Source organism: Salmo trutta, chromosome 3, assembly GCF_901001165.1.
Source record: "Salmo trutta chromosome 3, fSalTru1.1, whole genome shotgun sequence".
NCBI classification, from domain to species: Eukaryota; Metazoa; Chordata; class Actinopteri; order Salmoniformes; family Salmonidae; genus Salmo; species Salmo trutta.
Window position 1 is genome coordinate 50655188 of NC_042959.1, and position 143251 is coordinate 50798438.

At 42.7% G+C, this 143251-nt stretch overlaps 8 protein-coding genes, 1 long non-coding RNA gene and 1 other non-coding gene across 13 annotated transcripts; 6 read left to right on the top strand and 4 right to left on the bottom strand.

Annotated features, from left to right (window-relative positions):
* The first annotated feature begins 2172 nt into the window (after nucleotides 1-2172).
* LOC115177331 (tryptase-2-like) lies at nucleotides 2173-3437 on the top strand. Its single transcript, XM_029738009.1, has 3 exons — nucleotides 2173-2921; nucleotides 3013-3168; nucleotides 3271-3437. The coding sequence occupies exons 1-3, from the start codon at nucleotides 2877-2879 to the stop codon at nucleotides 3328-3330; spliced, it is 261 nt and encodes an 86-aa protein (XP_029593869.1). The 5' UTR covers nucleotides 2173-2876; the 3' UTR covers nucleotides 3331-3437.
* A 237-nt stretch (nucleotides 3438-3674) lies between these two features.
* LOC115177328 (persulfide dioxygenase ETHE1, mitochondrial) lies at nucleotides 3675-8318 on the top strand. The gene is made up of 7 exons (XM_029737992.1): nucleotides 3675-4191; nucleotides 5409-5553; nucleotides 5831-5979; nucleotides 6306-6435; nucleotides 7030-7119; nucleotides 7501-7617; nucleotides 7951-8318. The coding sequence occupies exons 1-7, from the start codon at nucleotides 4000-4002 to the stop codon at nucleotides 7995-7997; spliced, it is 870 nt and encodes a 289-aa protein (XP_029593852.1). The 5' UTR covers nucleotides 3675-3999; the 3' UTR covers nucleotides 7998-8318.
* A 3166-nt stretch (nucleotides 8319-11484) lies between these two features.
* Nucleotides 11485-45084, top strand: LOC115177333 (pleckstrin homology-like domain family B member 3). The gene is made up of 15 exons (XM_029738024.1): nucleotides 11485-11999; nucleotides 27471-27619; nucleotides 27885-27995; nucleotides 28227-28364; nucleotides 28708-28836; nucleotides 30138-30320; nucleotides 32740-32850; nucleotides 34367-34468; nucleotides 36217-36304; nucleotides 37000-37189; nucleotides 37557-37644; nucleotides 38933-39082; nucleotides 39389-39596; nucleotides 43543-43628; nucleotides 43814-45084. The coding sequence occupies exons 2-15, from the start codon at nucleotides 27473-27475 to the stop codon at nucleotides 43946-43948; spliced, it is 1866 nt and encodes a 621-aa protein (XP_029593884.1). The 5' UTR covers nucleotides 11485-11999; nucleotides 27471-27472; the 3' UTR covers nucleotides 43949-45084.
* Nucleotides 45085-51565: 6481 nt separating this feature from the next.
* On the top strand, nucleotides 51566-54215 carry LOC115177339 (uncharacterized). Its single transcript, XR_003872389.1, has 2 exons — nucleotides 51566-51822; nucleotides 53976-54215. It is a non-coding gene; the product is annotated as an uncharacterized LOC115177339 (long non-coding RNA).
* A 1014-nt stretch (nucleotides 54216-55229) lies between these two features.
* On the top strand, nucleotides 55230-71352 carry LOC115177344 (sialoadhesin-like). 4 transcript variants are annotated; one of them, XM_029738051.1, is made up of 14 exons: nucleotides 55230-56435; nucleotides 56524-56778; nucleotides 56922-57204; nucleotides 63191-63322; nucleotides 64087-64176; nucleotides 65451-65810; nucleotides 65948-66253; nucleotides 66346-66609; nucleotides 66720-66986; nucleotides 68230-68499; nucleotides 68605-68910; nucleotides 69315-69402; nucleotides 69531-69600; nucleotides 70072-71352. In XM_029738051.1, exons 5-14 carry the CDS (start codon nucleotides 64125-64127, stop codon nucleotides 70579-70581), a joined length of 2493 nt encoding a protein of 830 aa, XP_029593911.1. In that variant the 5' UTR covers nucleotides 55230-56435; nucleotides 56524-56778; nucleotides 56922-57204; nucleotides 63191-63322; nucleotides 64087-64124; the 3' UTR covers nucleotides 70582-71352. The 4 variants fall into 4 exon arrangements, with proteins under 4 accessions (XP_029593911.1, XP_029593904.1, XP_029593919.1 ...); XM_029738044.1 differs by having other exon boundaries at nucleotides 56524-57204; XM_029738059.1 differs by having other exon boundaries at nucleotides 56524-57204; nucleotides 64091-64176.
* A 1536-nt stretch (nucleotides 71353-72888) lies between these two features.
* Nucleotides 72889-86863, bottom strand: LOC115165490 (B-cell receptor CD22). Its single transcript, XM_029718654.1, has 12 exons — nucleotides 86851-86863; nucleotides 86278-86559; nucleotides 85867-85983; nucleotides 85443-85546; nucleotides 79700-79847; nucleotides 79303-79572; nucleotides 78658-78924; nucleotides 77088-77098; nucleotides 76745-76848; nucleotides 75802-75880; nucleotides 74715-75070; nucleotides 72889-72916 (listed from the first exon to the last, which is right to left on the bottom strand). The coding sequence occupies exons 1-12, from the start codon at nucleotides 86861-86863 to the stop codon at nucleotides 72889-72891; spliced, it is 1779 nt and encodes a 592-aa protein (XP_029574514.1).
* Nucleotides 83684-83759, top strand: trnae-uuc (transfer RNA glutamic acid (anticodon UUC)). The gene has a single exon. It is a non-coding gene; the product is annotated as a tRNA-Glu (tRNA).
* An 11469-nt stretch (nucleotides 86864-98332) lies between the features above and the next one.
* LOC115164924 (interferon-inducible GTPase 5-like) lies at nucleotides 98333-100134 on the bottom strand. Its single transcript, XM_029717851.1, has 2 exons — nucleotides 99977-100134; nucleotides 98333-99546 (listed from the first exon to the last, which is right to left on the bottom strand). Exon 2 carries the CDS (start codon nucleotides 99542-99544, stop codon nucleotides 98396-98398), a length of 1149 nt encoding a protein of 382 aa, XP_029573711.1. The 5' UTR covers nucleotides 99545-99546; nucleotides 99977-100134; the 3' UTR covers nucleotides 98333-98395.
* A 7107-nt stretch (nucleotides 100135-107241) lies between these two features.
* LOC115165497 (myeloid cell surface antigen CD33-like) lies at nucleotides 107242-116680 on the bottom strand. Its single transcript, XM_029718665.1, has 5 exons — nucleotides 116503-116680; nucleotides 111233-111394; nucleotides 110659-110979; nucleotides 108422-108502; nucleotides 107242-108270 (listed from the first exon to the last, which is right to left on the bottom strand). The coding sequence occupies exons 1-4, from the start codon at nucleotides 116678-116680 to the stop codon at nucleotides 108432-108434; spliced, it is 732 nt and encodes a 243-aa protein (XP_029574525.1). The 3' UTR covers nucleotides 107242-108270; nucleotides 108422-108431.
* Nucleotides 116681-128076: 11396 nt separating this feature from the next.
* LOC115165503 (sialic acid-binding Ig-like lectin 5) lies at nucleotides 128077-142450 on the bottom strand. The gene is made up of 9 exons (XM_029718679.1): nucleotides 142203-142450; nucleotides 133596-133678; nucleotides 133301-133465; nucleotides 130962-131282; nucleotides 130460-130717; nucleotides 130054-130338; nucleotides 129749-129875; nucleotides 129458-129533; nucleotides 128077-129284 (listed from the first exon to the last, which is right to left on the bottom strand). Exons 1-9 carry the CDS (start codon nucleotides 142448-142450, stop codon nucleotides 128892-128894), a joined length of 1956 nt encoding a protein of 651 aa, XP_029574539.1. The 3' UTR covers nucleotides 128077-128891.
* Between the last annotated feature and the right edge of the window lie 801 nt (nucleotides 142451-143251).

Genomic DNA, 143251 nt, shown 5'->3' on the forward strand with positions numbered 1-143251 from the left:
TAATACACACTGTTGATTGCATAAATGTTTCAACCTATTCCTGGGCAACCATGAAAGCTTGCAGACACGTCAACCACACAGGACCAAACCAGGTTTTGCACATTCTTGTTAAAAGCACTTGAATGTTCGAGGTATCCAAAGAATGCAGCAGTTTATTCAAAACAACGGGTCTATTATTCTATTCTATTCCCTTCTTACTGTAGATCTTGAGCCCCTGCGGTGCACTGGCCCCTCAGGTCTGGCAATGGTGACGACCTTCATCGCTGTCTTCATTCTTCTTTTCATTTTCTTCGCCATTTTAGGTCATCTCACTGACAATACAGTGCTTGGCATTGTAGACCCGGGCTGTGTCTGAAAACGTCACGAGCCTTTGTCACTCAACTCCTCTCAAAGCTCATTGGGGGAGGAGGTCCCTTGCATCCTCTCCTCCAATAAGCTTTGAGAAAGCAAGGATTTTATGGCTAGTAACGTTTTCAGACACAATGTCATATCTTAATATATTTACAGTCATTTAGCAGACACTCTTATCCAGACCGACTTACAGGCACAATTAGGCTTATATTCACAGATTTTACAGGCGCAATAAGGGCACATCGATTGGTTTTTGACCTAGTCAGGTCAGGGATTCGAACCAGCAATCTTTCAGTTCCTGGTCCAGCGCTCTTAACTGCTAGGCTACCTGCCGCCCAAGACAAGACGCATTTGACAGTAAAAAAGGATGCAAGCATTCAACAAACATCCATTTTACCTCGTCCTCGCTCACTCTCCTTTGCATCTTGTTTGTCTCCTCCTCAGTCAAGTTCCTGTGTTTCCCACCCAACCTGAAAGACACTGTGCAGCCATGTGGCGTTAAAGGGAACTGCAGTGTCCCAATGCCAGTCCTGCTGCCCAAGCAACCCATCAACTAGACAGGAAACGTCAGTGCAGGTAATGCCATCCGATCCACTGATACATCAGAATTGTATAGGTCTTCTTGGTACATTCAAATGCACAAGCAATCTGTAGACAACTGGCCAAATGACTGGCTATCACACAATGACAAAACGTAACTGATCCCACATGTCAATATTGTACAAACTGAACAATGTCTTGCATAACCCAAATAACGTGTTCAGGTTATGTCTGTGTTGACAGTTCATTTGTTGAAGCACCCATCCCCCATCCCACTCTCCCTCGGGTTGCCTAGGTCCAGTTGGTTCTGGTCGGAAGGCTTGGAGGATTATCGGGGGGATGTTAGCAGAGGACAAGTGGGGCTGGCAGAGCAGTTTACACTGGAGAGGGAAACGTGTGTGCGGGGGAGCCATCGTCACCCCACTTTGGATCATTACTGCAGCCCACTGCTTCATCCAGTAAGGGGGAGGGAGAGAGAATAAATGCTTTATTCATTTCTTTTTTATTACGGTGTTCATATTATGACATCCTCAACAACTCCTTTTGACTCTGAGGCTGTCTTAATATAGAAACGGTACTTATTACATTAGATAATATGTGCCTTCTATTTCCCTGCATTCTCCATAAACCAGGTACAACATGTTGTAGGAGTCAGAGTGACAGGTGGTTGTGGACACGCTCAGTTTGACGGACACATCAGCGGGCCATACATTTTACATTTTAGTCATTTAGCAGACGCTCTTATCCAGAGCGACTTACAGTAGTGAATGCATACATTTCATACATTTTTTTCCCCCCGTACTGGGTCCCCCGTGGGAATCGAACCCACAACCCTGGCATTGCAAACACCATGCTCTACCAACTGAGCCACATGGGCCATCGCTACAGAGCACTGCAGATCCTCTATCACCCCAGCTTCTCCATAAATAACAATGACTATGACCTTGGGCTACTGCGTACCGTAGCTGACATAGACATGGGAGGTGAGAAGAATTAATGTTGAAGGTTGTTCAGCGGAGGTTATATGGCTATATGTATGGTTACTCCTATTCTGATTTCACCTGTTCCTGTTTGGCATTTGTCATGTTCATGGTTTCTCTCAGGCATGAAATCTAACTGACAACTTAACACTATAGCAACACAAAAAGTATCTCAGTTGGTAGAGCATGGTGCTAAGATGGTGGGTTCGATTTTTTTATATTAAAAGTAGAATGTGAAAATACTACTTCTCAGGACCGCTTTTGATTTAACCATTGACTCATTGGGTACATGTGAGCTTATCGTCAGTGCAGTACAGTCAATGTGCTGCACAAAACGGCGAAAACTGTCAGAAACGGAGTGAAATGGCGAGGTACTATTTGAACTTGTCTAATAAGAAACTCTTGTTTTCTGTTGCAAAAAGTTTTGCTACGTTGTGTCCTAATGAACATGACCATGGTGTTGTGTTATGTGTTGCTTTAACTGGGGTTCGACCAGTGTGTATGCCCAGTCCTAGAGAGTCCTTCCTTCCTGGTGCCCCCTGTTGGGTCACTGGCTGGGGCGACACTAAAGAGGGGGGTGAGTCAGGTTTACAGATATTCTCACACCACTTCCTTATGATTTCAACTGATTGGATGATCACTCTAATTTATTGCGCCTTGTCTTTATCCTCTCCCCTTTTCCCACTTTTTCCATAATCACATCAAATTGCCTGACATTTGTCGCAGAATGAAGACAATGTCCCTTCCATCCCATAATCTCATTCAATAACCTGACAATTGTCTCTTCATTCTCTTCCCATTATAACATTACTATTTGTATAATCTCTCCTTCTTCATCTCTCTCCTCTGTCTTTACCCCTCCTTTCTCTACTCCACCTCGGTCTGTCTGCCTCTCTCTCTCTCTCAGGCTCTGTATCGTCTGAGCTGCGACAGGCTCAGGTGCAAGTGATAGCCCAGTCCATGTGTTCCCACCCAAATGTCGTTGGCTCCTAGCTCACTCCCAGGATGCTTTGTGCTGGCACCATGGAGGGAGGAGTGGACTCATGCCAGGTACACACATACGCACACAAGCACGCAAGCACACACACACACACCAAAAACGGCATACATGAATTCATATGTGGTCTTCTCTGGTTGTAAGGGAGACAGTGGAGGCCCACTGGTGTGTGAGACAGGGGAGGGGGACTGGAGGCTGGCTGGGATAGTGAGCTGGGGAGATGGCTGTGGTCGGCCCAACAAACCAGGAGTCTACACCAGGGTCACCCAGCTGCTCCCCTGGATGTATAAATATGTAGAGGTACATAGCTACAGTAGATGCACCAGTCACACAGAGCTGGGTCAGTGCTTCTCTGAATGTGAAAATGCACCACTCCATGTTATGATTTTGACTCTTTTACAGATGGACACATTTGAAGAATCTGGAAGCCCAACAACAATGAATTATACCTCTGACAGCTAGATTTTATTAGCAGCAATATGACCACTTACATTTCTGCAAAATATTAAAGTATTATGTGTTTTTGGTTCACATTCCATGTTTGTATTAAATAAAAATGTCCTTTAATCTGACCATTTTATTGAAAGCACATTCTTATTCAAACCATTATATATGGTTAATTACCATACTAATGCATGGATTGTTGGATTCAACTGGGACTGGGTTTGTTTCCTATCTGGAATTGCTGACAATAGTCACGTAGGGGAAAAAGCAGTGTAAAGTACCTTGTTATATGAATACACATGTGCACAGTCATAGTGACATACCGAACTCTTGACCCCCCTATCTCTCTCTCTCTCTGTGTGTGTGTGTGTGTGTGTTGAAGTGTTGAGAGCTTGCACATATCCTCTGCTCTAGTGCTTGGAGGTTCGCCTTATCAGATTTCTTGGACTTCCTGGATACACTAAACTACATGCACAATAAGTCAATATAGCTCCAACATTTGTGGCAACCATGCTAATTATGTTTTAGGCTATAGCCAAATATACTTCTACGGCAACGGACAGCTACAGAGGATAGGGACACAACAAACTAGTCAAACTCGTCTGCTCAGTTTTGGGATTTCTACCCCTGCCCGTCGCCCAGTAGGAAGCCGAAAAAAGTGTCAGTTAAAATAACAGTGAAGAAAAAATGTGTTCAGTTGTAAACCGACTGAAACCTGCTCTGGCCTACACGCTGTGGCTCCAAACAACCGGGTACTCGCGTAAAGTTCCAGCCCACATCGGCCCGGGTTTACGCATCAGCAAGCAGCCTCTTGACTCGGTCATCATACGACCTTACTGCTCCAGGATGGAGTTGGGAAAAGGACCTTTCTTCAGGCAGGTGAGTTAGCCACTGCAATCATTTATATTTTTAGCTTTTGGCCAAAGTTTGGCATGCTTAAAAGTTCTAGGCTGAAGTTTCAACTGGGTTCCGCCGACTTGTTGAAAGTACAGTGAAAATATGATTTTTTGTTCTCAGTGCATGTAAACAAGTATTTTGCAATTGGTCAACATGAGAATTAGGGGGAACGTATTTTCCAGGCATCCTTCGTTATTGCATTGTTAACAAAAAAAGTGGAACAATGTAACGTTAGTAAACTGTAGTAGAGGGGGCGTGTTCAAGTCGCCACTCGTACGGAGGGCAATGTTTACACATTTTCTGGCAAAAACAAATCACTCGATTTGTGATAACTCAAATCTAAATAAACCAAACTTAACTAGATAACCAGGTGAAACCAAGAAAAACATCGTAACTAATTACATAACACAAGTACGCCATCTTCATGCTTGTGTGACACTTGATATTCTGGATTTCGGGGGCGAATAACACTGTCTACCCGTGTCCTAGATAGCTAGTTAGCTACCAGTGTCGCCTCCGCCTGATGTGTACCGGAGCGTCTTTCACTCCCGCTTGCCGAACACCTGCCCTCGCCGTCGTTAGCAGAACTGCGAGAAAACAGTGCCCGAAATGCGGGGGCGGAGTACACGGTCTACCGGTGTGCTAGCTACCTCTCCCACCGGCTGTGTACCGGAGGCCTAGCTTGTTAGCTAGCACCCAGTGTTCTAAACGCCTACTGAACAACTATCCTCGTCAACAGGAATGCGGGAAAAGTGCCCGAAAAGCATGGGCGAAGGACACTGTCTACCATTACCCTTGCTAGCCACCGGTGTTGTCGCCCCCCCTTCCTTCTTCTGTGGAGTTTATCGGCGGTTGGCAACTTTATGGTGCATTACCGCCACCTACTGTACATAAGCGCCTCCATACGGGAGTCAGTTTAAAAATGGACCAATAGAATGATAAAGAGGGGTTCCTGCAATGCCCACATGTAGGACCGCCTCAAAGTATGAAAATCCACCTTGACGGTGACTCTTGACACAGACCTGCAGCCAAAAACAAACCCCTTATCACCATAAAATACTACACACCCATATATTATCATCCACGATCAATATACAGGCATGATGTGTGTTATGTAATAGCATACTGTACTGCCCCCTCATCTTTTATAACCTATGGTTACTCACTCACCTGTATTTGCTTGTTCCAACCTTTTACAGCTGTTTGAGTCAGTGAGCAGCACCTACACCTATCTACTGGCTGATACAGAGAGCAGGGAGGCGGTCCTCATTGATCCAGTACTGGAGACAGTGGACAGGGATCTGAAACTTGTAGAGGAACTGGGTTTCAACCTGAAAGTGGCAGGTAACTTGGATGTCACTAAAACATGGACAAACACACAAGCATGCGCTCGCTAGCACGAGCACGTCAACACACACATAGACATGCACTCACTCACCCATCCACTTACACACTAACTCACTCCTCAATCACACACACACACACACACACACACACACACACACACACACACACACACACACACACTAATCCTACATCCATTTTGATCTCCTTGTTTATCCTATCCTTGTTTAAGATGACATATGACTCACACTGTACCCTGTTCCCCCCCCCCCATTAGTGAACACTCACTGCCATGCAGACCACATCACAGGCACGGGACAGCTGAAGAACAGGCTGTTTGGGATGAAGAGTGCCATCTCCAAGCACAGCGGGGCCAGTGCAGACATCCTGCTATCAGATGGAGATAAGATCAGCTTTGGCAAACATGTGAGGACAGACCTACTTGCAGCCATATAGCTATAGAGAATACAGTATGGGTCTGGGCCTACCCCAATTTGTGGTCACCCAAAATCCATGGTCCTGGAGAATCATAGGTTTACAGTTTTTTTTTTCAATTGAGTACGTGTGCTGGGCTGAAACAAAAGCCTACACATCATGTACTGTTACTCTCCAGGACCAGGGTTGCTGTCCACTGCTCTAAATGCTTCAGCTGTATTCACCTTCTTCATCTCTCCTTCCCCCTCCCTTTCTCCTCTTTACTTCCCCCTCCCTTGTTATCTGTAATCCCTCTTACTGCCTCTCTCGTCCCTCAGTATCTGACGGTGAGGGAGACTCCAGGACACACAGACGGCTGTGTGACGTTGGTGACAGGGGACCAGAGCATGGCTTTCACCGGGGACACGCTGCTAATCAGGGGCTGTGGAAGGACAGACTTCCAGCAGGGTAACGTTAACCTTTTCCACGCTACTAAGCTAAACCGAGCAGAGCCAAGACAAAATGTACTGCAATGCACTGGCCTGGTTGGGCATCCACAAGACTGAATCCATGCTGAACTTGACAATGTGAAAAGAAAGTATCTAATCCAACACAGTACTATAGTGTGACTCAGTCATATTCTCTCTGATTTTTTACCTCTGTGGTGATATATCTAGCCATGGAGTTATTATCAGGGTATATCACAGACTTTCATCCCTATACACTATTGTTTCCCAATTCTTTGGTCAGAACTGTTTTTAAACAATGCATGAAAAGTTTGTGGATCATTGCCTCACCCACACTTGTTGCGTTTTATGCTTAGTGGACACAAGGTGGCAGTATTGTAGCCTTATCAGTGTAGTCTGATCACAAATAGTCACTGAACCATAGCCTACTCCTGGGTTATGTTCAATAGAGCATGCGACGGAAAACGTTTTGGAACGGGAACACGTAAATTAGTGTTTCTTATCAGACAAGTCCAGGTAGTCCCTCCCTGTTTCAGTCCGTTTGTTTGGGGTCCAATGAAAACAACCCTGATCTGTTTGTTTATCTACTTCCCAGGCTGCTCTAGGAGGCTCTATGAATCAATCCACCAGAAGATCTTCACATTACCTCCTCAGTGCCTCGTCTTCCCTGCACATGACTACAAAGGTTGACAAGACATCCTCTTTATGCAATGGTGTTATTGTATTCCAGTGTAATGTGTATATCCCCTGACCCTTTTCCTTGCAAGATTTCCTTTTTTACATCTATGCTCTTGGGGATAGCCTCACCAATAATTTCGTACAAGCATACCCAGAAGGCTTGTATACTCTCACAGTGCTATGACTATCCTTTCCATAGACTTTACGAAGTGAACTTGTCCAGTGTACCGTACCACCACTCTTCACCATTTGTCTACTTTCATTTTTAACTCTGTTCTCTTCTGAGTCATTCCTAAGCCAGATCAGACTGTGTGTTCTACAGTTGAGTGTAGTCATTGAATCATCACTGTGCTGTAATGCTAACAGGTCTGTTAACCCTGTGCTGCAGGTCAGACAGCCTCCACCGTGGGCGAGGAGAGGAGGTTTAACCCCCGCCTGACCAAGAGCGTGGAAGAGTTTATGGACATCATGACCAACCTGAACCTCCCCAAGCCTGCTAAGATAGGTATCTCAGACAGTCCACCCTCTGCAGCGATTCTATTACAATAGAAACTGTTGTTATGTATGATATAATAAAATTATATTACTATAGGGCCTATTATTATCTAGATTATATGCAACTATTGTATTACAATAGAGTTATTATCAGTGGTCTTTCACCTCACTTAAACCTTATCACGGGAATGAGCATGACAGAGCTATCTGTGAAGAAATGGCCATATGTTACACATACTGTACTCTTTCAAACTGTCCTTCGATTTGATTACTTGTTAGTGTAAGCTCTTCTTAACTCACTGATAGAAACAAGATGTTGATTTGTTATTTCTCTCTCTGCCAGATATTGCGGTGCCTGCAAACCTGGTGTGTGGACTCCATGAGGTTTGAATGTCAAATCGATTTCAGGATTTCACTTTAAGCACTATTGGGAGGAAGAGGGAAATGATTTTCACCCAGCCACAACTTAATATTGTATGTATTTTATTTCCAATTTGAACATGCATTCCTCCTTGTTTGCCTATGGGGGAAAAAAAGCAGTGGTCATGATTTGGTGGGTGTACAGATACTGAAATTGTATAGTAAAAGATGCATTAATGATAATTGAACATTGCCATGTACATTGTAACATTTTATAATACAATCTCCTGGAAAAATGTGAACATTAAGATGACCTAGGTTTATATTAAATCAAGATTGTTCAAATGTAAATGTCTGAATTAACGTTTCTTTGACTACACCTGTATAAATTGTAGAATTGCAGTGTAACTTATGGAAAATGCTCTTATACAGTGAGGGAAAAAATATTTGATCCCCTGCTGATTTTGTACATTTGCCCACTGACAAAGAAAGGATCAGTCTATAATTGTAATGGTAGGTTTATTTGAACAGTGAGAGACAGAATAACAACAAAAAAATACTGAAAAACATATGTTAAAAATGTTATAAATTGATTTGCATTTTAATGTGGGAAATAAGTATTTGACCCCTCTGCAAAACATGACTTAGTACTTGGTGGCAAAACCCTTGTTGGCAATCACAGAGGTCAGATGTTTCTTGTAGTTGGCCACCAGGTTTGCACACATCTCAGGAGGGATTTTGTCCCACTCCTCTTTGCAGATCTTCTCCAAGTCATTAAGGTTTCGAGGCTGACGTTTGGCAACTCGAACCTTCAGCTCCCTCCACAGATTTTCTATGGGATTAAGGTGTGGAGACTGGCTAGGCCACTCCAGGACCTTAATGTGTTTCTTCTTGAGCCACTCCTTTGTTGCCTTGGCCGTGTGTTTTGGGTCATTATCATGCTGGAATACCCATCCACAACCCATTTTCAATGCCCTGGCTGAGGGAAGGAGGTTCTCACCCAAGATTTGACGGTACTTGGCCCCGTCCATCGTCCCTTTGATGCGGTGAAGTTGTCCTGTCCCCTTAGCAGAAAAACTCCCCCGAAGCATAATGTTTCTACCTCCATGTTTGACTGTGGTGATGGTGTTGTTGAGGTTATAGGCAGCATTCCTCCTCCTCCAAACACGGTGAGTTGAGTTGATGCCAAAGAGCTCCATTTTGGTCTCATCTGACCACAACACTTTCACCCAGTTGTCCTCTGAATCATTCAGATGTTCATTGGCAAACTTCCGACGGGCATGTATATGTGCTTTCTTGGGCAGGGGGACCTTGCGGGCGCTGCAGGATTTCAGTCCTTCACGGCGTAGTGTGTTACCAATTGTTTTCTTGGTGACTATGGTCCCAGCTGCCTTGAGATCATTGACAAGATCCTCCCGTGTAGTTCTGGGCTGATTCCTCACCGTTCTCATGATCATTGCAACTCCACGAGGTGAGATCTTGCATGGAGCCCCAGGCCGAGGGAGATTGACAGTTCTTTTGTGTTTCTTCCATTTGCGAATAATCGCACCAACTGTTGTCACCTTCTCACCAAGCTGCTTGGCGATGGTCTTGTAGCCCATTCCAGCCTTGTGTAGGTCTTCAATCTTGTCCCTGACATCCTTGGAGAGCTCTTTGGTCTTGGCCATGGTGGAGAGTTTGGAATCTGATTGATTGATTGCTTCTGTGGACAGGTGTCTTTTATACATGTAACAAGCTGAGATCAGCTCGTTACCTGTATAAAAGACACCTGGGAGCCAGCAATCTTTCTGATTGAGAGGGGGTCAAATACTTATTTCCCTCATTAAAATGCAAATCAATTTATAACATTTTTGACATGCATTTTTCTGGATTTTTTTGTTATTCTGTCTCTCACTGTTCAAATAAACCTACCATTAAAATTATAGACTGATCATTTCTTTGTCAGTGGGCAAACGTACAAAATCAGCAGGGGATCAAATACTTTTTTCCCTCACTGTAGAAGGTTCCGTTCATGGTTTAGTATTCATGAATGCTGACTGACACAATTGAGCTCTTCCACATGGCCTTTCCAGCATCCCCAAGTCAAGGCAATACACACACACACATCCTGTACACACACACAGTACTCTGACTGTTGCCAGCCATAGCCTTTTTGCATACCAGGAAAACCTAACTCTTCTATTTGCATTTGAAATCACTGTGGGCCAAGTTTCCATTGCGAGAGTCCAAAACGGGTCATTGCCATGCCTTTGTGTGCTTGTTTCTCTATCTGACTTCTATCTACCACTTAATTATCCGGTATCATCCTGTTATTCTCTCAGCCGCTTTATATAATACCATATTATAATGTCCTGAATACATCAACATAATCGGCTTAGCCTTAGGATTCCTCTTAGCTGTGTGTCTAGCCTAGTAGCATACTACATTCGTTTTTGTCCCACGGTCCATTGACTAGTCTACCTGGTAGACAGGTTTGGGGAGATGGGAGTGTCTGGCTCTGACTCAACCATGTCTCTGTCTCTGAACCTGCCTGATCATTTCATAATAATGGTCCACTGTGAGCTCATACTTCTCACATACTTCTCAAAGGTACTGTATCCTTCCTTCTGTATGTAAATATTTGAGTATGGTTACTTGAGCAGTTCATGCCTTTGATGCTGTGACAAAAGTGACTGCTTGGTTTTGACTGCATTGAAAGACACCGGACATACCATGTGTGAAATGACTGAACTTTTAGATTTCTACTGTAACCTTCGGATGGAAATAGAGAAGATGTATTCAAAGTGGAAAAAAAGAAAGAACTAGAAGTCTGAAGAAAAGATGACATTGTGTTGTTGTCACATACATCTTCACACCACTTCATCCGCCAGCTGTCCCTGTCACCACTAGAGACAAACAGAACACCCACATTAGGCAACTCTTTTCTCACCTATCGACTGACAGAAACGCCCGCGTTCATTGTTTTGAAATGCACAGGGTGTAACCAGTGTTGCCATCACGCCTAAGCTATGTTTTATTTTGAACTTTAAAAAAAAAAACATACATAGACAAACAATAGGCAACTTAACATGTTGTGCCACAGTGTTTCGCCTGTGAAAAAGGGCACTATTGTTTGACCTTGTTGTGCTTTTTTACAATTCGCCAGCTGTTCGTTCACCCAGTCTGTACCCTGCCCCTTCCATCTGCTCTCTCTTTTACCCCTTTCACTCTCTTTGCCCACTCACGGTCTGCTACCAACCCTGACTCCAGGCATTCTCTCTCACCCTGTCCACATGCCCTTGTTTAGGGGAAGACTGAGGGAATAATCTATGATTACACTATCAGCTCATTGAGACAGAACTGTTAAGGGGGCAGGGGCTGATAAAGGCCCTTGGGTATAGTAAAGAGAGTGGAGGAGAGATTTACGTGGCAGCTATTGATGCTTTCCAAGGGCCCTTGGCATTGAAAGTGATACAAGACCCGCGAGGTGTGTTGGCAGTGTGCCAGGCCAAACTGCTTTTGCTTTAGCCTATAGCGAGCCTATAACGAGCGCATTACAATGACAAAGCCATGTCGTCGCGGGAAATCCCAGAGCAAGAGTTCTCATTTCGGTGCGGAGCCCCCTAACAAACAGACCACAGAAACTGTGTAGTCAGTTAGTGACGCGCTCAGGCGCATTTTCACACCAACCTTGTGTCTGTTAGTGTGCCCGCCTCACATGCATTCCATTTCACCTGTTGACGACGACAGCTCACTACGATCTGTCATTTTCAACGGGAGTGATTTGAAAGGTTTGAATCAAACCAGAGAGGAGAAAGGAAAATAGAGACATCAAAGGAATCCAGACGGGATATGACAGCAAACAGAAACTCTGAAAGTTCTCTGGATATAGTTCGTATGATTGAAAGCGAAAGCGCGCGCCCGGTCCAAACCCATCACTTCTTTATTTAGTCACTCTGTTTTTATGAGCGTCTATTTTCTTCAAATTCAGCGTCAACAATACACGTTCCCCACAACAAAAAGGCTTTTGAAGAGAGAACGGCATATTCTCAGGTAAGGCATTAGTTCTGTGTTTCTGTTCTGTGTCGCTGTAGTTTGATGCATTGTAGCTGGTGAATGATCGCGATTTGATAACACTAGGATTATTATTATTCCACAGTAGCTACCTACAGTGTTAATTATCTACTTGAAGTGGTTGTCTGTTTATAAATGGACTTCATTGGTGTCATGAGAAGGGATGATGTCACTTTGAACTTGACAGAGCATGTAAATAAATGGAACACAGAATCTCTATGATTGTTTACAGTACGCCAGTAAGCTACCATAGCCCACTTTCTAAACTATTTATATAAATAAACGGTAGGCCTATGCCATTTATATAAATGGACTATATTAAATAATACAGCTATCATTAGTCTGTTAGTTCACACCAAGCCAAATAGCCTACTTTTTAAAAAACTATTTATGCAAATTGTGTACATGCTATAACTTAAAGAACAACTTTTTTGGGGGGGTTTAGTAGTTTTTAAAATGTCAGAATGCTTGGTTGTATGATTATGAACATCCAGATACTCAAGATTCTATGACAACGTTCTATTTGATTACCCAATATTTGGGACTTTGTGCTTGAGGTAGTTAGACGGGCTAAACATGTCCTCCAGGCCTAAAGCTTTTCAATGTGTCATTTTCACTGTGAAAAGATGAGAGGACCCGATGTGGTTCTAATTCAAACATGTTTTTCTTAATGTCCCAAACCTCCTTTCCCAATGGCATCCCCAGTTTATGTAAACTCACATTTGTTTACCAGACTCTTCTGATATATGCTGTTTATCATTGTTTATCATTTCCATCGGGCGCATCGTGTAAACAAAGGAGAGGGGGAGTATAGGATGACGCTGACAAGAGGTGGAGAGAAAAGATTGCCTGGGTGGGTAGCCATCAGGGGAGTCGAGAGCACATATCTCTCTTCTGTGTTCAAATCTCTCCTTCTTTCTTTTACTCTCACGCCCCTTTTTTTGGCTGCACTTGTACAGACATCTCTATATCTGGGAGCTAGCCTGTCATTAATGGGTCGTTATTTCGCTGACCTCAGAACGGAGAGATTTGCTCAGCCCACTGGAATCTCTGCTAATGTTGTTGAACTAGCATATATTCAAAGTCTGTGTAATTAGTGGTGTCTTCGGACCATTCCAGTCAATTTTGCAGTGTTGAAATATGCACAAGTCACATTTGCGTGAATTTTTCTATTAATGCAGTGGTATCATAGTGTGATAATCTACTTTATTGGAGAAACAATTAGGCCTATAGGGTATCTTACTTGCTAATTAACATACAGGAAATACAACTAATCATCTTCCCTAACAATCAATGATCCTAGCTTGTATTTTAATCTTCAACCCTTTGGTCCCCTAAAAACAAAAAAAATCTATTCCCCAACAGTAGTCAGTTGGCTCAAGCTACAGTATCATTCTAGGAGTCTAACAATAGGCCTATCTGCCCTCACACCTAGAAGACAGTTAGTCATGATATCTCACCTCTCATCTGACAGACAAGAGCTGTCCAGCCTTGGTTGTATTCATTAGGTACCAAAGGGAAAAAAACTGACTGAAGTGGGGAGGGACTTCCTGGACTTATCCAATAAGAAACGCTCATGTTTGTTTTTAAAACATGTTTGGGTGCCCTAATGAATATGACCCTGGTTCCTCTCACCTGCTCTTTCTGCTCAGGCCGCAGTGTGGTAATGACAGTTTCTTCTCTCAGCCCATAGTCCCCCTGTAAACTAGAGATTGGCCGATTAATTAGGGCCGATTTCAAGTTTTCATAACAATCGGAAATCAGTATTTTTGGACGCCGATTTGGCAGAATTTATTTTTCATTTACATTTTTATTTTTTTTACAATCAATCAATCATAATCACTAGTTAACTACACATGGTTGATGATATTATTCGTTTATCTAGCCTGTCCTGCGTTGCATATAATCGCTTAGGTACACGTTGCTCCAAACCTACATATTTAGTTTATATTGCCTGCTAACATGAATTTCTTTTAACTAGGGAAAATGTGTCACTTGTCTTACAACAGAGTCAGGGTATATGCAGCAGTTTGGGCCGCCTGGCTTGTTGCGAACTGTGAAGACTATTTCTTCCTAACAAAGACTTCGCCAAACGGGGGATGATTTAACAAAAGCGCATTTGCGAAAAAAGCACAATCGTTGCACGACTGTACCTAACCATACACATCAATGCCTTTCTTAAAATCAATACACAAGTATATATTTTTAAACCTGCATATTTAGCTAAAAGAAATCCAGGTTAGCAGGCAATATTAACCAGGTGAAATTGTGTCACTTGTCTTGCGTTCATTGCACGCAGAGTCAGGGTATATGCAACAGTTTGGGCCGCCTGGCTCGTTGCGAACTAATTTGCCAGAATTTTACGTAATTATGACATAACATTGAAGGTTGTGCAATGTAACAGGAATATTTAGACTTAGGGATGCCACCCGTTAGATAAAATACGGAACGGTTCCGTATTTCACTGAAAGGAAAAACATTTTGTTTTTGAGTTGATAGTTTCCGCATTCGACCATATTAATGACCTAAGGCTCGTATTTCTGTGTGTTTATTATATTATATTTAAGTCAATGATTTGATAGAGCAGTCTGACTGAGCGGTGGTAGGCAGCAGCAGGCTCGTAAGCATTCATTCAAACAGCACTTTTGTGCATTTTGCCAGCAGCTCTTTGCAATGCTTCAAGCATTGCGCTGTTTATGACTTCAAGCCAATCAACTCCCAAGATTAGGCTGGTGTAACCGATGTGAAATGGCTAGCTAGTTAGCGGGTGCGCGCTAATAGCGTTTCAAACGTCACTCGCTCTGAGACTTGGAGTAGTTGTTCCCCTTGCTCTGCATGGGTAATGCTGCTTCGAGGGTGGCTGTTGTCGATGTGTTCCTGGTTCGAGCCCAGGTAGGAGCGAGGAGAGGGACGGAAGCTATACTGTTACACTGGCAATACTAAAGTGCCTATAAGAACATCCAATAGTCAAAGGTATATGAAATACAAATCGTATAGAGAGAAATAGTCCTATAATTCCTATAATAACTACTACCTAAAACTTCTTACCTGGGAATATTGAAGACTCATGTTAAAAGGAACCACCAGCTTTCATATGTTCTCATGTTCTGAGCAAGGAACTTAAACGTTAACTTTCTTACATGGCACATATTGCACTTTTACTTTCTTCTCCAACACTTTGTTTTTCCATTATTTAAACCAAATTGAACGTGTTTCATTATTTATTTGAAGCTAAATTGGTTTTATTGATGTATTATATTAAGTTAAAATAAGTGTTCATTCAGTATTGTTGTAATTGTCATTATTACAAATAAATTTTAAAAAAATCGTCTGATTAATCGGTATGGAAGGTTTTTGGTCCTCCAATAATCGGTATCGGTATTGAAAAATCATAATCGGTCGACCTCTACTGTAAACCACCATAGCCTATCTCAGTGGGCTCTGTCATAGCTCTGAGGTCATACAGCTCAGACTGGTCACCATGTATTCCTGGGAACCTGATGTGTCAGGACACAGTGTGGGGATGACAGCTTCCTGATAGCCCTCCTTAGACTACCGTATCCCTCCATAGACCACCGAAGCATTGCTAAGTGGGTTCTGAGGTCATACAGCTGAGACTGGTATGGTCACTACCCACTGGGCATACACTGGTTGAATAAAAGTTGTTTCCACATAACTTCAATGAATTTACGTCGAACCAGGAATAGAAGTTGAATTGACCTCTGTGCCCAGTGGGTAGGGTCCAAAAGGGCATCATATTCCCTATATGGTACACTACTTTTGACCAGGTCAAAGGTGACCATAGGGAATAGGGTGTCATTTCTGACATACAAAAATGTATCATGGCGCTGGAGAGGATGGCTGCTGTTTTATTGGCTCTTAACCAACCGTGCTATTTTGTTTGTTTTTTCGCATTGTTTCTAACTTATTTTGTACATAATGTTGTTGCTACAGTCTCTTATGACTGAAAATAGCTTCTGGACATCAGAACAGTGATTACTCACCTTGAATTGGATGAATAATTTTTCTTTAATGAGTCGGACGAGAGGGATTTACCTCAGACACCCGAACAGGCACTCATCCCTGTCATTCGCAGGAGAAAGAGATGGAGATTTCGCGGAAGGAGATCGGGGTGCCTTGTGAGGATCAGGCGATGCGTGGCTAATCTGGCTTTGCCATCCGTACTATTAGCTAACGCACAATCACTGGAAAATAAATGGGACAAACTAAAAGCATGTATAAGCTACCAACAGGACATTAAAAACTGTAATATCTTATGTTTCACCGTGTCGTGGCTGAACGACGACATTAATAAAATACAGATGCCGGGTTATACACTCTATCGGCATGATAGAATAGCAGCATCGGGTAAGACAAGGGGTGGTGGTGTATGTATATTTGTAAAAAAACAGCTGGTGCACGATATCTAAGGAAGTCTCAAGGTTTTGCTCACCTGAGGTAGAGTATCTCATGATAAGCTGTAGACCACACTATCAACCTAGAGAGTTTTCATCTGTATTTTTCATAGCTGTCTACATACCACCACAGACCAATGCTGGCACTAAGACCGCACTCAATGAGCTGTATACCGCCATAAGCAAACAGGAAAACGCTCAACCAGAGGCAGCGCTCCTGGTGGCTGGGGACTCTAATTGCAGGGTAACTTAAAGTAGTTTTACCTAATTTCTATCAGCATGTTAAATGTACAACCAGAGGGGGAAAAAACTCTAGACCATCTTTAATCCACACACAGAGACACGTAGAAAGCTCTCCCTCGCCCACCATTTGGCAAATCTGACCATAATTCTATCCTGATTCCTGCTTACAAGCAAAAATTTAAGTTGGAAGCACCAGTGACTCGGTCAATAAAAAAGTGGTCACATGAAGCAGATGCTAAACTACAGGACTGTTTTGCTAACACAGACTGGAATATGTTCCGGGATTCTTCCGATGGCATTGAAGAGTACACCACATCAGTCACTGGCTTCATCATTAAATGCATCGATGACGTCGTCCCCACATTGACTGTACGTACATACCCCAACCAGAAGCCATGGTTACAGGCAACATCTGCACTGAGCTAAAGGGTAGAGCTGCCGCTTTCAAGGAGCGGGACTCTAACCCGGAAGCTTATAAGAAATCCCGCTATGCCCTCCGACGAACCATCAAACAAGCAAAGCGTCAACACAGGACTAAGATCGAATCGTACTACACCGGCTCCGACGCTCGTCGGATGTGACAGGGCTTGCAAACTATTACAGACTACAAAGGGAAGCACAGCTGAGAGCTGCCCAGTGACAGGAGCCTACCAGACAAGCTAAATAACTTCTATGCTCGCTTCGAGGCAAGTAACACTGAAACATGCATGAGAGCATCAGCTGTTCTGGACGACTATGTGATCATGCTCTCCGCAGCCGATGTGAGTAAGACCTTTAAACAGGTCAACATTCACAAGGCCGCAGGGCTAGACAGATAACCAGGACGTGTACTCCGGGCATGCGCTGACCAACTGGCAAATGTCTTCACTGATATTTTCAACCTCTCCCTGTCCGAGTCTGTAATACCAACATGTTTCAAGCAGACCACCATAGTCCCTGTGCCCAAGAACACTAAGGTAACCTACCTAAATGACCACTGACCCGTAGCACTCACGTCTGTAGCCATGAAGTGCTTTGAAAGGCTGGTCATGGCTCACATCAACACCATTATCCCAGAAACCCGAGACCCACTCCAATTTGCATACCGCCCCAACAGATCTACAGATGATGCAATCTCTATTACACTCCACACTGCCCTTTCACACCTGGACAAAAGGAACACCTATGTGAGAATGCTATTCATTGACTACAGCTAAAGGCCCAGGTGGTAAGGGTAAGTAACAACACATCCGCCACGCTGATCCTCAATACGGGGGCCCCTCAGGGGTATGTGCTCAGTCCCCTCCTGTACTCCCTGTTCACTCATGACTGCACGGCCAGGCACGACTCCAACACCATCATTAAGTTTGCCGATGACACAACAGTGGTAGACCTGATCACCGACAATGACGAGACAGCCTATAGGGAGGAGGTCAGAGACCTGACCTTGTGCTGCAAGGACAACAACCTCTCCCTCAACGTGATCAAGACAAAGGAGATGATTGTGGACTATAGGAAAGGAGGACAGATCACGCCCCCATTCTCATCGACAGGGCTGTAGTGGAGCAGGTTGAGAGCTTCAAGTTCCTTGGCATCCACATCACCAACAAACTAACATGGTCCAAGCACACCATGACAGCTGTGAAGAGGGCACGACAATACCTATTCCCCCACAGGAGACTGAAAAGATTTAGCATGGGTCCTCAGATCCTCAAAAGGTTCTACAGCTGCACCATTGAGAGTATCCTGACTGGTTGCATCACTACCTGGTATAGCAACTGCTCGGCCTCCTACCGCAAGGCACTACAGAGTGTAGTGCATACGTCCCAGTACATCACCGGGGCCAGGATTCCTGCCATCCAGGACTTCTATACCAGGCGGTGCCAGAGGAAGGCCCTAAAAATTGTCAAAGACTCCAGCCACCCTAGTCATAGACTGTTCTCTCTGCTACCGCACGCATGTTAAGCGGTACTGGAGCACCAAGACTAGGTCCAAGAGACTTCGAAACAGCTTCTACCCCCAAGCAATAAGACTCCTGAACCCAGACTATTTGCATTGCCCCCCCCCCCTTCTACGTTGCTGCTACTCTCTGTTATTATCTATGCATAGTCACTTTAATAACTCTATCTACATGTACATATTACCTCGACTAACCGGTGCCCCCGCACATTGACTCTGTACCGGTACCCCCTGTACATAGCCTCGCTATTGTTATTTCACTGCTGCTCTTTAATTATTTCTTACTTTTATTTCGTACTTTTTTGGGGATGTTAAGCATTTCACTGTTGTATTCGGCGCATGTGACAAATAACATTTGATTTGATTTTTGATTTGACATACAGTGCATTACTTTCGAACAATAAAGGAAATAGAGTGCCATTTTGGATGCATCCTAGGTATTCCAGGGCACCTGATCTGTCAGATGTCACAATGTGCTCATGGCTAACAGGTCAGGTGGGGGTTGGATAGTTTCGCTGTAATCCTCTGGAGAGTACTAGAGACCTGAGAAATACAGTAACTGTAGTCTATGGAAATGCCCTTTATTGTTACTGATGTAAATGTCCTTCATTGTTACACTTGACCGCTATTGACATACTGTGCTAGCCCATTGTGAGGCTGGCAGACTAGACAGACTAGTCGGTTTGAATGGAGCACAATTCATCATAATCAGTATGTTGATTACATACTTCTCCCTCAATATGCAGAATGGCATACACAGATGACAGTAAGTTTCCTTTTTTAAGTCTTCTGGACTCAAGGAAGAGATACACTTTAGCTACTTGAACTGCTGGTGGGTTATGGATGTAACATTGTAACACCTGATGCCTTTTTTGAGGATAGTGCAGCAAAGTGCTCACCAATGCAGAAAATTCAGGTGTTTTTATGTTTCTCAGGTGACAGCAGCTTTTGCTCAATATCAGCCAGACAAAGGTTAAAGGCACAGTCCATACATTTGATTTTCACCCTGAAATTCTCTGGAAGACTGAGGGGGATGTGTTTGCTAGTGTACCCTTCTTAAAAAACTAAGAGTAAGACAAATATGACCAAACATGTACAAATAATATACTTATACTTATTGGTGTAAATGGTTTTGTTTGTTTGTGTTTATACTTGGTCTGGCCACCAGGGACAGCGAGAGTGTGGACTGTCCCTTTAATTGAATGTCAGGACCAGGTCAACCCCTAGCAGGGCAGTTGTGTTCATGTGTTGTCTGTGTAACATTTTTCCCTGGTGCCCTTGCTTTGAACACAAAGTGAAAACAAACCCTCTGCATTCACTCACGCATACAGCATGCCATACTTAAGTATCTTGTTTCTTAAGTTTGTCGCGCTACAGTGCCTTGTAAAAGTATTCACCCCCCTTGGTGTTTTTCCTATTTTGTTGCATTACAACCTGTAATTTAAATAGATTTTTATTTGGATTTAATGTAATGGACATACACAAAATAGTCCAAATTGGTGAAGTGAAATGAAAAAAATAACTTGTTTAAAATAAAAATTTAAAAAAATACGGAAAAGTGGTGCGTGCAAATGTATTCACCCCCTTTGCTATGAAGCCCCTAAATAAGATCTGGTGCAACCAATTACCTTCAGAAGTCACATAATTAGTTAAATAAAGTCCACCTGTGTGCCATCTAAGTGTCACATGATCTGTCACATGATCTCAGTATATGTACACCTGTTCTGAAAGGCCCCAGAGTCTGCAACACCACTAAGCAAGGGGCACCACCAAACAAGTGGCACTATGAAGACCAATGAGCTCTCCAAACAGGTCAGGGACAAAGTTGTGGAGAAGTACAGATCAGGGTTGGGTTATAAAAAAATATCAGAAACTTTGAATATCCTACAGAGCACCATTAAATCCATTATTAAAAAATGGAAAGAATATGGCACCACAACAAACCTGCCAAGAGAGGGCCACCCACCAAAACTCACGGACCAGGCAAGGAGGGCATTAATCATAGAGGCAACAAAGAGACCAAAGATAACCCTGAAGGAGCGGCAAAAGCTCCACAGCGGAGATTGGAGTATCTGTCCATAGGACCACTTTAAGCTGTACACTCCACAGAGCTGAGCTTTACAGAAGAGTGGCCAGAGAAAAGCCATTGTTTATAGAATAAAATAAGCAAACATGTTTGGTGTTCGCCAAAAGGCATGTGGGAGACTCCCCAAACATATGGAAGAAGGTTCTCTGGTCAGATGAGACTAAAATGTAGCTTTTTGGCCATCAAGGAAAACGCTATGTCTGGCGCAAACCCAACATGGGATGAATAGTTATGGACGCGCAAATTTTCAGTTTTTTTGTCTTTGTCTTGTTTCACAATAAAAAATATACTGCTCAAAAAAATAAAGGGAACACTTAAACAACACATCCTAGATCTGAATGAAAGAAATAATCTTATGAAATACTTTTTTCTTTACATAGTTGAATGTGCTGACAACAAAATCACACAAAAATAATCAATGGAAATCCAATTTATCAACCCATGGAGGTCTGGATTTGGAGTCACACTCAAAATTAAAGTGGAAAACCACACTACAGGCTGATCCAACTTTGATGTAATGTCCTTAAAACAAGTCAAAATGAGGCTCAGTAGTGTGTGTGGCCTCCACGTGCCTGTATAACCTCCCTACAACGCCTGGGCATGCTCCTGATGAGGTGGCGGATGGTCTCCTGAGGGATCTCCTCCCAGACCTGGACTAAAGCATCCGCCAACTCCTGGACAGTCTGTGGTGCAACGTGGCGTTGGTGGATGGAGCGAGACATGATGTCCCAGATGTGTTCAATTGGATTCAGGTCTGGGGAACGGGCGGGCCAGTCCATAGCATCAATGCACTTCCTCTTGCAGGAACTGCTGACACACTCCAGCCACATGAGGTCTTGCATTAGGAGGAACCCAGGGCCAACCGCACCAGCATATGGTCTCACAAGGGGTCTGAGGATCTCATCTCGCTACCTAATGGCAGTCAGGCTACCTCTGGCGAGCACATGGAGGGCTGTGCGGCCCCCCAAAGAAATGCCACCCCACACCATGACTGACCCACCGCCAAACCGGTCATGCTGGAGGATGTTGCAGGCAGCAGAACGTTCTCCACGGCGTCTCCAGACTCTGTCACGTCTGTCACGTGCTCAGTGTGAACCTGCTTTCATCTGTGAAGAGCACAGGGTGCCAGTGGCGAATTTGCCAATCTTGGTGTTCTCTGGCAAATGCCAAACGTCCTGCACGGTGTTGGGCTGTAAGCACAACCCCCACCTGTGGACGTCGGGCCCTCATACCACCCTCATGGAGTCTGTTTCTGACCGTTTGAGCAGACACATGCACATTTGTGGCCTGCTGGAGGTCATTTTTCAGGGCTCTGGCAGTGCTTCTCCTGCTCCTCCTTGCACAAAGGCGGAGGTAGCGGTCCTGCTGCTGGGTTGTTGCCCTCCTACGGCCTCCTCCACGTCTCCTGATGTACTGGCCTGTCTCCTGGTAGCGCCTCCATGCTCTGGACACTACACTGACAGACACAGCAAACCTTCTTGCCACAGCTCGCATTGATGTGCCATCTTGGATAAGCTGCACTACCTGAGCCACTTGTGTGGGTTGTAGACTCCGTCTCATGCTACCACTAGAGTGAAAGCACTGCCAGCATTCAAAAGTGACCAAAACATCAGCCAGGAAGCATAGGAACTGAGAAGTGGTCTGTGGTCCCCACCTGCAGAACCACTCCTTTATTGGGGGTGTCTTGCTAATTGCCTATAATTTCCACCTGTTGTCTATTCCATTTGCACAACAGCATGTGAAATGTATTGTCAATCAGTGTTACTTCCTAAGTGGACAGTTTGATTTCACAGAAGTGTGATTGACTTGGAGTTACATTGTGTTGTTTAAGTGTTCCCTTTATTTTTTTGAGCAGTGTATTTTGCGTCTTCAAAGTGGCACGTTGTGTAAATCAAATGATGCAAACCCCCCCAAAATCCATTTTCATTCCAGGTTGTAAGGCAACAAAATAGGAAAAATGCCAAGGGGGTGAATACTTTCGCAAGCCACTGTATATAGCCTAGCTCTTGTCACTTGTCTTGATTGTGAATGTACGTATGGTTTTGAATAGGCTACACAGTGCTTAGCCTACTTTTTCTTTGCCATTTCTCCATACAATTATATTGGGGAACTATGGTCACAGTCAGTGTGACTCTGTGAGAGACAGGCACTTGCCCTTCTAGTCTTAGAAGTGTTTAAAAAAAAAAAAAAAAAAGGTTGTTCTGAACCCAATGCCTGCAAGTTGTTGTTAAATTCGCGTGAAATATGTGTCATTTAATTACCCGTTAAGATGTTGCTGTCTATTGCTTAAATGGCAGGTAGCCTAGTGGTTTGAGCGTTGGGCCAGTGACCAAAAGGTTGCTAGATTGAATCCCCGAGCTGACAAGGTAAAAATCTGTCATTCTGCCCCTGAAGAAGGCAGTTAACCCACTGTTCCTAGGCTGTCATTGTAAATAAGAATTTGTTGTTAACTGATTTGCCTAGTTAAATAAAGGTTAATAAAAAAATATAACTGAATAATCAAAGTCATAATTGCTCAATGAGTGCTACTGATATTAGTCGTGGCGCTTGGTTTGCACGTGCAAATTCAGAACACACAACATTCTATAATAGAACTGTGTTATTTGACGTGTGAAATTAAAAGGTTATTTAATGCATCATATAGTGTTATTTGACATGTATCTTTTTTGACACACAAAGACCCAAACAGCATTCCATAGTATGTCGTGAAGCTAATAGCAGTGACGCTATTACTGTGTAACTCCAGTAGGGCAACATCTGAACAATAGTGCACTTGGTAATGTTAGTGTGTACCAGTGCTCGACCAGTCGCGAAAGCCAACATCACCCACGACAGAGAATGGTTGATTGTCAAGGGCAATGAATTCCATTATCTTGGCGTTAATGGATTTCGCCTTTAAGTTGTCTTGCTGAAATGTTCTTACTCTTTGAAATGACTGCTCGACTTGTTTACTGGTCGATTCACACAGCAGACATTGTGGACTAGGTTAGGAATTCTGTGTTGCACCTGTAGCGCAACATTTTACATGGCGTCATTACGTCACGTTCCTGTGTTATATTGGTATGCACATCAGCTTTGACATCGTTTTTCACATAGGCGTTAAACTAGACATCGGGCCGATACCGATGTTGGCATTTTTAGCTAATATCGTCCGATTCCGATATGTTCACCGATGTATCGTGCATCCCTAATTGTAGAAGTACTGCTGTATTCTGCTGTCACTGAGTTCGTCAAATGATTCTCCATATTCACACAAAACGTTCCATGAGCATTCCAACACAAGACAATTGTCATGGATTTTATGGTACCAAAATTGCCACCGTCAAATGATCAAACAGAGTTTGTTGAACTGTGTATCTATGACTGTGGCTGAAGCCTGTCCTCTTCAGATAGATAAGGCTGATAGGCCAACACATGAGCGTTGTCACCCAGGGGGTTGATGATGATTCCGTCAGCTGAAGTTTAACAGGATCCAAACCTGACCTCAAGTGGTTATTAAAGGGGCTAGAGGAAGAACATTGGCTCGTACACACACACACACACACACACACACACACACACACACACACACACACACACACACACACACACACACACACAAATACAAACACACACACACACCAATCAGTGTCCTATGGCTGCTAGCAATAATTGCCCCTCAGGGATGATTAAAGTTGTTTGAATTGAATTGAATCACAGTCCTGTAATCCTGTTAACACAGGTGGGTCAAGAGTGAACAGACTTCCACTTCTTTAGATATGATTGCATATTACCAACTGCAGTGCGAGGGAGGAGGGACAAGTATGAATGAACTCCAATTGTGTACTTTTTTTCTCTATCACTTTCTGTGTGTTTGTGTGTTGGTAGTAAGGATTGGGGAATCTAATTATTGTGGAATCCTTGCTTCTGTTCGTGTATGATCGATCACTGTTGAGAGGGCGTGTATGTTCTTGTGTATGTTCTTGTGTGTGTACTAGGGGTATGACGCTTCAACTCTTGCTGGTTATTGCTGAGTCGAGGGGAAACATTAGCACTACAGTGTGAGAGATTGAGTGAGTGAGTCTTCAGACCTCGGACTTGAGGGTTACGCATTGTGTCACCTCTAGATAGGGCAGTAGTTGTATAACACACACTAGAGCTGGGGCCATAAACTGAAAATGATCGACACGACCATGCTGATATCGTTCATTACGATAAGTAGCCTATACTAGAGAAGTTTGAAATGAAATACATTTAGTTAATATGGGTGATTGTTAATGGGACACGTGATGGCTACAATCATCAATCTAGTTGTAGTAGTTTAAAGGGTAATACAAAAAAACTGGTGCACATTCATGTTATAAACTTATCCATCTATTTATCGGTATCGCATCAGTTCAGGAAATCTAGCGCAACTGGATCGCACAGCTTTAACACACACACACACACACACACACACACACACACACACACACACACACACACACACACACACACACACACACACACTCCTTGGGACTGCCTCTGTTTCTTAATACCTATTTTCAGCACATTAACACAAAAATGTTCAGCTTAATCTTCCTCTCTATTATACCTTTTCCCTTTCCCCTTAATTATGTCCCTTTCTACTCACTTTCTTTTCCATCCTTTTAAGTTAGTCTCTTTGTGTTCTCTCCCTCCCTCCCGTCCTCTCTTTTCTCTGTATTGTTGTCCATGGGCCCTGGTCAAAAGTAGGCAATAGGGTGCCATTACAGACTCACCCCTGGTGTGTTTGTTTAGCTTTTGTTTTGTTGCTTTTGAATAGCATCTGTGTTGACATGACAGAATGGACTTTACTCCTGCATGACTCTCTCTCCAACACTACAGTCTCTCTTACTGTTGATAGTGTATCTCAACCGGATAATGCAAACGTCCGTTTGGGTCGTATGGATGTGAGTCAGTCTTGGTTTAAACAAAGATTTCTCCTCACCAGCATTCACTCTAATTTTGCCCTCTTCCCAAAGCATGACCTTCATGTGGTGTCTATTACATGTAATATCTACATTTATGGAATGGAAGTAACAGTAACTAATAACTTCACCATATGGAATTTGGCATATGGTATTACTAGGTCAAATATGTATGTGTAATTATGGGTATTGATGAATGGTAGCCGTCCTCTTCAACATGCATGCATGCATCCATACACACACACACACACACACACACACACACACACACACACACACACACACACACACACACACACACACACACACACACACACACACACACACACACACACACACACAATTAAAAACACAGTATATACATAGTTCCTGCATGCAGCCATACACTATTATTCTATAAACAACATAGTATTGTATGTTCTGTGTACAGCTCTGTGAAGATATATGCCACACACTCTGACTGTTTTTCATCTCCTCACTGGAAATATGACACTGGCCTCTGACATTTTAGAACCCACTTCCTCCCCCCCTCCCCCCACACTTGTCTCCTCTCCTCCTCCACTCTCTGTCCCTCTCTCTGTCCCTCCTCTGCCTGTCTCTGTGTCAGTGTGCCAGTCTGATGTTTGGAAGCCCTCACTCATATCAGAGTTGTATATTTATCTCCATGCCGCCACTCCTCCAGGCCCCATCGCCTAATAAGGCCTGTGCAGGGAGAGAGAGAGAGAGAGAGAGAGAGCAGGAGGAGAGGAGCGAGAAAGGGAGAGAGAAGAGAGGAGTTCAGAGAGACGGAATGAGAGGAGTAGAGAGGGAAAAAGGAGAGGGTGGGAACGGTTTGGACAATGGGAATCCAGACTATTTTCCCACGTGTGTGTGTGTGTGTGTGTATGTGCATGCATGCGAGTGAGTGAGTGAGTGAGTGAGTGAGTGAGTGAGTGAGTGTGTGTGTGTGTGTGTGTGTGTGTGTGTGTGTGTGTGTGTGTGTGTGTGCGTGCGTGCGTGCGTGCGTGTGTGTGTGTGTGTACTCGGATGCTGCCTGTGAGTGTGTGCACTCGGTTTGCTTGGTCGTTACATCATATTTGCTGCTATTTTACTACCGATTACACTCGTATGAGCAAGTGACATAAAGACATTAAATAACCTAGTTATCGCTGAGAATTCTCCATCTAAGACCTCACCAGTGATGCATATCGTTCATAATGTGGCTTTGTGTTGTGTGGGAGCAGTGTATAGTACCCTCTTGTTTCTATGTATATCTGTGTATGGTTATTGTAAGACCACATCATTGCACTGACTCAAATTTGTGTGCCATTCTTCCCCACAATGCACTTCAAAAAGCTGGGAGGTGAATAGGCATTGTTTACTGTACAGTACCCTCTGTCCATACAGCAAAAGCCTTGCGCTAACAGTCCTTGTCCTGAAATACAATCCCAAACCACCTTCTCACATCCTGTGTTCTCTCCTCTCTTTCACTATCGCTTTTTCCTGAGTGTTTTCTCCATCAACTGTAACATCCTTCTGGAAGTCAGGGGGATATTCTGCTTTAAAGTGCTTAGTGCTGCTGACACACTGGTGTACTGCTCATAGTGTAGTATCACTTCTGTGAACTGTCACCTGGTTGCTTTTGCTCTTAACCATGCGGTGTATTGAATTACCACTATGTTCAGTGTCCTTGCCATCCGGGATCCTTGGGACGTCACCCCATTGAAGTTCACATTTAAAATGGGCAAGGTAAGGGGTACTGGTCAAGGTCAGGGACATCCAAGGATCCCAGATAGCACTAACCCTATTTCATCAAGTCATCAAGTCATGTACAATCGTCCCATCTCCTTCTATCCTACAGAAATGCACCTTCACAATATAGACACCCCAAGGAGCCGATGGGAGCAGGGCTTGCGGCCGCCATGGGTCACCCGATTGGCTGGAGGGCAAAGCCCCGCCTCTTCAGGGGTGGAGTCAGACACAGAGAGCAGCAGCACAGAGAGTGAGAGGGTAAGGAGGAGTGGGTCTCACGTTAACTTGCGTCAGGTGGCTGGTTGGGTTGGTTGTTTATTCTGGTAATGTGGTCAGAGTCAGACGCTGCGATCCAAAGCAACACAACATATACATCAGTGTATGTGTCCAACGCTGGAATTGAACCGGTAACTTTGGCGCCGCAGTCATCGCACTCTAACCAACTGAGCCACCGGAATGACTTTTAGATCCAGGTTGAATAGTCTCTTTTCAGTCTTCTGTGTGTCTCTTCTCTACCTCTCAGTCTCCAGCCAAACGTTTAGAGGCACGGTCACCGAGGATCCTACTATTGCCCTCCATGCTGCAACAGCGAATCACAGAGATCGACCAGCAGAGGGAGGAGCTAAAGATAGAGGTGAGACACCGAGGGATTAATGAATGAACCAAGTTAAACCCTGATTGTGTCTCATATCAAACCGTTTTTATGAAGAGTGGTGGCTGTTCAGTAAATGTACCTGATGAAGTCTGATTCTGGATCTGTTCAAAACAAACCAACTCCTTTTTTCTAATGTCTCCTTCAAAGGCACATTCTGCATTCTTCTTTGTGGGACTGACCTCTCTATCTCTCTCCTGTCTGCCACTCCAGCTGCAGCTGGAGATAGCCCTGTTGGAGGGCGAGCTGCAGGAGGAGAGGAACGAGCTACGCAGACACACTCTGGGTCTACAGACACTGCAGGAGGAAGGCAGGCACAAGGAGACACACAGACAGACGGACAGACAGAAGGTCAGTAGTACTGTACACACAAGGAGCATGAGAAGCCACGCAGACAGTCACAGACAGACTGACGGACGGTTAGCGGTACACAGACAGAGCTCCATTCAATACCATCCAAAGCATCCTGTCTTCAGGCGGTATGTTTGTGTCTCATGGTTTGGGACTCGAGAGTGATATGGCCTGAACATGAGTAGCTATAGCAGTGAGGTAGACACCGAGTCACTCCATGTGACACTTTACACTATAGGCCTAAGCTATGTGATAGCGGAATGATCTGACAAACAGATGGATCTTTATATAAAGAGACGACTGTTCCCTCTCTCTCATCCTCCTCTTTTCTCTCTCTCTGTAGGAGCGAGCCAGTCTGGAGGTGGAGAGGGCCCGGGTTGAGGAGCTGAGGAGTAGGTTGGTGGAGAAGGAGACACTGATCCCCAGTCAGCCAGAGGGCCAGAGAGAGCAGCTACTGGTCCAACTACAACAGGTGATTTACTGATCCAGGAACAGTCACTGACTGGGGTGGTATTCATTAAGGCACGCAATGTTTTAAAACATTTTGCAAAAGAAAAAGAGCGCTTTTAAGTCCAGGTTGTTTCAGAGGCAGTGTGAGACCATGCTGTCACTAGCACCTGAATTCAACTGTTTAGTACCTTATGAATAGTACCCAGTTAACTGATTTTCTGCCTTTGCCATGAGACTGCGTGTAAAAGAGAATGCACTGCATCTTCTTCCTGTTCGTCTGGCTAGATGTAGTAGGGGCAGTTCACAGGTAGCCTAGCCTGGCAGGGTGACATCACCTGCCCTGAGACCTGAAGTGAAGTCAACTTTGTGCAGTGGAGAGCTAGCTTTTGGCTCTAGCCTCATATACAGTTGAATTCGGGTGCTAGTGACAGCATGCTCTCACATTGCCTCTGGTTGGAACCCATTTAACATCATGTGTTCTAATTCAAATCTCTCTGGTCATGGTTATAAAGGATTGCATGAGAACCCAAGGGGAAAGAAGAGGAAAGAGTGCATAAGGACATGAGGACGAAGATACAGTATAACAAACAACAGCGCCATAGAACGTAGCCCTAGCCACATTCACAACTTACTGCCTTGGGACACGATAGATAGCTAAGCTGGCCTCAGGGGCACAAAGACATAGTTCCGTTCTATTTCTGTTAAGTTACTGTATGTTCTTTCTTGTCGGCGGTACTAGTTATCTTTGTAGTACCTCTTCTACCTGATAGGTCAAAGTGTCATAAAGGTATCTGAGACAGACATGCAGGCAGACAAAGGGTTCATTGTGCATTTTGGCAGTGACACTGACATGGCGTGTCATTCTGATGACAGAGGATGTGTCCCACATGGCACCCTATTCCCAATATAGTGCAGTACTTTTAACAAGAGTCCTGGTCAAAAGAAGTGTACTATATAGAGAATAGGGTGGCCTTTGGGACACACACTAGAGACCTAGGACTTAGGGTTTATGGTCTGTGTTTAATTCATGTTCTTGAATGGAGTGGTCTAATCAGTTGTTTTTTGTTTTAGTGTTCTAAGCCACAGGCTCTTTCTGTACTAATCGACAGCTTTCTTCCATTTTCTGTCTGTTCCTCTCCTTCTGCATCTTTATTCATCACTTTCTCTCTCTGCATCCCTCCATCACACTCTCTTTTTCTCTCCATTTCTCTCTGTTCCGTCTCTCTTTCCTCTGTCTCTCTCTCTCTCCCTCCATCCTGCTCTCTTTCTCTCTCTCTGTTCCATCTCTCTTTCCCTCCGTCCCTCTCTCTCTCTCTCTTCCAGGAGAAAGAGATGGTGGATGCAGCCGGCCGGGTGTTCGAGGACTGGGAATTCCGTGTCCTGGAGAGCGAGGCCGGAATAGAGGAGGAGGAGAGCGAAGGAAAGATTGAAGGGAAGGAGAGCGGGAACGAGGAAGATAAGGAGAAGGAGATCTCATGCCAAAAGCATGCTGTCAACTCAGCGCAGGTAAGCCAGGGTTGACAAATAAAAGACGACAACATTTCAGAGAATCTCACATCTCCAAGCAGGTTCTACTGGTTTGGTTAGAAGCGTATCCCCCACCACAGACTCTCTCTAAATGCCCCCCCCCCCCACTCTGTGCCCCCAATGGTAGTCACTCTCTGTTTGGAAACGGCTTCTCACAAGTAACCCCCATCCCCTCATCCTCCTCTTCTCAAACGGAGACATGAACGTGAACTCTCCCTTCTCCTCACACTATACGGCATCACCCTCCACTGTCACATGACTGCACAAACAAGTTAGGCAATTGCATCAGAAGCCCCTTAGGGAGGGAGGGAGGGAGGGAGGGAGGGAGGGAGGGAGGGAGGGAAAGTGGAGAAAGATGTATAGATGAAGGGAGAGCTGGTCAATTGAGGAATTGGAGGAGGAGAGGAGAGGGACTAAAAGTAGAGAATGGAGAGGGAAGGTTAAAGGGGTATGGTGATAGTGGTGGGGAGGGGTTGAAGGATAAAAAGAAGGGTTGTATCGTGAGGAGAGAGAAGAAAGAGGATAAACTTAGGATATCATGTGATGAGGTGGAAAAGTGGGAGAATAGAGAAAGATAGATGAAACAAGTGATAGTGATGGAAAGAGAGGAGGAGAGAGTGGGAGAGAGTTGATTCAGCTGCACTGTGGCCTTGCTTGGGTTGACAGCTCATCTCTATACCACTCTCTCTCTCGGTCTCTGTCTCGGTCTCTCTCTCTCTGTCTTTCTCTTTCTCTATCTCCTCCTCTCTGACATATTAACTGTGCTGAGCTGACATCACTAATTCTTTCTTCCCTGTCATCTCTCACTCCTCTCCTCTGTTATTCATCTCTCACTCCTCTCCTCTGTTATTCATCCCTCACTCCTCTCCTCTGTCATTCATCTCTCACTCATCTCCTCTGTCATTCATCTCTCACTCCTCTCCTCTGTTATTCATCTCTCACTCCTTTCCTCTGTTATTCATCTCTCACTCCTCTCCTCTGTTATTCATCCCTCACTCCTCTCCTCTGTTATTCATCCCTCACTCCTCTCCTCTGTCATTCATCTCTCACTCCTCTCCTCTGTTATTCATCTCTCACTCCTCCTCTGTTATTCATCTCTCACTCCTCTCCTCTGTTATTCATCCCTCACTCCTCTCCTCTGTCATTCATCTCTCACTCCTCTCCTCTGTTATTCATCTCTCACTCCTCTCCTCTGTTATTCATCCCTCACTCCTCTCCTCTGTCATTCATCTCTCACTCCTCTCCTGTTATTCATCTCTCCCTCCTCTCCTGTTATTCATCTCTCACTCCTCTCCTCTGTTATTCATCTCTCACTCCTCTCCTCTGTTATTCATCTCTCACTCCTCTCCTCTGTTATTCATCTCTCACTCCTCTCCTCTGTTATTCATCTCTCACTCCTCTCCTCTGTTATTCATCTCTCACTCCTCTCCTCTGTTATTCATCTCTCCCTCCTCTCCTCTGTTATTCATCTCTCACTCCTCTCCTCTGTCATTCATCTCTCCCTCCTCTCCTCTGTTATTCATCCCTCACTCCTCTCCTCTGTCATTCATCTCTCACTCCTCTCCTCTGTTATTCATCCCTCACTCCTCTCCTCTGTCATTCATCTCTCACTCCTCTCCTCTGTTATTCATCCCTCACTCCTCTCCTCTGTTATTCATCTCTCACTCCTCTCCTCTGTTATTCATCTCTCACTCCTCTCCTCTGTTATTCATCTCTCCCTCCTCTCCTCTGTTATTCATCTCTCACTCCTCTCCTCTGTCATTCATCTCTCACTCCTCTCCTCTGTTATTCATCTCTCACTCCTCTCCTCTGTCATTCATCTCTCCCTCCTCTCCTCTGTTATTCATCTCTCACTCCTCTCCTCTGTCATTCATCTCTCCCTCCTCTCCTCTGTTATTCATCTCTCACTCCTCTCCTCTGTCATTCATCTCTCACTCCTCTCCTCTGTTATTCATCCCTCACTCCTCTCCTCTGTTATTCATCCCTCACTCCTCTCCTCTTTTATTCATCTCTCACTCCTCTCCTCTGTTATTCATCCCTCACTCCTCTCCTCTGTCATTCATCTCTCACTCCTCTCCTCTGTCATTCATCTCTCCCTCCTCTCCTCTGTTATTCATCCCTCATCTCCTCTCATAACTCAAATGGATGTTGGAAGGTGTGCCATTGAACATACCTAGAGTAATTGACTATTAACACAAGACATGAGACATAACAGATAAGATACTGCGCATATTTAAAACAACAACTCTATAGTACTAACAACAACAACATCATCTGTCTAGCATGCCAGTGAACACGCAGTACATGAATTACAGGAGACAGAATGATGCGATGTTTAATATTAAGTGCCTGACGTTTCATTGGTTGATTTCTTTTCTTCATTCATTGATTTCTTCAGGAGCGAGTCCAGCAGCTTGAGAAGCAGTTGAAGGAGATGGAGAGAGAGAAGGACAGAGAGATGAATGCCTTGAGGAAGGAGAGGAAAGAGTTGCTCCACCCTGCTCAAAGGGTAATAAGGGAACAGACACTGATGATCAGCAAATGTCATAACTTTAACTTTATTTATTTATTATTTATCGGGGAAATTATTATGTCTTATATTCCCGGTGGCTCAAGTATGATAAATATGATACATTAAATCAAGTGTCTGAAGTCCCGCTTGTGCCGTCAAACCCCTGCAACTTATCCAGAGCACTGCAGCCCGCCTCGTTTTCAACCTTCCCAAGTTCTGTCATGTCACCTACTGATCTACTGATAGCTACGTTATTGAGGGAAAATGAACTTTCTATGCCTGTAATATGTGGTTGTCCCACCTAGCTATCTTAAGATGAATGTACAAACTGCGTCTGCTAAATGACTAAAATGTAAAATATAAATGAAGTGCTTGGAAGCTAGATAAGAATGTCCATTGTTGCTAGTGTTTTCATTCAATATTCATAATGGTTGTCTGAAGCGCCTAAGTGTATGACTTGTCAACTCCCTGCTTGGACAGTGATATTGTTTGCTGTTGAACCAATGACATGCCTTTGATTAGAATTATAACAGGGCAAGTTGAAAAGGGGGAGGAGACTAGTTAGAGACAGGGAAAGAGCACAACTGAGCATAGAGAGTGAGCGAGAGAGAGGCATGACTGAAGGGAGGGAGGGAGGGAAGAAACAGGGAAGAGAAAAGCAGAACAGGGGAGGGTGACTATGAGGGAGAGAAAGAGAGGGAGTGAGAGAAGACAAGCTGAGATAACTTAAAAGCGTCGCAACAACACCGGTAAGCTGAGAGACACTACAAATCAAATATGCATGCTTCAAGTGTCTGTAGATTGGGTTAATCAGAAAAGGCATTTAATACAGGCTAAGTGTGTCAGTTAATACTAGGACGAGAGAGGGAGTGCACAAGGAAGTGGCAGATAGGGGGAGAAAGGAGGGACAGACAGTGTGTTTCTGTACAACTGTGTCTGAATGCAATATGACTTTGTATGACATGCTAGGGTAGTCATATGGGTAGTAGTCACTAATGAGAAGAGATGGAACTGTTTTTGTCAGAGAGAAATTGATTTCATTGCTCATCCAGACACGAGAGAGAGAGAGAGAGAGAGAGAGAGACTGAGACGGGTTAACAGAGAATGCATGCCGCTTCTGAATTGCTCATGTGTCTGTGAGTCAGGGAGAAGGGGTGGGAGGGAAGGAGTGAAAGCGAGATATAGTGAGAGGGAGATCATTTTTTTTAACTCATTAGGGTGGTTCCTGAGAGCTGGCATGCGTTTTCCATTCTCAGTGAGTTGCAGAATGTATTTTACTACTTGTTACACTCCCACTATGTCATTTCATTATGTGCCATGGCTAAATGTTGACACAACCGTCTTAGTGTGTCGTGTGGTCATCCAGGTCTGATGACTGACGGTCTGGCCAACCTAACTGACATGTCTAGGTCATTATAACAACATTCACTTGTCTCTTTTTTCACTCTCCTCTTCACGGCTGAGTTTATGCCATAACCGGTTATATAACGGTCATACTCCCATTTCCTATCAGGTCTTGAAAGAGAAGAAGCCACTCACTGATTGGTCCAACATCCCCAGCTCGGTCCCTTGCATGATGTCACTCTCGCCGCTGACCATTCACAAATCACCTCAGGTGTGTTGCCGGGCCGTTACCATTGACATGGATCATGTTTGCCAATTGTATGTGACACATACAGTGGCAAGAAAAAGTATGTGAACCCTTTGGAATTACCTGGATTTCTGCATAAATTGATAATAACATTTGATCTGATCTCCATCCAAGTCACAACAATAGACAAACACATTCTGCTTAAACTAGTAACACACAAACAATTATACGTTTTCATGTCTTTATTGAACACCCCATCTAAACATTCACAGTTTAGGGTGGGAAAAGTATGTGAACCCTTGGATTTAATAACTGGTTGACCCTCCTTTGGCAGCAATAAACTCAACCAAACGTTTTCTGTAGTTGCTGATCAGACCTGCACAACGGTCAGGAGGAATTTTGGACCATTCATCTTTACAAAACTGTTTCAGTTCAGCAATATTCTTAGGATGTCTGGTGTGAACCGCTCTCGAGGTCATGCCACAACATTTTAAAATCGGGTTGAAGTCAGGACTCTGACTGGGCCACTCCAGAAGGCTTATTTTCTTCTGTTGAAGCCATTCTGTTGTTGATTTACTTCTGTGTTTTGGGTTGTTGTCCTGTTGCATCACCCAACTTCTGCTGAGCTTCAATTGGCGGACAGATAGCCTTTCATTCTCCTGCAAAATGTCTTGATAAACTTGGGAATTCATTTTTCCGTCGATGATAGCAAGCTGTCCAGGCCCTGAGGCAGCAAAGCAGCCCCAAACCATGATGCTCCCTCCACCATACTTTACAGTTGGGATGAGGTTTTGATGTTGGTGTGCTGTGCCTTTTTTTCTCCACACATGTTCCTTCCAAACAACTCAACTTTAGTTGAATCTGTCCACAGAATATTTTGCCAGAAGCACTGTGGAACATCCAGGTGCTCTTTTGCGAACTTCAGACGTGCTGCAATGTTTTGTTTGGACAGCAGTGGCTTCTTCCGTGGTGTCCTCACATGAACACCATTTTTGTTTAGTGTTTTACGTATCGTAGACTCATCAACAGAGATGTTAGCATGTTCCAGATATTTCTGTAAATCTTTAGCTGACACTCTAGGATTCTTCTTAAACTCATTGAGCATTCTGCACTGTGCTCTTGCAGTCATCTTTGCAGGACGGCCACTCCTAGGGAGAGTAGCAACAGTGCTGAACTTTCTCCATTTGTAGACAATATGTCTTACCGTGGACTGATGAACATCAAGGCTTTTAGAGATACCTATGTAACCCTTTCCAGCTTTATACAAGTCAACAATTCTTAATATTAGGTCTTCTGAGATCTCGTTTTTTCGAGGCATGGTTCACATCAGGCAATGCTTCTTGTGAATAGCAAACAAAAATGTTGTGAGTGTTTCTTATAGGGCAGGGCAGCTCTAACCAACATCTCCAATCTTGTCTCATTGATTGGACTCTAGATGACTCCTGACTCCAATTAGCTTTTGGAGAAGTAATTAGCCTAGGGGTTCACATACTTTTCCCAACCTACAATGTCAATGTTTAAATTATGTATTCAATATAGACAAGACAATCATTTCTGTTATTAGTTTAAGCACACTGTGTTTGTCTATTGTTCTGACTATGATGAAGATCAGATCAAATTTTATGACAAATTTATGCAGAAATCCAGGTAAATCCAAAGGGTTCACATACTTTTTCTTGCCACTGTACATAAACACTGATTTGATTAACTTGTTGTTTTTCTCCTAGTAATGTACTGAAACACAAACTCACAGTGTTATTCCCTAACTTCAGGAACAAGCCAAAGAATCCGCCAGTTTATCCCGGAGACGGAGCTCGCACCGCAACAACAAGCTCGCTGATAGGCCGGTCTCGGCGCAAGGTGAGCTATGATTGGTGTTTAATTATGAATTCCTTTGTGTTTTTCATTTGCTTTACCTCAGAGCATTTATACATTTTTGCTTTCTCTTGCTCTTTGATCCTCTGTCTTTGTCTGTGTATTTGTTTAGTTTCACCCCATCTCTCTCTCTTTCTCTGCTGCTCTCTCTCTCTTTCTCTCGCTCTCCTCTCTCTCTCCCTCTCTCTCTCCCTGTCTCTCTCTCTCCCTGTCTCTCTCTGCTTCTCTCTTTCTCCATCTCTTTCTCTCTCTCTGCCTTTTCAGTTTCTGCTAAGGCGTGTCAGTAGCAGACGTAGCTGTGTGTTATTACCATGCCATGAGCAGGATATAGCTGTATGAACTGGATGAGCCAGTGGGGCTACTAGTCTATGGCTGTTCTTTAGAAATTCTGTTCAGTTTGTTTGCTCCACTGTTGCCTAAATCCCATTTCTAGGCTCTCTCTCTAACCCACTGTGTGTGTGTGTTTGTGCGTGTTTGTATGTCTGCACTGTCATCCATTCTCTCCCTCTATTTTCTCTCCTCTGCTCTCTCTATTCTCTCCCCCTTTCTCGTGCTCTCCTTACCATGTCTCTTATATAATATAATAAGTGCTGTGTGTGCTGTTTTTGTGTCCCTTCCTCTTTCTCTCTCACTCTCTCTATCTGTCTCTGTCTCTCTCTGTTTCTCTATCTCTTTCACAGGGCTGGTGAGAATGGTACCTGACAGTCCGAGCCCAGAGCGCTTCACTTCCCCCCTCCCCTCCCACCAGCACAGCAACGGGCACAGCAACGGGCACAGCAACGGGCACAGCAACGGGCACAGACCTGGGCCCAGCAATGGCAGTGGTCTCCTCACCCCCTGTAGCAGTGCTAGTAGCTCCCGTGCTGCCAGGTCAGTGGAGGGAAAAAATGTCTAAAGTCACACAAAGTTTAAAGGAACATGTTAGTGTGATTGTATTGTGAGTGAATAAGAGGAGGTAACTGATTGGCTGTCAGGAGGAGAGGGAATGGATGAGTTGTCTGTGGAAGATTGATTGGGTGATTGGGTCAGAGTGGAGATGTAGTTGATGTGAAGGGGAGTGTGATAGACTGGTCAGGTGAGTTTTCTAGGTGTGTGTGAGTGAAATATAAATGCAGCTCTCACTCTGTGTGGGCATGTGTGCTTGTGTCTGTATGTTTGTACGTCTGTGTCTGTGTCTCTGACGACAATAATGCCAATAACTCTGCTGACATGCATGTATTTTTCTTTCTCCCTCCAGCCCGAGTCTGGGACTGTTAAACCTGGTGGAGATTGAGAGGAGACTGAGGGAGGCCAAGGCAGAGAGAGAGCGGCTTCTCAAAGAGAGGGTGAGTCACCACCACTAACATCCCTAATCACCAGAGACACACAGCTTTAGACATGCTGGGTCATATTCATTAGGGCACACTGTAACAAAACGTTTAAAAACGTTTGTTTATTATTGGACGATTAATTCAGGTAGTCTCTCCCTATTTCAGTCAGTTTTCTTCTGTTTGTTGCTTAATGAACACAACCCTGTTGTGTGACAACTGACTGATTACCATACATAATTAACATGACCACCAGAAGAAAACAGACTGTGAAATGGAAGAACACTTCATAGAAAATGAACAAAACTGAACTATGTCATCACTACTGTGTCTCCAACACCGAGCAAATACACTCCCCAATGTATTTATTTGGACAGTGAAGCTAAAACTTGTTTTATATGAAGCATCAGTACAGAATTTCACCTTTTATTTTAGGGTATTTTCATACATATATGTTTTATTATTTAGAAATGAATGCACTTTATGTATCTAGTGCCCCCATTTTGAAGGTGTCATAAGTATTTGGACAATTTCACTTATAGTGTATTAAATGTAGTCAAAAGTTTAGTATTTGATCCCATATTCCTAGCACGCAATTATTACAACAAGCGTGTGACTCTACAAACTTGTTGGATGCATTTGCTGTTTGTTTTGGTTGTGTTTCAGATTATTTTATGCCCAATAGAAATGAATAGTAAATAATGTATTGTGTCATTTTGTGTCACTTTTATTGTAAATAAGAATATAATATATTTCTGAACACTTCTACATTCACGTGGATGCTACCATGATTACGGATAATCGTGAATGAATCGAGAATAATGATGAATGAGAAAGTTACAGATGCACAAGGATCATGCCCCCAAAACATGCTAACATTTTAAGTGAATTTGTCCAAATACTTATGACACCTTCAAATGGGGGGGATAGATGCATAAAGTGCTTTCATTTCTAAACAGTAAAACATATGTATGAAAATACCCTAAAATAAAATGTGACCTTCTGTACTGTCGCCTCATATAAAAAAAGTCATCTCAAATCCAAAATGCTGGCGTATAGAGGCAAATGAAGTTATAGCTTCACTGTCCAAATAAATACGTAGGGGAGTGTATATGCCTCAGCCTAGATATTGTACTTAATCTTAATCCCCCCGTTTTCAATAAAAGTATGCCTCTTTCTAAAAACGAAAAACTAATTGAAGAAGGTCTTCAAAGGGAGGCACCTTCTTCAATACGATTAATAAGGACACGAGGAGATAGGATACAAGGAAGTGGATAATTGAGATAGAGCCTGTGTGTTGATCCAGGAGGAAAGGAGGCAGGTGGTAGTGGAGGAGAGGAGGCAGAGGGAGCTGGAGGGTCGAGGAGCAGCAGAACTAGTAGAGTACCAGACCAGGCCAGTCCCTGACCCAGAGGAGCAGCCCAAAACCACCAGTCTAGTCCCCAGCTCCCCTGAGGTCTGTCTGTCTGTCTGTCTGTCTGTCTGTCTGTCTGTCTGTCTGTCTGTCTGTCTGTCTGTCTGTCTGCCTGTCTGTCTGTCTGTCTGTCTGTCTGTCTGTCTGTCTGTCTGTCTGTCTGTGTCTGTCTGTGTTCTCTATAGTGCTATACATCCTTTCTCCAACCTCTCCTTTCTCCCGGCTTATTGCTCTCTCAATCTGTCTTTCTTTCTGTCTGTCTCCTTCTCACTAATCTTGTAACGTTGATCTTTTTTTTTTGCATATTTATATTGAAATTATATACATTATACTCATTCTTTTTCTCAGCGCTCCCTACCTCTCTTCCTCTCTGCGAACTTTGACCTGCGGGCCCACGTGGAGTCGCTGGGTCACGGGGTGGCGGGGTGCATGGGCCTGCGTATGTCCCCTCGCCGCTGTGCCGGCTTCTTGACCAAGCGAGGAGGGCGGGTCAAGACCTGGAGGAGGAGGTGGTTCCTCTTCGATATGGACCACAGGCGGCTAGCCTACTACACAGGTGAGGGGGCTGAGAGAGAGAGACTGTGTGTGTGTGGTGGGTGTTGGTATGTATAAGCCTAAATGCTAGGGTTGTCGCGGTGACCCTTTTACCGCCACACCGGCAGTCATGAGTCATGACCACTGTAAATTTCCATGTGACGTTAAGGTAATCTCCTGTTATGCACTCTGGACATGCTTAGATAGTACCCAACTTGCTAATGATCATCAGTTCCTAATGGCCTAGTATTCAGGGCTCTGTTGTCCCTCTAACCACTCTGACATCAATGCAAATTAATTAAAAAATTTCATCAAAACAGTATTGTGCTTTTAAAACTCACCTCACTGTGAGGATCAATTTGAAGAAAGAAGTTCAACAGCAGGTTGAACCTGAGTGTAAGACATGGTTATTGTAGATGTTGTTTCAAAGCCTAATGGACAGCTTTCTAAGGTGATGATATTTTAAAAACACCCGTAGGCATATTATAGTTTATGCATCAAAATCAAAACAAATCAAACTTTATTTGTCACATGCGCCGAATGCATGTGTAGACCTTACCGTGAAATGCTTACTTACAAGCGCTTAACAATGCAGTTCAAGAAAGAGTTAAGAAAATATTTACCAAATGAAATAAAGTAAAAAATAATAAAAAGTAACACAATAAAATAACAATAACAAGGCTATATGCAGGGGGTACCGGTACCGAGTCAATGTACAGGTTAGTCGAGGTAATTTGTACATGTAGGTAGGGGTGAACTGACTATGCATAGATAATAAACAGCGAGTAGCAGCAGTGTAAAAAACAAATGTAAATAATCCTGTGGCCATTTTGTTAATTATACAGAAGGCTTGGGGGTTGAAGCTGTTAATGAACCTTTTGGTCCTAGACTTGGCGCTCCGGTACCGCTTGCCATGCGGTAGCAGAGAAAAAGGTCTATGACTTGGGTGACTGGAGTCTTTGACAATTATTTGGGCTTTTCTCTGACACCGCCTAGTATATAGGTCCTGGATGGCAGGAACTTGATCACAGTGATGTACTGGGCCGTAAAGGCATTACCCTCCGTAGTGCCTTGCGGTCAGATGCCGAGCAGTTACCATACCAGGCAGTGATGCAACCGGTCAGGATGCTCTCGATGGTGCAGCTGTAGAACTTTTTGAGGATCTGGGGACCCATGCCAGTCTCTTGAGGGGGAAAAGGTGTTGTTGTGACCTCTTTATGACTGTCTTGGTGTGTTTGGACCATGATAGTTCATTGGTGATGTGAACACCAAAGAACTTGAAACTCTCGACCCGCTCCACTACAGCCCTGTCGATGTTAATGGGGGCCTGTTCGGCCCGCCTTTTCCTGTAGTCCACGATCAGCTCCTTTGTCTTGCTCACATTGAGGGAGAGGTTGTTGTCCTGGCACCACACTGCCAGGTCTCTGACCTCCTTCCTATAGGCTGTCTCATCGTTGTCGGTGATCAGGCCTACCACTGTTGTGTTGTCAGCAAACTTAATGATTGTGTTGGGGTCGTGTTTGGCCACTCAGTCGTGGGTGAACAGGGAGTACAGGAGGGGACTAAGCACACACCCCTGAGGGCCCCCAGTGTTGAGTATCAGTGTAGCAGACGTGTTGTTGCCTAACCTTACCACCTGGGGGCGGCCCGTCAGGAAGTCCAGGATCCAGTTGCAGAGGGAGGTGTTTAGTCCCAGGGTCCTTAGTGATGAGCTTTGTGGGAACTATGGTGTTGAACACTGAGCTGCAGTCAATGAACAGCATTCTCACATAGGTGTTCCTTTTGTCCAGGTGGGAAAGGGCAGTGTGGAGTGCGATTGAGATTGCGTCATCTGTGGATCTGTTGGGCAGGTATGCGAATTGGAGTGTGTCTAGGGTATCCGGGAGGATGCTGTTGATGTGAGCCATGACCAGCCTTTCAAAGCACTTCATGTTTACTGATGTGAGTGCTACGGGGTGGTAATCATTTAGGCAGGTTATCTTCTCTTCCTTGGGCACAGGGACTATGGTGGTCTGCTTGAAACATGTAGGTATTACAAACTCAGTCAGGGAGAGGTTGAAAATGACAGTGAAGACACTTGCCAGTTGGTCCACGCATGCTTTGAGTACACGTCCTGGTAATCCGTCTGGCCCTGCGGCTTTGTGAATATTGACGTGTTTAAAGGTCTTGCTCACATCGGCTATCGAGAGCGTTATCACACAGTCATCCAGAACAGCTGGTGCTCTCATGCATGCTTCAGTGTTGCTTGCCTCGGAGCGAGCATAAAAGGCATTTAGCTCGTCAGGTAGGCTCGTGTCACTGGACAGCTCGCAGCTGGGTTTCCCTTTGTAGTCTGTAATAGTTTTCAAGCCCTGCCACATCCGACAAGCGTCAGAGCCGGTGTAGTAGGATTCAGTCTTAATCCTGTATAGACTCTTTGCTTGATTTATGGTTCGTCTGAGGGCATAACGGGATTGCATACACAGGCTTATGAGCCCAAGCCCATTTTCTTTTTTTCATTAAAATTATTATTGTGCAGTTATACAGTACTTATCGCTTATTATTCATGGCAGAAAAACATAAAATAAAACTATTTTAAAATGTCTTTGGTGCATAATTACCCCAAAATTAAACAAATTTGAGTAATCAATCGCCTTTGAGTGTGGATTGTATTAGTATGCATACTGGATGGACTGGTTACCTAATGCTATGCTCCAAAATGTCTATCCATGAGTCTGGGAGAGAACGTATAGCCCTAGGCGATGCAGTCAGTAAATTGAGTGTGCAGGGCGATTTTGAATGGCCTAGTAATAGCGAATGAATTGGGTGACACATTACCTTTAGCTATACAGAATATCTCACCGCCATGCATTTCCATCTCTTCCTCTCTCCTTTATTCCTTTCTCGAGCAGGCAGACGGGCTGTCAACAGTTTAATGAAATATGTTTCATTTGATAATGGGCATTCTAAATCAAAACTAATTTGACATATTAGTAAAGACAAGATTAAATTGAGAATAGTTTCATGGGTGAAAATATAATCACTTGATGAGAGAACAGCTGTGCAGCCTGAGGCAAGTAACAGAAACGCAAGCTTTTTTAAATACTTTCTCAAATCATGAATAGCCTGTAGTCGCATCATGCAGGGACGCAACTTTGGTTTTAGAAGTGGGAGGGACATAATTATTCAAAAAAAGTGAAGTCAGATAAACACTCTAAACAGCCTACTGCTCGGAGGCATCCCCATGGTCCTAAAGCACACCGTAGCCTAGTTTTGTATCACATTCCAAAACTGGGGGTGGACCATGTCCCCGTCCCCCGTCCCCAGTTAAAGTTGCGCCTCTGGCATGCAGCCCATATATGTTTTGATTTCTAAGAGATTCTAAGGTTTGTATCATTCACAACTAAAGTTGTGAAATAACTCTGAATCTAGCATAATATAGGACCTGTTTCAAATGATCACTTTTACGCTCAGGGACTAATTAGGGACTGATTTAGACCTGGGACACCAGGTGTGTGCAATTAATGATCAGGTAGAACAGAAACGCAACAGGCTCTCGACCTCGTAGGGTAAGAGTTGAGTATCCCTGGCCTATGGCATTGAGCATAGCCAGATAACATACAGTAGGCCAAATCATATTCTGTTCCTCCGAAATACATGTTCTTCATATCATGTTTCTTTAGACCTGCCTAAAATAAATAATGGATGTATTGTGATGGTGTATATTCAATTGATTTATTATACTTGATGTTGCAAGGTGTGCATCAGCAGCTTGTATTCAGGTTGTATTCGTGGAGGTCTGGAGATACTAAACGTGTTTATGTTAATTGCCGGTCAATTACCATGAGACTGGCAGTCTTTTGCATGACAATAACCGGCTGACAAAATGTAATGACCGCCACAGCCCTACTAAATGCCTATGTGATTTGTGTCTGTCTCTCTCTTTCTTTCTCTCGTTCTCTCTCTAATTGACTATTGTTTACCTTCAGACTGTGATGAGAGGAAGCTAAAAGGGGTGATCTACTTCCAGGCTATAGAGGAAGTCTACTATGACCACCTGCGCACAGCCACTTCAGTGAGTCCTCATATACAGTATTTTATCACCATAGACAGGGAACAATGTGCCCATGATATCACCGCAACTGTTAAAGAGATTATCCATTCATGCATTCAATGCTTGAACCAAGTCCCAAGAATTATCGCTCTCTCACCATTCATCTCACTCTCTCTCACTCTCCTCTCTCTCTCTCTCTCTCTCAGTCTCCGCGGCCCAGCCTTACGTTCTGTGTGAAGACGTACGAGCGCCTCTTCTTCCTGGTGGCGCCCAGCGCCGAGGCCATGAGGATCTGGATGGACGTCATTGTCACAGCAACAGACGAGCACAGCCGCTACTGACTTTGACTTTACACCTGCCCTCTTTCCTGTGTCTGTCTGACCTTCCCCTTGGGCTGAACCTCCATTCACCTGGCTGACTTGGGTAACCTGGCTACAGTTTCAGCAGTTTACATTATGTGGGGAAAACTGCGCCGAACATAATATTCAGGAAAGCGCTTCCTGAAGGAACTGACATTTGATTCTGGATAGTTTATTAGGAGCTTTGGTGGCATGGGACTGAGTGGCAGACTGTTACAGGTTCTGTGTGGAACAAGAGATGTTTAGAGGATGGAGGAGGGACAAGGCCATGGGAATATAAAGACGTGGATGTGCAAGCTGGAGCAACCATTGGACATCGTGGAGTCAGTGCCAACCATGATATACTGACAGACAAACCTATGATGTTTTTATTAGTCTCAAATCAGGATTTAATGGTTGGTGTCTCTCAACCAGCTGTGTTTGAGCTCCCTCTTGTGGCCAGATTGAAGTATTGAAGTACTACAGCTTCCGTTGAAATATACAGGTAGCTGCCAAAATAAAGGAAACACCAGCATAGTGTGTCTTAATAGGTTGTTGGGGCCACCACGAGCAAGAACAGCTTCAATGCACCTTTGTGTGGATTCTACAAGGGTCTGGAATTCTATTGGGGGGATGCGACACAATTCTTCCATAAGAAATGCCATACTTTTGTGTTTTGTTGATGGTGGTGGAAAACATTGTCTCAGGCACCGCTCCAGAATCTCTTATAAGTGTTCAATTGGCTTGAGATCTGGTGACTGAGTTGGCCATGGCATATGGCTTTACATAGTGTTAATGCTCATCAAATCATTCAGTGACCACTCGTGCCCTGTGGATGGGGGCATTGTCATCCTATGGTGGCATAGCCATGGTAGACAAAATAATAGCCAAAGTAATGGCCTGCCCAGCATTTTTATACATGACCCTAAGCATGATGGGATAGCAATTGTTTTAATAACTCAGTAACAACACCTGTGTGGAAGCACCTGCATTCAATATACTTTGCATTCCTCATTAACTCAAGTGTTTCCATTATTTTGGCAATAACCTGTACATGTATATCTATGTTGACTAAATATATATTTTTCATCTGTCAAAAGGGCTGTTCAGAGTCAATAAAAACACTGACCGAGCATTCAGTTCTCAAAATGGATTGTTTTTTTTTACTATCAACACAGAAATACTATATGCTTATACATATGTATTATTACTATTATTTTTATTATTATCATTAAAGGTTATTCATACACTTTTGTTGACTCTTTGTGAAAACAACCTTCCCTACTGATTCCCATTGCTTTAATGTCTACTTGAAATCCACTTTTTAATCATGCTTTTATTTTTACTTTCCTGCCAGACAACTATAGAGCTATACAAACTGGCACCCACAATCAGATATATTAATTATGGTATTGACCGTTTCAAATTGATGGGAATTGAATGGGAACCATGTTTCTCTTGCCCCCAGCTGTTGTAACATGAAGAGAGGAGATTGTATTATTTGTTGAATTACAATGACAACAAAATGTATTTCCATTTCAAAATGAAGAAGAAGATAATATTGTCGAAGGTCCTCATCTGTTTTGGGAAGGGTATGTGTATCAAAGGAAGTGGTGCCGTTAAAACACTTACAACATCTGTCTCAGCCATACACCGTATAGATAAAGGTCTCAGAAAGCAATGCAGGTAAGAGTTGAACAATAACGACATGTTTATCAAAAATGTTTTTGCTTATTTTAACTTATCATTAACTACTGTAGTATTTCATTAATGTTATTTATGTGATACTGCCCAAGAAGCCGGTGTTTGGAGGATATATTGGAACGGGTTCGTCTTAGGCCGGCAAACCGTGCCAAAACATCTTCCAAACACCGGCTTCGAGGGCATTATCACTCGTATACAATGGGTTCAGTGTTGCCAACTAATTTTCAGGGTAAGTTGCTAGAGGCAGGTTGATTTGTTGCTAAAAGTTGCTAAATGACGTTGTGATGTCATTGCGTGATAATGTAAAACTGCATCATTACATAGAATACACAATAACGTTACTCAAATTGACTGGCCATCTCGGCGAAAAATATGATTTGACATTTGTTCAGGTACAGACTCCCACTCTTTTCTATACTTCTGGCTGTACAATTTTGATTGAGACATGTTTATTGATGTTGTAAGTTCTGTTCAAGATCAAACATTCGTGACCAACTATATTCATTGGGTTTGGCTCGTCGAACTCGTACTACTGCAGTCAGCTAACAATGATTTGCAATGTACTGAAATTGCTGCTGGCCTTCTGCTGACGTCACTCACAATGCACTTTTGCAGCCAGGCACGTGTGTTGTGACTGAGTGTGTGACAGAGAAAATAGTTTTTGTGTCATTTAGAGGGAAAATACGTGCATTTTAGCATTTGAGTCACATTTCAAAAGTTGCTAAAAGTTCCAAATAAATTTTTAAAAGTAGCTAAATTTGTTGCTAGGTGCTGTCTGTTAGGGTTTGACCAACTATTTGTTTGCATATCCTATATAATATAACAATTTGTTTGCATAACCTATATAATATAACACAGAAGCTATAATACACTATTAAGTTTACTAACTATAAGATAATTGCATACTGCTGAGTTAGGGGAAGTGGCTCATGTGATGTTGGGTCATGGGGAGAGAATGCTGATACTTTAAAACAGGGTTTCGCAAGAGCTGTCTGTAGAATAACAGCAATAACAGGAGATGGGTGGGGGGGGGAATAAGTCTAAACCATATTCTAGCCTCTACTATGACAAGCCCTCAGGGAGAGGGAACTAAGTCTGTCAAGTATTTAATGAAGAATTTATGATGTCATTCCAGTTCTCTGTCTGCCCTGCGTGGTGTTACAGTGAGCCCGTATATACGAACAACATATTTACCATTCAAGTGTTTGCATTAATTAAAGTACAAAGAAATCAGAAGTTACTATGTGCTGACTATTTTGTTCTGATACCAGATTCGAATTGACGCGACCCAACAATTGGTGACCCCGACGTGATCTGGTATAGAAACTTCGCTGAGTATTGATCAGCCGATTGGACATCGCTGTTGTGGGACGGTGTGTTTCACAAAGAGTCCGGACAACTAAAAACAGGTAAGCAGACACCTATTGTTATAATAACTAAAGATCTGCATATTGGCTATATCCAAATTAATTTTGTGAAGCACCTGTTTGATGTAAGTGAACCAAATTATGAATTATTATGAGTAGATAAGAAATATTATAGAGTCATTATTGTGACATGCAAACCCGTGGTGAATGTGTTGTTATTACCTTGGTACCATAGAGTATTGTTCTACCGGCAAGATCCGTGACATTGAGGGCACGGTTAGGACCGGAGAAAATACTGAAATCTCCCGGCTAGGATCGTAACTTGGAGGGTGCGACTAGGACCGGGGATATAGGGAATAATAGAAATAGCAACTGCTGCCGGCGAGGTTGGTAACTACGAGGGTACGACTGGGGTCGGAAAATTTTAGATAAGAATACTGGGTGACCGGCGAGACGGCGGAGTAATTCTTAGGAAAGGAGGTGAGGTTGGAGGTGAGATAAAAGAGGAATAGTAACTTAGGAATTTAAAGGCAAGAAAATGATAGTATAACAGAAGTTCGAAGATAAAATTATATGCCTAATTTAGGTGAAAAATAAAAGGAGATATTTAGCTGGTTGAATTTATTAAACTAGAAGGTTAATCTCTTACATCTAGATGTTCCGCTAGCGGAACACCGCTCCAATATCCAATGATAGGGCGTGGCGGGAATTACAAATTCCTAAAAAATCCCCAAACTTTAATTTTTCAAACATATGACTATTTTACACCATTTTAAAGACAATACTCTCCTTTATCTAACCACATTGTCCGATTTCAAAAAGGCTTTACAATGAAAGCAAAACATTAGATTATATCAGGAGAGGACCCAGCCAGAAATAATCACACACCCATTTTTCAAGCTAGCATATAATGTCACAAAAACCAAAACCACAGCTAAATGCAGCACTAACCTTTGATGATCTTCATCAGATGACACTCCTAGGACATTATGTTATACAATACATGCATGTTTTGTTCAATCAAGTTCATATTTATATCAAAAAACAGCTTTTTACATTAGCATGTGACGTTCAGAACTAGCATACCCACCGAACACTTCCGGTGAATTTACTAAATTACTCACGATAAACGTTCACAAAAAACATAACAATTATTTTAAGAATTATAGATACAGAACTCCTTTATGCAATCGCGGTGTCCGATTTTAAAATCGCTTTTCGGTGAAAGCACATTTTGCAATATTCTGAGTAGATAGCCCGGCCATCACAGGCTAGCTATTTTGACACCCACCAAGTTTGGCACTCACCAAACTCAGATTTACTATAAGAAAAATTGGATTACCTTTGCTGTTCTTCGTCAGAATGCACTCCCAGGACTTCTACTTCCACACCAATGTTGTTTTGGTTCCAAATAATCCATAGTAATATCCAAATGTTCTTGCTTTCAAGACACTATCCGAAGGGTGACGCGCCGACGCGTATCGTGACAAAAAATTTCAAAACATTCCATTACCGTACTTCGAAGCACGTCAAACGCTGTTTAAAATCAATTTTTATGCGATTGTTCTTGTAAAATAGCGATAATATTCCGACCGGGAGACGTCGTTTTCGTTCAAAGACTGAAAATGTAAAATGGACTCTTCACGTGCACGCGCGCACCCGTTTCATTGTTCTCAGATCGACCACTATCCAAATGCGCTACTGTTTTTCAGTCAGGGACTGCAGAGTCATCATTCCCCGTTCTGGCGCCTTCTGAGAGCCTATGGGAGCCTTAGAAAATGTCACGTTACAGCAGAGATCCTCTGTTTTCGATAAAGAGGCTATAGAAGGCCAAGAAATGGTCAGAGAGGGCACTTCCTGTTTAGAATCTTCTCAGGTTTTGGCCTGCCATATGAGTTCTGTTATACTCACAGACACCATTCAAACAGTTTTAGAAACTTTAGGGTGTTTTCTATCCAAATCAAACAATTATATGCATATTCTAGTTTCTGGGCAGGAGTAATAACCAGATTAAATCGGGTACGTTTTTTATCCGGCAGTGAAAATACTGCCCCCTATCCTAAACAGGTTAAAGATAAAATAGTAATAGTACAATAAAAAGGCTGGAGATAAAATAATATGCCCAATTTAGGTGTAGAATAAAAGGTGATAATTAACTGTTTGAATTGATTAACGAAAAGGCATCAAAATGACTGGAGGAATATTTTAGATAGGACGATAATTGTGGTTATTGGCAAGGCACGTACTGCGGGCGTGGCTAGGGTTGTAATGTATATGTTTTGAATGGTGGGGTATTGTCGGCTCTAATGAAGAAGTTATTACTTGGTCTGATATACTATGGGTGTGGTTAAGTTTGAAGAGTATATGTTTTAATTGATGGGTTATCGTTGGCACAACTGGGGATTTATCAATTGATTTGATGTTTTAATGTTTAATGTTTGATGGTGCGCAAGCACCACGTTTGAATAGGGGGGCTAGAACGATTGATTTATCAATTGATTTGATGTTTTAATGTTTGACGGTGCACAAACATCAGGTTTAAATAGGGGGGCTAGAATAATTTAGATTATTGTTTGGTTTAATGTTTGATGATGGACACTGTATAACACCGAGTTTGAATAATTTGCTGTTTGCTGTCTGACATTGTATAACACAATTTAAAATAATTGGGTTGTAATAATTTGGATTATTATTCAATTTGATGGTTACTGTTTGACATTGTATAACACAGGTTTAAAGAATGGGGTCGGAATAACTTGGAGTATTATGTGTTTTGATGTTTGATATTTGCTTTGTATTGAATAACACCAGTTTCAAATAATTCGGGTGAAACAGGCACAGAGTTTAGTTAAATAGGTTGAAACAATTTGGTTTAAATAAATTAAATTAACATATTTTTAATAACAGATCGGTTAGAGGTAAAATACGAATATTATAAATTAAAAAATCAATAAATATGACTACCAGTGAGGAAGCGGAGAGAGTACTAAAGGCTCTAAAATCCATGCTCGAGAGCAACGGAGGAAAGGACGGGAAAGAATGGAAGAGAAGAGGAGAGAAACTCTATAATGAATGGATAGAGGATGGTTTAATATTATCCCCCGATGGAGTTCCCACAGGAGGCGAACCAGGTAGAATACTGGGAACACTGAAGCGAAAAACACAGAAAGCAGAGGGGGAATGGAAGAAAGAGGGAGAACCCAGAAGAGGTAAAATCAAGGAAGCAATGGAGAAAGCCAGACTGAAGGAGAGAATAGGACTGGCGATGTTGGAGAAACTTAAGAAAATGTGGGAAGAAAAACAAAGTAACGAGGAGAAGCAGAACAAGAAAGAAATACCCAGATTATACCCAGTTCTGCCAACGGCCTCACCCCCGTACGAAGCACCAAAGCTGATGGCACCAACACTGGATATTGTGGGGCAGGTCCAGTATCACAAGCGGCCAGATGAGGAAGAAGGGGAAAAGTGGGTGAAGGTGAGTGATCTGGGCGATCGGAGACAGGAGGTAGGGGCACTGCTAGAGGCAGCTAAAGCAATACGAGAAGGATGGCAGTGGGAAGAGAGCCCAAAGAGAGAGCCCAAAATATTATGTGGAACATTTGAAGGAGACATGTGGGACCGATGAGATGCTCCTGCTCAGCACACTCGGGCAAGAACTCGGGAGCGAGAAACCAGGGGCCAGTACCCAATGAGAGACACGCCAGGGGGTGATGCTGTTTACAAGCCCTGGGCCCATAGAGACGTACAAACTCTGGTGGATGCTCTCCCTGCCCCGGAAGAATCTGGAGATAGATGGATTAAAGCCTTTGAAAGCTTAACCGCCGCAGATGAACGTACAATAGGAGACATGGCAGCAGTGATGTATGGGAGATCAAGAATGCCGGGAAAGAAGAATGGGCCGGTTTGCAGACAAACTGAAGGGGTTTTAAGGTTTTAAGCAATCTTGGGTCGAATTAGTCAAATAGTACGTTAAATATGGGGGTTTCATAGATTGGAAGTACAGTATTGTATCCAAGGGTAGTGTATGTTCAATTAAAATACATAGAACCATCAAGGAAGTTTAAAACGAATGATGAATGATTTGAGGAAGTACAGTGGAGTTATTATTAGGTTTTGTTGACTTTTCCTTTTGTGGTCTGATCAGCCGCAATGAATAATAATAATAATAATATGAAAAGTTAGGAGGAGAGGCAGGTATTTTAGTTTTGATTTTTATACATGGCTTGAGCCATGTATAAATAAAGGGGGGAGTATGGTAGAGCAGGCAATAGAACAGGTTAGGATAATTACTTAAACAAATTGTTTGTTGTAGAATATCCATTCCAACATTTGGAAATAGACTTATTGAACTATTCCGAATTGAGGGAAAGAAGGGGTGTTTAACAATAACAGATAAGTATAGCAAATGGGTAGAAGCGTTCCCAACTTACTTGGTGGACATGATTATGGTAGCTAGAATATTAGGTCAAGATATTATCCCTAGAGATGGTTTACTAGGATCTATCTCTTTAAATGATGGATGACATTTTAGCTAATCAGGTTGAACAAATAGAATGCCAGAGTTAGAGATACCAGAACAGGTAGACATAGAAGTTGAAGAAATACTAGCAGAGCACATGAAAAGACTGTTTGTTAATCAAACCCGTATGTCCGAGATTTTGTGTCCAACAGGTGAATTACAGGAGAAGGTGATTCACTCAATCCAACCAGGAGACTGGGTGTGGATCCAGTCCCTGAGGAGAAAAGAACTGGAAGCAGCCACGGTGGGAGGGGCCATACCAAGTGCTCCTGGTAACAGCCTTCGCGGTGAGAATAGTTGAAAGAGCTACCTGGGTTCATATCACACATTGAGGGAGGGTAAGACACACTGACACTGTCGAACAATCACAGAGTTAGGAGAAGAACCGAATACCAATAAGGTTCGGGTGTTACCTCTCTAACGAAGATTCCCTAACCCGCCCGATCCTCACTGTGTGCGTTCATAGAAGTGAAAGTGTGGGTTGGCCTCTAGCCAGTGATATGTTCTCCGGGAGGGGGTGGGGCTTTACAGGGGTACTGGTCAGTCTGAGCTGTCTGATTGTGGGAGCCATATTCCTAATACACCATGAACCACTCGAGAAGTCAGAAAGTGGTAACTTGACCCATAGTGTAGAAGATGAGGAGTTTTTATGGCCTAGGTACAAAAGGTCACTCGATCTGGATAAAAAGGAAGTGAGAGTAGAGTTAGGGAAGGCTGTCTCAATAGAGTTCTATGCAGACCAAATGGGGTCCCTAACCTCCTGGCAGTCTAGGACTCTGACTTCATGGGGAAGATATCTGTGTAGATCCCTGTGTAACTTATGGAATCAGGTCATGGCTCACACAGGGAGAGAAGGCTATGTCAATCCACACCCAATATAGAAACAGACGGAGTATAGTGAAGGCCAGGGTTTTTGACTGCAATCCAGAGCAAGGGAAGTATTGCTTAAAGGTATGAATTACCATTAAAAGCGTAAAGAAAGAGGATTTAGTGTTATGGTATGTCGACCAGTGTCGACACTACGGTACCATTCCGAGTAGTAGAGGTTAGGACAGGAGATAGTTCTACCGCCAGCCAGGATACCAGTTGTACCCCTGATAAAACGGACATTACTCGTGTAGTCATCCAGAGCCGAGGACCGGTGAGGATAGTTCAGACGAAAGATCTTAAGGAAGTGATTGAGGTGGAGACTTGGTTTGGGGATTCCAACCTATGGCTGGAATGGATTCAGTATACAGCTAGCTAGATCAGTAGCTAAAGAAGAATGTTATGCCTGCGCAACAGCCAAACTTCAGTTGACAACCATCCCCTTTCCACTCGATGGAATTCATTTACCAAGGGGAATGGCCTGTATGGTAAAGCTGGTCATGAAGGCAGGGAAGCCAGACAATAACAGTTGCACTGATCTGCATTATCTGTATCCTATGTGCCCATTAGATCCAGACTTCCCCCTTTCACAGTCGCAGGAGGAGACTATTATTGTATGGCTTGACACAATATACACGGACGGGATGTAGGGGAAGTGAGAACACGCAATAGAACAGAGAGAGAGAAGGAGTGTTCCGTCTGGGTCCTTAGATGATAGAGTTTACAGTGATAGCATTGGGGTTCCAAGGGGGGTGCCTAATGAGTTTAAAGCTAGGAATCAGATATTGGCTGGATTGGAATCAAGCATCTTCGGGTGGTCAACCCTCAATAAAAATGTAGATTGGATAAATTATATTTATTATAACCAACAGCAGTTCATCAACTATACTAGAGATGCGATAAAAGGATTAGCAGAATAGACAGAGGCAACTAGTTTGATGGCTTGGTAGAATAGAATAGCATTGGATATGTTACTGGCGGAGAAGGGTGGTGTGTGTGTGATATTCGGATCAATGTGCTGTACTTTCATCCCAAATAACACAGCTCCAGATGGATCAGTGGCCAAGGCCCTGGCAGGTTTAACCACATTGGCTAACGAGTTAGTGGAGAACTCTGGGGTGGATACCTCACTGACTGGGTGATGCGATAGTATGTTTGGAAAAATGGAAAAATGTTATAATCACTGTGTTGTGGGCTTCTTTCACCGGTATGAGTGTGTTGATATTGTGTGATTGATGAGTATATGCCAAGTATGAAAGGTTTAATCACCAGAATTCTGGAGAGATTGATAACAAATTGATCATTAGAAAACCCTTTTGCAATTATGTTAGCACAGCTGAAAACTGTTGTACTGATTAAAGAACCAATAAAACTGGCCTTCTTTAGACTAGTTGAGTGTCTGGAGCATCAGCATTTGTGGGTTCAATTACTGTCTCAAAATGGCTAGAAACAAAGAACTTTCTTCTGAAACTCGTCAGTCTATTCTTGTTTTGAGAAATGAAGGCTATTCCATGTGAGAAATTGCCAAGAAACTGAATGTCTTGTACAACGCTGTGTATTACTCCCTTCACAGAACAGCGCGAACTGGCTCTAACCAGAATAGAAAGAGGAGTGGGAGGCCCCGGCGCACAGGAATGGTGCAATTTTAATCCCTCAAATAACTGAATTTATACCTTTTATGCCACATCTTTGGTGACTGATTTTGAGTTTCTTACAGTTGTAATACCCTTGTTTGAACTAGGTATTGAGTTTATTCTTGTTTAAACCAAGTATTGAGTTTATTTGTTATAATTCATTTGTATTATATTTAAAAGATGATTGAATTGCTCCTAAACTGTAATGTTGCATTATGCTTTTTGAATAAATATTTATTTAATGTATAAGTGAATAGTTTGGTTTACTTTGAAGTTTAGGTTTTGACCAATAAGGTCGCTTGTTAAGCTGTGGCCAATGGGAGTTGACCTGGTTAACGGGAGGCCTGGGAAAAAAGAGAGGGAGAAAGACGTTGATAAAAGGATGGACGTTTTACATTAGGACCGTTGGTGAAGAAAAATTATAAAAGAAGACGACAGAACTAGAACAAAACCCATACCTATTAAGACATGAAGGGAAATACATATTTTATTTTCTAAAAGAGTTGTTATAATTTTGTTAAAACTTAGTAAAGACTGAAGCTACCGTCTCGTCGTGGAGGTATCTGCCAGCCTTGAGGTTAGCCTAGCATCGTGTGACACCGGGAGATAATTGCTTGGGAAGCTTAACGAGTTCGTGTTCCCATGGGATACCGGTTACGGCTAAGGAGTACTGTCTGCATGGGTAGCTGTGCTTGCCTTGGACTTTGTCAGGAAACCTGCATGGAACTGCCATACTTCGCTGAGGGAATATCTACTAAGTAGTGAGTAACCACAACGTGAGGTGCTTCTGGATATTTTTGGGTGTCATCTATTTTTTTTTAGCTTCAACGCGCGCCAACGGTTTATTTAAGCAAACTTGAAATAATTTGGACACGGGTTGTGCATGACTCATTGGGGTTTATTTATTTTTTGATGTTGTGTCTGAAAATGTATTTGTGTTTTGAAAATGTTTTAATACACATATGGAACCTTATGTATGTTGACTTGGTGGAGTCATTGATTATTTCAATTTAATGCATGGGATAGTTTATCCTGATTCAATAACAGAAACCTTTAATCATTTAATCTGAAGTTAATACCCTATTGTCATAACCCTAGATAGTTCACAATAGGAATTCTTATTGGCGATGTCCTTCTCACCTAACATCCCATGCTGTTGAGATACTCTACATAAGTTAATATTGTGAGAGTCATATTCGACCCTGGTGAGAGGGTTACACAGTCATTTCAATGGGCATAGTTACAGTGCCACAACACTGAAATGCAGAAACCCAAAGTTATATCAGTTATGTTAATTGATGCATTATAAAGTATGTTTATTTAGTTGACCAATCAAGTTCAAATTACTATTTTTTTCATATCCACTTCTAAAATGCATTGCCAAAACATGCTCTACATTCCGGTTGAGAATAGGTTTAAAGGGTTTAGATATATTATGTTCTATATGGCTTAATGTGTTACTGGATTCTAGATGCAAGCCATAACCGGTGTGTTTTTGCTATTTATCTCAGTCTAAACATTCAGTTGTGTTTTTCAGGTGTTCTGTGTCAAAAAGGGGAAGTCTTGATTCCCAGCGGTATAGAGGCTCTGAGTGGATCTTGTGTGCTCATTCCATGTAGATTTACACTGGAGCCTAAATATGAGACATCCCTCTCTCGTCCATGTAAAGGAACATGGAACAGAAGATTCGTGAAACCAGTGTTAATGGCACCCACAAGAGATGACTTGCTTGAGAAGGACTGCACCAGTATCCTGAACATCCCTTATCCCAATTCCTACCTATCCCAATATTTATTCAACCTTGACAAAAGTCTTCCATCTGTGTTTTTATTTCTGGTGGTTGAGGTTAGTTACTGTGTTCACATGTTTATGCAGGTGGTTAATTAAGTGGAGGAATGAATAATTGGGTGGAGAGTGTCTAAGTTCTTGTCACTAAATTCAGGAATACAACTTCAGCAAAAATTACACAAATGCTACTCAATAAAATGTCATGCTTTAGAATACGCCATTTCTTTGTGCCATGTCAGTTACAGTAATACATTGATGTAGCTTGTGTTATAAACTATATTACATCTTTATCTCCTGAAGACACTCCTCCCCAACCCACTCTAATCCCAGCTACAGTGAATGTGAATGACGGGGAATCAGTGAGTATGATCTGCTCTACTGTAGCCCCCTGTCCCATTCTCCTTCCAACTCTGACATGGATCCCCAGACTGGGTGACAGTGTGGAGAAGAAAAAACAAGGGAAGGGACCAAACTGAAGTCATGAGTTCTACTCTGACCTACTGCATCATACCTCCATCATGGACAGACAATCTCCTGCACTCCTCTCTACAAACGAGAAGCTGGCAACAGTGATGTATCGTTGGAGAAAAGTCTCACAATCACTGTTCGATGTATGTCCAATTGTTATTCTGGTTATAATGGAATAAGTTAGGCCATGTTTGTGTTGATAGTAAATCATTATGTTTTTCTTTTCCCCAGACCCTCCCAAGTACACCTCAACTTCAGTCCGTCCCTCTGGTTCAGTGGTAGAGGGCAGCTCTGTGACTCTGACCTGCAGCAGCAATGCCAACCAAGCAGTGAAGACCTACAACTGGTACAGAGTCAATGGAAAACAGTTCACATCAACGGGGTCTAAAAGAGTTCGTACTATCCAGGTGTCTGCAGACAACAGCCAGTTCTACTGTGAGGCCAGCAATTATCTTGGATTACAGAAGTCATCTATCATTCAACTAGGTGTGCCATGTCCATTTTTAAAAAATGATACAAAAAACTATATTGTAGCATGCACCAGATTGACCCACTGCAAGCAATGGGTGAAATGGTGCCCACCACAAAATCTAGTAACATTTTTTAAAATTTTCTCTAACTTTTTACAGACCCTCCCAGGAATACATTAGCATCAGTCAGTCCCTCTAGTTCAGCGGTAGAGGGCAGTTCTGTGACTCTGACTTGTAGTAGCAATGCCAACCCACCAATGAAGACCTACACCTAGTACAGAGTCAATGAGAGTAAGATGGAACCAATGGAGTCTAGATCTCAGTTTCTGGTCCTGCAGGATATCAGTGAGAGTTCTGTTCTGCTGTGAAGCACAAAATAGCTATGGCAAAGATAGGTCCAACTTCTTTGTGTATCTGCACCACTGCACCTCCACAACTACAGGTAGGCATACTGCTGTAACAATGAGAATGTACTTTATTTCCATCATAGACTAAACAGATTATTGTGTATAATTAAATTAATTAAGATTAAATTAATTACATTTTAAGCAATTTTACAAATGAATGATTATGCTATTACCTGTATAAATTCGTTATAAAGACTATTGGTAAACATACAACAAGTATAAAGACTGGATTTGGTAACTAACAAAGTAACTCAAACATGTCTTGTAGCTCAAATATCAGTTCCATCCATAATCTGTGGAGTGGTCATTGTCCTGTGGATTCTATAAATATAAACATATCAGGTAAAATGGACTTACTGTAATTGCTAAGCAAGTAGAATCTTGTATTTCATTATTTCATGGACATTCTTCAGAAATAGTCTTATATATAATCTTGGTTAACCCAGAACTAAAATCTAGCGTAATTTGGTCATTGGTAGTCTGTGAGTGAGAAATTAATATACTGCTCAAAAAAATAAAGGGAACACTTAAACAACACATCCTAGATCTGAATGAAAGAAATAATCTTATTAAATACTTTTTTCTTTACATAGTTGAATGTGCTGACAACAAAATCACACAAAAAGAATCAATGGAAATCCAATTCATCAACCCATGGAGGTCTGGATTTGGAGTCACACTCAAAATTAAAGTGGAAAACCACACTACAGGCTGATCCAACTTTGATGTAATGTCCTTAAAACAAGTCAAAATGAGGCTCAGTTGTGTGTGTGGCCTCTACGTGCCTGTATGGCCTCCCTACAACGCCTGGGCATGCTCCTGATGAGGTGGCGGATGGTCTCCTGAGGGATCTCCTCCCAGACCTGGACTAAAGCATCCGCCAACTCCTGGACAGTCTGTGGTGCAACGTGGCGTTGGTGGATGGAGCGAGACATGATGTCCCAGATGTGCTCAATTGGATTCAGGTCTGGGGAACGGGCGGGCCAGTCCGTAGCATCAATGCCTTCCTCTTGCAGGAACTGCTGACACACTCCAGCCACATGAGGTCTAGCATTGTCTTGCATTAGGAGGAACACAGGACCAAGCGCACCAGCATATGGTCTCACAAGGGGTCTGAGGATCTCATCTCGGTACCTAATGGCAGTCAGGCTACCTCTGGCGAGCACATGGAGGGCTGTGCGGCCCCCCCCCAAAAAATGCCACCCCACACCATGACTGACCCACCGCCAAACCGGTCATGCTGGAGGATGTTGCAGGCAGCAGAACGTTCTCCACGGCGTCTCCAGACTCTGTCACGTCTGTCACATGTGCTCAGTGTGAACCTGGTTTCATCTGTGAAGAGCACAGGGCGCCAGTGTCGAATTTGCCAATCTTGGTGTTCTCTGGCAAATGCTAAACGTCCTGCACGGTGTTGGGCTGTAAGCACAACCCCCACCTGTGGACGTCGGGCCCTCATACCACCCTCATGGAGTCTGTTTCTGACCGTTTGAGCAGACACATGCACATTTGTGGCCTGCTGGAGGTCATTTTGCAGGGCTCTGGCAGTGCTTCTCCTGCAACTCCTTGCACAGTCCGTCTCCTTCCTAGGGTACCGCATTTCCACCTCAGGGGTGGAGATGGAGAGTGACCGCATTTCAGACATGCGCAATTGGCCGACTCCCACCACGGTAAAGGAGTTGCAGCGGTTTCTAGGGTTTGCCAATTACTACCGGAGGTTTATCCGGGGTTTTGGTCAGGTAGCAGCTCCCATTACCTCACTGCTGAAGGGGGGACCAGTATGTTTGCAGTGGTCGGCTGAGGCGGACAGGGCTTTTGGTCACCTGAGGTCTCTGTTTACCTCGGCTCCCGTGCTGGCCCATCTGGATCCCTCTTTGGCGTTCATAGTGGAGGTGGATGCGTCCGAGGCTGGGATAGGAGCCGTGCTCTCTCAGTGCTCGGGTACACCACCGAAGCTCCGCCCCTCTGCCTTCTTCCCAGCCGAGCGAAACTATGACGTTGGGGACCGGGAGCTGTTGGCTGTCGTCAAGGCTCTGAAGGTGTGGAGACATTGGCTTGAGGGGGCTAAACACCTTTTTCTCATCTGGACTGACCACCGCAATCTGGAGTACATCCGGGCAGCGAGGAGACTGAACCCTCGCCAGGCAAGGTGGGCCATGTTTTTCACCCGTTTTGTTTTCACACTTTCTTACAGACCAGGTTCCCAGAACGTGAAGGCAGACGCACTGTCCCGGCTGTATGACACAGAGGAGTGGCCCATGGATCCCACCCCCATACTCCCGGCTTCCTGCCTGTGTGGGAGCTGGACGCGGACATTGAGCAGGCGTTACGTGCAGAGCCCGCTCCCCTCCAGTGTCCCGCTGGGCGTCTGTACGTTCCGTCTGCTGTCCGTGATCGGCTGATCTATTGGGCCCACATGTCACCTTCTTCTGGTCATCCAGGCATTGGTCGGACGGTGCGCTGTCTGAGTGGGAAGTACTGGTGGCCCACTTTGGCCAAGGACGTGAGGGTTTATGTTTCCTCTTGCTCGGTGTGCGCTCAGTGTAAGGCTCCTAGGCACCTGCCCAGAGGTAAGCTACACCCCTTACCCGTTCCACAATGGCCATGGTCGCACCTGTCAATCAATTTGCTGACCGATCTCCCCCCATCACAGGGAAACACCATGATCCTGGTTGTTGTGGATCGTTTCTCTAAGTCCTGCCATCTCCTTCCTCTGCCCGGTTTCCCTACGACCCTACCGACTGCGGAGGCCTTGTTTACGCACGTCTTCCGGCACTACTGAGTGCCTGAGGATATAGTGTCAGATTGGGGTTCCAAGTTCACTTCAAGGGTCTGGAGGGCATTCATGGAACGTCTGGGGGTCTCCATCAGCCTTACCTCGGGTTTTCACCCCAAGAGTAACGGGCAGGTGGAGAGAGTTAACCAGGATGTGGGTAGGTTTCTGAGGTCTTATTGCCAGGACCGGCCGGGGGAGTGGGCGGCATTTCCGGTGGTTCCGGTGGAGGACGTGTTGGATCCTTCAATGCTGCGGGAGTTCCACCGTCTCCGTCCAGATCGCCCTGCATCTCGCCCTCCAGGTCGTCCTCGAGGCCGATGTCGGCACGCTGCTGGAGCCTCGCGTCAAGGGGGGGTACTGTCATGACTTCCACCGAAGTCGGTTCCTCTCCTTGTTCGTTCGGTGGTTGGCGTCACTGGTCTGCTAGCCGTCGTCGATCCACTTTTCATTTTCCATTTGTTTTGTCTTGTTTTCCTACACACCTGGTTCTCATTTCCCTCATTAAGTGTTGTGTATTTAACCCTCTGTTCCCCCATGTCTTTGTGTGGAATTGTTTGTTGTAAGTGCTTGTGCACATGTTTACTGGTGCGCGTCGGGTTTTGTACCCATGTTGGTTATTTATTTATTTATGCTGTTGGTTTTGAAATTAAACTGCTCCGGCTATTATCTAGTTCTGCTCTCCCGCGTCTGACTTCACTGCCACCAGTTACGCACCCCTTTACATGTGTCCAATAAAAAACCACACTATCCTCCCCTGTGTCCAATAAAAAAACACCCTCCCCTCCCCTGTATCCAATAAAAAACAACACAACCCTCCCCAAAGCAAAAAATAAGTTGCACGCTCTCCCCTATTTTGGACCTCCCCTCCCCCTAGAATCTTTCATACGGTCCTTAAGTCACTTTGGATGAGAGTGTTTGCTAAATGGCATTTATAATATATATATATATATATATATATATATATATATATATATATATATATATATATATATATATATTACATACGCAACACTGAAGGGTTTACAGTGCCTTGCAAAAGTATTCACCCCCTTGCCATTTTTCCTATTTTGTTGCATTACAACCTGTAATTTAAATGGACTTTTATTTGGATTTCATGTAATACACAAAATAGTCCAAATTGTAGAAGTGAAATGAAAAAAATGTATAAATGGAAAAGTGGTGCGTGCATATGCATTCACCCCCTTTGCTATGAAGCCCCTAAATATGATCTGGTGCAACCAATTACCTCCAGAAGTCATAATAATTAGTTAGATTGCACACAGGTGAACTTTATTTAAGTGTCACATGATCTGTCACATGATCTCAGTATATATACACCTGTTCTGAAAGGCCCCAGAGTCTGCAACAGCACTAAGCAAGGGGCACCACCAAGCAAGCGGCACTATGAAGACCAAGGAGCTCTGCAAAAAAGGTCAGGGACAAAGTTGTGGAGAAGTACAGATCAGGGTTGGGTTATAAAAAAATATCAGAAACGTTGAACATTCCACAGAGCACCATTAAATATATTATAACAAAATGGAAAGAATATGGCACCACAACAAACCTGCCATGAGAGGGCCGCCCACCAAAGCTCACGGACCAGGCAAAGAGGGCATTAATCAGAGGCAACAAAGAGACCAAAGATAACCCTGAAGAAGCTGCAAAGCTCCACGGCAGAGATGGGAGTATCTGTCCACAGGACCACTTTAAGCCGTACACTCCACAGAGCTGGGCGTTACGGAAGAGTGGCCAGAAAAAGCCATTGCTTAAAGGAAAAAAATAAGCAAACATGTTTGGCATGTAGGAGACTCCCCAAACATATGGAAGAAGGTACTCTGGTCAGATGAAACTACAATTTAGATTTTTGGCCATCAAGGAAAATGCTATGTCAGGTGCAAACCTAACACCTCCCATTACCCCAAGAACACCATCCCAACAGTGAAGCATGGTGGTGGCAGCATCATCATGCTGTGGGGATGTTTTTCATCGTCAGGTACTGGGAAACTGCTCAGAATTGAAGGAATGATGGATGGGGCTAAATATAGGGAAATTCTTGAGGGAAACCTGTTTCAGTCTTCCAGAGATTTGAGACTGGGACGGAGGTTCACCTTCCAGCAGGACAATGACCCTAAGCATACTGCTAAAGCAACACTCGAGTGGTTTAAGGGGAAACAGTTAAATGTCTTGGAATGGCCTAGTCAAAGCCCAGACCTCAATCCAATTGAGAATATGTAGTATGACTTAAAGATTGCTGTACACCAGCGGAACCCATCCAACTTGAAGGAGCTTGAGCAGTTTTGCCTTGAAGAATGGGCAAAAATCTCAGTGGCTAGATGTGCCAAGCTTATAGAGACATACCCCAAGAGACTTGCAGCTGTAATTACTGCAAAAGGTGGCTCTACAAAGTATTGTCTATGGGGGGGTGAATAATTATGCACGCTCAAGTTTTCCGTTTTTTTTTTGTCTTATTTCTTGTTTGTATCACAATAAAAAAATATTTTGCATCTTCGTAGTGGTAGGCATGTTGTGTAAATCAAATGATACAAACCCCCCAAAAATCTATTTTAATTCCAGGTTGTAAGGGAACAATATAGGAAAATGCCAAGCGGGTTGAATACTTTCGCAAGCCACTGTATAAATTGTGTAGGGAAACAATTATATCAATTCATCATCAAAGGGACTTTTATTCATTTATTAATTTAATTTTCTCTTTTTCTAAGCCTTTTGAATTGTACATTTATGATATCCACATTAAAGTCTGCTTTTAAACCTTCTTTGAAATGTAGCCCATTGAGTAGTAGCTATGGAAAGCAGCAAGTTATGCAACATGTCAAATGTGTAATATCCATCAGCCACAGATGTCTTGAACAGTTATTGCCCCATTAACCTGGAACTCGTTGTAAAAAGTAAACTTGAAACTTGACTATTTCATTACATTTGTGTATTTAAATCTCTGGTCGAATTACTGTTGGATTGTATTCCTTTGACATAAAACATTTATAAAAAAGAGAAGTAAAGATAATTATTGCAAGGGGCTATAGCTTTCTGTGTAATTTACTAGCCACTGGATTATATATTTGCGTACATTTAAAAGAATCAGTGGATGTTGCCCTCCTTGTGAAGCTTGATATATCTCACTAGTAAATGTGAGTAAAAAAATCTGATGATCATTTGATATTACAGAGGAAGTCTAGCGCTTGGGGGTTGACGCTTATTCAGTGAAGGAAATGTCTGTGTCTTGCAAACAGCAGCGCCACTTCTTCTGACTCTCTACTACAGTGACAGGCAGGCAGCTGAACAACAGAACACCGCTTCAGGTGTCATTTATAAAGCCTGAATTGTGCACTGGATTTGAACAGATGACCATCGCGTGAATACTGGTAAGAGGTCGCAGACACTATTTCTGTTTGTACTATTTCTGTTATGGTAATTCATGCGACTGTTATCGTTTTGCAATGTGGAGTGCAAAATTTTAAAGTGTATGTTCCCAGGTGTTGATATTTTCAGATGAGTTGGATTTGGGAACACATTTCAGATATTTATTGCATCAAATTAAAATCAAATTGCTGATATTGTCAAGTTCAACTAGGCTACATTTTCTTTAGTGTGTCAGGTATAGGCTACATCTACATTTGCACAAATATCAACCTAATTAGCTCATAGCTCTATACACTTAATACATTTCTATTGGTCAGTATTTTCAATGGAAATGAATCTACACCCAAAACATGAACCTGTTTGACTTTATTATGCTTAATTTAGGTATTTATACCTACTCAGAATCAACACATCTTCATTGGCTTTAGGGTACAATTGAATCATTTATTTTTTATTCTATATTTATTATGTGTGAAATGTGTTCATGTTACTATGATTCAAATCTCCTTCTGATACAAATTATTGTGGTGTAGCCAACATGTCAAATAAAAAAGCAAGAAAACTCACACTGTCTTGTGGAGAAAAGGGTCAATGTGGTTTCAGTTCCCTACAATCAAAATCTGTGTGGAATCATTCTATTAATGACAAATCAAAACTAAAATGTCGACATTTTGATGTGTTTAACTTTAATTAAAAGTTATTTTCACTGTTAGTTTTATGTTTAAAAAATTAAGACAATGTACTGAATGTGTGTCTGTCTGTCCAGACAGTGAGCTCATCTGGCCATTTCTGATACAGAGAATCATGCACATCACAGGAGCTGAAAGACTCATCCTCATTGGTTATCTACTGCAAGGTGGGTCGCTGTGGGAAAGGCTGGGTCTGATGCACTGCTTTCTTGCGTCTCCCATTGCACGTTACCATTTACATTTTATAGGTTATCTGTAGCTAGGTTTCCATCCAATTGGCGACAGATTTTCATGTGAATATTTAAAAATCTGCATAAGGAAAAGATGAGTTGAAAATGCGATGGAAACACTATGAACTTTAGATTTTTATTTGGTACATGAAAATGTAAGCGAAAAAGTACATGTTGTGTGCACTATGTCATCATGCAGTGATTTCTATCTGCAACAAGTCCATTTGGTGGAAACACCACTGGTGGGAAATTGCACATATTTTCTTTATCGGATTTTAGAATATTCACATGAAAATCTGTCGCTAATTGAATGTTAACCTAGCTACTGCCATCATGATTTTTTTTATACGATATGACTTTACTCTCATGAAATCTGTGGATGGAAACATGGTTAGTGTTCTGATCCTTATTAAAAGCCCAGTGCAGTCAACATTCAGTTTTTCCTGTGTTTTGTATCATATTTATACAACAGCTGGTGAACTAACACTGTAAAAATGTGATTGGTGTTATTTCCTGATAGTTGCTGGTTGAAATACAGGATCTTCTAAACAGCAGGTTTTGCGTGGGTGGAGTTTTGACTTCCCTGGTCCCGTGTGGCTCAGTTGGTAGAGCATGGTGTTTGCAACGCCAGGGTTGTGGGTTCGATTCCCACAGGGGACCAGTACGGGGAAAAAAAAAAATGTATGAAATGTATGCATTCGCTACTGTAAGTCACTCTGGATAAGAGCATCTGCTAAATGACTAAAATGTAAATGTAAAATGTAAATCACCAGGCGGGTAAAGTTAATAGACCAATAACAAAGAGCGTTTCAAACCTCTCTGCCAATAACTTCGCTTTAAGGTTCACACTGTGGTTAATGCACCATTTTGTTCCCTTCCCCACTCCAAGACAGTCCTAGCAAAATTCTTGCTTGAGAATTAAAACAAACAAAAAAAAAAACATTTAAAAAAACTATTACAGTAAGTTGCTTTATTGTTAGCCAGAAATAATGTCATATTGAGATAAAAACCTTTGCACTGGGTTTTTAAAGCGATAGTTTATACAATCCATGTCTACTAGCATTGCTACATCCCCCCAAAATACTAGCCAGATTATTCTGCACATCGCTAAATAACTAGCCAACATATTCTTTTACGGTTTGTAGGAAAAAACAACAACCTAGTGAAGTTGAAAATAACCTAAGTCTAATAGTTTGTTGTGTGTATTTCAGGTGTTCTGTGCCTAGACTTTGCAGCTCTGATGCCTCAGAATATAGAGGCTCTCAGTGGATCTTGTGTGGCCATTCCCTGCTCATTTACACTGGGATCTGGATATGAGTCGTCCCTCACAGCTTCATGTAAAGGAATATGGAGGAAAGGATGGAGAAGAGTACACGTGTTTGATTCTAGTCTCACAGGAACAGGCTTAAACACCATTCAAGGGAATCTAACTGGGAACTTGCAGCAGAAGGAATGCACCACAATCCTGAATGACTTCACATCTTATTTCAATGACTACTTTTGTTTCAGACTTGAATGTGACAATGCTCTGAAATATAATTTTCCAGGACGTGTCACAATTGATGTAACAGGTAGAGTATCATTAGAATATGCTATTTCTGTGTTGTGTGTGTTGTGATGTGTTGTGTTCATTTAAGTTGCAGGTTTGAACTGGCTGTATTTAATGCACTGTTCATGTAATAAAAGGTTGTTTTTTTTACTCCCTCAGAGTATCCATCCAAACCCACTCTAAGTCCAGCAACAGTGGATGTGATGGAGGGGACCTCAGTGAGTTTGATCTGCTCTGCTGCAGCCCCCTGTCCCTCACTCCCTCCAACTCTGACATGGACCCCCACACTGAATGACAGTGTGGAGGATTTGCAGGAGACTCCGAATCAAGTCATAACTTCTCTCCTGAACTTTACCGCTTCACATGTCCACCATGGAGAGAAGATCTCCTGCACTGCGCTGTACAAACGACAAGCTGGCAAGAGTGATAAATCATCCAAAACGTATCTGACAGTCACTGTTCTTTGTAAGTTGATTCATGCATGGTAAGTTTGATTCATGTATGGTAAGTTATTTATTTCTATAGAATTTGACAACTTTCTCTGCACTCTCCCTCAGACTCTCCCAAGAACACCTCAGTATCAGTCAGTCCCTCTGGTTCAGTGTTAGAGGGCAGCTCTGTGACTCTGACCTGCAGCAGCAATGCCAACCCAGCAGTGGGGCGCTACAACTGGTACAGAGTTATTGGAGAACAGGTTTCAACAGTGGGGGCTAGCAGAATGCTAACTGTCCAGGTACCAGCAGATGATAGTTACTTCTACTGTGAAACCATCAATGACCATGGAGCCGAGAACTCATCTGTCATTCAACTAGATGGAATATGTATGTACACAATGAAACCAAATATGAACAATATTTTCAACTATGGACAGTATCATAACACACACTAAATTGACTCTTGGCGTACAATATCTATTGTTTCTTTCCCCCAGACCCTCCCAAGAACACCTCAGTGTCAGTCAGTCCCTCTGGTTCAGTAGTAGAGGGCAGCTCTGTGACCCTGACCTGCAACAGCAATGCCAACCCAGCAGTGAAAAACTACACCTGGTACAAAATCAATGGGACTGAGGCTGTCACTTTAGGATCTGGAGAGAGCTTCACCTTAGACAGTAAAGCAAGTGATAGTGGGGAGTACTGCTGTGAAGCACTGCATGCACTTGGTACGGAAAAAGCCACAGTTGTTCAGCTGGATATTCAATGTAAGTTATATACATTATACTTTTGCAATGGTATGATAAGGGATGTAATTTAAGGATTTTGGGCACTGGACAGCCAGGATAGTATACTGCAATTTTTACTAACCTGGGTCCAAAATATATGCCACGCAATATTTGAAAAGACAAAATGTCACTAGCTGGCGGGCTAGTCGGTTCACATTTTCTACTAGCCCGGTCTGAAAAGTACTAGCCACGGGTTAGCAGGCTAGCTTAATTTCCATCCCTGGGTATAATACAGTATAGCTCCTAGTGTAGGAACAGAAACATAGAAACATCAAGACGCTGCTAACACTTTACCATAAGGCTACATTATTTGGCATCAACTAATGTATCGTTAAATTGTGTCAATGCATTTGTTAATCATTTACTAATGGTAAAGGAACATGTCATATTTTAGCCATCATTTGGAAATGGTACATGTAGAACCTTTCACTAATATAGTTGATGCTAATCCATAACCTTATTGTAAAGTGTTACCAAGATGCTATAAACAATCTATTTATAACTGGTTGAATATGACTGTGTTGAGGCACACATCCAGCTGCTGTGGCCAGCCACACCTGGTGTGTGGCCAACGTCTGGGTCATGGGTTCACGCCAGTGCCCAGACTGTCTGGTCCAATGACAGTGGGCCATTGTCCTGTTGCGTGACAACCATGAATCTTTACTGTGTGTGTGTGTGTGTCAATGGCCCTCCATCACTGAAGCCTGTTGTTGAGTTTGTATGGCAGTGTGAATATGTTTATGCATGGCTGTTTGTTCTGTATTGTCATTGGCAATCTAGTCAAGATTTGTGTTTTATCTCAACTGAAGGGTTTCCGAAGACAAACCTAGAAAGCAAAATTATTATTGCCCAAATCCAGCCCCCCTTTACAATCCTCCGGCGTGTTTATGTGGCCTAGTAAACACTTGGAATTAACGGTCCAAAAGTGGGCCAGGTTTGATTGCCTTAACTTAGCCAGATCATTGCCATGAAAAAGCTAGACCTAGCCTATCAAGTTGGATGCGGCCCACTTCTGGTGTAATTAAAAGTGGTAACTGGGCCACATCTATATGCCAGCCCAGGTTTGGCCCTTATTGTGGAAAGGATCTGGCTTAGGTATGGCAACGGAATCTGGCTCACAGCTGGCTTTATTGTATAGAATTACAGACATGTAGCATGGGAAGTATGGATAGGCAGACTAACAACACTGTTGAGAAGTGTATAATGCACTGTTTTCTTCCAGATCCCCCCAAGAACACCTCAGTGTCAGTCAGTCCCTCTAGCTCAGTAGCAGAGGGCAGCTCTGTGACTCTGACTTGCAGCAGCAATGCCAACCCAGCAGTGAATAACTACACCTGGTACAGAGTTGAGGGATGGGAGAAGGACATTGTAGGGTCTGAAGAGAACCTCAACATCTTCAATGTAACCAGGCTTTCAAATGAACATTACTACTGTGAGGCTCAGAATGTCCATGGACTGCAGAACTCTGAAGCCATCAATATCGATGTGACATGTATGTACTGTACAGTATTTATTCTACTGATTATGAATGGCAATCACTCATTAATGTGAATGAACTATTAACAATAATTGTGACCTCCCTGTCTGTTCGGTGTAGTTGCTTCAGAGATCCAGAACACCTCTCGCTGCATCCGGATTTCAGCTACATCTCAAATCAGATGTTTCTGTGATAGCTTTGGAAACCCTGCTCCCACACTGGTGTGGCAATTGGCTGGAGAGTCTGTCAATCACTCCACTAACACCATCATCAGGGAAGAGCCAATGGGCCGAGCAGGCCTGAGGAGCTCCCTCACCATCCGCCAACCACAGGAAGAGGAAATACCGAGTCTGGTCTGCCTCAGCTCCAACATTGATGGTTTTGACAGCTTCTCATTTAACTTAACATCAATGAAAACATATGAAGGTACAGTTAGGAGACGTTTGTCCTGCTCTACACCAGAATTAGTTGCTAACAGTCCCCCCGGTCCCATGAACCATTCAAGAGCTTGGAACTATAAGGTTCTATCTTTATTTTTTGTAGTTATTGACATAGCCTTGTTCTGTTCAATGTTCTCTGTGTATATAGTAAAAATACCCCTATTCATGTTGTTCAGTTCAAAATAATACAAGATAAAAATGGCTGACACCATTCAAACCAATGAGGATTCAGAACTTTAAAACCAATTATCTCAGAAACATCTTTATGCAGATAGAACCTCATAGTCCCAAGCTCTCACATCGCCAAATAAGAAGGATTTTTAATACAAAGAAGGAATGGCGGTGCTTGTTTTACACCTCATTTGTTTTCTCTATGTTGTGATTGTGAAGGTTTCCACCTAATCTCTCTGTTGATCGGGGCTGGTGTGGGGGCAGGAGTGATGATGCTCCTGTGTATCCCACTGCTTCTCATCTGCAAGTAAGTGACTGACACAGGGGCCAGGGCAGGTACGATAATGTAAAAGACCTTTGGATAGATCGGTCAAATTTTTGTCTGGACTGGCATTTGACGACATTATCTTAACATCTCTGTTGTTTTGCTCTCAGGCGTAGGAGAGCCAGGCAATCACCAAACAAAAGACAGAAGGACACAGCAGAGTTCATAGTGACTGATGAGGTAACTAACTACACTGACATTCCGACATTGCACAAGTGTATGTGCTTACAGTTTAACAATGTGGAAAGGCATTGATATACATATTTCACAGAAGAGTGTGCATGAACACCCTATTCCATATCCTAGATACTGGTATTTTTGTTGCAGTGAAAGATTGCGAGTAGCTTGGCTGATGGAAGTAAATATGTAAATATGCAAAAATCAACCGTGTGCATGAAGAGGAACTCAAGTCAGTTTAGAATGCAGTGGTTCATTACTGTAATCAAGTATTTTGCAACCATATTGTCTGGATCTCATGTTAAACAACTAACTAACAACTAGCCCTTTCCTATCCAGTGGTTGATTTGCTCATATGATTGTTTTGCATTGTGTTTTGTGTGGACACCAGGCAGTTACAGCTAATAGGAGTCCGCATAAAAAAACTCTGCCAGTAAGCATATAAACCCCTCTAATGTGATGCTTACCCCTCAGACCCTGTTTCAGGAAGAGGACAATGTCTATGTCAATAAAGCCATGCTGGAGGAGGCCCTCGGGCCCAACAGGACAGTGGACAGGGAAATTGACGACACAGACATACTCCACTACGCCAACTTGAACTTCACCAAACTCCAGGCCAAGGTGTCCAAGCAGGGGGAGGGGGAGGGAGAGATCAGGGGAGTCGCCTCCAAAACGGCAGAGTACGCAGTGATCCGTCTGCACTCCACAGGTAGTATCAAGGGAGGGGCTGGGAAGAAGGAGGCCAATCTGGAGCAGGGGGATCACGCTGAAGACCATGGAGCTAAAGTCTTAGAAGAAACCCAGGCAGGGCACGAGAGTGATGGGGAAGAAGAAGCTGCAAAGGATTCTGCGCTGCCAGAGCTACATGGCGTGACTAATTCTGCCCTCAGTGTCCAGGAGTCTACAGAGGCCCCACTGGGACAATCTGAGCAGCACAACACAGCAGAAACAGTTGTGGATGAGGTGACACTGCTTTCTAAGTAGAAAGATTCCTCTAATGGTGAAGAGGAGGTAAGGTATGGGAACATATGTCATGGTCAGGTCATATCTGAGGCAAATTAGGGAAAACCTGAGTTAGATAAGAGGAAGAGGAGGAGAGTATAAAGGCACAGTAAGCTGCTGTATAGAGAGAGTAAAGCTTATGTGCAGATAAGCTAGTGCAAGGTTGTGAAAAATCACCCATAATGCACTGCAGAGACATCATCGTCACCTTTCAAACTGTAGAAACACTACGTCCACCTTTTTTTAACAACAGTCATTCTACAGTGTCTGTTCATCAGTTAGATTTGCATCTCTATACACACAATATATACAAAAGTATGTGGACACCCCTTCAAATTAGTGGATTTGGCTATTTCGGTTTAAGATTAAATCCAATTAGGGAATACATTAGATTTTGTCCTGCTGATCTACACAACCAACTCCACATTTTCAAAGTGAAAGAACAATTATACCATTTTTTTTTTTACAATTTAATAGAACAAAAAAAATGAAGATGTCTTGATTGCGTATGTCTTCACACCCCAGAGGTAATACTTGGTGGAAGCACCTTTGGCCGCTATTATAGCTGTGAATCATTTTGAATAAGATTGTACGAACTTTGCACAACTCTTAGGGTAACACATGCCCATTGTTTTTGTCAAAATAGCTCAAGCTTAGAACATTTGGTTTGGGAGTCATTGATGGACAACAATATTCAAACCTTGTCACTGATTGTAAAGCAGATATGTCAGTACAATCCACAATACTTGAAAATACAAAGGGTTTCACTCTGTGTTGTGTAGTTCTGGATTTGGCCTGTGGTTTTTAATTTAGGACAAAAAGTGTATTTATTTGCTGTGTTTTCTTGCAGTATTACTTAACAGCCTTGTTGCAAACAGAATGGATGATTTGGAGTGTTTTTTTTTTAAACACAGGCTTCCTCCTTTTTACTTTTCTATATAGGCCAGTATGTGGAGTGAATGCAATGTTGTTGATCCTCCTGTTTGTGGCGGCATCGTGTTATTGGTATGCTTGACCCCGGCAGGGATTGGGGAGTTTGTCAGGATCATAATAAATATGAAAGGAGCAAAGCCCAGATAAAAAGTTAGAAACCCTCCCTTCTGAATACCAAACACTGGGATAGAGTTGTATTTTTCAGCGAGTCAACTACATACATTTTAATCTCAAAGACAAACAAGAATGGCTTTCCAATAGCTGTTGAGTGTTTCTGAATGGTCCAGTCTCAGTCCTGACTTAAATCTGCTGGATTCAATCCGGATTCAATCTGAATCGCCGAAGTCAAATTAAATTAAAATCAAATTAAGAAGCTGATTTTCAGTCTCTCAGTCGCAGCTTTGATGAACCTGTACTGTCTCCGGAAGATCCGAGTTATAGCTTGATTGAAATTTAAAGGCAATGTTCCCGCGTTTGCGGAGACTACATTCACGTTAAGCGCTGCAAATATCGGCTCAATCATAAATTACATTTTTAAGTAGATCTTCCGTGATACTTCAGCGATACGGATTGAATCCAGCCCAAGGTTTGAATATTGCTGTCCATCAATGACCCCCAACAACATTTACTGGACTTGAGAAGTTTTGACAAAAACAATGTGTATATGTTGCCCTATGAGGTGGGCAAAGTTGCTAGAATCTAATTCAAAATTATTCATAGCCCTAATGACTGCCAAAGGTGCTTCCACCAAGAAATTACTCTGGGTTGTGAAAACATACGTAATTAAGATAGCGCCGTTAAATGTTTTTATTTATTCATTTGGAAAATGTTTTATAATTTTTCTTTCACTTTTAAAATGTGGAGTAAGTTGTGTACATCGGTAGGAAAACAATGAAATGTATTTTTTTTTAAGGCAGCAAAATGTAAAGACTGTGCAAGGGGTGTGTAGACTTTCACTAGGCACTGTGTGTGTTCTTTTATTCTGACTTTTAACTGTGTTTTTATAGATTAGTGTCATTCCTTACATACATTTCCAATTAATTCCATTTAATCTCGCAACAGTTTTTAAGAGTGTGATATTTTTGTTTGTTTTTCCCTGAGTTGTTCCTCTTCTATGAATATGTAACTTAGTGTTACAGAAAATGTGTATTTATGAACTTACAAAATGTGTGTGATGGTTATGAATCACTTCAACATGTTGTATTTTTGTTGTTATTGTATATTTATTTTTTGTTAATGTATTTACAATGAATACAGGTGAATACAGGTTACAAGCAGTCAGTAATTTCAGCATGATTCAGTAATTATGTAAAGTAAGAAGTCAGTAATGACACACATTACAATGTTGAACAAATATTAAAACATGGTGCCAGTTGCATAGCATCTACACAATAGCACATCCTGAAATATGGGAAATTCCTAAACAGTGAAGCATTTCTATTTTGACAGCCAAGTAAGCACACATTGCATTGATGTACCACACGATGTTCAAACCCACTTTGAATGACGTCAATAAATTCTGTTTCCTGACATTTTGGTCTTGACTGACTTATAATTTAAAAGTACAGTTAAGGCAACTACCGATACTTGAATGTATTTTTATTGCTAACAATCCGGATATAAAGCACTAGTCAAAAGTTTGGACACACCTACTCATTCAAGGGGTTTTCTTTATTTTTACTATTTTCTACATTGTTGAATATTAGTGAAGACATCAAAACTATGAAATGACACATTTGGAATCATGTAGTAACCAAAAAAGGTGTTGAAAATATATTTTATATTCTTCAAAGTAGCCATCCTTTGCCTTGATGGCAGCTTTGTACACTCTTGGAATTCTCTCAACCAGCTTCATGAGGAATGCTTTTCCAACAGTCTTGAAGGAGTTCCCACATATACTGAGCACTTGATGGCTGCTTTTCCTTCACTCTGCAGTCCAACTCATCCCAAACCATCTCAATTTGGTTGAGGTTGGGTGATTGTGGAGGCCAGGTCATCTGATGCAGCACTCCATCACTCTCCTTATTGGTCAAATAGCCCTTACACAGCCTGGAGGTGTGTTTCGGGTCATTGTCCTGTTGAAAAACAAATGATTGACCAGCTAAGCGCAAACTAGATGGGATGGTGTATCGCTGCAGAATGCTGTGGTAGCCATGCTGGTTAAGTGTGACTTGAATTCTAAATAACTCAGTGACAGTGTCACCAGCAAAGCACCCCCACACCATCACACCTCCTACTCCATGTTTCACGGTGGGAACCACACATGCGGCGATCATCCGTTCACCTACTCTGTGTCTCAAAGACACAGTGGTTGGAACCAAAAATCTAAAATTTGGACTCATCAGACCAAATGACAGATTTCCACCGGTCTAATGTGCATTGCTCGTGTTTCTTGGCCAAGCAAGTTTCTTCTTCTTCTTGGTGTCCTTTAGTAGTGGTTTCTTTGCAGCAATTCGACCATGAAAGCCTGATTCATACAGTCTCCTCTGAACGGTTGATGTTGAGATGTGTCTGTTACTTGAACTCTGAGAAGCATTTGGGCTGTGATGTGAGGTGCAGTTAACTCTAATCAACTTATCCTCTGCAGCAGAGGTAACTCTGGGTCTCCTTTCCTGTGGCGGTCCTCATGAGAGCCAGTTTCATCATAGCGCTTGATGGTTTTGCAACTGCACTTTAAGAAACTTTCAAAGTTCTTGAAATTTTCCAGATTGAATGAACTTCTTGCCTTAAATTAATGATGGACCGCAATTTCTCTTTGCTTATTTGAGCTGTTCTTGCCATTTTATGGACTTGGTCTTTTATCAAATAGGGCTATCTTCTGTATACCACCCCTACCTTGTCACAACACAACTGATTGGCTGAAAAGCATTAAGAAGGAAAGAAATTCCCCAAATTAACTTTTAACAAGGCACAACCTGTTAATTGAAATGCACACCAGGTGACTACCTCATGAAACTGGTTGAGAGAATGCCAAGCGTGTGCAAAGCTGTCATCAAGGCAAAGGGTGGCTACTTTGAAGAATGTCAAATATAACATATATTGTTATAATTGTTTATAATTGTTATAATTGTTTAACACTTTTTTGGTTACTACATGATTCCATATGTGTTATTTCATAATTTTGATGTCTTCGCTAAAATTCTACAATGTAGAAAATAGTCAAAATAAAGAAAAACCCTTGAATGAGTAGGTGTGTCCACACTTTTGACTGGGTGTGATACAAATATTTACAGATATTTACAAATAAACCTTTATACTTTTTTTTGACTATGAATGAAACTTCCTCTGATATGTTAACATCAGTATACTGGGTTGTGTAGTCTTCTTCATCTGAGCTACTGCTGTGGCCTGCCCTGCGGTGGCGAGGGTCAGAACTACAGACTGTCTCGTGTCCTGGCTTTGCTCTGAACGTGACCTCAGAGTAGTTGATCTCCACGTCATCCTCACTGCTCCCTGTCTCCGTGTCCATGTTTGGCTCGATGGTGGGCTTCGAAGCACACGCTTCCTTAATGTTCTCGTAGTCATCGCTCTTATCAGTCTAAATATAGAAAGAGAGTTATACAAAAAGGAGCCCTAATGAAGCAGCTCGAATGTTGATATTTTGTATATTTGGAGAATATTAACTGTCTTGGGCAGCCAGATTTTTTTCTAAATTATTCTTAGCAAATATCTTAAGGCTGTGTGAGTTAATCTGCCTTTTCCAAACGATCAAGTGCTAACATTAAGGTCCAGTAAAACACATGAAGTCATTTTCCCATTTTCTTTGCCGTTGTGATACCCCTTCTGCTACTGCTGGACTGCCTGTACAAACGTCCTTCTAAACGTCCTCTTGCTTTTTATTCCATTAGTATTTCTCCTACTACACATTTTCTATGATGTAAGATGCACCACAAATAGAATTACAGGATCTCTGTGTACTCTTACCTCAATATCCTGTTTCAGTAACAGTGGCGTTTTGGTTTGTTAGTAGATTTGCAACAAAGTGATTATGACACATCACTTCAAAGTTTCCAACCACAATGCTCGGTTTAACTTTATATTTTAGTTGAACTGACATGTGGTTACATAGTTACAGAGTAACTATTCAAATAATTCAATTGAATCAGAATTTGACTAGTTTCCTTAAAAAACACTCATTATTATATGTAGGCCTATCTTAGCTGCAGTTACAGTGTAAAGCTGAATAATGACATTCTGGTGATCATAAGGGCTAATGTGTGATGTTGCCCATTGTTTTGGTTTACACATTTGTTATTACGGTTGACTGACCTTTTCCTTCAGCTTTGGCTTGGCATCCTTAGCATAGACGTCACCCTCTCTCGCTTGGTCTCTAGGACCCAAGCTACCCCTGGAAGACAAGTTGTGTCATTGTAAGCGTTTGACTCATATTTGTTGCCGCATCAGGTTATTTCCCTATGTACGTTTTGGTCGACTACTACAGTCATTTTCACAGTAGTGGTTTCAATACATTACTAGGACAATATAAATGTATGATGTATTTTAGGCCATTTGTATGTTTTCCCACATCATATGCATTCACTGTTTGGAATGACTGAAGAATGCTCTCTGTGGTACTGTAGTACGGTGTCCATTTTAGGACACCATCCGCCTCAAAAGGTTATGCTTGAGCCTGGGGGTGCCCTAAAATGGATACCGTACTGTAGCTGTCAATGTAAAAAAGTATTATTATTATTAGAATTTTTGGGCACTTTTTACCCCTTTTTAGTGATATCCAATTGGTAGTTACATTCTTGTCCCATCGCTGCAACTCCTGTACTGACTCGGGAGAGGCGAAGGTCGATAGCTATGCGTCCTCCGAAACACGACCCCGGCAAGCCGCACTGCTTCTTGACACACTGCTCGCTTAACACGGAAGCCAGCCGCACCAATGTGACAGAGGAAACACTGTACAGCTGGAGACCGAATTCAACATGCATGCTCCCGGCAGCTACAAGGAGTCACTAGAGCGCGATGGGACAAGGACATCCCAGCCGGCCAAACCCTACCCTAACCCGGAGGACGCTGCGCCAATTGTGCGCCACTTCATGGTCTCCTGGTCGTGGCCGGCTTCAGCACAGCCCGGGATCGAACCCAGATCTGCAGTGCCTTAGACCGCTGCCCCACTCGGGAGGCCAATGTGATGTTTTTTAATTTTAACCTATCCTGGTTTCATCTGCCTTCCCCACATTCTCAGAAAAATTGTCAATCTTACATCTCCTGGCCCCTGAATTGCAGCGAGGCATAGTTGACTTCATGTTGCTGCGTGTGTCCAGTGTGTCCATCTTTGTTTCTGATTGGATGGCTTTGTGAAAGACCCTGAATAAATTAGATGGAATGCATTAAAATAATGTCAAGTATTGAAATAGTTCATTCATCCCTTCATTCATAACTGTACAATGTGTATGCTATACTCAGTCATTCATGACTTACTGAATACTGAATGATTGTAAATAGTCATTGATTGAGTAAACTGTAGAGCTACAGTATAAGCAGCATATAAAGGCCTCATTCTTCCATATTTAACCCCTTCAACAACATTGTTCGATTTCTCTCACCTGCTTTCCACCTGGTACCTACAGAACACTGTACGCAGTGTACATGTCAGAGGTCGACCTTTAAAGAAATAACAAACAAATTTAATCACTCTGCCAAGACTGACAAGTAGACACAGGACTATATCTTGCTTTAGATGTTCAAACTGAGACAGAAAGTAGTGGTGATCCACAGTAACTAGTAGAATGGAATCCCATTGTGAGTGAGGGAGGCCTGCTAAATGTTCTCATTGAGACTTGCGTATGTCTGCCCATCCAGACGTGTGTGTCTGTGTGTGTATGTGTGCATGCAAACGTGGCTGCTTATGTGTGTTTGTCTACAGTGTGTTCTTGTCTGTGTGACACCATGCCTGATGCTCTTACGTGCTGTCTGGACACGATGTCCTGCTGGGATAGGGATGCTGCGGTTGGGGTAGGGGCTCTGGGTGGTACGGGCCGTCTGGTCACAGCTGATCTCTGCTGCTCCCCGGGGGGTCTGATGCTGATGCACCCCCTTCACTCACCAGGTTCTCACTTGTGCCATTACGCCAGCCCTGACAATGACACACACAGGCATAGAGGTATACACACACACCCAAGTAAGAACACACACAGGCATAGGCGTACACACACACACAAACACATACACAAACATGTACAATTAACTAGGGATTTTATAATGAACTACAGAATAAATAGAAGAGAATAATGCAGTATTTGTGAAATGCAACAGTACCAGAAAACCAAAGTGAACACAACATGGCACTTTATTTGATGTCCCCTGCTAGATCGATTTGTTTCTCTTGTGTCTGAAAAAGCGCTAAACAAAAAAAACATTGGTGTTGTGGTGAGTTTCCAGTCATTGCTAGCTGTAGTCAACACGTATGGTTAAGAAATATATGTATTTTATAAATAAGAGGAATGAAGTGAGTGAATGTTGACAGAGGACTCACCTGTAGACCAGAAAGATGAGTAAAAGAACAAGCGGAACACAGCAGAAAAGGACGAGAGAGAAGACATGGAAGACGCTTCCTGTGGTGAGAGAAGAGAGGGAGGAGAAACGATAAAGAGAAGTGTGTCAATATTGGACCGTTCAGACATTTTGGCTACAGTCTGGCATTTTGTGTAGAACTGTGACTTTAAATGCCAATGCCACCAATATGTTGTTACATACTGTCTTACTGTATGCATACAATCAATTTCACATCAAGAAGGATGGTTTTTAAGACCTGTATCATCATTGATTCATACATTTCGGTAACATATCAGGGGAGAATGAAATATGCAACACTCTTAGAAAAAAAGGTGCTATCTAGAACCGTAAAGGGTTCTTTGGCTGTCTCCATAGGAGAATCCCTTGTAGAACCCTATTTCGTTCTACGAAGAACCCTTTTGGGTTCCATGTAGAACCTTTTCTACAGAGGGTTCTACATGTAACCCTAAAGGGTTCTACCTGGAACCAAAAAGGGTTATCTTATGGGGACAGCTGAAAAGTGAGATAGAAATACTAAGGTAAAAATGTTAATCAGTTGTGAATAAGTCACACTGTATTCTTTTGATTTTCCAAAGTGGCTGTCAGTCACTATGCACTCACGGTTGAGAAACAGCTTGACTCTTTCCGACCCCCCCCCCCCCATGTTATTGGTGGCGACACAGTAGTACGTCCCGGGCTTGTCCGGGTGGACAGTGATGTTCTGGTGATTGATGATGAAATGTTCCCTTTCCTCAACCAGCCTGTACCACTTGTAGCTGTTGAAAGGGGGGTAACTGTGACTGTGGCAGGTCAGTGCCACAGGGCTTCCCCCATCACTCTGCCACCTATTGGTCATGTTGTGAATGACCTCTGTGAGCTTTGGCGCATCTGTGATGGAAGATAATGGAAGAAAACTATTCTTATACATCTTTCTATTCATTGAATAGAAAGATGCATTTGTATTTTCCTTGTGTTGAATTGTCTTTAGTTATAGTATTAGAAGATTATAAGTTCAGGCTCTACACAAATAACCACATAAGTCTTTATTCGAGAAACCTTAACTCATTTGAAAGAATGACTCTGATCCCAAATGTAGATCTGAGAGGATTGCAGTAGGCTGTATGGTTCATCTCCTTCCATCTTGCCCTCTGATAGGCCAGGTAGAATTATCACCTTATTAATAACATCTATTCATTCCTCTCAGATCTACATAGGGTTTATGTCCTAGGGGTAGTTGTCATAAAGCAGTGACAGAGATGTACTCACACTTGACTTTAACTTCAACCTGTTGGGATTTCCCAGTTCCTAAGGGGTTCTGGGCAGTACACCTGTACAGTCCACTATGGGACGGGGTTGTGGACATCACCGTCAACTTCTGGACCAGCCCCACCATCCTGGTCTCTCCTGCACTGATCTGGATCCAGGTGTAAGTGGTGGCATGGGGGTTGGAACGAGCCATGCAGGTAAGAACCAGCTGGCTGTTTTCAGTCAGGACCGTGTCAGGGTGAGCAGAGGCCGTCACATATTTGGGGCTGTCTGTAGGTGTCATAGTAGAGAGAAAGCATCATGGAAAATGTTTATGTTGGAAATCAAATATGTTTTAATATTACATCATAATGTTAATAGAATGATGATGATGGTGATGATGATGCATTGTACTCACATGTAATCTCCAGCTCCTGCTCTGTGCTGCTATTCCCCTCAGAGTTCTGGGCTCTACAGGTGTAAACTCCTCCTTGCAGAAATGTAACATTAAAAGAACCCCACACAGCATTGGTAGAATGTTGGAGGAACCCAAGAGCTGGTTGAGGCTGCATTTGAAGAGGGGAGCTAGACATAGGTGAGTCAGAGGGACGAGGGGTCCATGTCAGAGTGAGCTGAGAGACTGGGAAACTCTACACGGTGGAGTTGATACTAACCAGGTGGCCCTCCTGGGCAATACGCACCATAGAAAGCAATGGTTTGGTTGGGCCATCTGTGGAGAGGATGAGAGTTTTGAAATAACCACCTGTTCAAATGTCTGTCAGAGAGGACTGTAGATACGATATACACATTTCAAATATGAACACAAACATGTATAAAAAGTCATCATGAATAAGCTAACCAAAATATCTTATATAATATCTATTAATCTTAATTTTTCTTAGTCCAAGATGGCGTAGCAGTCGGATGTTTGTTTTTGTCTTGTCCCATCCCGTCCAGTGTATATATCGTTTTCTTCATTTTCTTCGTATATATTTCGCATATATTTTTATTCTCAATTTCCATCTATGGACTGAACATACTCTCCTGCAACCCGCCTCACCCAATGTGGTACGGATCTGTTATTTTTATACTTTAGAACCGGAACCCCCACCATAAGCTAGCCAGCTAACTAGCTACTAGCTAGTAGTCAGTTAGCCACTGCTAGCGGTCATCACCGTTAACTCGGACATCAGCCAGCCTCAGCCCGGTCAATTCCTGCCAGTCTGCACAGCGCAATATTAACCCAGAGCATATCGGACTGCTTTTTCTCAACCACATCTCCAGATTCCTACCGCAAGCTCTGAACCTTTACACCAGATCATCACAGCTAGCTAGCTGCTATCCGAGAGGCTACTCCTGGTTAATGTCTCTGTCTCGAAGCAAGCACCAGATAGCCTGGAGCTAGTCTTGAGTTAGGCCCATCTCCCAGCTAGCCGAAGAGGTCCATCAGCCAATTCTTGGGCTAAAATACTTTGTTTGCCAATTGGCCTGGACCCTTTACTGTTGACACAGAGCCCAGCCGATCCATCATGACTGGTCTACCAACGTAACCGTCTGAGGTGGTTTCAACAGGCTCTTCCGTTGCGACGTCCCCGGATGCCAATCTGCTAGCCCCGGCCCGCCAGCTGTCTGAATCACCATGTCTCCAGCTTGCCTAGCGTAGCAGCACTACTGAATTGGCTCTCTGACTCTTCTATTGCTACTCACTGGACCCGATGATCACTCGGCTACACATGCCTCTCCCTAATGTCAATATGCCTTGTCAATTGCTGTTTTGGTTAGTGATTATTGTCTTATTTCACTGTAGAGCCTCCAGCCCTGCCCAATATGCCTTAACTAGCCCTTTTGTTCCACCCCCACACATGCGGCGACCTCCCCTGGCTTAACTGGTGCCTCTAGAGACAAAACCTCTCTCATCGTTACTCAATGCCTAGGTTTATCTCCACTGTACTCACATCCTACCATACCCTTGTATGTACATTATGCCTTGAATCTATTCTTCCGCGCCCAGAAATCTGCTCCTTTTACTCTCTGTTTCGAATGCACTAGACGGCCAGTTCTTATAGCATTTAGCCGTACCCTTATCGTACTCCTCACTCCTCCTCTGTTTCTCTGGTGATGTAGAGGTTAACCCAGGCCCTACAGCCCCGTGCACAACTCCCATTCCCCAGGCGCTCTCATTTGTTGACTTCTGTAACCGTAAAAGATTTGGTTTCATGCATGTTAACATTGGAAGCCTCCTCCCTAAATTTGTTTTATTCACTGCTTTAGCACACTCCGCCAACCCGGATGTCCTAGCCGTGTCTGAATCCTGGCTTAAGAAGGCCACCAAAAATCCTGAAATTTCCATCCCTAACTATAACATTTTCCGACAAGATAGAACTGCCAAAGGGGGTGGAGTTGCAATCTACTGCAGCGATAGCCTGCAGAGTTCTGTCACACTATTCAGTTTTGTGCCCAAACAATTCGAGCTTCTACTAAAAATCCACCTTTCCAGAAACAAGTCTCTCACTGTTGCCGCTTGGTATAGACCCCCTTCAGCCCCCAGCTGTGCCTTGGACGCCATATGAGAATTGATTGCCCCCCATCTATCTTCAGAGTTCGTACTGTTAGGTGACCTAAACTGGGACATGCTTAACACCCCGGCCATCCTACTATCAAAGCTAGATGCCCTCAATCTCACACAAATTATCAAGGAACCTACCAGGTACAACCTTAAATCCGTAACCATGGGCACCCTCCTAGATATCATCCTGACCAACTTGCCCTCTAAATACACCTCTGCTGTCTTTAAAAAAAATGATTTCACCTTTATTTAACCAGGTAGGTTAGTTGAGAACAAGTTCTCATTTGCAACTGCGACCTTGCCAAGATAAAGCATAGCAATTCGACACATACAACAACACAGAGTTACACATGGAATAAACAAAACATACAGTCAATAATACAGTAGAACAAAAGAAAACAAAAAGTCTATATACAGTGAGTGCAAATGAGGTAGGATAAGGGAGTTAAGGCAATAAATAGGCCATGGTGGTGAAGTAATTCCAAAATAGCAATTAAACACTGGAATGGTAGATGTGCAGAAGATTAATGTGCAAGTAGGGATACTGGGGTGCAAAGGAACAAGATAAATAAATAAATACAGTATGGGGATGAGGTAGGTAGATAGATGGGCTGTTTACAGATGGGCTATGTACAGGTGCAGGGATCTGTGAGCTGCTCTGACAGCTGGTGCTTAAAGCTAGCGAGGGAGATATGAGTCTCCAGCTTCAGAGATTTTTGCAGTTCGTTCCAGTCATTGGCAGCAGAGAACTGGAAGGAAAGACGACCAAAAGAGGAATTGGCTTTGGGGGTGACCAGTGAGATATACCTGCTGGAGCGCGTGCTATGAGTGGGTGCTGCTATGGTGAACAGTGAGCTGAGATAAGGCGGGGCTTTACCTAGCAGAGACTTGTAGATAACCTGTAGCCAGTGGGTTTGGCGACGAGTATGAAGCGAAGGCCAACCAACGAGAGCGTACAGGTCGCAATGGTGGGTAGTGTATGGGGCTTTGGTGACAAAACGGATGGCACTGTGATAGACTGCATCCAATTTGTCTTCAACCAGGATCTCAGTGATCACTGCCTCATTGCCTGCGTGCGTAATGGGTCAGTGGTCAAACAACCACCCCTCATCACTGTCAAACACTCCCTAAAACACTTCAGCGAGCAGGCCTTTCTAATCGACCTGGCCTGGGTATCCTGGAAGGATATTGACCTCATCCCGTCAGTAGAGGATGCCTGGTTGCTCTTTAAAAGTGCTTTCCTCACCATCTTAAATAAGCATGCCCCATTCAAAAAATGTGGAACTAAGAACAGATATATCCCTTGGTTCACCCCAGACTTGACTGCCCTTGACCAGCACAAAAACATATTTTGGCGTTCCGCATTAGCATCGAATAGCCCCCGTGATATGCAACTTTTCAAGGAAGTCAGGAACCAATATACTCAGTCAGTTAGGAAAGCTAAGGCTAGCTTATTCAAACAGAAATTTGCATCCTGTAACACTAATTCTAAAACGTTTTGGGACAATGTAAAGTCCATGGAGAATAAGAGCTCCTTCTCCCAGCTGCCCACTACACTGAGGCTAGGAAACACTGTCACCACCGATAAATCTACGATAATTGATCATTTCAATAAGCATGTTTCTACGGCTGGCCATGCTTTCCACCTGGCTACCCCTACCCCGGCCAACAGCTCCGCACCCCCTGCAGCAACTTGCCCAACCCCCCCCCGATTCTCCTTCACCCAAATCCAGACAGCTGATGTTCTGAAAGAGCTGCAAAATCTGGATCCCTACAAATCAGCTGGGATAGACAATCTGGACCCTCTTTTTCTAAAATGATCAGTTGAAATTGTTGGGTCCCGTGTGGCTCAGTTGGTAGAGCATGGTGTTTTCAACACCAGGGTTGTGGGTTCAATTCCCATGTGGGACCAGTACAGAGAAAAAAAAAGTATGAAATGTATGTATTCACTACTGTAAGTTGCTCTGGATAAGAGCATCTGCTAAATGACTAAAATGTAAAAATGTTGAAAAGGTGCTGTTGTGCCTTCTTCACCACACTGTCTGTGTGGGTGGACCATTTCAGTTTGTCTGTGATGTGTAGGAACTTAAAACTTTCCACCTTCTCCACTGCTGTCCCTTCGATGTGGATAGGGGGGTGCTGTTTCCTGAAGTCCACAGTCATCTCCTTTATTTTGTTGAGTGAGAGCTTGTTTTCCTGACACCATACTCTGAATGCCCTCACCTCCTCCCTGTAGGATGTCTCGTCGTTGTTGGTGATCAGGCCCACGACTGTTGTGTCGTCTGAAAACTTGATGATTGAGTTGGAGGCGTACATGGCCACGCAGTTGTGGGTGAACAGGGAGTACAGTAGAGGGCTGAGCACACACCCTTGTGGGGCCCCAGTGTTGAGGGTCAGCAAAGTGGAGATGTTGTTTTCTACCTTCACCACCTGGGGGCGGCCCGTCAGAAAGTCCAGGACCCAGTTGCACAGGGCGGGGTTGAGACCCAGGGCCTCCAGCTTGATGATGAGCTTGGAGGGTACTATGGTGTTGAATGCTGAGCTGTAGTCAATGAACAGCATTCTTACATAGGTGTTATTTTTGTCCAGATGGGATAGAGCAGTGTGCAGTGTGATGGCGATTGCATCATCCGTGGACCTTTTGGGGCAGTATGCAAACTGAAGTGGGTCTAGGATGGCAGGTAAGGTGGCCTTAACTAGCCAATCAAAGCACTTCATGATGACAGAAGTCTGTGCTACGGGGTGGTAGTCATTTAGTTCAGTTATCTTTGCCTTCTTGGGTACAGGAACAATGGTAGCCATATTGAAGCATGTGGGGACAACAGACTGGGATAGGGAGCGATTGAATATGTCCGTAAACACACCAGCCAGCTGGTCTGCGCATGCTCTGAGGACGCGGCTAGGGATGCCGTCTGGGCCAGCAGCCTTGCGAGGAAACAGATACAGAAACAATAACGCCTGGGGACGGAACCAAAGGGAGTGACATAAATAGGGCAGGTAATCAAGGAGGTGATGGAGTCCAGGTGAGTGTCAATAAGCGCTGGTGCGCGTGACGATGGTAACAGGTGTGTGTAATAATCAGCAGTCTGGTGACCTAGAGGCCAGAGAGGGAGTATACGTGACAGGTTACTACATTATTCCATATGTGTTATGTCATAGTTTTGATGTCTTCACTATTATTCTTCAATGTAGAAAATAAAACAAATAAAGAAAAACCCTTGAATGAGTAGGTGTGTCCAAACTTTTGACTGGTACTGTATATTAATTTCTACAGCACAGTATATATTATTGAGTAGTTCCTGATATTGCTATTGGATGGATGGATGGAAGAATTTGACATTCAGAATACATTTTAATTTATAATTGTTGTTCCTCTGGCCTGTACAGTGTTTGAACATGCTAAAATGGGAAAAGACGTACAGGAAACCGTTATCCTGATGATGACCTTCCACTGCCAACATCATTGCCCGCCAACATCATTGCTTGCCTCACAGTAGTAATGACCTCTGTCCTCTGGCCGTACACTGCTGAAGGTATACTCCTTTAAAGCATTGGTTATTTTCTCCTTGTCTTTGAATCAAGACCATGAATGCACTTTAGGGTTGCTTTTCTGCACTATGCAAGTTAATTTGATTTGATCTCCTTCTTTGATTGTAGACAGATCCTTATTTGTTTCAATGTGCACTCCTACAGGAGCATCTGAAAGAGAGAGTATTCCAAATGAATAAAAACTGTGTAGGCTGCTTTCATTGTCTATGTATTAAATTCCACAATGTATATAAGCATGGATGTGAGACAGAGACTGCCTAAAACATTATTTAAATGAATTCTTTCCCTATGATATAAAATGTATGTCTGGACTACACAAATAGGGAATATCTCACAATTAACAATGATTGTAACAATGTTTGAGTCGTGGGTCCCATGTTGGTTTACAGCTTTGCCGTAGTAATTCCCGCCCTGTTCTGATGTGATAGATGGAATCAACAATTCTGTTCCACTGAATTTGGTCTTTTGACTGTCTTTAAACCAGGAGTGGGTAGCATTGGGGTGCCCTCTGCTGGGACAAGTAAGGGTTGACAGACCATCCTTGACATTTGACAAATTTACAACAGCCTTCGTCTCCTTAGGGGAATCTTTCAAAGAGAAGACAAAAAAAGTAATAATAGAAATTGCTAAATTCTGAAAACAAGAATTATTAGGGTAATTTCTTTGTTATAAAAAAATGGTTGAAACAAAAATAATGCAATGGTCATGATAAGGCCAATCAAGCGCTTTACTCAATCTGTATTAAAGGTCATTCCCGATTGAGCCGACATATGCAGCGTTTACCGTGAATACACGGGAACATTGCCTTTAAATTTCAATCATGCTGAAGTTCAGCGATACGATAAACACAGTTTGAACTAGAAAGTCAGTAATGAACTCACATTCAACCGTCAGCTTGATGCTCTTGCTCACACGCTGGTCTTTGGTCCCCTGTGGTTGACAGGACAGCAGACTCCCATCATCCTGCCAGCTAGCATTAAAGCTGACCACACTGCTTTTATGCTTATCCTCGTAGGTGTGGAAAGGCGTTACGGTCTGACCAAGCCCTGTGAACTCTGGGTGTGATCCACATGCCCGTGACGTGAAGCATCGAATGGTCACAGGCTCAGACTCTTTAACTGTTGATGGGTTCAACTTCTCAACTCTAATCTGGCACGGATCATCTGCAGTGGCAAGACATCAGACAGAGATAGAACATTACATTGTACATTACAAAATGTAAGAGGGTAGAGATCTTGAATGCACCATTGTGCCTCTGTCAGTCCAAGGTACATTTTCTAAGACCATGGGTGTGTTCAAGACCTCTACCCTATTACAAAATGCATCATGTACAGGTGCATATATGTACAGACAACACTGTCAATCGAATAGCTGTGACTATTTGGATTATTATTGGAAATTGATATCCAGATGTATCTGTAAGGTGAACTTGCCTTCAACTGTAAGATTCAGACCTGCTTCAGTCATCCATTTTAGCTAACACAACGTGCCATGGGAACACATTAGTAATGATTTCTGATAATGGGCCTCTGTACGCCTATGTAGATATCCATAAAAAATCTGCCATTTCCAGCTACAATAGTCATTTACAAAATTAGCAATGTCTACACTGTATTTCTGATCAAATTGATGTTATTTTAATGGACAAAAAATGATATTTTCTTTCAAAAACAAGGACATTTCTAAGTGACCCCAAACTTTTGAACGGTAGTGTAGTATAAACAGTAGTATATATATATATACTACTGTATATTTATATATAGCTCAGTTGGTAGAGCATGGTGTTTGCAACGCCAGGGTTGTGGGTTCGATTCCCACAGGGGACCAGTAAGGAGAAATGAAATGTATGCATTCACTACTGTAAGTCGCTCTGGATAAGAGCGTCTGCTAAATGACTAAAATATAAATGTATATACAGTTGAAGTCAGAAGTTTACATCCACTTGGAAATTGCTCCCAAGGATGAACCAGACTTGTGGAGGTCTACAATTTTTTTGCTGAGGTCTTGGCTGATTTCTTTTGATTTTCCCATGATGTCAAGCATTTTCCCATGATGTCAGTGGCACTGAGTTTGAAGGTAGGCCTTGAAATACATCCACAGGTACACCTTCAATTGACTCAAATTATGTAAATTAGCCTATCAGAAGCTTCTTAAGCCATGACATCATTTTCTGGAATTTTCCAAGCTGTTTGAAGGCACAGTCAACTTAGTGTATGTAAACTTCTGACCCACTGGAATTGTGATACAGTGAATTAGAAATAAAAAAATCTGTCTTTAAACAATTGTTGAAAAAAGGACTTGTGTCATCAACAAAGTAGATGTCCTAACCGACTTGCCAAAACTATAGTTTGTTAACAAGAAATTTGTGCAGTTGTTGAAAAACGAGTTTTAATGACTCCAACTTAAGTGTATGTAAACTTCCGACTTCAACTGTATGTAATAATACTCGACTACTATTGGACTTGATAGACTACAATGAGCACATTATGGAAGATAGCTTTATTTTATTTATAGACTTTTACAAGGCTTTTGATACAGTTGAACATTATTTTCTTTTTGAGACTCTTCGATTTTTTGGTTTTGGTCTATATTTTCTAAGTGTAATTAAGAGAGTTTACAATAATAGTAACAGCTCTGATAAATTATCCCATGGAACTTCACAGAGATTCGACATTACACTCAGAATTAAACAAGGATGCCCAATTTCTCCTTTCTTATTTTTATTGGTCACACAAGTTATGGCACTTCATATAAATAAGGATAGTTTTAGGGGTATTCAGATACAAGATAAAGAGATAAAATGTTCACAATTGGCTGACGACACCAGCCTTTTTTGAAAGATCATAATGAAGTCAGGAAAGCTATTGAGTGTATTAATGCCTTCTCACATGTATCAGGTTTATCTCTGAATATTAGGAAATGTGAATTATTTGCTTTGAAAAGATGTGACTTAAACTCCGTATGTAATATAAAGTCTTTGTTTTTCCAGAACTGGTTTGACAACAACATTATCTGGGTTAAACAATTATTGAATAATGATGGACAACTATATGATTATCCAGAATTCATGAGAACACACAATGTTACATTCACTCCTAAGGAGTATCAAATTGTTGTTAGAGCTGTCCCTAAAGGTGCTGTCCCCTCATTTTTGCCTCAGGCTATGAGCCAACCTGTGACAAGTGGGGGCTCATCCGTAAGTTAAAGTTAATTGTACTTTAGTCTTACTTTAGTATTTTAGTTTACTTTAACATTTTGTCATAGTTGGTGAAGGTTGTCCAGATTGTCTTTGCTTTATTATTGATACGTTTGTTTATTTGTAATTTGGCTTATTTGACTATTGTTTTATAGTTAACTTTTAGTTCAGTTTTAGTTCAGATTGCCAAATTTTTGGTTTGAGAGATGTTTAGGTTGGGCCAATATTGAAGAGAGCATTGAGAGCCATTTGTTATTTTGGTTCAGTTGGCTTGGTAGCTAAATTTGGTTAACAATTCACTCTGGGTTTTTGTCCAAGTGGGAGTCTTACAAGGTTGGTTGAAAAACTCCCAGACTTTGCAAAACCTTGGGGTTTTGGTCGATCATTTAGACTCTGAGAAACGTGATGTATTGGTAGCTCTTATTAGAATCTACCCTGTTTTGTTTTCTCACACTCTATTGAAAACCCATTTAACCTGTTGAGGTGTAGGGGGCAGTATTTCCACGGCCGGATGAAAAACATACCTAAATTAAACTGGTTACTACTCTGGCCCAGAAACTACAATATGCATATTATTAGTAGATTTGGATAGAAAACACTCTGAAGTTTCTAAAACTGTTTGAATGGTGTCTGTGTATAACAGAACTCATATGGCAGGCAAAAACCTGAGAAAAAACCAACCAGGAAGTGGAAAGTCTGAGAATTGTAGTTCTTTTGATTCTCTATCAAAACTACAGTTTCTGTGGGGTCACGTTGCACTTCCTAAGGCTTCCATTGGCTGTCAACAGCCTTCAGAAAGTTCTTTCAGCATTCTCCTGTCACTGGGCAGATAATAGAAGCTCAATCAGTGGACTGCCTGTGGACAAAGGGATTGGATATGCGCGGTCCCGCGAGCGCGCCGTTCCTTTTTCTTCTTGAATGAATATGCTATTGTCCGGTTGGAATATTGGAATATTATCGCAATTTTACGTTAAAAATACCATAAAGATTGATTTTAAACAGCGTTTGACATGCTTCTAAGTATGGTAATGGAGCATTTTGACTTTTCGTCTCTGGTACCGTGCTCGCGCGTTATGCCTTTGTATAGTGCTCTGTACGCACAAACAAAACAGAAGTATTTGGACATAAATATGGATTATTTCGAACAAAAACATTTCTTGTGGAAGTAGCAGTCCTGGGAGTGCATTCTGACGAAGATAGCAAAGGTAAGAGAATATTTATATTACTAATTCTGAGTTTAGGTGACCCCAAACTTGGCGGGTGTCTGTATAGCTTGCTGTGATGGCGAGCTATGTACTCAGAATATTGAAAAATGTGCTTTCTCCGTAAAGCTATTTTAAAATCTGACACAGTGGTTGCATCCAGGAGTAGTCTATCTATAATTCTTTAAATAATTGTTATATATTTTGTCAATGTTTATGATGAGTATTTTTGTAAATTGATGTGCACATTCACTGGAAGTTTTGGTGGGAATACATTTTCTGAACATCGCGCCAATGTAAAATGCTGTTTTTGGATATAAATATGAACTTTATCGAACAAAGCATGCATGTATTGTGTAACATAATGTCCTAGGAGTGTCATCTGATGAAGATCGTCAAAGGTTAGTGCTTCATTTAGCTGTGTTTTGGGTTTTATGTCCTTGCTTGGAAAATGGATGTGATTATTTGTCCATGTACTCTCCTAACATAATCTAATGTTTTGCTTTCGCAAAACACGTGGGACGTGGGACGCTAGCATCCCACGTAGCCCATAGAAGTTAACTGAGCATGACATAGACTTAGCATCTTATCAAACAGATTTTATCGTGTATCTCAGCAGAAGAGACTGCAGTTTGAAAGAGGTGCAGTATAAATTGGACAATGGTATTGCGGAGCCATGTTGTTCAAATTAGGCTTCACCCTGTCTTCTGGTCAAAAAGTCTGATTCCACTTTCAGACTTTGCACTGATTATAGAAAAGTTAACAATGTTACTAAAGCAGACCTTTACCCTCTTCCTAGGATGGAGGACTGTATTGATCAAGTTGGGTCAGCAAAGTATGTTAGCAAATTTGATATTTTAAAGGGATATTGGCAAGTACCCCTTACCAAAAGAGCTTGTGAGATTGCTGCCTTTATAACTCCATCTGGTTTGTTCTCTTATACAGTGATGCCTTTCAGGTTGGGGAATGCTCCAGCCACCTTCCAGAGGCTGATGAATCGGGTGGTCTCAGGTCTGGAAGGGTGTGCCGTGTATTTGGACGACGTGGTCGTCTACTCAGACTCTTGGGAGGAGCATGTCTGTAGAGTGCAAGCCCTGTTTGAAAGAATGGTGTGGACAAGGTTGACTATCAATTTGGCAAAGTGTGAGTTTGCCAAAGCTACAGTCACATACCTAGGCAAGGTTGTTGGTCAGGGTGTTGTCTGTCCCGTGGAAGCCAAGGTTCAGGCTGTGAAGCAGTTCCCACAGCCCTCCACAAAGAAAGAACTGATGCGCTTCCTGGGAATGGCGGGGTACTACCGTGCTTTCTGTAAACTTTTCGGTAGTAGTGTCCCCACTGACCAATCTGAAGGCCAAGGCTGAATTTATCTGGTCCACCCAGTGTCAAGAGGCATTTGATGCAGTTAAGGCTCTTTTGTGTTTGGCACCCGTGTTGGCAACACCAAATTTTGGGAAACCTTTCAAATTGCAGGTAGACGCCAGTCAAATCGTTGCTGGGGCTGTGCTTCTCCAGGAAAATGATGACAATGTTGAGTGTCCAGTCAGTTTCTTTTCCTGGAAATTTAATAAGTATCAGCAAAACTATTCTGTAATTGAAAAGGAGGCTTTAGGTCTCATTTGGTCTTTACAGCACTTCGAAGTCTATGTTGGTTCTGGTTTAACCCCTTTAACTGTGTTCACTGACCACAACCCACTTATTTTTCTGAAGTCCCTGCAAAATCCCAACCAGTGCCTAATGCGTTGGGCTTTGTTCTTACAACCATTCAACCTCGATATTAGACACATTAGTGGTAAGGATAATATCATTGCTGATGCTCTGTCCCGTGCTTCTTTAACCTAGTTTGTATTTTCTCTCTGCTGACCTCTGCGGGCTGTCTGCGCCTCTTTTCTCTTAAATTGCTCCCCAGGTACCAGGGCTGCTGAGTTTGAGGGGGGACAGTCAGCTAGGGGACACGGGGCTACTGCTAGGAGCCGGGACTGGTATCTGTTTTTTTTGGGGGGGGGGAATTTTGAATTGTTTTAAATGTGTTGGGTCGTAATTTGGGTTGAGGGTGGGACCCTCATTTTAAGGAGGGGGGTGTCACGGCCCCTCTGCAGTGCAGGGGCGGTTCCTCCTGCAGGCAGAGGAGGGTCGTTAGTGATTGGAGCTGGCGTGATTGAAGCCACCTGGGCTCAGGGTATTTAAACTGCTTCACTAACCACTCTCTCTCTCTCTCTGCTCCTCCAGGTATGATCCTGTTTTGTTTGTTCCTTTGTAGGTTTACTTAGTTTCCAATCAGTCATGTTCACACACACAGATTCATGCATCCGTGCACCTTACCTACACCCTACATTATGACATTTCCACACCTCATTCCTTTTTCTTTGTTTAAAGTTAATAGTTTTTGGTTTACAATAAACAACCTTTTGATTGGCCTATACCTGTTCATGTCCCCTCATTTTTTTGCCACAGGCTATGAGCCGGCCTGTGACAATGTATCACTAGCCACTTTAAACAATGCCACTTTATATAATGTTTACATACCCTACATTACTCATCTCATATGTATATACTGTACTCGATACCATCTACTGCATCTTGCCTATGCCGTTCGGCCATCACTCATTCATATATTTTTATGTACATTCTTATTCATTCCTTTACACTTGTGTGTGTATAAGGTGGTTGTTGTGAAATTGTTAGGTTAGATTACTTGTTAGATATTACTGTTGTATATTATGGTTGGAACTAGAAGCACAAGCATTTCGCTACACTCGCATTAACATCTGCTAACCATGTGTATGTGACAAATAAAATTTGATATTCCATGTGTAACTCTGTGTTGTGTCGAACTGCGTTGCTTTATCTTGGCCAGGTCACAGTTGCAAATGAGAACTTGTTCTCAACCAGCCTACCTGGTTAAATAAAGGTGAAATAAAAAAATCTAACAAATGATCCACAATCCATAGTTAAGTCTGTACAGTGAAATAACTATGCCCCCAATGCAATTCTAAAGTCTAATACATCCAGTGTGATTTCAACAGATTTTTATCAAATTAACCTATTGTAATTTGTTGATTTTATATAACAACATTCCAACCTCTATTCAATAATGGCATAATTCTACTATTTGTATTCATTTGCATCACTGTCAATGACACTTTTATTTTTAAGGCTAACCGCAAAGTCCACTATTGTAGCTAATCCTCATTGTGGCTAGCTTCACATAGATGGATCCAACCACCATTAATAAAATAAGAACTGTTTTATAAATTAGGGTTATTTTAGATGATGACACCATACCTGAGCTCCCTCAGTAAAATGTATCCTGTCCGTATTGGGCTTTCTACTGCCGATCGCTAAATTATCTTGATGATTATGATCACACTTCCTTATTTCAAATATTATGGCGACACTATACCAAAGATGACTTTGTATGGTTTAGATACTTGGGAACCAAGCTCGAGTTATCAGTGTTGCCTGTCGCCAGGACTTGTTGAAATATCTTCACTCCTAGAAAAAAAACCTCCAGGTGTCCGTCATAACTGTCAATGTGTATATATATATATATATATATATATATATATATATATATATATATATATATATATATATATATATATTTAATTACAGGGGGAAGTTTGGAAAAAAATGAATTCAGTCCCCATCGTCCTCTGGAAAAACCGACATTCGGGGGAAAAAAATACATAATCAACGTTCTCTAGTAATATTAGTCCCGTGCGAATATAGCTACAATATTCTTCATGGGCCTGGGGGTGTATATGAACTAGGGTTGGGCGATGTCTGGAATGACACATTGTCCCATCGACCTGTCCAAACGTTGATATATGATTGTTTTGTATATTTTTTACCAGGGGCAGGGGGAGCGCATCAGTTAACGGTCTGTAATGCAGCCTGTTTCATGCACGAACCACCGATTAAAGTCTAATCATTAGACTACAATGTGGAAATCATCTTACCAATGTATTTTCTTGTGTGCAAATAAATACATATAAACCAATCATATGGTGATATGTGGTACTGATAACTTTGAATTGTGATTTGTAATCAAACGTTGTAGGCCTGCAGGGTGATACGAGACCCTTTCAATGGTGATTTTGGACAATTAGAACATAGATCGAGTTTGCATGTTCAACATAGAAGACATCACTGGGCAGTGCTCTTGGGAGAGCTAAGCAAACAGTCATACTCAGTGCTCAACAACGGGCAAGTGCAGAACTCAAATCCTTCCTACTATAAATAGTAGTCATACTCAGTGCACAACAGCGGACCAGCGCAGAGCTCACATCCCACCTACTATAAATATTCTAAATAGTAGGTAGGATGTGAGGTCTGCGCTGGCCTGCTGTTGTGCACTGAGTTTGACTGTTTGCTTAGCTCTCCCAAGAACACTGCCCAGTGTAATTGGAGATGATTCACTTGGCTCTGTCATTTCCTCACATGGTCTCTGCTATCCTTGCTACGCAGACGACACACAATTAATCTTCTCCTTTCCCCCTTCTGTTAACCAGGTGGCGAATCGCATCTCTGCATGTCTGGCAGACATATCAGTGTGGATGACGGATCACCACCTCAAGCTGAACGTTGGCAAGACGGAGCTGCTCTTCCTCCCGGGGAAGGACTGCCCGTTCCATGATCTCGCCATCACGGTTGACAACTCCATTGTGTCCTCCTCCCAGAGTGCTAAGAGCCTTGGCATGACCCTGGACAACACCCTGTCGTTCTCCGCTAACATCAAGGTGGTGACCCGATCCTGTAGGTTCATGCTCTACAACATTCGCAGGGTACGACCCTGCCTTACACAGGAAGCGGCGCAGGTCCTAATCCAGGCACTTGTCATCTCCCGTCTGGATTACTGCAACTCGCTTTTGGCGGGGCTCCCTGCCTGTGCCATTAAACCCCTACAACTCATCCAGAACGCCGCAGCCCGTATGGTGTTCAACCTTCCCAAGTTCTCTCACGTCTCCCCGCTCCTCCGCACACTCCACTGGCTTCCAGTTGAAGCTCGCATCTGCTACAAGACCATGGTGCTTGCCTACGGAGCTGTGAGGGGAACGGCACCTCCGTACCTTCAGGCTCTGATCAGTCCCAACACCCAAAGAAGGGCACTGCGTTCATCCACCTCTGGCCTTCTCGCCTCCCTACCTCTGCGGAAGCACAGTTCCCGCTCAGCCCAGTCAAAACTGTTCGCTGCTCTGGCACCCCAATGGTGGAACAAGCTCCCTCACGACGCCAGGACAGCGGAGTCAATCACCACCTTCCAGAGACACCTGAAACCCCACCTCTTTAAGGAATACCTGGGATAGGATTAAGTAATCCTTCTAACCCCCCCCCCCCCCCCAAAAGAAGATATAGATGTACTATTGTAAAGTGGTTGTTCCACTGGATATCATAAGGTGAATGCACCAATTTGTAAGTCGCTCTGGATAAGAGCGTCTGCTAAATGACATAAATGTAAATGTAAATGATTACCCACTGGCATGGTGGAGAGGGAATGACGGTCGATTTCCGCTCTTTGCCAACATCGCCCTCAAATACCTTTGCATCTACACGTCTGAACGTGTTTTCAGTAGGCCTATAGTAGGCAATATTGTTACCCATCTCTGCAGTCTATTAAACTAGAAAAGGCAAACATGATTGTGTTCCTTGCCAGAAACCTTTAGGCAGGTTAATATATAATGAAAATAAAAATAGGCCGAATGGTTCTTCATTGTTCTTCATTGCTTCATTCTTCATTGCTATTGATTGTGGATGACAAAACATGAAAAAAGGCCATAAATGCACTCACAACAAATGTAATAACTGAGCATGAATACAAACTGAGCAAAAGTGATATGAAAAGAACAGGGTCACATTCATTAGGCACCAAATGGAAGAAAAGTTACTAAAACAAGGACTTGGATTTTGCTGCAGTGGGCTAAATCAGGATCACACAGAGTGTTTCTTGGTACTCTTCTACAAATCTACTTTGAAACAACAGAGTTATGTTTTGGGGCAGCAGGTAGCCTAGCGTTTAGAGCGTTGGGCCAGTAACCAAAAGGTTGCTGGATCGAATCCCCGAGCTGACAAGGTAAAAATCTGTCGTTCTTCCCCTGAACAAGGCAGTTCCCAGGTGGGCCATCATTGTAAATAAGAATTTGTTCTTAACTGACTTGCCTGGTTAAATAAAGGTTAAAATATGTATATACAACTCACAAACATGGTTAAGGGCTTAAAAAAATGACACCTGTCAGCTATATGATATCAGCGTTGCACACTCTTGTCATTTCTCAACCAGCTTCATGAGGTAGTCAATTGGAATGCATTTCAATTAACAGGTGTGCCCTGTTAATTTGTGAAATTTCTTTCCTTCTTAATGCGTTTGAGCCAATCAGTTGTGTTGTGACAAGGTAGGGGTGGTATACAGAAGATAGCCCTGTTTGGTAAAATACCAAGTCCATATTATGGCAAGAACAGCTCAAATAAGTGAAGAGAAACAACAGTCCGTCATTACTTTAAGACATGATGGTCAGTAAATATTGAACATTTTAAGAACTTTGAAAGTTCTTCAAGTGCAGTCGCAAAAAACCATCAAGCTCTATGATGAAACTGTCTGTCATGAGGACCGCCACAGGAAAGGAAGACCCAGAGTTACCTCTGCTGCAGAGGTTAAGTTCATTAGAGTTACAGCCTCAAAAATTGCAGCCCAAATAAATACTTCACAGAATTCAAGTAAGAGACACATCTCAACATCAACTGTTTAGAGGAGACTGTGTGAATCATATCAAATCAAATGACATTTTATTAATCACATGCGCCGAATCCAACAGCTGTAGACCTTACAGTGAAATGCTTATTTACAAGCCCCTAACCAACAATGCTGTTAAAAAAAATATGAATAAGAAATAAATGTAACAAGTAGTTTTCCCGTTAAGGGAAGGGCTGATTTCAAGAGCAGCAGTAGAATAACAATAGCAAGACTATATACAGTCTATGTAATTGAGGTAATATGTACATGTAGGTAGAGTTTTTAAAGTGACTATTCATAAATAATAACAGAGGGTAGCAGCGGCGTAAAGGGGGGGGGGAGCAATACAATTAGTCTGGGTAGCCATTTGATTAGATGTTCAGGAGTCTTATGGCTTGGGGGTAGAAGCTGTTTAGAAGCCTTTTGGACCTAGACTTTGCGCTCCGGTATCGCTTGCGGTAGCAGAGAGAACAGTCTATGACTAGGGTGGCTGGAGTCTTTGACAATTTTTAGGGCCATCCTCTGACACCGCCTGGTATAGAGGTCCTGGATGGCAGGAAGCTTGGCCACACACGCACTACACTCTGTAGTGCCTTGCAGTTGGAGGCTGAGCATTTGCCATACCAGGCAGTGATGCAACCAGTCAGGATGCTCTCGATGGTGCAGCTGTAGAACCTTTTGAGGATCTGAGGACCCATGCTAAATCTTTTCAGTCTCCTGAGGGGGAGTATGTTTTCTTGTGCCCTCTTCGCGACTGTCTTGGTGTGCTTGGACCATGTTAGTTTGTTGGTGATGTGGACACCAAGGAACTTGACGCTCTCAACCTGCTCCACTACAGCCCCGTCGATGAGAATGGGGGCGTGCTCTGTCCTCCTTTTCCTGTAGTCCACAATCATTTCCTTTGTCTTGATCACGTTGAGGGAGATGTTGTTGTCCTGGCATCACATGGCCAGGTCTCTGACCTCCTCCCTATAGGCTGTCTCGTCATTGTCGGTGATCAGGCCTACCACTGTTGTGTCATTGGCAAACTTCATGATGGTGTTGGAGTCGTACCTGGCCGTGCAGTCGTGAGTGAACAGGGAGTACAGGAGGGGGCTGAGCACGCACCCCTGAGGGGCCCCTTTGTTGAGGATCAACGTGGCGGATGTGTTGTTACCTACCCTTATCACCTGGGGGCGGCCTGTCAAGATGTCCAGGATCCAGTTGCAGAGGGAGGTGTTTAGTCCCAGGGTCCTTAACTTATTGATGAGTTTTGAGGGCACTATGGTGTTGAATGCTGAGCTGTAGTCAATGAATAGCATTTTCACATAGTTGTTCCTTTTGTCCAGGTGGGAAAGGGCAGTGTGGAGTGCAATAGAGATTGCATCATCTGTGGATTTGTTAGGGCGATATGCAAATTGGAGTGGGTCTAGGTTTTCTGGGATAATGGTGTTGATGTGAACCATGACCAGCCTTTCAAAACACTTCATGGCTACAGACGTAGCCGGATCGGTAGTCATTTAGGCAGGTTACCTTAGTGTTCTTGGGCACATGGACTATGGTGGTCTGCTTAAAACATGTTGGTATTATAGACTCGGACAGGGAGAGGTTGAAAATGTCAGTGCAGACACTTGCCAGTTGGTCAGCACATGCTCGCAGTATATGTCCTGGTAATCCATCTTGAGCCTGCGGCCTTGTGAATGTTGACCTGTTTAAAGTTCTTACTCACATCAGCTGCGGAGAGTGTGAGCACACAGTCGTCCAGAACAGCTGGTGCTCTCATTCATGTTTCAGTTTTATTTGCCTCGAAGCGAGCATGGAAGTGGTTTAGCTCGTCTGGTTGCACTACCTAATGAATATGACCCAGGTATTTTTAGCCCTCCTCTTGACCTCCTTCATTTCCCCTCTCCTATACCAGCAGCAGCCAGTATCTTCTCTGCGTCAACCCCCATCTCATCGATGGCCCCATTGAGAGCCTGCAGCATGGTAGTGAAGGAACGACCGGCTGAGCGGGCGTGCCTGGGCATGGCCATCTCCACCAGCCGGGTCGTGTTTGTGGTCAACTCCTTCTCTGCCGCTGCCAGCCGAAGCTTTACTTCCCCCTGAGTGACTTCAACCGACAGGTTACACGTCCGCAGGGCTTTGAGTCGTGCTGGGTCCACGTGGCGTTGCCATGCCAACCGCCCCACAGACTCGTCGTCCAGACAAAGCGAGGCCCTGGCCTTGGTGAGGATCCTCACACCCACTCTGGCGTCCACCATGGAGGCCACCAGGGGCACAGGGATGGCCGACACCCCTCCAGATAGTGACGCGGCCGCCCAGACCAGGGCCTTGAAGGCGTCCCTCTTCTGAGTGACCAGGACTGGGAAGAGAGTGGGCAGAGCCAGGAGGAGGGCGTGGGCCCGGATCTCTGGGAGGTCCCTCTCCATCTCCTCCAGGAGTCCTGGGAAGTCAAGTTTCTCCAGACAGGAGGGCCTCACTAGGAACACCTTAGGCAGGGCCACCCCCTGGGCCTTCATCAACTCCAGGCTGGCATTCCGCCTCTCCTCCAGACCCTTTTCTGTGTCCTTCTCTGAGGCCAGCAGGGCGAAGTACACAGTGTCCCTCTGCACAGAGCGGGCTTCCAGGAACACTGCCACGCTGTTGGCCTGGAGACTCTGTGTGAATGCCATGACCACCACGTTGTACCGCAGGAACTTCACCCGTTCCATGTACCCTTCTGGGTCAAAGGGTGAGGCTGCGGGGGTGGGCGGCAAGTCCCAGAGCCTGAAGTCAGGGTGCTTGGGGTTGGGATAGATGGCCATCTCCTCTGGGGGAGTGGGGCAGGGGGACAGGGCGGCTCCTTCATCCTCAGGCCCCAGGCCGCGGAGGGCATTGATGAATGCAGACTTCTCGGGCCCCCGCTCTCCTGCCACGGCCAGGTTGATCCGGCTGATCAGGAGGTCCTCCACAGCATCCTTAACATCTGACAGCTTGTTGTTCTCGATGGACTCTTTGAGAGTCTCCAGGAGGTTTAGGCTGTGAGATACAACATCCGCCGCCATGGCTGTGAGAGAGGATGGTCATTAGCATAGAACAACACACAGGAACACACACACACATCTTAATAGTGGAGGATTATATTTCTTGGGCACGTAATGGATCAATTCAATTGATAAGTGATTGGCTGTTATGTCTACTCAGTTTAATACTGAGGTATTTATTAGTCTCTGAATAGAAGGCAAGAACAAACGCTAACATACAGTGCAGCCCTCGAGGACCTGGAATCACAATCCTTTACTGCTTAATCAACACAACAACACAGTATTTTAACACATTTCATCAGATTAAATGTATTTAGCAGAATACAAATGTAACAAATTGGTCTAATGACAGGATTGAATAAGTGGTAAGTGTTGTGTTAACAAACACACGATCTTAGCTCCAACTAACTGTCTGGTCTACAGTACAAATGTATGCTACTGCCTATGCCTTACCTTTGACCTGGATGAAAAAAACCTAAGGGCAGACCTTAAAAGGGCAGACCTTAAAAGGGAAATACATCATTATCCAATGATCAATAGCAGATATATCCTCAATACAAGTGAAGTGTGCTGACTGTCTGCTAGATCTATTTACAGGCTCTGTACTGTGAGTGGAACATTGTAATCCTGTAATCCCACCCTTAATCCAGAATGAGTGTGAGCACATTCTGTACACACAACACACATGACAAAGTCCATGATGCTCACACTGACAAATGGCAGGTGATGTCATCTGTAAATGAGCAGTTAACAGCAAAGGGACATGTTTCTTATCTTCATTTTCTTTTCATCCAAACTTGAGGAATAACACAGGTGTTTGTGCGTGGGTTTGTTCTGTAGCTCTTTAAGAATTCCTTGATTGTAACAGGCTAGTTTCTCCTCTTCAACACGTTTCACAGTTTGGTATTAAAACGAAGAAGTAGGGTGTAACTCAGTTACATTTTTTATGTTTCACTTTCAAGATAATGCTCTCATTTACTCTATCGATACTTAGTCAGAGGTGAGTTTCCAACCAGGGCCTCATGCCTCGATATCCATGAAAATAGCAGTTCTATGATACACAACAACTTCCTTCAGTACTAAAGAAACAGCCACACAACACAACCAGATTTCCAGTGTGAAAGAGACTTGTAGTGTCCATTTCTTGCCACTGTAACTCACACACACACCTCTTTGTGTTTTGTGTTCAGAGGAAACCATGCAAGAAACCTCTGCCGACATCTGAGGACTTCAGGGTTCATTTTCAACATCTGCCTTCCAATCAGAGCCTGTTGTTCTGTCTTCACTTACACTAGCAGATGGTTGAGATCACCTTAAATCAGTTTCCTTTTCTGATAAATGAATATTATGATAAAAAAAGCTTGAACTGAGAATGGGTTTAGAAGTGGGCTTGTAAGTACTGTAGCTTTGCAGTTATCATGTCAAATGGAATGTCTCTATCTAGTGGTTGTTTAAAGGATATGATCTTGAACAGATACATCATGTTGAATGAACTGGATTAGTTCTATAGAAAACCTCTACTGTTCTCTACAGTCACACTATCTGTATAATCACTGTCGAATACAATTTGTGGAGATGGAAAAATAGACATCCAACTTCTGACGCCATGTGTTACAGAGGAGGCTGAGGAACTATAGGAGGACATGATCTTTGTAATGGCTGGAATGGAATTAATGGAACAGAGTCATACACCTGGTTTCCATATGTTTGATACCATTCCATCCCTTCCTTTCCAGTCATTACAATGAGCCCGTCCTCCTATAGCTCCTCCCACCAGCCTCCTCTGATGTGTCAATATGTAGACGGGACACCATAGTGTTAGTTTTAGGATTGTCGTTACCAAGATAAGACCGTATATTGATACAGAGCATTATGGGTACTGTAGTAAGCCTACATCATGCTACAAGAGAGTTAAAACATATTTTTTAAAAACAAACAATTTTATACATTTATAAACAGTAATTTAAATGGCACTGACACATCTGAGCTATCTTTTTTGCAGGTGCGTGGTAACAGTTGGATAAGATGAGAAAAAAGAAGGAACCCGCACACTGCTCTTGATAGTATCACTGATCTTTAATAAGCTTTACGCATCAGCCTCACAGCCTCCGTCAGAGCTTTTGTGAGTTTTTTAAACTAGCACCCTTATGTAGACCTAGCTCCACCCACATCCGTTCCATCCCTCGAATGGGGTTGCAGGCGAAGGAAAAACAAATCAGTGCTACCAAATATAACAATATGCATTTCATAAATATTTCAATAAAGTGTATACATAAAATGTATTAAACACGTCTGTAAAACCACAATGAGACCATCACCTACCGAGCAAGTTTTCATAAATCATTGGGTACAGTGTAAGAAAATCATCAGAGTAATCTGAAATAAGGGCATAATTCATTTTCAAATTTACAACATAACATACATAGGCATTTCATAATTAAGACCTTTAGGAAGTAATGTCTGGAGGGTGAAAATCCAAAAACATTCTCTTTTGCTCAGAGTATTATTTATCTCACCTCCCCTGTCTGATATCTTGACTTTCTCTATGCCACAAATATAAAGGTAGAAATGTCATGTTTTAGGTCATTAAAATGTACTGCGACTGTATAATCCCTGTTTCTCCTAGTTGAACTTTTATGTTCACTGATTCTCTATTTGAGAGAACGAGAGGTTTTACCTACATAGCACAGCCCACATGGACATTTAATAATGTAGATAACATGGGTGGTGGAGCGCGTAATAATGTAATTTATTTGGAACCGTTTTCCTGTATGTGGGTGGCAGAAATATTCACACTTCATCATATTATTGCACTGTGCGCAACCTCTGCATTTATAGCTACCATTTGGTAAAGGGCGTAAAAGAGCCTGGCTGATTTTCTTGTGGCTTGCAGTTGGCATGGACCAATTTATCGCGTAGATTCCGACCTCTCTTATACACAATAAATGGTGGATTCTCAAATTCAGCAGGTAAACCTGAGTATGTGGATTAAACATGCTAGTGTTTCTTGACTGCATCTTCAAAGTATATGTAGTTGTGAACATTACAGAGTGTTCTTTAGCTCTAGCGTTTTTTTTGTAGCAGTTCATCTCGTGTTTTCCCCAATGCCAAATTAAGAGCTTCATCCACACATTGTGTAGAATAGACTCTTCTTAGAAACCTATTGCGCATCTCCGCTGCTTTTTCTAGATAGTCCTCTGTGGAGTGGCATATACAGCGCAGTCTGAAAAACTGGCTTCTTGGAAGTCCTCTTTTTAATGGCTCAGGGTGGAAGCTGTCCTCCTGTAATATAATATTTCTGTCCGTTTCTTTTCTATATAGTGTTGTAAACATGTTTCCATTTGATTTCTCAATCCATATATCGAGGTAATGAACACGTTTAGTGTCACATTCAATAGTGGATTTGAGATTGGGGTCAATGTCATTGAGTAATGCCATAAAGTCTGACAGCTCTTTTCCCGTTCCTCCCCATATGCAAAAAAATGTCATCAATATATCGGTAGCACTTCAAGACTTTATTCAAAAATTTATTTTTGTTTTCATTATTAACAAAACGGTCGTCAAAAATACCCACATAAAGGTTAGCATAGCTCGGAGCGAATGTGGAGCCCATCGATGTTCCATTCGTTTGGAGATAGTATTCATCATCAAACCTGAAATAGTTATACAAAACATATTCAGCTAGTTCTAGAATAATGTTTGTTGTTGGGTATTAGTTAGTATCTCTGTCTCTCAAATAGTGAGCTAGAGCTGCCAGCCCCAGACTGTTCTCCATTTTGTTTATCTTTCGTCCCCAGCCTCGAACTCAGGCCCTGTGTGTAGTTAACTAACCCTCTCTGCCCATTCATTGCCATTTTACCTGTTGTTGTTGTCTTAGCTGATTAGCTGTTGTTGTCTTACCTGTTGTTGTCTTATCTAGCTCTCCCAATCAACACCTGTGATTGCTTTATGCCTCGCTTTGTCTCTCTCTAATGTCAATATGCCTTGTATACTGTTGTTATCATTGTTTTAGTTCACTGCGGAGCCCCTAGTGCCACTCAACAGGCCTCAGATACCTCTTTTGTTCCACCTCCCACACATGCGGTGACCTCACCCAGCATAACTAGTGCTTCCAGAGATGCAACCTCTCTTATTGTCACTCAATGCCTAGGTTTACCTCCACTGTAGCCGCACCCTACCATACCCCTGTCTGTACATTATGCCCTGAATCTATCCTACCATGCCCAGAAATCTGCTCCTTTTATTCTCTGTCCCCAACGCACTAGACGACCAGTTTGAAATCTGTTAATCGTACCCTCATCCTACTCCTCCTCTGTTCTTCAAGTGAATTCTCGTGACAAGGTTAACCCAGGCCCTACGTGTCAATAGGCGCTCTCATTTGTTGACTTCTGTAACCGTAAAAGCCTTGCTTTCATGCATGTTAACATTAGAAGCCTCCTCCCTAAATTTGTTTTACTCACTGCTTTAGCACACTCCGCCAATCCTGATGTCTTTGCTGTGTCTGAATCCTGGCTTAAGAAGGCCACCAAAAAATTCTGAGATTTCCATCCCCAACTACAACATTTTCCGTCAAGATAGAACTGCCAAAGGGGGAGGATTTGCAATCTACTGCAGAGATAGCCTGCAAAGTTCTGTCATACTTTCCAGGTCTATGCCCAAACAGTTCGAACTTCTAATTAAAACAATGAATCTCTCCCTCAGCTCCCAGCTGTGTACTGGAAACCATATGTGAATGGGCACCCTCATAGATATTATCCTGACCAACTTAACCTCCAAATACACCTCTGCTGTTTTCAATCAGGATCTCAACGATCACTGCCTCATTGCCTGCACCCGCTATGGGTCCGCGGTCAAACAACCACCCCTCATCACTGTCAAACACTCCCTAAAACACTTCTGCGAGCAGGCCTTTCTAATCGACCTGGCCCGGGTATCCTGGAAGGATATTGACCTCATCCCGTCAGTAGAGGATGCCTGGTCGTTCTTTAAAAGTAATTTCCTCACCATCTTAAATAAGCATGCCCCTTTCAAAAAATTTAAACTAAGAATAAATAAAAAACTGACCAGCACAAAAACATCCTGTGGCCGACTGCACTAGCATTGAATAGTCCCCGCGATATGCAACTGTTCAGGGAAGTCAGGAGCCAGTACACACAGTCAGTTAGGAAAGCAAAGGCTAGCTTTTTCAAACAGAAATTTGCATCCATTTGCAACTAACTCCAAACATTTCTGGGACACTGTAAAGTCCATGGAGAATAAGAGCACCTCCTCCCAGCTGCCCACTGCACTGAGGATAGGAAACATTGTCACCACTGGTAAATCCACGATAATCGAAAATTTCAATAAGCATTTCTCTACGGCTGGCCATGCTTTCCTCCTGGCTACCCCAACCCCGGCCAACAGCTCCGCACCCCCCGCAGCTACTTGCCCAAGCCTCCCCAGCTTCTCCTTCACCCAAATCCAGATAGCAGATGTTCTGAAAGAGCTGCAAAAGCTGGAACTGTACAAATCAGCTGGGCTAGACAATCTGGACTGTCTCTTTCTAAAATTATCAGCCGCCAATGTTGCAACCCTTATTACCAGTCTGTTCAACCTCTCTTTCATATCGTCCGAGATCCCTAAAGATTGGAAAGCTGCCGCGGTCATCCCCCTCTTCAAAGAGGCTGACACTCTAGACCCAAACTGTTATAGACCTATATCCATCCTACCCTGCCTTTCTAAATTCTTCGAAAGCCAAGTTAACAAACAGATCACTGACCATTTCGAATCCCACCGCACCTTCTCCCCTGTGCAATATGGTTTCCGAGCTGGTCATGGGTGCACCTCAGCCACGCTCAAGGTACTAAACGATATCATAACCGCCATCGATAAAAGACAGTACTGCGCAGCCATGTTCATCGACCTGGCCAAGGCTTTTGACTCTGTCAATCACCGCATTCTTATCAGCAGACTCAACAGCCTTGGTTTCTCAAATGACTGCCTCGCCTGATTCACCAACTACTTCTCAGATAAAGTTCAGTGTGTCAAATCGGAGGGCCTGTTGTCCGGACCTCTGGCAGTCTCTATGGGGGTACCACATGGTTCAATTATTGGGCCGACTCTTTCTCTGTATATATCAACGATGTCGCTCTTGCTGCGGGTGATTCCCTGATCCACTTCTACACAGACAACATCATTCTGTATACATCTGGCCCTTCTTTGGACACAGTGCTAACAAACCTCCAAACGAGCTTCAATGCCATACAACACTCCTTCTGTGCCCTCCGACTGCTCTTAAACGCTAGTAAAACTAAATGCATGCTTTTCAACCGATCATTGCCAGCACCCGCCTGCCCGACTAGCATCAATTACTCTGGACGGTTCTGACTTAGAATAAATGGACAACTACAAATACCTAGTTGTCTGGCTAGACTGTAAACTCTCCTTACAAACTCATATTAAACATCTCCAATCCAAAATGAAATCTAGAATTGGCTTCCTATTTCGCAACAAAGCCTCCTTCACTCATGCTGCCAAACATACCCTTGTAAAACTGACTATCCTACCGATCCTCGACTTCGGCGATGTCATTTACAAAATAGCCTCGAACACTCTACTCAGCAAACTGAATGCAGTCTATCACAGTGCCATCTGTTTTGTCACCAAAGCCCCATACACCACCTACCACTGCGACCAGTATGCTCTCGTCGGATGGCCCTCGCTACATATTCGTCGCCGTCCCCAAAGCCCACACCTCCCTTGGCCACCTTTCCTTCCAGTTCTCTGCTGCCAATGACCGGAACGAATTGCAAAAATCGCTGGAGTTGGAGACTTATATCACCCTCACTAACTTTAAGCATCAGCTATCTGAGCAGCTTACAGATCGCTGTAGCTGTACACCACCCATCTGTAAATAGCCCATCCAATCTACCTACCTCATCCCCATATTGTTTTTATTCACTTTTTTGCTCTTTTGCACACCAGTATTTCTACTTGCACATCATCATCTGCACATCTATCACTCCAGTGTTAATTTGCTAAATTGTAATTACTTCGCTACTATGGCCTATTTATTGCCTTACCTCCTCACATCATTTGCATACACTGTATATAGACTTTTTCTATTGTTTTATTGACTGTATTTTTGTTTATTCCATGTGTAACTCTGTGTTGTTGTTTGTGTCACACTGTTTTGCTTTATCTTGGCCAAGTCTCAGTTGTAAATGACAACTTGTTCTCAACTGGCCTACCTGGTTAAATATAGGTGAAATAAATAAATAAATAAAAAATTGGTGAGATCTTGTTTATGAAGTCTATAGAGTCTTGGGCTAGGTCTACATAGGGGTGCTATCGTTCTCTCAAACAGAGAATCAGTGAACATGCACATTCAATTAGGAGAAACGACAGGGATTATACAGTCGCAGTACATTTTAATGACCTAAAACATGACATTTCTACCTTTATATTTTGTGGCATAGAGAAAGTTAAGATATTAGACAGGGGAGGTGATATTAATAATACTCTGAGCAAAAGAGAATGTTTTTGGATTTTCACCCTCCAGACATTATTTCCTAAAGGACTTAATGATGAAATGCCTATGTATGTTATGTTGTGAATTTGAAAATGAATTATGCCCCTATTTCAGATTACTCTGACGTTTTTCTTACACTGTACCCAATGATTTATGAAAACTTGCTCGGTGGGTGATGGTCTCATTGTGGTTTTACAGACGTGTTTAATACGTTTTATGTACACACTTTATTCGAATATTTATGAAATGCATATTGTTATATTTGGTAGCACTGATTTGTTTTTCCTTCGCCTCCAACCCCATTCAATGCATGGAACAGATGTGGGTGGAGCTAGGTCTACATAAGGGTGCTAGTTTAAAAAACTCACATAAGCTTATTAAAGATCAGTGATACTATCAAGAGCAGTGTGCGGGTTCCTTCCTTTTTGTCATACATTTATAAATACACACAACCATCAAAAGTAAGGTAGTGCCTCAATATATAGGTTTAGGGTTAAATCAAAATGCAAAAACATGGTTTGACCTCTACTTCTCCAAACCATGTCTTTGTCAGTCCTTCCCCATGGTGACACAAAACAGAATCATTGCAAAAGTAACATATTAACTTCCTTAAATATTTATAGCCCTCCCACAAATACTTGTTTCACACAGGGCAGAAAAGGGCTGAAAAATAAAGAAGTACCAAAACTATTACCTACAGTAGTTTCAGTTAAACAAAGTCTCTGTATCATCATAAAACATTCAGTCTGGAATATGAGAAAACACAGCAGTGCTGTATAGTAGAAGCCATAGTACTGTGTGCTATCTCCCACATTTCTAGACAAAATTGCTGTGTCACTCTCCACCAATAATAGCCTTGACATTGGAGTAAAGCGCTGTATCTTCATCTGTCTCTCGTACTGGCGTACCATTCTCTTTCTCCACGTCCTTCCCTATCATCTCCTCCCCTTTCTCCCCTTCCACCTCTTCCATCACACCACTCCCCTCTCCACCATCTTTTCCCCCCTCGTTCTTCTTCTCTCGTTTGATTTCGACGTAGTCTGACTCTGTGGTAGTGGTCTTCTTCTCTGCCTCCTCAGGAGTCTTCTTCTTCAGTAGGGAGTAGTTGATACTGGCGTAGTCCACCTCTTTTGGTTCTTCCCCTGGGGCAGAGTGTCCCGCAGCTCCACTGGTCTGGAGCTGTCCGTTTTAGTTCCCTCCCTCAGCTCCACCTGCAGATATGTCTGTTCGCCAATCACTGGAGTACATTACATAAATCACTGTGTTAGGAGTTTTTTGTTAGCTTGGTTGTCCCAGACCTGTTCATGTTGTCTTGTAAACTCCTGTTGGCATGTCAATACTAACTGAATGTTGGTAAAGCTGAATAAAGAAAAAAACAGATACTGCACCTGTTGGTCTTCACATGCCACCATCTCCAGGTTCGTGAAAGGGCTTTTGGAGTCTAAGTCCTTTGGGTCCTCTCTTTGCGTCTAAGGAAAATATTCCAATTGAAATTACTCAATAACTGTATTTTGGAGGGGTTAGCAAGCACTTCCATTACAATATGGTGAAAGGCATTGGCACTTTTGACAATTAATCTGATGTTCTTGATAGGAAATATAGATATGTAAGACAATTTGCAATTGATTTTTAAAACAACATACTCAGTGAATAGTATCTGTAGGACAGTAACAGAATGCATGTACTTTTTATATTTTCCTGTCAAACACAGGAAGATACAACTGATGGTGGCTGAGAAGGCTGAACCAATCGCAAATGCAGCAATCAGTGGTGGGTCCGACAGCATAGCCAAGATTTCTTTAGGTACTTCCTCTATAAAGAGAATAACCCATGTATGATTTTAGAAGTGGCTCAGAATACTAAGAATCCTCTGAAGAAAAAAGCATATTTTCTCAATCAAAGCATGTACAGTCATGGCCAAAACCTTTGAGAATGACACAAATATTAATTTCCACAAAGTCTGCTGCCTCAGTTTGTATGATGGCAATTTGCATATACTCCAGAATGTTATGAAGAGTGATAAGATGAATTGCAATTAATTGCAAAGTCCCTCTTTGCCATGCAAATGAACTGAATCCCCCCCAAAATGTCCACTGCATTTCAGCCCTGCCACAAAAGGACCAGCTGACATGTGAGTGTTGACAAGGACAAGGCTGGAGATCACTCTGTCATGCTGATTGAGTTTGAATAACAGACTGGAAGCTTCAAAAGGAGGCTGGTGCTTGATATCATTGTTCTTCCTCTGTCAGCCATGGTTACCTGCAAGGAAACACGTGCCATCATCATTGCTTTGCACAAAAAGGGCATCACAGGCAAGGATATTGCTGCCAGTAAGATTGCACCTAAATCAACCATTTATCGGATCATCAAGAACCTCAAGGAGAGCGGTTCAATTGTTGTGAAGAAAACTTCAAGGCACCCAAGAAAGTCCAGCAAGCGCCAGGACCATCTCCTAAAGTTGATTCAGCTGTGGGATCGGGGCACCACTAGTAGAGAGCTTGCTCAGGAATGGCAGCAGGCATTTGTGAGTGCATCTGTACGCACAGTGAGGCGAAAACTTTTGGAGGATGGCCTGGTGTCAAGAAGGGCAGCAAAGAAGCCACTTCTCTCCAGGAAAAACATCAGGGACAGACTGATATTCTGTAAAAGGTACAGGGATTGGACTGCTGAGGACTGGGGTAAAGTCATTTTCTCTGATGAATCCCCTTTCCGATTGTTTGGAGCATCCGGAAAAAGCTTGTCCGGAGAAGACAAGGTGAGCGCTACCATCAGTCCTGTGTCATGCCAACAGTAAAGCATCCTGAGACCATTCATGTGTGGGGTTGCTTCTCAGCCAAGGGAGTGGGCTCACTCACAATTTTGCCTAAGAACACAGCCATGTATAAAGAATGATACCAACACATCCTCCGAGAGCAACTTCTCCCAACCATCCAGGAACAGTTTGGTGACGAACAATGCCTTTTCCAGTATGATGGAGCACCTTGCCATATGGCAAAAGTGATAAGTGGCTCGGGGAACAAAACATCGATATTTTGGGTCCATGGCCAGGAAACTCCCCAGACCTTAATCCCATTGAGAACTTGTGGTCAATCCTCAAGAGGCGGGTGGACAAACAAAAACCCACAAATTCTGACAAACTCCAAGCATTGATTATGCAAGAATGGGCTGCCATCAGTCAGGATGTGGCCCAGAAATTAATTGACAGCATGCCAGGGCAGATTGCAGAGGTCTTGAAAAAGAAGGTTCAACACTGCAAATATTGACTCTGCAACAACTTCATGTAATTGTCAATAAAAGCCTTTGACACTTATGAAATGCTTGTAATTATACTTCAGTATTCCATAGTAACATCTGACAAAAATATCTAAAGACACTGAAGCAGCAAACTTTGTGGAAATTAATATTTGTGTCAATCTCCAAACTTTTGGCCACGACTCTACATCCTATTTGTTGTATTCATATTGGGTGGGACTGGAAAGCGTTGGCTCTCTAACAAAGTATCTTAACTTATATTTTTACATCCATACTTTTCTTATTATTCTTTTAGGGTGACTTGCAGCTTCTCTCTCACTCTGCCCACTTAATTTCTGCTGAAGCACAAGGTCAGATAATGTACAGTACTTACTTGTCACATTCAATTTCAGTGTCTTCTTGGTGGTGACGCTGCCGTTGAAGGTCACCAGACACGTGACCTTGGTACCGTGATACTTAGCTGAGGGGGTAAAGGTCAAAGTTGAGAAGTGGGTTGTTGTGACGCTGGTCAGAGCCTCTCTCTTCTGTATGGTTGTGTTTTCTCGGAGCTCAGTCATGTTGTCTCCTGTCCCTCTCCATGTCCATGTGATGTGAGGAGGGGTTCCAGAGCAGATCCCTGGGGCGGTGCAGGTCAGAGTGGCTGATTTTCCCTCTGTCAGAGTAGGAGTCAACATGGAGGGCTCCTGGGTCAGAGCTGAACACAGAAAATACAAACCCAGAAGTGAATTTGTATGTACCAGACATCAGAGAAACATAATCAGACCGATGTTAATCTGCTCCAAATAATGCACCAAAAATTCCCCCATTATTTATAAAAAAGCAGACTTTGGAAAGGGAGACTTGGGGAGGGGATCTTTGCATTTGTGAATTGGAGGTATGTACCTGTATGTTACAGTCAGTGTACACATTTAACTGTACCTGTCACAGTGTACATAGTCATGCTGTACCTGTTACTGTGATTTTCTGTGGGTCTGTAAATGGTCCTCCTATCATTCTGAATTGATACTGTCCAGCATCATTCTCTTTGATGTCGTTGATGATCACGCTACAGTTCCCCTTTGTCAGGTCTGTCTCCAGTAGAGACACTCTATGTTTAGAACCCTCCTGAGCTTCAGAGGGATTTTTGGATTGGAAAATGATATGATTATCCTTTTCACGTTTGCCATTTGCAGGGTATTTGTACCATACTGCTGCGTTCGGCTTGACACTATCAAGGTGATTGAAAGTACATGAAATAACAGCACATAGGCCAGTCTGTGCTGTTATTTCTTCTGGACTGAAGATGATGCTGTTTGTGTTTGCAGCTGATGGAGCTGCTGCTGGAGGGGCCTGTCCTGATGGAGGGAAATGAATAGTCATGAGTAATATAGGAAGCACCTGGATACTACTTCAGTTGTCCGTAACATTTTTGATGATACAGATTCAATTTAGATTAAAGTGGGTTTTAATTGCCTTACCACTACAACTACCACATGTATACAAATAGTAATGATTTCAATATTGACAATACTTTAATGATAAAAGGGACCCTACTTCGACATGTTGCTCTCTCTCTCAGAGAGAAGAGTAGAGCTGCCCAGATGAGGACCCACATCCTGCCTCCACTGCCTCGATTAATCAACCACAACACCAGAGTGTATCCTCTTTCACCTCTTTCTATGGTCTTCTTGTCTGTGTCCACAGGTCTGGAGCACAGAAAGAGTATACATATGACCATATATACCTCTGTGATTAATTATGATTGATTGTGCACAAAATTGAGTTGTTTCCACGCCACCATGCGTCGTGCGTAATGATCATGTGAGATGAAATGTGTATGTTTTTTGAATTGAGCGCTCAGTTTTCACCTGATGATGATCCGTTTCGGATCGAAACGTTTTCAATTAAGCGTGAATTGGGATCTTCAACAGTGTGCGGGCCTTCTCGTTCTTTACTATGACCATAACAATTCATCCCATTGCCAGCTGTGTAATGAGAAAACATTGGCATTCCTAACATCTGACATTAAGTTTCCATGACACGTTTATGATTGTTACAACCTTCTTAGCACCTTTTTTCAACTGTAATTGAATGCATGGAGAGTAGATATCAAATTCCTAGGAAAGCTTTATTTTACCCTAGTTGTCTGGAATTTATTTAGAAACTACATGGTAATGGAGTAATTACATACTTTTTACATAAGTCACATGGGGAGTCATTGTAACAATCAAAGTAACAATTGTTTCTACCAAGAACTAAGGAGTTACTAGTTCTGTTAAATCATTCCAAGTTATGTCCAGAGTTGCCAATTTTTTCCAAGCACTTTAAAAAATATGTATTTATTTTTGCCATGCAAAGAATAAGACTGAATCAGCACATTACCTCTCTCTCTGTGCTCTCTCTTCCTGTTGACTGTGAACTGGAAGAAAAATGGAAGAAGAAAATGAAAGAAGTTTGGACCCACTGAGACTCTTCCTAGAGCTGGTCGCCCTGTCAAATCGGGGGAGAAGGGCCTTGGTCAGGGAGGTGATCAAGAACCCGATGGTCACTGTGACAGAGCTCCAGAGTTCCTCTGTGGAAATGGGAGAACCTTCCAGAGGGACAACCATCTCTGCAGCACTCCACCAATCAGATCTTTATGGTAGAGTGGCCAGACGTGTGCCTCAGTAAAAGGCAGGCACATGACAGCTCCCTTGGAGTTTGGCAAAAGGCACCTAAAGGACTCTAACAACATGAGAAACAAGATTATCTGGTCTGATGAAACCAAGATTTAACTCTTTTGCCTGAATGTCAAGCGTCACGTCTGGAGAAAACCTGGCACTATCCCTATGGTGAAGCATGGTGGTGGCAGCATCATGCTGTGGGGATGTTTTTCAGTGGCATGGACTGGGAAACTAGTCATGATCGAGGGAAAAATGAATGGAACAAAGTACAGAGATTCTTGATGAACATCTGCTCCTGAGCGCTCAGGACCTCAGACTGGGGTGAAGGTTCACCTTCCAACAGGACAATGACCTTAAGCACACAGCCAAGCCAACACAGGAGTGGCTTCAGGACAAGTCTCTAAATGTCCTTGAGTGGTCCAGCCAGAGGCCGGATTTTAACCCATTCGAAAATCTCTGGAGAGACCTGATAACAGCTGTGCAGCGACGCTCCCCATCCAACCTGACAGAGCTTGAGAGGATCTGCAGAGAAGAGTGGGAGAAACTCCCCAAATTAGGTGTGCCAAGCTTGTAGCATCATACCCAAGAAGACTTGAGGCTGTAATTGCTGCCAAAGGAGCTTCAACAAAGTATTGAGGAAATGGTCTGAATACTTATGTAAATGTGATATTTCAGATTTTTATGTTTAATACATCTTCAAACTTTTCTAAAAACCTGTTTTTGCTTTGTCATTATGGTCTATTGTCTGTAGATTGATGGGGAAAAAACTATTTAATCCATATTAGAATAAGGCTGTAACGTAACAAAATGTGTAAAAAGTCAAGGGGTCTGAATTCTTTCCGAATGCACTGCATACTTCTTGCAGAGCTGTTGTGAAGTAAGTGGTCAAGGAAGTGAGTTTGTGTTTACACTGGACATTCTGCCCCTCCCGCCCCCACCTATCGTCCACCAATCATGTCAATGCGGAGCTATTTGGAGCCCTATGCATTGTTACAAGATTGTGGCGGTGCATGGCTATGCGGTATGGAACTACATTTGGCCTCTGCATGCCTCCGGGGGCTCCACAATTGCATCACACCATCCATATGGCGCCTCCGACCACATTTCCAGATAAAGCATAAATTGTCTTTTAAAGGCGCTTCATGGTCAGAGTCTGCATTGGCCGTGCAGCATTTACAGTGATATGGCCTCTGCAGAAGTCAGGGCGTTTATACTTCTTGCTCTTTGTGGAGCAGCACAGAGCTGTTGTGAAGGAAGTTGTCAAGGAAGTGAGTTTGTGTTTATACAGAACCTCGCACCACACCTACCGTCAGCCAATCATGTCAATGCGTAGCTATGTGGCGCCCTCTGCATTGTTACAAAATGTGGGAGGCACACAGCAATGTGGTATGGAGCTCGATTTAGCCTCTGCATGCTTCAGGGGTTCCGCAATTGCGCCACACTCTCCATATGAAGCCGACCCCATTTTCAGATCAAGCATAAATTGGCTTTTAGAAAGCAATAGCTCCACCACTGGTGTTTAAATGAAAAGGCACCTGCACCTGAAAAGGAACCGCTTCGCGGTTACAATGTAGCCAAGCTGTCTGTATGCGCCTATCATGTCAATGTTCCTAGCTCCAACAGTACAGTAGTAAACTCAGCATAAAAAGATTTGGCAAAATCAAAAGTAACAGTCAGTATCTGGTGTGGCCACTAGCTGCATTAAGTACTACAGTGCATCTCCTCCTCATGGACTGCACCAGATTTGCCAGTTCTTGCTGTGAGATGTTACCCCACTCTTCCACCAAGGCACCTGCAAGTTCCCGGACATTTCTGGGGGGAATGGCCCTAGCCCTCACCCTCCGATCCAACAGGTCCCAGATGTGCTCAATGGGATTGAGATCCGGGCTCTTCGCTGGCCATGGAAGAACACTGACATTCCTATCTTGAAGGAAATCACGCACAGAATGAGCAGTATGGCTGGTGGCATCCTCCTCCCTCATGCTGGAGGGTCATGTCAGGATGAGGCTGCAGGAAGGGTTTCACATGAGGGAGGAGGATGTCTTCTCTGTAACGGACAGTGTTGAGATTGCCTGCAATGACAACAAGCTCAGTCCGATGATGCTGTGACACACCGCCCCAGACCGTGACGTACCCTCCACCTCCAAATCGATCCTGCTCCAGAGTACAGGCCTCGGTGTAACGCTCATTCCTTCGACAATAAACGCAAATCCGACCATCACCCCTGGTGAGACAAAACCGCGACTAATCAGTGAACAGCACTTTTTGCCAGTCCTGTCTGGTCCAGCGACGGTGGGTTTGTGCCCATAGGCGACGTTGTTGCCAGTGATGTCTGGTGAGGACCTGCCTTACAACAGGCCTACAAGCCCTCAGTCCAGCCTCTCTCAGCCTATTCTGATCACTGATGGAGGGATTGTGCGTTCCTGGTGTAACTCAGGCAGTTGTTGTTGCTATCCTGTACCTGTCCCGCAGGTGTGTTGTTCAGATGTACCGATCCTGTGCAGGTGTTGTTACACGTGGTCTGCCACTGCGAGGACAATCAGCTGTCCGTCCTGTCTCCCTGTAGCGCTTTCTTAGGCGTCTCACAGTTTGGACATTGCAATTTATTGCCCTGGCCACATCTGCAGTCCTCATGCCTCCTTGCAGCATGCATAAGGCACGTTCACGCAGATGAACAGGGACCCAGGGCATCTTTCTTTTGGTGTTTTTCAGAGTCAGTAGAAAGGCCTCTTTAGTGTCCTAAGTTTTCATAACTGTGACCTTAATTGCCTACCGTATGTAAGCTGTTAGTGTCTTAACGAACGATCCACAGGTGCATGTTCATTAATTGTTTGTGGGTCATTGACCAAGCATGGAAAACTGTGTTTAAACACTTTACAATGAAGATCTGTGAAGTTATTTGGATTTTTAAGAGTTATCTTTGAAAGACAGGGTCCTGAAAAAGGGGCGTTTCTTTTTTTGCTGAGTTTATACTGTATACTGTATACTGTGTTCTCCACATGTACAGCCATTCATTTTTTCCGGTGGACCTTCAGACGAGTCTTGTGAGGCCTGTGGGCATCAAAGAACAAAACAACCGACGTACATGTTTGTGAGAGGCTCATCTTTCCGTAGAGGGGTCATGATCGTTTTTTTATAGGCCAAACCGCGGGGCCGCAGACATCGACTCTAGGGGTAACCCCTTAGAGTAAGGCATGGTCTCAAAAACCTTTCTAAGCATCCGTGGGGTCTACCACCAGGACCACATGTACTTCACTGAAGCTGCGTTTCACTTTCTCACTTTTGTCTTTCCTGCAAGAGTTTTGTCTTTCTTGCATCTCTTCCAAAATAAGTCTGCCATGTACTGGACTTCCTTCCAACACTGTCTTATGTACATGTCTGTTCTTTGAAAGAGTCCAGCGGGTAGGACATGTTTCGAATTTAACATTAAAATGTGATTTGGGGTGAGGGCTTACACTGGTTTCCAGGCGCCTCTCGGTGTCAGCCACTCGTCTCTGCCTTGGCAAAATGTCAGTGTTCTCATCGAACAACATTGGAACATTGCATATTGGCCACAAATGTTTGGAAACTTGTACGCTCATTGGCTATGTACTTGAGCACTGAATGACTGTCTGTCCAGAACACCAAGTCATCCAGCTTCAGCTGTAGCTCTGTGCACAGCATCTTGTCTACCTTCACACTCAGTACTGCAGCAGCCAGCTCCATGTGAGGGATGGTCATCTGCTTCAGAGGTGCTACTCTGGCCTTCCCCATGACAAGAGATACATGAACATCACCCCTTTGATTCATCAGGTCTCACATAGTTTACTGTTCCATAACCTTACTCACTGGAATCTGAGAAATGGTGCAGTTGAGCTTGAGTGAGTGGGTAGAATTCCTCTACATATGTGGTGTTGGTCTTTGACGGTAACATGAAAGGTAAATGTGTCTGTCGCCACACAACACTGCACTCCCAATGCTCTTTCAATGGGGAGTTTGTCTTTGTCCAAATTCAACTATTTAATCTCTTTATCAGCTTCTGAGTTGGAGGATAGTACAGTTCGGCTATTGCTCACCCACATGGAGAGATGGAATCCTCCTTTATGACAAGCTGTGATCTCTTTGGCAAGTTGCACTGCCTCGTCTTCACTGGAAACTTCAGGCAGTCGTCAACATACAAATTATATCTGATTGTGTCAACAACTTCCAGATGACAACATTCATCTGCAGTCTTCTTTAGTGCATAGCTTGCACAGCTCGGTGACGAGGCAGCTCCAAACAAATGTGATACTCAACAGGTGAGAGTTTAGTGTCACCTACACACCACCATAGGAACCTCAGGAAATCAACATCATTGTGATTCCTTTACCTGGTGAAACATTGCTTGCACGTCATATGTCATTGCTACAGGCTCCTGGCGGAATCGTGTGAGCACACCTACAAGACTGGGCCTTAAAGAATCTCTGAGTTCACTGGGGTGCCCTTGTATGTACACAGTCAAAACAACTCATTGTCCCCTTTTTGGGTGATATAACCCATGGTGTGGAATATACCATACTTTACCATCTGTACGCTCTAGCTGCTCTTCTGGCAATCTCTCAGCCTACCCCTCGCCAATGACATCAGAGAGGAAACCTTTCTATTCGTCATGGAAGTGTTCATTTCTCTTTCAGGTTTAGGAGGCTCTGGTCAGGTAAGGTGACGTCATCCTTCCTGAAAGGTAACCTCAGACTGTGATGGCCCTCCTGTAACTTTACAGAATCATTAATTATACTCATAAACCTTTTGTCTTCCACTGACATATTGTTCTGAGTGTAGACTTCAGGTAACTCGAGGAAGTTGTCTTTCACTAACTCGGAATCTTCCAATCCTCTGATAACATGAGTGTGCATTGACTTTCCTTTCACTTGATTCATGGTCTTTAACACCATTTTGTCTCCTCTTCCTGTGACGCCAAGCTGTACCATCAGTCTCTCTGTGCAGAATGTGGCTGTGCTTTCTGGGTCTAGGAAGGAATCCGTCTGGATAACCTTGTTGTCTTTACTGTGTTTGACCTGTACTGGTACAATAGCAAGATCACATTCTTTGTCCATGGCCCCAGTATGCACACATGTGTTCAGAGAAATCAGTGCACTGCTCACTGGTGCTTCTAATGACTGTGCTGCTGTTCCTCAGTCTCTCTGCTCAATATGAAGCACACTTGGGTGAGTTTGATTACATACACTGCATGTGAGACACATATTGCTGTCTCTTAACATGTGCCCCCTTGACAAGCAAACAAAGCAGATGCCCTTTTCCTTTAGGAAACCAATCTTCTTCCTGTGGCTCAGGAAGAAGACACAGCTCCAATTTGGGACCATTGTTACAGAACAGACATGTGATGTGTTGGGTTGGGGGGGGGGGGGTTGCTGTGGCAAACTGCTCCCTGTGGACTTGTGAATACACATGTGAATGAGCCTCGACTTCTGGATTGTGTAGGACCTTGAATATCGCCGAACACTGGATGTGTGTGGCTATTCTCACCCGTTTTTCAGTTAACAGGACGATATCTGGGAGTCTAGCACACCTTCCATGGCACTGCTCCTGTAACTCACAAGCAACTGACCTCCACCTCTCCCTGAGCTTGTAGGGTAGTTTCAGGATGATATTCTTTAAGTTGGAGGCCAGATCCATCTCGTCCATGTCTTCCATATCTACCATTGCATTACAACAACCTCTGAGGTATAACGCATAGCTCTGTAATGCCTTTTAGTCTTTGGATTTAATGCTAAATATGCTAAAAGCCGTCTCCATGTATGCATTGGCAATCTTGTATTCGTTCCTGAAGTTCTCCGTCAATATGTGGAGCCATGTGTAGTAGGCAGTTCCTAACTAGCTCTCGAGCCTGCCCTCTGGATAGACTGTTAGAGGAAGTGCATTTTGTCTTGGCTAGTTTGGGCTCTACTCTCTATACCATATTCAAATGACTGAATGAAAGACCTGTACTGTAAAATGTCACCATCATGTCTCTGGGTGGCAGAAAGGAATGATGTTGCTATTTGATTAACATTGCAGTAACTTCATTCTGTCTATGGAGAACGGTGACGAGAGGGTTTTCTTCTATGTTTTCCTGTGAAATGTCCTTAGCACCGTCCTGTGAATTGGAGAGTCTTACCTGTTCTCCCGTTGGCCCTCTATGCGAGTCGGTCAGCACAGAGGGTCTGCCTGGGCCCTGTCCTGTATAAGTCTGCAGACTTGGGTTAGAGTCTTGTGCAGCAGTGTGCTCTCCATGAGCTGCTGTCTGAATGACATTGTGTCCTGACTGTGCTGATTGAGCTGAAACACGGTGAGCCTGGGCTGATTGAATGTCAATGTACTCAATAAATGTGGGTCCTTCTTTGGGTACGCACACTTGGTGCATGTCTGGTAGCAGTGCTCTTCCTCCCTGTGTGAAATTCAAGGTTTGACAACCTGCATCTCTGCCATTTCCTCAAAGTAGTCATTCATGCCATCTATTGTTGTCGACTTGGCATTTCTTTCCCTACAGATGTCTAGACTGTGAGCTTTGCTGAGGCATCTGCTTTTCAGTTTGCAGCTCAAGTTTCCTTTCTTTTTCTCAGTTCCATCTTTTGTTAGTTTCATTCCTCCTCATCCTCTTGATGGTGTTTGAACTTGAGAGCAGCAGCCTTTGTTAATAATGCTGCTCTTTCAGCCTCCACTCAGATGCGGGCTGAGGTATGTGGAGGGTACACCTGAGCGTGCACTCCCCTTAGACCTGTGGCTGGAGGTTTGGGACACGCTGTCAGTAGCTTTAACATCCTCTTTCTCACCAGTGCAGTCATCAGGTTTCTCTGGTGCTGGGGCCGCACCTGAAATCGTAATAAATGCCTCCTTTTGCGAGGCAGATTTTCCAGTTTACCCCTTCTGGATTTGCACATTTGGGAAACTTTCTCCACCAAGGCCTTTTCTGGGTCCTACAATAGCTTCCTTGTCGTCCCCATAAACAACCCTGTCTGAAGTGGTAGAATTCCCTTCAGCCATATTTCTTCAATAGGCCATCACAATATCTCAATTTCAGTATACAACCATGAACATGGATCAATAAGGACTCTGGTGCACTGTGCTCATTTAACAGTGTGGTTATATCATTAGTCTTCACACTTCAATGAATTATGCAGAGGAGATCCATTGTCCAAATAAGTCACTCCAACAGCAAACTTTCCATTTCTTTGAATGCACGCTAAATGTAGCCGTCATCTTACAATGTATCTATCAGTAGCGATTTTAGCATGTAAATCTTGGTGGGGCAAAATAAATTCATGTGGGATGCATGCCAGCAAAGCCACCACACAACAGAACACTAAACAATACATTAATTGCACTATAACGGTGACAAAACGTGCCCACAAACTGTTTGGGCCTACATAAAGCTGTCCCAACAACAGCAGTCCCAACAGCAGTCCCAACACCTTACCACTGCTACACCTGGCTTTCAATGTCGCCTTGTTTGGCAGCGAACAGTTCATTCAGCCTCATTTACTGCCTTTTAAAAAAACATAGCTGATATGGCTGACTTGCTTAAACAAATGTGGTTTCAACTGACAATTGAGATGTACAAACTATGGCATAAGGGGACGACAAGCAGATAAGAGGCAATCCTTCATTTCGATTATGAAATTAATGAGCGAGCGACGATGGATGCAGTCAATGTACGACTAATTATTGAATTTGCGATTTCCAACTCGCTGTGAGCACGATACGTTTTATCTATAATTTCTCTTCATTATTTCGCTTCATATGACAAGTATTAAAAAGGATTTGTCAGTATATTGTCGACTTGATTCATTATGATGACTGCTAGCTAAGACTTTGAAAGTAAGATGTTGACATGATCAGCCCAATCAAAGCTACTGTACATATAACGTGATTTGACGTCATTTTATCTGTGGCCAATGACCTTGAGCCTTCTTGGAAGGGTAATTGTAATATAACTCTATAGCAGGACCCAAAGGCCTGACATTTTGGATGTCTACCCTTACTAAGGACTTAAACTATGCTATAACGTACTGTCCCCATGAGTGACAGAACACTGAGCCAATCACGGCGCAATGCTCCTATTTTCTGCTGGCTAGCCCCACCACCCCAGAAAGCACTGAGCTAGGCTGAAACACCTGCATTTTGGAGCTGCCTTACTCAAGAAAACAAAAAAGAGACCATGTGTGTATGTCGCTTTATTAACTGAATGATATTTATATATATTTTTTATATTGTTTGTAAACTGATATGTGACACGTATTAATGCCAAATTAACATACAAAACAGGCAAGCCCCCAAAAATATATTTGTATATATATATACAGTATATATTTGTATTATTTTTATTTTTTTAAATGCTAAAAATGTAGGGCTCAAAACAGGTGAGCCCCTCTGAATGATGGGTCGCCACTGGTATCCATTAATAAATCCAACAGTTTGTTAGGCTGCTTTACATATCCAAGTAAGTCTTTTGCCCGCTGTAGTCTTGAGACCGAGCAAGTCCTTTGTTCCTTTGTTTTGTTTTTCCAAACAATACGGGTATCCAAATCCAACAAAGTATTTTCCAGCGAAGCCTTTTGACTAAATATAGTGGCTAAATTGTCCCAACACAATTTCCATCCTAATCCTTTAGCCACAATGGAGAGTGGCAAAATGTTGGTCTTGACGCATTAAAAATCCAATGTCCAGAGCTGGATTCAAGTTTTAAAATAATAATACATTTATTTGTCATTTTTCTGGTTACAAAATGGTGTGTGTGTGTGTCTCAGTCACCAGATCTCAACCTAATTTGACACTTATGGGAGATTCTGGAGCGCACCATCAACAAAACACCAAATGATGGAGTTCCAGACACTTGTAGAATCTATGCCAAGGCACATTGAAGCTGTTCTTTCAACTCACGGTGGCCCAACGCCCTATTAGGACACTTTATGTTGATGTTTCCTTTATTTATGCAGTTACCTGTACATTAGCCACAGATTTTTATATCTGGTTTCTGTTAAGCCTCTCAAACTTGTTTTTGCGAGCACACCTCACTTTTTCTGATTCTGAGATATGCTTCACGGTGCTAAAATCAAATAATGAGAAATAGTTCACTCCAACAGAGGCCAGGCGTAAACACTTAATGCAATTTGTTTGGGGAAAAGGTTAAGATTTACATAACGGCCATATCTCAGATTGCTATTATTAGTGGAGGAGTGTATTAGTTTGCAGAGGTAGAGGGGTGTCTTGCCGAGGAGGGATTTGTAAATGAATGTGAGCCACTGGGATTGACGTTGAATGTTCGGTGAAGGACAGTTGATGGAGGAGTCTAGGTCACAGTGGTGGGTTTGGAATGGTCCGGTTGGTGAGGAAGCATATGGCGGAGTGGTACAGTAACAGTGGTGACCTGTTATTCAGGGCAGGTGGGGCAGAGCACCACACTTTTAGGTATATAAAAAAAGATATATTTATTTATTTAAAAAAAATTGGGGGGGCTTGCCTTTTTTGCATGTTATTTTGGCATTAATACGTGTCACATATCAGTTTGCAAACAATGTTAAAAAAATGTCATTGAGTTAATAAAGCTGCTTACAAACATGGCCTCTTTTTTGCTTTCTTGAGTAAGTCAGCTCCAAAATGCAGGTGTTTCAGCCTAGCTCAGTGCTTTCTGTGGTGGTGGGGCTAGCCAGCAGAAAATACAAAGCGTTGCGCCTGAGTTTTCTGTCATGATTGGCTCAGTTTTCTGTCACTCATGGGACAGTATGTCATACCCAATTCTAAGGTCAGAGCCCGAAAATGTTTGCCTCTTGGGTTCTGCCATGGAGTTATATTAGAAGTGCCCATCCAAGAATGCTCAAGGTCATTGGCAACAGATAGAATGATGTCAAATCACGTTATATGTACAGTAGCTTTGATTGGACTGATCATGTCAACATTTACTTTCAAAGTCTTAGCTAGCAGTCATCATCAGTTGTCATCAAGTCAACAATCTACTGGCAAATCCTTTTTTAATCCTTGTCATATGAAACGTAATAATAGATTATTATAGAAATTATAGACAAAAAGTATCGGAGCTCATCGGCCATTGTACATAAAGATTACACAACAAGTTGGAAATCGCAAAGTCGTTTGGAAGGAATCAGCGGCTAACTGTAAGCTTTGCAAAAAAAAACACTAACGTTAGCCTGCTATTCAATGGAGTGGCTGTGTTTTCTTTTTCAAAGTTCCCACCATAAATCCATGGAATGCCAGACTTTGATGACAAAGTTTGATGACAACATTTGCCCACAAAGGACCGCTGCACCATCTTCACAAGGTGAGTCCAAAAATGTCTGGTATGCTGCTGCATATTTATTTATTTATTTTATTTCACCTTTATTTAACCAGGTAGGCTAGTTGAGAACAAGTTCTCATTTGCAGCTGCGACCTGGTCAAGATAAAGCAAAGCAGTTCGACACATACAACAACACGGAGTTACACATGGAATAAACAAAACATACAGTCAATAATACAGTAGAACAAAAGAAAACAAAAAGTCTATATACAGTGAGTGCAAATGAGGTAAGATAAGGGAGTTAAGGCAATAAATAGGCCATGGTGGCGAAGTAATTACAATATAGCAATTAAACACTGGAATGGTGGATGTGCAGAAGATGAATGTGCAAGTAGGAATACTGGGGTGCAAAGGAGCAAGATAAATAAATAAATAAATACAGTATGGGGATGAGGTAGGTAGATAGATGGGCTGTTTACAGATGGGCTAAGTACAGGTGCAGTGATCTGTGAGCTGCTCTGACAGCTGGTGCTTAAAGCTAGTGAGGGAGATATGAGTCTCCAGCTTCAGAGATTTTTGCAGTTCGTTCCAGTCATTGGCAGCAGAGAACTGGAAGGAAAGACAACCAAAGGAAGAATTGGCTTTGGGGGTGACCAGTGAGATATACCTGCAAGGGAGAAATGTATACTGTAGCTAAGAAAGTAATAATAAGTGTATGTTGTGTAGTGAGCTGTTAGTAGCCCATGTGCCTCACCCTAATAATTTGGTCTATTTTCACCAACAATAGAATTGTGTTATTTGACGTGTCAAATTAATAGCTTATTTAACACGTCAAATAGTGTTATATGACGTGTATATTTTTTGACACGCAAAGACCCAAACGGCATTCAATGTGCCTCACCCTAATAATTTGGTCTATTTTCACCTCTAAATTTCACCTAATCTCTTTTAGAGAAATGTAATCATTGAATATTGTTAGAGCTTTCATTGTCTTTTTATATGCCCCATTTATTTATCCTATGATTCTGACTTGTACAAGGAGTACACTGTAAGAACGGCCCATGTTCTGAATTCTGTTGCTGTACATTTCAAAAGTGCTGAACAAATAGTTATATTGACTACATCTGTTGTCTGTAACGATCGTCGTAGAGAGGGGACCAAGATGCAGTGTGGTACGTGTTCATGATTATTTATTTAAATCAAACAAACACTCTAACAAAAATAACAAAGGGAAACGAAAGTGCACAGTTCTGTCAGGTACAGAAACACAAAACAGAAAACATCTACCCACAAACACAGGTGGGAAAAGGCTGCCTAAGTATGATTCCTAATCAGAAACAACGAGACAGCTGCCTCTGATTAGGAACCATACTCGGCCCAAAACAAAGAAATACAAAACATAGAATGCCCACCCCACACCCTGACCTAACAAAATAGAGAAATAAACCGTCTCTCTCAGGTCAGGGTGTGACAGTACCCCCCCCCCCCCATAAAAGGTGCGGACTCCTGGCCGCAAACCTGAACCTATAGGGGAGGGTCCGGGTGGGCGTCTATTCTTGGCGACGGCTCTGGTTCAGGGCGTAGCCCCCACTCTGCCCGCTGATCCCCCCGCTTCTGTGTCGCCGGAGGAACCAGACCGTGGATCATCGCCGGAGGCTCTGAACTGCCAACCGCCGCCGAAGACTCTGGACTGCAGGCCGCCGCCAAAGACTCCAGGCTGCAGGCCACCGCCGAAGACTCCGGGCTACAGGTTCCGGGCCATGGATCATCACTGGAGGCTTCTTGCCATGGATCATCACTGGAGGCTCCGGGCCATGGATCATCACTGGAGGCTTCGTGCCATGGATCATCACTGAGGCTCCGGGCCATGGATTATCACTGGAGGCTTCGTGCCATGGATCATCACTGGAGGCTCCGGGCCATGGATCATCATTGGAGGCTCCGTGCCATGGATCATCACTGGAGGCTCCGGGCCATGGATCATCACTGGAGGCTCCGGGCCATGGATCATCACTGGAGGCTTCGTGCCATGGATCATCACTGGAGGCTTAGGACCATGGATCATCACTGGAGGCTTCGGACCATGGATCATCACTGGAGGCTTCGTACGTGGAGCCGGAACGGGTCTCACCGGACTGAGGAGACGTACTGACATCCTGGTATGTGGAGCAGGCACAGGGCGTACCAGGCTGAATAGACTCACTGGAGGGAGAGTGCGAGGAGCAGGCACAGGACGTACTGGGCTGTGGAGGCGCACTGGAGGGAGAGTGTGAGGAGCAGGCACAGGACGTAGTGGGCTGTGGATGCGCACTGGAGATACATCGCGCATCACCGCACCACCCGGTGCCTGACCAGTCACATGCTCACCACGATAAGCACGGGGAGTTGGCTCAGGTCTCAACCCTGACTCCGCCAATCTACCCGTGTGCCCCCCCCATTTTTTGGGGGGGGCTGCCTCTCGTGCTTCCGTCCTTGCCGTGCTAGTTCCTCTCTCGCTACCTTCACCTGCTTCCCCGGCAGGCTTCTGTATCTCTCCAATACTTGCCCCCAAGTCCAGTCTATCCTCTCTCGCAACTCCTCCAGAGACCTGGAATCCATCTCCTCCCGGGCACGCTGCTTTATCCAGTTGTGGTGGGTAGTTCTGTAACGATCGTCGTAGAGAGGGGACCAAGATGCAGCGTGGTACGTGTTCATGATTATTTATTTAAATCAAACAACACTCGAACAAAAATAACAAAGGGAAACGAAAGCGCACAGTTCTGTCAGGTACAGAAACACAAAACAGAAAACAACTACCCACAAACACAGGTGGGAAAAGGCTGCCTAAGTATGATTCCTAATCAGAGACACTGCGATAGACAGCTGCCTCTTATTAGGAACCATACTCGGCCCAAAACAAATAAATACAAAACATAGAATGTCCACCCCACACCCTGACCTAACAAAATAGAGAAATAAACCGTCTCTCTCAGGTCAGGGTGTGACATTGTCGCTCGCTCATTGATGTCTTAATCGAAATTACGGATAGCCTCATATCCGCTTGTCGTCCCCTTATGCCATAGTTTGTACATCTCAGTTTGAGATGGGCACCGTTTGTCACAGTTATAGTGCAATTAATGTATTGTTTAGTGTTGTGTTGGTGTTGTGTAATGGCTTTGAAGGCATGCATCCCACATTATTTTTTTTTGCCTCACCAAGATTTACATGCTAAAATCGCCCCTGTACAGTAGGTACAGTGCATCCATTTTGTTGAGGACAGTTTAAGGGGCCAGCTTGCAGACAAAGGGCTGTGAGTCGTGTTAGTTTATGGTTCAATCAGGTTTGTACAATGCTGTTTGTACTTACACATCACAGTTACAACAGTGGAAGCTGGAAGTGCTGTTGAGGTGTTGAGCACACAAACTCACCAGCATTTTCTCTTGTCACATTAGAGATTGTGAGTGTCCAGTCCAGATTTATTCTGTTCCAAAGCTGCTAACCTGTTCTTACTCCAGGTGATGTTAGATGATGGTGGTGGGTAGCGGTCAACACTGCAGGTCAGATTCAGGGTATCACCCTCTCTCACTGTGTTACAACCAGAGATCTTGGGTTCCTTCACAATTAGAAAACAAAGTGCATATGCAGGTAATCATGTTCATGAAATAGGGTCCACGTCGTGTTGCCCTGCCAACCGCTCCACGGACAAACAGAGCGAGGCCCTGGCCTTGGTGAGGATTCTCACACCCATGATGGCATCCACCATGCAGGCCACCAGGGGCACAGGCATGGCCCAGACCATGGTCTTCAAAGCGTCCATCTTCTGGGTAACCAGGACAGGGGAGAGAGTGGGCAAGGCCAGGAGGAAGGCGTGGGCCCAGATCACTGGGAGGTCCCTGGGGAACTCAGTCAGGGTCTCAACTTACTTTTGAGGGTTAGAATAGTAGAATACACAATATTCAATTTCGAAATTTGGTTGTGCATCAGCAGTTTTTCTCTTGTTATGTCAGTCACTGGCAGTCACTCAATTAGCCCACGTCAGCAATTTATGTTGTTGTTGTTGATTGGTAAGCTAGTGTAAACATGTTGTAATAATGGTTGGTTACCGACCGAGCGGGACCCATTGATCACTATCACTCAGATATCATATTAAAAACCGCAAACATTTATCTTCACCCTATGGCAAAATGTATAGAATTGCAGCAAACTTGCTCAAAAACTTCAATATTTTCTCTATGCTCCATGGCAAAAATCTGTAGAATTGCAGGAAATTAAATCTAAAACATGCATTTTTTCTCTCCGCTGCCAAGAGGGGAGGCCTAAAATGTTGTGTTCGCAAGGTGGGGAAACCAAATTTTGCTCAAGGCCCCCAAAAGGATAGGGCCGGCTCTGACTACATGTGTGTGTATGGATGTGGGTATGCAGACCAGTGAGCCACTGCGGCCCTCAGATTTTTTGTGGCCTCCACCCCCATCAAAGTTGCCCATCCCTGATTTATACCATTGGTAGCCTATAATTACTGTTGAACGAAATTTGCGGAGATGGTAGGTTGGAAAAAAAAATACACCATTTATACATTCTTTTAACAGATTTCTGAAAACAAACAACTTAAAATACACAAGGCCATTAAGTGAGATAGTCCCTCAATATAAAACAATACCGCAATAATGCACAAAAATATTCTCATATACGGGTTAGCTGACAATGTCATTAAAACGATACACACGCTTCAATGGGGCAGAAGGCCGTGTTTTGTGGTGATTCTGGATGGCCAGATATCTAGCAACAATGAGACAAAGCTGCCATGTGGGGAATCGTAGGTGGCTCGTTTCAGCCATTTTTTTTAGGTGCTCTATGCTAATATGGCATACATTTGCTAGCTAGCTAACCAACAACTGAAAAAATGTATTTGAGAGACAAGTGCTCATTGTACAAATGTATTTATATTTTCAAACACTGGAGACTAAATATAGTTTACATGTTGTCAACAATCTAAGCCAACCCGTCTGTTTTACCCCATAGTTGTGCACGCATCTGTTTGGTTGCTAATCAACCAACCTGTCTATAGCACACAACCTTTAAAAGCATGATGTACTTTTTTTCTTGATTCATTTCATTTGAGCTCTCTGGCTACCCCAAAATGAGAATTCTTTATGACATTTTGCCAAAATGTACTGCAGTATATCAGTATTCTATGTACAGAAATGTATTGGTTACAACCACACATACTACATAATATCCCCAACCACAAAAATGAAAGGAAAGAGCAGAAAAACAAGAAAGGGTTTGACCTCTCTACTTTTCCAAACCACATCTTTGTCAGTCCTTCCTCATGGTGACAAAACAGAATACTTACAAAAAGTTAAATGATGCTTCCTTGAAAAACATTACCAAAACTTGCTTCTATGTAGAACTACAAAATATTATTATTGAAAATGTACAACCACCAGATACATACAGTACCATCTGACACAGGGCTGTAAAATAAAGCATTTACCAAAACTATTAACTACAGTAGTTTCAGTTATTACACAATATCTCTGTATTATCATAAAACATTCCAACTTGATTCAGCACATGAGGAAACAACACCAAAACTCTTAACTACAGTAGTTTCAGTTCAACAAAAGTCCTAGTATCATCATAAAACTTTCGATCTGGATTCAGAAAATTATATAAGAACCCATGGCTATACAATACTGTATTCTATCCCCCACATTTCTAGCGAAAATTGCTTTGTCACTCACCACCACCCATTATAGCCTTGACATTGGAGTAAAGCGCTGTATTCTCATCTGTCTCTGCTGCCGGCTTACCGTTCTCTTTCTCCTCATCCTTCCCCATCATCACACCACTCCCCTCTCCTCCATCTTCATCCCCTTCTTTCTTATTCTCTCGTTTGATTTTGGCGTACTCTGACTCTGTTGTGGTGGTCTTCTTCTCTGCCTCCTCAGGAGTCTTCTTCTTCAGCAGGGAGTAGTTGATACTGGCGTAGTCCACTTCATTTGGATCTTCCCTTGTGTCAAATTTTCCTGCAGCTCCACTGGTCTGGGGCCCTCCGTTTTCTGCTCCCCCTCTCAGCTCCAACTGCAGAGGGGTCTGTTCGCCCCTCACAGCCTGTCCTGCATCCGTCTATGGAGTAGATTACAGAAAGCACTGTGTTAGGAGTCTTTTGTTAGCTTGGTGGTCCCAGATCTGTTTATCCTGTATTATCAACTACAGAAAGCACTTTGATACTACTATTGGCATGTCAATGCTAACTAAATGTTGGTAAAACTGAATAAAGAAGGAAACTGGTACTGCACCTGTTGGTCTTCACATGCCACCATCTCCAGGTTCATTAAAGGGTTTTTGGAGTCCTTTGGGATCGTCTTTTTTTGTCTATGGAAAATATTACAAATGACATTTCTCAATAACTATATTTTGGAGGGGTTAGCAAGCACGTCCATTACAATAAGGTGCAAGGCATTGGTGCTTTTGACAATATATCTGATTCTCATGATAGTAAATATGAATTTCTAAACACAATCTGCAATTGATTTTAAAAACAACACTCATATAACACTAACTGTACTTCAGTAACAGAATGCATGTACCTTTTACATTTCCCTGTCAAACACAGGAAGATACAACAGATGGTGGCTGAGAGGGCTGCACCAATCACAAATGCAGTAATCAGTTTTAGGTCCGACAGCATAGCTATAATGTCTTCCCATTCCTTATCTAAAAAGAGAACAACAACTCTGTATGTAAAATTACATTACTTCATATCCTCTGGAAGAAGAAATTGCAATTTTCCTTCTCTCAGCCTAAATGTACAGAACATTCTCAATATTGCAAACATTGGGTGGGATTGGGAAGCTGTGGCTCTCTAACCAAGTACCTTGACTTATATATTTACCTTCTTGCTTTTCTTGGCTCTTATTTCGGGTTACCTGCAACTTCTCTCTCACTACACCCACCACATTTCTGCTGACACACTCCACAGTGATGTTGTTGTGGTTTCCAACAAGCAGGCTCAGGGTGCTGTTCACTGAGGAACCCAACACTGACGTAGTGTTCTCTGTGTTGAGCTCCAGCAGTGGCCACTCTATGAGGGGTAAGGGAACCCCCTGACTGACACACACACAGGTCATGACCTCTGCCTGGTCCACACACCCAGAGCCAGGAAGAATCACAGGAAGGTCTGGAAAAAGACAGTGAAAAGAGAGATATTGGTGATAGATTGACGCTATAAACATGGCAACATAATTCCAGATCATAAAATATTAAATGAGTTTGTATATTTCAATCCAGTTTGAACTTACACATCACAGTGACAATGGTGGAAGCTGTCATTGTCCTGTTGTGGTGATGAACTGTACACACATACTCCCCAGCATGTTCTCTTGTCACATTGGAGATGGTGAGAGTGGCATTTTCAGTGTAATTCTGAAGTGGGGCACTTGTCCCATTCTTACTCCAAGTGATGTCAGATGGAGGGTAACTGTCAACACTGCAGGTCAGATCCAGGGTACCATCCTCCTTCACCATTTTATTTCCAGTTATTTGGGGGTCTTTCACATCTTTGAGTGCAAAGAGTTTCTAATTTTACACATTTATTTTTACACATACACTAAATTCAAACTATATTGGTTGAGGGACTAATAACAATGGATCATGATTAAAAAGGGAAAAAGTCAAAGCCATGACATAACTGAGTGTAGACTACATATTGTATCATTTGTTTATTATGAAGGTTAATCCTAGGTTTCAAAGATTCTCTGGAGTAAGATGTTTCATGTAAAATGTAGGATCGATGGTACTCACATGACACATTCAAAGTTACTGTCTCTTCAATTGTATATGTTTTCTGGAAGGTTACTTGACACGTAACCATCATGTTGTGGTGCTCAGCTGAGGGGGTAAAGGTCAAAGTTGAGAAGTGGGTTGTTGTCACATTGGTCAGGTCCTCTCTCATCTGTATGGTGGTGTTGTCTCGAAGCTCAGTGATGTTGTCTCCTGTCCCTCTCCATGTCCATGTTATTTTAGGAGGAGTTCCAGAGCAGATCCCTGGGGCAGTGCAAGTCAGAGTAGCTGGTTCTCCCTCTGTCAGAGGAGGAGTCAACACTGAGGGCTTCTGGGTCAGAGCTGGAGGCAGGAAATACAAACACAGAAGTTAGTTTTACATCTGTGTACAAAACAGCAGTGACACATAATCAGCTGTAGGAGAGCAGCAAGCATGTGCTGACCTTGAATGGGAGTTTTCCCAGTAACGACATCTTGTCCTGTTATGAGAGGAGCAGGGTTGGGGAGTAACGGATTACATGTAATCCGTTACATGTAAGGGATTACAAAAAACGGTAACTGTAATTCATTAAGTTACCAGCAAAAATATTGTAATCAGATTACAGATACTTTTGAAAACGAGATGATTCAATTCAGAAAGGATGTTTGCAAAAAATGTTTTCACACTTCTCTGTTTTCTCAATCACATTCAAATCAGCATTGAGAAATGGCGCGAGTCTGACTACAAGTCAGAGACCACTATGATGACACTCCAAATGTGTTTGATGAATCGCGGGTTAAGAGCAGGAATAGGCTTTTTGTAGGTTACAGTCCAAGCTATGTCTTCCAATGGTGCGACTGCTATCGGCATCCAAAGATTATCCAACTTGAATAAACTATTGGAGGCAAGGATGACAGCAGTGGTGTAGTCTACAGTGATACGGATATCACTTATTATGGATATCTACATAGCGCATTGATGTGAATCACACTGCTCCTCTCTCATTCAGCTATTTGCGCCGTACGGATTGTGGTTGTTGTGAATGGCTTCTCACAAATCTAAATGTGCATTGGAAACATATAATGGTTGAATTCAAGAAGTTTAAGCTGTTTTTGAAACCAGTGGACAGCCAGTGAAAAATGCACTCTTGCAAAAGCTGAATAGTGAGGATCCAAGCCTAAGGAATAAAAGTGGGGCTTTGTTGCTCAATCTAAGTCATGCTGATTAAAAAGAAAAATCCATAGGCCTAATGGACACGTGCTCAAACTTGCACACTTTTGATAGACTTAAAGGGGCAATCTGTAGTTTCTACATCCATTTAAAAAAAATATATATATCTATTGATTCTTGGAACAGTATTACTTATAAATGCCTCATGAGCTGAGTTCAACTGTCACAGTCCACGAGAACCCAAAATATAAGCTTGTTTTACTCCAATGTTTGTAAACATTGTAAATGTAAACAAACACTGTATAGCCTCATAACATGGTTAACATGATAATTGTGATAACATGGATAGTCAGTCCTTGCATCCACAGCTCTGTCTATTCATCTGAGAGTGGTTACATTTCTCCAGGCCCATCCCTCAGCTTTTTACCCAAATAGAGACGGGGCAACGCTTTTGTTATTGTTTCATCTGTGGATTTGCCCTTTAAACAGCTGCATATTATCATGATATCAAAGTGTCACCAACAAAAAGGTAAACAATAGGCCTATAGCAAATGCAGCATATGGCATTCATTTTTCACATGCAAATAGCATTTGTCAGGAATGCTTAAAACATTCCATTCAATGAGTGCAGCATTTATTTTTCAACTCTAATCAAGGAGCCCAATCAGTCCTCCATGACAACAAAATCATAAACAACATAGTAGGGCTGGCTAATAAGTCCTTAGTTTTGGGGTCATGCTCAGGTAAAACAATTAGGCTAATCTATACTTCCATATTTCCAAGTCCTTTTAATCATATTATTATACATGTATGAGGTGGAAAGTGTTGGGTTAGAAGAAGCCTACATAACCAACCCATAAAGTAAAATTGAACATCCATATATGGCCAGCTATGTAAACTGTAACATTGATTTGATTTGCAATAGATGTCGTTCAATTGGTAACATAGATTTTTGTGTACTTCTAATGCCTCTTTATGTAATCAGATGACGTTACTGAATTTGGGTAATCCAAAACTTACGTTACTGATTACATTTTTCGACAGGTAACTAATAACTGTAATGGATTACATTTAGAAAGTAACCTTCCCAACCCTGGAGAGGACTTTATAATAAGGGAGCCTTGGGGGGGAACTTGGCAAGTGTGAACTGTATATAATGAACTACAGTAATAGTCTGTCACTGTAACTGGTAATAAAAGCAATGAAGTACCTTTCACTGTGATTTTCACTTTCTTGGGGTATGTATATGCATTTAGCAGTCTGAATTGATACTCTCCAGTGTCATTCTCTCTGATGTCGTTGATGATCACACTACAGTTCTTCTTTGTCAAATCAGTCTCCAGTAGAGACACTCTCTGTTTATAACCCTCCTGAGCTTTAGAGGGAGTTTCAGAGTGGATAATTATGTCTCCATCCAGATCACAATTGCCATTTTTTTTACATTTTAACCACATTGCTGCAGTAGGGTTGAAGTTCTTTGCATGATTGAAGGTACATGAAATTACAGCACATAGTCCCTTCTCTCCTGTTATCTTTGCTGGACTGAAGGCGATGGTCCAGGGTGATGCTGTCCGTGGTTGTTGCTTTCCTGATGGAGGGACATTAATAAAGTCATGAGTAATACAGAAAGCACTTCAATACTACTTCACTTGTTTGTAACATTTTTCATGATATAGTATCTATTGAGATATTTGCCATACCACTACTACTACCACATCTACTACTGATTATTATAATAACGCTAGTAGTGATAAAGGGGACCTTACTTTTGCACGTGGCTCTCTCTGTCAGAGAGAGAAGTAGAGTTGCCCAGATGAGGACCCACATCCTGCCTCTACTGCACTTATGAGTCAATCACAGCACCGGGGTCTCTCTCCTCTTTCTCCTCTTTCTCTAATGGTCACTATCTCTGTCTGTGTCTACTGGTCTGGAGCACAAGACGAGTGTGAAATAGAATATGAAATGGTGTTGTATTAATAACAACATATAGCAATACACATATTAATATTTCATTACACCTTTATGAGTGCTACAGTGGCATTCATAACAACCTTCTTAGCACTTTTATTCAACTAAGATGTATTTTGCTGTAATGCCTAGAGAGGATGTCAAATAAACATTTACAATCACAGTTCATATGATGCCTTCTTCATAATGCATTACAAACACATTTATAACTCCTTATGAGTGACTCCTTATAATACAATATAATGCCCAACATAGGCGCTAATAACTGCTCATAAATATCTTTAACTGCATTCAGAAATCTTTATACCTAGGCTATATAAAGCCTTTTGAAGCAATATGTTGAAATGCCCTATAATAATATTACCATTATATTACTTAGTCATAATCAAGTTTTAACAGTCATTCAATGTAACGAAACAAAACTATATAATGGTTTAATAGCTTGTCTTTTGATCCATGCAGAAAAAAAATACTGAATCAGCACATTACCTCTCTCTGTGTGCTCTCTCCTCCTGTTGATCAGGAGCCCTGTGTGAGTCTCTGATGTGTGAACTGTCACTTCATGTCCCCAGTCTGTTACTCCACCCTCTAACCTGGTGCTGCATTCCAGGAAGTTCCTCTGTACTATATCGTCCAGCCATACTGTACTGTATGGACCATAATCAACACAAACCCATTAACCAACCCTTATAACCCCATCAATCCACAACCATCACCCAACCTTGATAAACATTGCAATCCCCTTGCCTTTTATATTCAGATGCAGTTTTATTTCACTACAAGAACGTTTCTATAAGATTTCTAAGATTGTCTGTTTGTAACATGCAGTGGTTTAAAGTACTGAAGTAAACATACTTGAAAGTACTACTTAAGTATTTTTGGGGGACATCTGTACTTTACTATTTCTATTTTTGACAGCTTTTACTTTTCCTTCACTACATTCCTAAAGAAAATGATATACTTTTTACTCAATACATTTTCCCTGACACCCAAAAGTACTTGTTTCATTTTGAATGCTTAGCAGGACGGGAAAATTGTCCAATTCACACACTTATCATCCCTACTGCCTTTGATCTGATGGACTCACTAAACACCAAATTATGATAAATGTGCTATATTTCGTATTGGATCACTAAAAAACGCTACTTTTACATTACTGTGGAGTGGCCTTCCCTGTGGCTCAGTTGGTAGAGCATGGTGTGTGCAAAGCCAGGGTTGTGGGTTCAATTCCCACGGGGGGCCAGTACAAAAAAAAAAAAAATAATCGATGAAATGGATGCATTCTCTAGATAAGAGTGTCTGCTAAATGACTAAAATGTAAATGTAGTTGGCCAATAAAATGGTCTTACAAAGATGTGAACATACTTGGTATATCACGAAAGAAATTATCTCCTTCAATACATTTTTATAGAAAGTTATCTTGCTACCATGGAAAGGAAAATACCTGTTTATGTGTGGAAAAATCACCCAGATTAACTCTTTAGTCATATTACAGTTTACCTATTTGCTTATGGTTTTGCCTACACCTAGCAACCTGCAAAAAATATGAAATTGTATTTGGAATAGTAAGCCAGACAAAATGAAAAGAGACTATTTATATAATGAATATGAATTCGGAGGGCAGAAATGATAAAATATTAAAGCATTAGAGCATCTCACTAAAGACGTCAGCCATACAAAGGTTATACTTAAATCCAAACTGACATTGCTCGTCCATATATTTATATATTCTCAATTCCATTCCTTTACTTAGATTTGTGTGTATTAGGTATTTGTTGTGAATTTGTTAGATATTTCGCTACACCCACAAAAACATCTGCTAAACCCGTGTGACAAATACAATTTGATTTGATTTGAAAGTCCATCATCAGCATGCACCATACTACACACATTCACAAAGTTGGTACCTAAACTAAAAGCCTTCTAGAGTTATTTTAGCCATTGTAAGTCATAGTCAAATTGATTGGAATTGAACTGAGATTGAGGGTAAAACTAAGTGGGTAAACAACTAAGTAAAACATACTCAACTGTTGTGATAAAACAAGGTTTTTCTGCACAAATATAAGTACATAAGCATTGTGGAAGCCTGCACATTGGTTGGTTAAACTCTTTATTGTATCCCAAAAATATCAGCTATCACAACCATGGTGTCAAATGTGTTGTACATCAGTTGTACAACCTGAGTGTGTACAGGTCCAAAGATATCTGTTGAGTCAGATATCAGTGACTATGAGTAAAGACCCACCAGCACCATAAATGGCTGAAGTTATGTATGCTCTACCAATGACTTTTGGTTTGCTTTTTGTTGTTTTTGTAATACGTTGAGATGCACTAAAAACTGAGCTGTTAAGATGGAACGCAAGAACTGACCAATGTGAACCATATCTGCAATTATTTAATCGAAATATGAACTGCCCTCATGCATTAGTGCAAAGACTGAAAAAACAATTATACCAAGGGCCTGAATGTCAATGCAATATTTTAGGTTACTTTATGCTGACTTTAGCATCATCTACAACTGTGGCTAATTGTGCTGATATTAAAACTTGTTAGGGATAGGGTCTAGTTTCCTGAATTTCCGCCTAACTGTCGTGCCCAAAGTAAATTGTCTGTTACTCAGGCCCAGAAGCCAGGATAGGCAAATAATTGGTAGCATTGGATAGAAAACACTTTTTGAAGTTTCTAGAACTGTTAAAATAATGTCTGAGACTATAACAGAATTGATACAATTTCAACTGGAATTATTTTTTTAGGTTCCAGGCTCTTATAATGGAAACCTATTGTTCCGATGTAAATCTGTCTCCCAGATTGCAATTCCTATGGCTTCCACTAGATGTCAACAGTCTTTATTCAAGGTTTCAGAATTTAGAGTTTTGGTTAGGAGAGCACCGGTACAATATCAGTCTTTTGGTGCACTTTTTGGGATATAAAGACGTTTTTTTTCTAACAAAACGACCATTCATGTTGTAGCTGGGACCCTTGGGATTGCAAACAGAGGAAGGTCTTCAAAAGTAAGTGATTTATTTAATCGCTATTTGTGACGTTATGAAGCCTGTGCTGGTTGAAATATATGTTGATGTGGGGCGCCATCCTCAGACAATCGTATGGTATGCTTTCGCCGGAAAGCCTATTGTAAATCGGACAACGCAGTTAGATTAACAAGAATTTAAGCTTTTAAATGATACAAGATACTTGTATGTTCATGAATATTTAATATTACGATTATTTATTTGAATTGCACGCCCTCCAATTTCACGGGATGTTGTCGGCTGGTGTCCCGCTAGCGGGACGCCTATTCCTAGTGTTGTACTGTGCAACAGTTTGTTGTCTCACTACAAAATTACGCAGTGAAAAGGGGGAACAAATACAGATACTGATTCTCAACTCTGGCCTCTACAGATGTTTTTACATTTCTCGCAACCAGTAATGACAGACAGTAATTAGATACTGTATATCTGTGATCTGTAAATGTGCTCACAAGTATCAAAGAAGAATATCTCCACTGAACAGAGATACCTAAGTGAGACAGGCAGAGAGCTGGTGCACAGTAGAGAGTGGTAAGTTGATTCATAACAATTTAAACAAGAGTCATTTATCAGCATATTATGAAGTGATTCATTGTTTGTGCATATGGTTAGCTGTTTACGGAAACAAATGGTATATTCTCTATTACAGCATAGATTTGTGTCTCATAAATATTGATTCCTTATGTCCTGTGATAACAGAAGAAGCTGGTTGAGATCTGCACCGTATCTATCTTCTGGGTCATAACAGCAAGCTGTAGTCAGTGCATAGGTACAGTATAATACTGTATGACATGTAACATGTTTTGGAATAAGATTATTCTCTTTGTAAGCTTTGGCTGGTCAAATGTAAATTTATTACAATACATTTTTTTAATAGAGCCTCGTGAGACAGGTACAAACTTCTCCCTTACAGTGACCCAAGATGTTACAGTAGAGCCTGGGCGGTGCATTCCAATATCATGTAAATTCAAGTACCCAGGCAACATTACTGATTACGTACGCAGAGTCTGGTTCAAAGGAGAACCACTTACACCTAAACTCAGCAAAAAAAGTAACGTCCCTTTTTTCAGGACCCTGTCTTTTAAAGATATTTTGTAAAAATCCAAATAACTTCCCAGATCTTCATTGTAAAGATTTTAAATACTGTTTCCCATGCTTGTTCAATGAACCATAAACAATTAACAAACATGCACCTTTGTAACGGTCGTTAAGACATTAACAGCTTACAGTAGGCAATTAAGGTCACAGTTGTGAAAACTTAGGACACGAAAGAGGCCTTTCTACTGACTCTGAAAAACACCAAAAGAAAGATGCCCAGGGTTCCTACTCATCTGCGTGAACGTGCCTTAGGCATGCTGCAAGGAGGCATGAGGACTGCAGATGTGGCCAGGGAAATAAATTGCAATATCCGTACTGTGATAAGACAGCACTACAGGGAGACAGGACGGACAGCTGATCATCCTCGCAGTGGCAGACCACGTGTAGCAACACCTGCACAGGATCGGTACATCCGAACATCACACCTGCGGGACAGGTACAGGATGGCAACAACAACTGACCGAGTTACACCAGGAACGCACAATCCCTCTATCAGTGCTCAGACTGTCTGCAATAGACTGAGAGAGGCTGGACTGAGGGCTTGTAGGCCTGTTGTAAGGCAGGTCCTCACCAGACATCACCGGCAACAACATCGCCTATGTGCACAAACCCACAGTTGCTGGACCAGACAGGACTGGCAAAAAGTGCTCTTCACTGACGAGTTGCGGTTTTGTCTCACCAGGAGTGATGGTCGGATTCACGTTTATCGTCAAAGGAATGAGCGTTACACCGAGGCCTGTACTCTGGAGCGGGATCGATTTGGTGGTGGAGGGTCCGTCATGGTTTGGGGCGGTGTGTCACAGCATCATCGGACTGAGCTTGTTGTCATTGCAGGCAATCTCAACGCTGTGCGTTACAGGGAGGACATCATCCTCCTTCATGTGGTACCCTTCCTGCAGGCTCATCCTGACATGACCCTGTAGCATGACAATGCCACTAGCCATACTGCTCGTTCTGTGCATGATTTCCTGCAAGACAGTGTTTTGCCATGGCCAGCGAAGAGCCCGGGTCTCAATCCCATTGAGCACATCTGGGACCTGTTGGATCGGAGGGTGAGGGCTAGGGCCAATCCCCCCAGATATGTCCAGGAAGAAGAGAAGGGTAACATCTCACAGCAAGATCTGGCAAATCTGGTGCGGTCCATGAGGAGGAGATGCACTGCAGTACTTAATGCAGCTGATGGCCACACTAGATACTGACTGTTACTTTTGATTTTGACCCCCCCCCCTTTGTTCAGGGACACATTATTCCATTTCTGTTAGTCACATGTCTGTTGAACTTGTTCAGTTTATGTCTCAGTTGTTGAATCTTATTATGTTCATTCAAATATTTACACATGTTAAGTTTGCTGAAAATAAACGCAGTTGACAGTGAGAGTACGTTTCTTTTTTTGCTGAGTTTATCATTCCATGAATGTAAATACATGCTTCTTTTTAAAACCCTTTATTTTTTCCCTTCAAATTGTTTCTACCCACATTTAAACATAGTACAATTACTATTTTTAAATGTATTTTGTTCATAGAAAAAAGTCATTGAGTATTTTCCTCTGTGTGTAAACCTACAACTTGTGACCTAACATCTTGCCTCACACACACACACACACACGCACGCACGCACGCACGCACGCACGCACGCACGCACGCACACACACACACACACACACACACACACACACACACACAACCTTGGGGAGAGCTTGATATTTCATTAAAGGTAAATTACATTTTCATATAAAACCCTTTATTTCTTAAAAAAATGTTACTACCAACATTTAAACATATTACTATTATTAAAGTTTACTATGCAATATTAAACTATACCTCTGTTTTTTTTTACTAAACCTTTATATAAATCCTACATATTTTTATCACACATACTACATTTTAATACCTATTAAATGTTTATATGTATAATTATTTTGTTGTTGGAAAAACGGTTTTTTAAATGTATTTGTTTTCGAAAGAACACCTCGGGGCCTGGCAGACACCCTCATGCACATACACACAACCTTTGATGGAAAGACATAGGTCCAGAGGAATGGAGACAAAGAGAGCCTGAGATTTCATTAAAGGTAAATGACATTTTAAATCCCTTTATTTCTTCAAAAGTGTTACTACCAACATTTAAACATATTACTATTATTAAAAATGACTATGCAATATTAAACTTTACCTCTGTTTTAATTTTTTTACTAAACCATATATAATACATATTTTTATCACACATTACTACAAAATATATATTTAAAATGCATTATTATTTTTAATTGTTGGAAAGGCAGTTTATTTTCATTTTTGTATTATTATTTTCTTATAAAACAAGGGTTCTCTCTCTCTCTCTCTCTGCTTGTAACCCCACAGCTTGTAACCTGACACCAGGCCTCACACACACACCCCAAGGGGGGCGAGAGACAGAGAGAGAGACAGCGATTTCATGCATTGAAGGTAAATCACAATACACTTAGAATTGGTCTAGGAGACATGTTTTCTGTAGTTGTATGTGGTTTATCTGTGTTAGACTTGTCATAGGCCATGTTCTGTTATAATCTCCACCCGGCACAGCCAGAAGAGGATGGCCACCCCTCATAGCCTGGTTTCTTCCTAGGTTTGGGCCTTTCTAGGGAGTTTTTCCTAGCCACCGAGCTTCTACACCTGCATTGCTTGCTGTTTGGGGTTTTAGGCTGGGTTTCTGTACAGCACTTTGACATATCAGCTGATGTAAGAAGGGCTATATAAATACATTTGATTTGATTTAGATAAATAAAATAAAAATGTGGCTTTGCAGTTATGTCAAATGGAGTGTCTCCATCTTGTGGTTGTTTGTAGGAATATGATCAAGAAAAGATAGATCTTAATTATGTCAACAGAATAAATTGTTATTGAACTGGATTAGTTCTATAGAAAATATCTACTCTTGTCTACTGTCATACCATCTGTATAATTACTGTCAAATACAATTTGTTTTAATAGACATCCAACTTTTGACACCATGTATTACAGAGGAGGCTGGTAGGAGGAACTATAGGAGGACATGATCATTGTAATGGCTGGAATGGAATTAATGGAACAGAGTCATACACCTGGTTTCCATGTGTTTGATACCGTTCCATCCCTTCCTTTCCAGTCATTACAATGAGCCCGTCCTCCTATAGCTCCTCCCACCAGCCTCCTCTGATGTGTCAATATGTAGACGGGACACCATAGTGTTAGTTTTAGGAACGTCTTTACCAAGATAAAACCATATTTTGATACAGAGCATTATGGGTACTATAGTATATCATGCTACAAGACAGTTAAAACATATTTTATTTTAAACATAATTTATAAATTCTTTGAACAAATTTTAGGTAACAAACAACTAAAATACACACAACCATCGAAAGTAAGGTAGTGCCTCAATATAGGGTTAAGGTTATAATCAAAATGCAAAAACATGAAAGGACAGAGGAGAAAAACGAGAAATGGTTTGACCTCTCTCTCCAAACCACGTCTTTGTCAGTCTTTCCCCATGATGACACAAAAACAGAATAACTTCAAAAGTAATATTACATTAACTTCCATAAACATTTACAAGACAAACAAAAAAAATACTTGTTTCTATGTGCAACTAGCAACAAATCATATTAAACATTTACAACCACCAGGTATCGGGTGACACAGGGCTGGAAAATAAAGCATTACCAAATCTATTACCTACAGTAGTTTCAGTAAAACAAAGTCTCTGTATCATCATAAAACATTCAAACTGCAATCAGCTCATGAGCAAACAACACCAACACTATCAACTACAGCAGTTGCATTTGAACAAAAGTCCCAGCATCATCATAAAATATTCATTCTGGATTCAATTTTTTTTTAAATCACCACATGGGTGTATAATAGAAGCCATAGTACTGTGTGCTATCCCCAACTTTTTCTAGACAAATTGCTCTGTCACTCTCTACCCATAATAGCCTTGACTTTGGAGTAAAGCACTGCATCCTCATCTGTCTCTTGTACTGGCGTACCGTCCTCTTGCTACTCGTTCTTCCTCATCATCTCTTCCCCTTCCTCCCCTTCCACCTCTTCTTCCGCCTCCATCACGCCATTGCCCTCCCCCTCATTCTTCTTCTCTTGTTTGATTTCAGCGTAGTCTGACTCTGTGTTAGTGGTCTTCTCTGCCTCCTCAGGAGTCTTCTTCAGCAGGGAGTAGTTGATGCTGTCATAGTCCACTTCTTTTGGTTCTTCCCCTGTGGCAGTGTCCCGCAGCACTGGTCTAGGGCCCTCCATTTTCAGCTCCCTCCCTCAGCTCCACCTGCAGAGGTGTCTGTTTGCCCCCCACAAATATATGGAAATATCTGCTCTACCCTAAATTACAACCAACTAATTGCAGCATTACCGCTAAAATGGAAGAGGCAAGTTGAAGGGGATAAAAGTAAAGAACTTGTCTGTCGGCCATGCATTAAATACTAAAATTGGTTAAAGAAAATTGTGATAAATCAAAATATATACGAGTTTCATTTAACAACCAAAAAACTGACAGCTGTGCCATATAGATTACAAAATAGTTGGGAAGCGATTTTCGATGCACCGATTCCATGGCACATGGTTTATGAATTGACATGCAAAATGACGGCGGATTCAAAACTTAGAATTTTTCTATTTAAATTATTTTGCAAAATTCTTGCAACCAATAGAATGTTATATATATGGGGGATAACACCTTACCAGCTCTGCAGATTCTGCTGTGAGGAGGCAGAGTCATTAGATCATTTGTTTTGGTACTGTCCATATGTAGCTCGTTTTTGGTCACAGATCCAGGAATGGCTGAAGAATTGCAACATTTACCTGGAGCTAATGCTGCAGATAGCATTACTGTGTGATCAATAATTTAATAATACTAATATCAAAAATGTTTATCTTTAATTTACAATCTGTAGAAACTATGAGAATAGAAAGGTTCAGAACTTTTGTGAAGCATCACAGGACAGTTGAAAAATATATGGCAAATAGAAATCCAATATGGATGGTGTTAAGAGATAGATGGGAGGGGTTGAATGGAGCTGAAGAGTGGGACTAATAAAAACAAGA

What these genes read in the sequence shown, in the direction of transcription:
- LOC115177331 (XM_029738009.1), top strand. Translation starts at nt 2,877, where the DNA reads ATGCTTTGTGCTGGCACCATGGAGGGAGGAGTGGACTCATGCCAG. An exon ending in GAGGAGTGGACTCATGCCAG is followed by an intron (nt 2,922 to 3,012) that starts GTACACACATAC and finishes TCTGGTTGTAAG; the next exon opens with GGAGACAGTGGAGGCCCACT. An exon ending in GGATGTATAAATATGTAGAG is followed by an intron (nt 3,169 to 3,270) that starts GTACATAGCTAC and finishes ACTCTTTTACAG; the next exon opens with ATGGACACATTTGAAGAATC.
- LOC115177328 (XM_029737992.1), top strand. Translation starts at nt 4,000, where the DNA reads ATGTGTTCAGTTGTAAACCGACTGAAACCTGCTCTGGCCTACACGCTG. An exon ending in AAGGACAGACTTCCAGCAGG is followed by an intron (nt 6,436 to 7,029) that starts GTAACGTTAACC and finishes TCTACTTCCCAG; the next exon opens with GCTGCTCTAGGAGGCTCTAT. An exon ending in CCCTGCACATGACTACAAAG is followed by an intron (nt 7,120 to 7,500) that starts GTTGACAAGACA and finishes CCTGTGCTGCAG; the next exon opens with GTCAGACAGCCTCCACCGTG.
- LOC115177333 (XM_029738024.1), top strand. Translation starts at nt 27,473, where the DNA reads ATGCACCTTCACAATATAGACACCCCAAGGAGCCGATGGGAGCAGGGC. An exon ending in AGTAGCTCCCGTGCTGCCAG is followed by an intron (nt 37,190 to 37,556) that starts GTCAGTGGAGGG and finishes TTCTCCCTCCAG; the next exon opens with CCCGAGTCTGGGACTGTTAA. An exon ending in GCGGCTAGCCTACTACACAG is followed by an intron (nt 39,597 to 43,542) that starts GTGAGGGGGCTG and finishes GTTTACCTTCAG; the next exon opens with ACTGTGATGAGAGGAAGCTA.
- LOC115177344 (XM_029738044.1), top strand. Translation starts at nt 64,125, where the DNA reads ATGCACATCACAGGAGCTGAAAGACTCATCCTCATTGGTTATCTACTG. An exon ending in CATTCAACTAGATGGAATAT is followed by an intron (nt 66,610 to 66,719) that starts GTATGTACACAA and finishes TCTTTCCCCCAG; the next exon opens with ACCCTCCCAAGAACACCTCA. An exon ending in AGTTCATAGTGACTGATGAG is followed by an intron (nt 69,601 to 70,071) that starts GTAACTAACTAC and finishes CTTACCCCTCAG; the next exon opens with ACCCTGTTTCAGGAAGAGGA.
- LOC115165490 (XM_029718654.1), bottom strand. An exon ending in CCACTCCTGGTTTAAAGACA is followed by an intron (nt 85,547 to 85,866) that starts GTCAAAAGACCA and finishes TCTCTCTTTCAG; the next exon opens with ATGCTCCTGTAGGAGTGCAC. An exon ending in GGTTGAAGTTAAAGTCAAGT is followed by an intron (nt 78,925 to 79,302) that starts GTGAGTACATCT and finishes CTTCCATCACAG; the next exon opens with ATGCGCCAAAGCTCACAGAG.
- LOC115164924 (XM_029717851.1), bottom strand. Translation starts at nt 99,544, where the DNA reads ATGGCGGCGGATGTTGTATCTCACAGCCTAAACCTCCTGGAGACTCTC.
- LOC115165497 (XM_029718665.1), bottom strand. Translation starts at nt 116,680, where the DNA reads ATGGGGAAGGCCAGAGTAGCACCTCTGAAGCAGATGACCATCCCTCAC. An exon ending in CAAGTACATAGCCAATGAGC is followed by an intron (nt 111,395 to 116,502) that starts GTACAAGTTTCC and finishes ATCCCTCTGAAG; the next exon opens with CTCAGGAGGGTTCTAAACAT. An exon ending in ACTGAAATTGAATGTGACAA is followed by an intron (nt 108,503 to 110,658) that starts GTAAGTACTGTA and finishes TATTTTCCTTAG; the next exon opens with ACGCAAAGAGAGGACCCAAA.
- LOC115165503 (XM_029718679.1), bottom strand. Translation starts at nt 142,450, where the DNA reads ATGGAGGGCCCTAGACCAGTGCTGCGGGACACTGCCACAGGGGAAGAA. An exon ending in TTGACAGGGAAATGTAAAAG is followed by an intron (nt 129,534 to 129,748) that starts GTACATGCATTC and finishes TATTTTCCATAG; the next exon opens with ACAAAAAAAGACGATCCCAA. An exon ending in TGGCATGTGAAGACCAACAG is followed by an intron (nt 129,285 to 129,457) that starts GTGCAGTACCAG and finishes TCTACTCCATAG; the next exon opens with ACGGATGCAGGACAGGCTGT.